The sequence below is a fragment of the Oncorhynchus clarkii genome, chromosome 6, assembly GCF_045791955.1.
Source record: "Oncorhynchus clarkii lewisi isolate Uvic-CL-2024 chromosome 6, UVic_Ocla_1.0, whole genome shotgun sequence".
In the NCBI taxonomy this organism is placed as follows: Eukaryota; Metazoa; Chordata; class Actinopteri; order Salmoniformes; family Salmonidae; genus Oncorhynchus; species Oncorhynchus clarkii.
In genome coordinates this window covers 18,149,194-18,293,372 of record NC_092152.1, presented here as the reverse complement: position 1 = coordinate 18,293,372, position 144,179 = coordinate 18,149,194, and the positions used below count along the sequence as shown (strand labels likewise).

At 41.4% G+C, this 144,179-nt stretch overlaps 5 protein-coding genes across 13 annotated transcripts; 3 read left to right on the top strand and 2 right to left on the bottom strand.

The window, feature by feature from the left end:
• The first annotated feature begins 777 nt into the window (after positions 1–777).
• Positions 778–18,541, top strand: LOC139411935 (sodium-dependent serotonin transporter-like). Its single transcript, XM_071158699.1, has 13 exons — positions 778–1,000; positions 2,471–2,605; positions 2,937–3,156; positions 3,800–3,938; positions 4,221–4,355; positions 10,069–10,172; positions 11,593–11,720; positions 11,918–12,030; positions 12,142–12,273; positions 12,514–12,613; positions 13,034–13,134; positions 14,236–14,403; positions 18,458–18,541. The coding sequence occupies exons 1-13, from the start codon at positions 778–780 to the stop codon at positions 18,539–18,541; spliced, it is 1,782 nt and encodes a 593-aa protein (XP_071014800.1).
• An 8,882-nt stretch (positions 18,542–27,423) lies between these two features.
• Positions 27,424–62,899, bottom strand: LOC139410690 (ankyrin repeat domain-containing protein 13A-like). Of its 2 annotated transcripts, none has more exons than XM_071156099.1 (15): positions 61,759–62,899; positions 50,704–50,839; positions 40,226–40,350; positions 40,070–40,115; positions 39,831–39,974; positions 39,501–39,690; positions 37,278–37,344; positions 35,173–35,254; positions 34,810–34,871; positions 34,470–34,600; positions 33,901–34,058; positions 33,400–33,537; positions 32,840–33,012; positions 32,537–32,601; positions 27,424–30,041 (listed from the first exon to the last, which is right to left on the bottom strand). In XM_071156099.1, exons 1-15 carry the CDS (start codon positions 61,855–61,857, stop codon positions 29,837–29,839), a joined length of 1,821 nt encoding a protein of 606 aa, XP_071012200.1. In that variant the 5' UTR covers positions 61,858–62,899; the 3' UTR covers positions 27,424–29,836. The 2 variants fall into 2 exon arrangements, with proteins under 2 accessions (XP_071012200.1, XP_071012201.1); XM_071156100.1 differs by having other exon boundaries at positions 27,424–30,038; positions 61,759–62,004.
• On the top strand, positions 62,816–88,615 carry LOC139410689 (G protein-coupled receptor kinase interacting ArfGAP 2a). Of its 8 annotated transcripts, XM_071156089.1 has the most exons (21): positions 62,816–63,044; positions 72,363–72,496; positions 72,625–72,737; positions 72,983–73,088; positions 73,180–73,266; positions 73,594–73,724; positions 73,880–73,974; positions 74,151–74,196; positions 74,812–74,863; positions 75,001–75,073; positions 75,350–75,447; positions 75,740–75,851; positions 75,993–76,132; positions 76,255–76,404; positions 78,946–79,218; positions 82,593–82,679; positions 86,140–86,222; positions 86,434–86,625; positions 86,995–87,120; positions 88,020–88,083; positions 88,264–88,615. In XM_071156089.1, the coding sequence occupies exons 1-21, from the start codon at positions 62,993–62,995 to the stop codon at positions 88,474–88,476; spliced, it is 2,427 nt and encodes an 808-aa protein (XP_071012190.1). In that variant the 5' UTR covers positions 62,816–62,992; the 3' UTR covers positions 88,477–88,615. The 8 variants fall into 8 exon arrangements, with proteins under 8 accessions (XP_071012190.1, XP_071012196.1, XP_071012191.1 ...); XM_071156095.1 differs by lacking the exon at positions 78,946–79,218; XM_071156090.1 differs by lacking the exon at positions 82,593–82,679.
• A 5,158-nt stretch (positions 88,616–93,773) lies between these two features.
• LOC139410691 (trichoplein, keratin filament binding) lies at positions 93,774–100,459 on the bottom strand. Its single transcript, XM_071156101.1, has 13 exons — positions 100,353–100,459; positions 99,922–100,127; positions 99,448–99,658; positions 99,267–99,323; positions 98,944–99,012; positions 98,434–98,607; positions 97,851–97,963; positions 97,655–97,721; positions 97,387–97,559; positions 97,200–97,281; positions 96,893–97,078; positions 96,612–96,755; positions 93,774–94,063 (listed from the first exon to the last, which is right to left on the bottom strand). Exons 2-13 carry the CDS (start codon positions 100,119–100,121, stop codon positions 94,031–94,033), a joined length of 1,509 nt encoding a protein of 502 aa, XP_071012202.1. The 5' UTR covers positions 100,122–100,127; positions 100,353–100,459; the 3' UTR covers positions 93,774–94,030.
• A 10,349-nt stretch (positions 100,460–110,808) lies between these two features.
• Positions 110,809–141,903, top strand: LOC139410688 (transient receptor potential cation channel subfamily V member 4-like). Its single transcript, XM_071156088.1, has 16 exons — positions 110,809–111,283; positions 124,798–125,273; positions 128,613–128,797; positions 130,425–130,577; positions 133,571–133,711; positions 135,835–136,133; positions 136,339–136,518; positions 136,780–136,938; positions 137,108–137,200; positions 137,407–137,480; positions 138,038–138,203; positions 138,312–138,378; positions 138,484–138,794; positions 139,063–139,190; positions 139,649–139,779; positions 139,905–141,903. Exons 2-16 carry the CDS (start codon positions 124,840–124,842, stop codon positions 140,003–140,005), a joined length of 2,622 nt encoding a protein of 873 aa, XP_071012189.1. The 5' UTR covers positions 110,809–111,283; positions 124,798–124,839; the 3' UTR covers positions 140,006–141,903.
• Positions 141,904–144,179: the final 2,276 nt, after the last annotated feature.

Here is a 144,179-nt window from a genome sequence, read left to right as displayed (position 1 = left end):
CCTCACCAAAAGCATTTCCCTATGCTCAAGAAGCAAAGACCCTTTGAGACTTTGTCTACTTAAAGAGGTCAAAATGGTCAAGGTTTATTTCTCACACACGCACGCACACACACACGCACGCACACACACACACACACACACACACACGCACACACACACAACCTTCTTTAGCCATCTTTATTCATTTTTTGTCAGGGGACATTGCATGGGCAAACACACTACCACCTGAACCATAACATCAAAACCTCTTCAAATATGTTTTAGATTAGAACATTTGCTTACATTGAGTTTGAATAGCCAGCTAGTTCCTCCTTCCCTCCATAGCCAGTTACCATTTAGATCCACAGCCAGTCAAATTCATTCTCAATTTAATCTTGACAAGATACATCATGACACTTGTTGTGACCTAACAATGATATTGGTAACCTAAAACAAAACATAAATTCAACATAACTGCTTATCAAATAACCTAGTAGGCCTACTCTTGAATAGGCTGTAAGCCTTCTAAATTCAACATTAAAACGGCAGGGTGTCTAAAATGTTACCTATTAAAAAGTAGGGAACCTAAAACTCGTCGACGTTGGAGTGGAGCTCATTTTGTTGATTAGTGTGCGCAGAGGGAGTTCTACTCCACTAGCCTAGTGATTGGCAATTTACTCCTCCCAGTCTGACCTATCATCGCCCACAATACGTGAATCTTCAGTGCCTCTGAAGCTTGTCAGTTTTTTAAAACTTACCTGCTCAGACGGCGGACTGAGTTTTGATAGTCCGCCAACCATGACCCGCCAAGACTCAGCGGCCCCAGCGGGAAGCTTGAGCGTCCAGGGCCCCTCAAACCCCGGTTACAACACCAACCCTGTGCCGGTACCTGTGATCACACAGACGGACACACGAGACAAATGGAGCAAAAAGATGGATTTTCTTTTATCAGTCATTGGCTTCGCGGTAGACTTGGGAAATGTGTGGAGATTTCCATACATTTGTTACCAAAACGGAGGCGGTAAGAGTTTTTCTAATTACTGATTTATTTGCTTTATATTTTAGTGGGCTAATCTATGCCCTTAGTTAGATTTATGTGGTCTCGTCTTTCTTGATAGTAGATATGATAGTAGGCTGCCATTAATAAATATTATTCTTTACACAACCTGTTTGTAATAAAGATTTTGAAAATGATAGTTGCTCTTATGCGCGCACCAGGGTAGACAGGCTATACCTTGTGCTGTCCATGGTGCTGAAATAAGCTTCACAGGCTGTATAGCCTGCAACCCACAATAATAAACTCACTGAAACACACTTAAATATTTTTTTTAGTTCATCTTCAAATTAAAACATTGAACTACGTATACAGTACCATAGTTTTTACTGTTTATGATTGAAATATAGCCTAGAATATTAGCTAGGAGAGTTCATCCGCCAAGATTAGTTCGAAAGAGACGAGTTTCGATGTCCCAAATGTTGTTGGACGCTAAATGAGGCTACAAAGCATAGGCCTACCTCTAATCTAATCACTATTATGGAAAACGGAAAGTGGGAAATTTATATCCTATCGAGGTTATAGGCTATAAACGAATTAAACAGTCTGTGATTAATGTCTTTTTTTGTGTTATTTTGTCTGTCATTTGTATTTACCGTTATATTTACACCACGTTTGTAGAAGGCTATCGTTTGCAATTTAACTCGAGGGAGTATTTCTTGATGCACTGATTTTATCCACCATAGTGACAGAACTGCTTCTTTAAAAGTAGCGCATGTAGCCATTTGCATGTATTTTTAAAGTTATAACATGTGTAGGGATATACAGTTTATATATATATTTTTTTTAAAACTACCAATCATTTAACGGATGGTCAGTTTGAAAAGTAAAGACATTTCACATCTTTTAATAATGTAATTCCTTTCAATTAAAGTAACTGTCACCAAAACGTTGACGCTATAACATTACCCAAACATGTGCGCAACAAGATTTCCTTTCGAACAAAATACAAAAAAGTCGTTTAAGTGTATCTAAAGATAAATAATGCTTTATAACCTGTTTAATAAAAATGTATGAGCCTTTGTAATGTCTTATAGCATTGCTTATAAATAATATGTTAGGTATCTCTATGCATAATATCTTAACTGTCTCAAACTGGCTGTTATTTAGTCTAGATCATTACTCAATTATTATAATACATAATATAGGGCCTCATATATGACTTAAAAGTCTTACAATGCATTATAATTGCATCATAATGCATGACATGGATGATTTTCTTACTCAGACATTAAACTATGAAGTAGTAGAAGTAACTATTTGTAAAGGGCCTGTCCTTCCTAATATGTCTCACATCTTAGCTTGCACACCAGACACTTTATGCGCTGTGGCAATAGCCCGAGGAGGAGGTTAGGCCTACATCTTCATCTACACAATGTGATCCTCTTAAAGTGATGAGTCAGACCTGTGATTTTGCCTCTCTACATCTGTGTATAGGGGCTTTCCTAATCCCCTACATTGTCATGGCGATTTTTGGAGGGGTGCCACTCTTTTACATGGAACTGGCACTGGGACAGTTCCACAGAACTGGTGCCATATCCATATGGAAACACATATGCCCCATCTTCAAAGGTAGGACTGGAATCATCTACCTTCATACACAACCCACCTCAACTCACTGACCCCACACTAGTGCACATCTTTACATTACCTGCATACTACACATCTTCTTATCACGTTCACGTGGTGACCCTTACTGTTGACAATTCAAGAGTGTATTTACAGCACAAGGTGACTGTGGAATAGTTTGTACAGTGGGTCAATTGAAGTACAGTACCATTACATTTACACTAGACCTACTACAAAGTAATTGGTCATTTCAAAATGGCATAATAGGCCTATTTACACTGAGGCACACACCTCTACTCTCTGATGACATTGATCCATCTGTCCATGGTTTCAGGCATTGGGTATGCGATCTGTGTCATCTCGCTCTACGTCTCATTCTACTACAACACCATCATCGCCTGGGCACTCTTCTACTTCTACTCGTCCTTCGCCAGTGTCCTGCCCTGGACCAACTGTGACAATGCCTGGAACACTGAAAACTGCACCAACTACTTCCTGAAAGACAACGTGACCTGGAATAACTACTCCAGGTCACCTGCTGAGGAATTTTACACGTAAGTGCATGTAAGTGGCAGACAGCACAGTGAAATACTGTTACCATCATCTCGAAAAACCACGTCAATGGGTTGACATCATTTTTATCATTTCATTGCATTAAAACATTTAGACATCTTTTACATTTCACAATAGTGCATTGTCATAGTGCACTTGCTTACAAGTGTTGAAACATGCTGTGATTATGTAAAGCTATATAGAAATCAGGAAATGAACTTAGCACACTGCAAGAAGAACTGGTACTCTATTTAGCTAACCAATGATAGTTCAATGGCTCGCTTACACAGACGTAGCATCTTAATTTGAGCCAATTTGCTACAGCAGGAAAATAATCCTGCAGCAATAGGATGTGAATTGTTATGTGGATTATAATTAATTGATATTTTTGTAGGGTTTGGTAAATTAAGTCTGAAATTTCAAAGTGGAAAGTGGAATGCCTTTTTAAACCTCAAATACACTACAAATATTACATTTCCTCCTGCAACAGGGTGATCAAATTAAGATCCTACATCTGTATTATATGGCCCTCAAAAAGGATCTATATCGAACCACAAAGCATCCTTAGTTTTAGCAGTGTATGTAGGCCGAGGCTTACAGACAACGGAAGTACATGTAAACAACTCTTATATTCTTCCACCTTAGGAGGAATGTTCTGGAAATCCACAAGTCCGATGGGCTGAGTAACGTGGGGGGTGTTCGCTGGCAGCTGATGCTCTGCCTCTTCCTCATCTTCACTATCGTTTACTTCAGTCTCTGGAAGGGAGTGAAGACATCAGGGAAGGTAACAAGTCCAAGCCACTCTTCCAGGAAAGGGGTGTCAGTGTGTGGGGAAAATTACCTGAGCATATTATAGCAAAATGGTGGTGGTTAGTACCAGGTCATTCGACCCAAAGGCAAACACACTGGCCACAGAGAGATATTTCAGTTGGGGACGTTCATAGACTAGGGTCATTACAATACCTTGTCCAGTGTGATTCACAAGGCTATAATCTCAATTTCTCTTCCCTTCTCATCTCTCTCTCTCTCTCTCTCTCTGTCTGCTGCTTTGCCCGTCCCGTGCCAGGTAGTGTGGGTGACAGCCACCTTGCCCTATGTGGTGCTCTTCATCCTGTTGATCCGTGGTGCCACCCTACCAGGTGCATGGAAGGGAGTGGTCTTCTACCTCCAGCCCAAGTGGGAGAAACTCTTCGAGACCAGTGTGAGTTATGATAAGATTCCACATGATCACATCAATTCCATATGATCATCCGTTTGGAGCAGGAAACACTGTCAAATAGCTTGAAGAATTTTGCGTAATTGTCTGATGATTTTGGTACCAAATGGGAGTTGGTATAGTAGACTGAGCGGGCAAAAACTTGGCATGGGATGTTAGAAGGATGTCATTATTTGTTTGTACAGACGCAGTAGTTTTTTTTGCACGTCACAGCACAGCATTCTGCACCCGCCTGTGTCAAAATCCACCAAAGAAAGGAAGTGCACAGCAGTGGTCAAACACAGTCAATCCCATACAAAATAATGTTATTTCCCTGGTGATGAAGAGGATGTGTGGCATTTGTTATTTCAATTCAATGCAGTAAAATGTTTTTTCCCAGGTGATTTTGACCCAGGCGAGTGCAGTATGCTGTGCTGTGATGCGCATCACAAAAAATACTGCATCTGTAAACTTGCCTTTCTGGTGATGGGGATGGCAGCCTGAGTTCATTGCAACCAATATATTGGGAACATTCTATCATATGTCCTTTTCTAGTGTCTGATGGTCCAGTGCTGTGTTGTTGGCTCAGTATGAGTGAGTGCTTTGGTTCAAGGGAATAATGAGATGAGATGCATAAATAAGCCACAGCATGCGATAATGAGATGCGTAATTGGTTTAGATGTTTTTTACATTAACAAAGCCCCCCACTCCATTCTCTCACAATCACACATATACTTTCTCTTTTCGTCCTCCTCTCCCTCTCCAAATGCACGCTCCTCTTCAGATCACTCAGTACAGCTGTGAAATAGGATCTGTATGAGGCTATCATTCAGCACAACTGTCATTGGACACAACAGGTCACAGAAATCCATCGGAAAATACAGAAAATTACAATTTTGGAATTCAATTCAATGAACACCCTTTAATTTGTGCTTACGCTGCAGGTATAATGCATTATGATGTGCAATGCATTACAAGACTTGACATCAGCATGTATGACCCCCTTTATAATAGCTTACCTGACTACAAAACAGCAAAATGTGCATAGACATAAAGGTGCATACATGCTAATAAAAAATAATATATTATTATGTGCAGACTTTAATTTGAAGTGTTACATGGCATTTATTATGTATTCAGCAAGAAACACTAGGCTTGATTTGATTTGATATGATTTGATGCTTGGATGGAATCAGCTGCCTGAAATTGAACAATTTTAAAATGAGAACATAAATTGCATAGCATTTAAATCTCTAGAATAGCAGAGGCTAATCACAGATAGACAGGCAGGCAGGCAGACCAGCCTGGCCTCAAAGACCTAACCTTAACCCCTAACCCTAACCCTAAACCCTAGCCTAGCTAATGTTAGCCACCTAGCCACCTAGCCAGGCACGTGCACAGATAGAGCCATAGGGATGCTGGAGCACCTGCCCTTTTGCCCTCCTGTGAAAAAAGTACCCTTTTGATTGGTGGCCTTGTAACTTTAAATGCAACAAATTGCCCATCAAATTAGATAATTTTTCATAAACTCATAAATCTTGAAAAAAGTCCTCTCTTCTGCCCTTCTGTCACCGCGAAAGCAGAGCAATGCGCTAATGCACTTGTCCCGTTGGCGTAATCCATGGGTTGCTGCATAACCCCCCCCCCCCCCCGAGCATCCCATTGGTGCCTTCATGAACACCCCCTTCGAGCACGACATCCTCATGCTTGTGTGACACATTTGATCATCATTCCCCTGATTGTCTATGCAATTAAAATGGGGGGTCAAAAGGGAAATAAAAGTGTTATCTACATTTACATCTACATATCTACAACTACATATCTCACTCTACAATAAAGACCTGATTGGTGGAGGGCTGCACAGATGGTTGTCCTTCTGTAAGATTCTCCCAGCTCCATAGAGGAACTCTGGAGCCCTGTCAGAGTGACCTTTGGGTTCTTGGTCACCTCCCTGACCAAGGCCCTTCTCCCCCGATTTCTCAGTTTGGTTGGGCGGTCAGCTCTAGGAAGAGTCTTGGTGGTTCCAAACTTCTTGCAATCCTGTCTTGGAGCACTACGGACAATTCCTTCAACCTCATGGCTTGGTTTTTGCTCTGACATGCACTGTCAACTGTAGGACTTTATATAGACAGGTGTGCGCCCTTCCAAATCAAGTCCAATCAATAGAATTCACCACAGCAGGACTCCAATCAAGTGGTAGAAACATCTCAAGGATGATCAATGGAAACAGGATGCACCGAGCTCAATTTCGAGTCTCATAGCAAAGAGTCTGAATGCTTATGTGAATAAGGTATTTAATTTTTTTTTTAATTATACATTTGCAAACATTTCTAACAACCTCTGTTTTCACGTTGTAATTATGGGGTATTGTGTGTAGAATGATGGGATTTTTTTTTATTTAATCCATTTTAGAATAAGGCAGTAACGTAACAAAATGTGGAAAAAGTGAAGGGGTCTGAATACTTTCCGAATGCACTGTTTATACACTACTGGTCAAACATTTTTGAACTCCTACTCATTCAAGGGTTTTTCTTTATTTTTACTATTTTCTACATTGTAGAATAATAGTGAAGACATCAAAACTATGAAATAACACATATGGAATCATGTAGTAACCAGAAAAGTGTTAATAAAATCAAAATATATTTTATATTTGAGATTTTTCAAATAGCCACACTTTGCCTTGATGACAGCTTTGCACACACTTGACATTCTCTCAACCAGCTTCACGAGGTAGTCACCTGGAATGTATTTAAATTAATAGGTGTTCCTTCTTAAAAGTTAATTTGTGGAATTTCTTTCCTTCTTAATACGTTTGAGACAATCAGTTGTGTTGTGACAAGGTAGGGTGGTAAACAGAAGATAGCCCTATTTGGTAAAATACCAAGTACATATTATGGCAAGAACAGCTCAAATAAGCAATGAGAAACGACAGTCCATCGTTACTTTAAGACATGAAGGTCAGTCAATAAGGAACATTTCAAGAACGTTTAAAGTTTCTTCAAGTGCAGTCGCAAAAACCATCAAGCGCTATGATGAAACTGACTCTCATGAGGACCGCCACAGGAATGGAAGACCCAGAGTTACCTCTGCTGCAGAGGATGAGTTCATTAGAGTTACCGGCCTCAGAAATTTCAGCCCAAATAAATGCTTCACAGAGTTCAAGTAACAGACACATCTGAACATAAACTTTTCAGAGGAGACTGTGTGAATCAGGCCTTCATGGTCGAATTGCTGCAAAGAAACCACTACTAAAGGACACCAATCATACCAAGAGACTTGCTTGGGAAAAGAAACACGACCAATGGACATTAGACTGGTGGAAATTTGTTGTTTGGTCTGAAGTCCAAATTGGAGTGTGGGTGAACGGATGATCTCCGCATGTGTGGTTCCCACCGTAAAGCATGCAGGAGGAGGTGTTATGGCGTGTGGGTGCTTTGCTGGTGACACTGTCTGGGATTTATTTAGAACTCTATCCCATCTGGTTTGGGTTTAGTGGGACTATCATTTGTTTTTCAACAGGACAATGACCCAACACACCTCCAGGCTGTGTAAGGGCTATTTTACCAAGAAGGAGAGTGACGGAGTGCATCAGATGACCTGGCCTCCACAATCCCCCGACCTCAACCAAATGGAGATGGTTTGGGATGAGTTGGACCGCAGAGTGAAGGAAAAGTAGCCAACAAGTGCTCAGCGTATGTGGGAACTCCTTCAAGAATGTTGGAAAATCATTCCAGGTGAATCTGGTTGAGAGAATGCGAAGAGCGTCCAAAGCTGTCATCAAGGCAAAGGGTGGCTATTTGAAGAATCGCAAATATAACACATTTAGATTTGTTGAACACTTTTTTGGTTACTACATGATTCCATATGTATTATTTCATAGTTTGGATTATTCTACAATATAGAAAATAGTAAAGATAAAGAAAAACCCATGAATGAGTTTGACTGGTACTGTAAGATATATGCTGAACAAAAATAGTAATGTCACATGTAAAGTTCTGGTCCCATGTTTCATGAGCTGAAATAAAAGATTCCAGAAATTTTCCATATGCACAAAAATATAATTTATGTCAAATTTTGTTAGTGAGCATGTCTCCATTGCCTAGATAATCCATCCACCTCACTGGTGTGGCATATCAAGAAGCTGATTCAACAACGTGATCATTACACAGGTGCACCTTGTGCTGGGGACAATAAAAGGCTACTCTAAAATGTGCAGTTTTGCCACACAACACAATACCACAGATTTCTCAAGTTTTGAGGGAGCATGCAAATGGCATGCTGACTGCAGGAATGTCCACCAGAGCTGTTGAATGATTGAATGTTAATTTCTCTACCATAAGCCATCTCCAACATCGTTTTAGAGAAATTGGCAGTACCTCAACCAGCCTCACAACCACAGACCACATGTATAGCGTCGTGTGGGCGAGCGGTTTGCTGATGTCAACATTGTGAACAGAGCGCCCCATGGTGGCGGTGCGTTTATGGTATGGGCAGGCAAACACAATTGCATTTTATCCATGGCAATTTTAATGCACAGAGATGCCGTGACAAGATCCTGAGGTCCATTGTCATACCATTCATCCACCGCCATTCATCTGATGCTTCAGCATGATAATGCACTGCCCCATGTCACAAGGATCTGTACACAATTCCTTGAAGCTGTTCTTACATGGCCTGCAAATTAACCAGACATGTCACCCATTGAGGATATCCCGCCAATATCCAGCAACTTTGCACAGCCATTGAACATTGAAGAGGATTGGGACAACATTCCACAGGCCACAATCAACAACCTGATCAACTCTATGCGACGGAGATATGTCGCGCTGCATCGATTCTGGCCAATGCTAGCTTCAATGTTTCCCACAGTTGTGTCAAGTTGGCTGAATGTCCTTTGGGTGGTGGACCATTCTTGATACACACGGGAAACTCTTGAGTGTGGAAAACCCAGCAGCTCTTGACACAAACCGGTGCGCCTGGCACCTACTACCATACCCAATTCAAAGGCACCTATGTATTTTGTCTTGCCCATTCACCCTCTGAATGGCACACATACACAATCCATGTCTCAATTGTCTCAAGGCTTAAAAAGCATTCTTTAACCTGTCTCCTCCCCTTCATATGCACTGATTGAAGTGGATTTAACAAGTGACATCAATAAGGGATCATAGCTTTGACCTGGATTCACCTGGTCGGTCTATGACATGGAAAGAGCAGGTGTCCTTAATATTTTTTTACACTCAGTGTATTTGGGGGTGTGCCCTTTTTTCACTTTAAGCACCTACTCCACCAAAGGTCTGTGCACGGGCCTGCACCTATCTAATGTTAGCCACAACAAATTGGAATTAGTTATATATCATGCATATAGCAAATTCGTAACATATTGTATGAAATTCAGTACTTAACATATCATACTAAATGGAGGGATACAAATGTTCATTTACTATGTTTAGTCGATCCCTGAGTCGAGGTTGGACAGACAGACAGGTAGAGAGACAAACAGAAAGACAGACAGACAGGAACAGTTAGGCTTCAGTAGCTTAATACAGGTCTTTATTCTGTTGAGTAATGCACGGAGACAATACAGGTCAAAGCACCAAGTCTGACATTATGAGAGTTCAGGTACATTTCCTAAGTGCTTATTTAGTGAATATGGTGAGATAGAATTCCACAGGTTCGGTCATGTGAATGTAGTTCATCTCCATGTGTTTTGTAGGTGTGGGTAGATGCTGCGGCTCAGATCTTCTTCTCCCTGGGGCCAGGCTTTGGGGTACTCCTTGCCCTCTCCAGCTACAACCCCTTCACCAACAACTGTTATCGGTAAGAGCTGATACTAAAACTCCTTTGAATAATAGTAAATACACACTTCTGATTATCCATTTTTACAGAAGTAACTTTTTTTAAAAGGTATGCAATTTGGCAGAAGTTTTATCCCAAACGATTTGGCTCAATTATGCCCACCTCTTTGTGATAACCTTCATGAAAAAGCATTAAATTAACTATTTATAAACTATTATTAAATAACTTTAATTATTTGGTTGGTAGCATTTAGAAACATATAGCCTAAGTCTTATTAACATTCATATTCATAAGCATTTAAAATATATAAACCACTTATAAACATGTATAATTGATTATTCATGAAATGTATTATAAAATGTTACTCAATCTTTTGGGTCACTTGCACACAACACACCTGGAGAAATGGGAGACTTTGATCAATTAAGCTACAGTATATCTGCCTGTATTCACATATGCCATTTAGTAGATGCTTATATTCGAAGCGACTTACACTAAGGGTGGCCCCAGTGGGAATCAAACTCACAAACCTTCCATTGCTGAAACTGTGAACCACATCAATCAATAAATCACTTCCAAAAAATGAAAAAGTAAAACCCAGTATGACTTAGAGGAGGTAAGCTTGTCCAGGGTGGAAAAGGAAGTTGCTCCTCATCCTGAATGCCCCACACACCAGTGAGATAGGTAGAAGTGAGACTGGATCTCCACAATAGCATTTCCAATCTCTCTCACAAAAAGCCGTCATGCATTGATATCCAGTGGCAGAAACATGTGTCTCGGGCAGGCTAACTATAGCTCTCACTTTCATACACATCAGCCCCATGTAGGAGGGGAGGGAGGAAGCACCAACCAATCACAGGGATTTATTTACGATGTGTTGAATAGATAGGCTTAAACGGATGTCCCACAGCAACTCTTTAAGACAATGTAATTATAATTAGAAAGAGGGAGTGGTGAGTCCAGCGTCGCGGGAGATGAATGGGTGACGGGGCTCACCTGAAGGACAAATTGAATTGTAAGCTCCCTGTAAGACGGCTGGCGTGGACATGGTTAATGTGGTTAGTAGTGTAACAGTGGTACAGGTGAGGAAACAGTGGCACTGCTGCTTCTCAGAGACATTCATGAATCACACAGAATGTGAACTTACTCTTACTGACAGGGTTATCCTAATGAAAAGAAAGTGAATGCCCACCCCATAGAAATGAAAAATGGCATTTAGAATACTGTGTATGTCAATGGTCCACTGTCTATGTTTGCTTGCTGGCTAGCGAGCTTGGAGAACATGTCTTACAAGGGTAATCCATTTTGGGGGGCAGTTGCCACATTTACAAAATCCCAATGTAACAACTGTTCACAACCAAACCAGAGTAAGGTATATGAATGACAATACTTGAGATGATCAGACAGGCACCGTGTTTGCCTCTGTGTTGTGACGCTGTAGTGACGCCATAGTGACCAGCCTGGTGAACTGCCTGACCAGCTTCATGTCTGGGTTTGTGATCTTCACTATGCTGGGGTACATGGCAGAGAAGAGAAATGTGAATGTGGAGGATGTGGCCAGAGACAAAGGTAAGTGGCCAAAACTCTCTAACTCTCTAAAACCACTTAAAAAGTTTCTCCAATACCTGTTTTTGGTGTATTTATATGTTTTTGATACACTGCTGTAACTGACTGTACTTGTTCAATAAGAATGTATTTCTATATCTACAACAAGAATAGGACATTGTAGCTTTGAGATTGTTCTCAGCCTGGGATTTACCCCCCAGGTCCAAGCCTACTCTTCATCACATATCCAGAGGCCATAGCCAACATGACAGGATCAACGTTCTTCGCCATTATCTTCTTCGTGATGATGATCACTCTTGGGCTTGACAGCACGGTATGAAGACTTGCCTAATTTGATGTATCAGATTATCTCTAAATTAAGTGATCTTTAATTGTTGTATGTAATCACTCTCATTGACGTAGCCCGCTCTAATTTCTGTCTAAGTTCGGAGGACTGGAGGCTATCATTACTGCTGTGATGGATGAATACCCTGAATACCTGGCACACAGACGGGAGCTGTTTGTACTGGGCTTGGTCGTTGTGTGCTTTTTGGGCTCCCTCAGCACTCTTACCAATGTAAATAAGACTTTAGCACTTTGAAGACAGACTACAACAGGTTAAGAAAATATTTCTTAGAGCACTTGAGGACTAGAATGTGGAAGCGGCTGATGCTACAGTTGTCATTTCAAGATGGCACTGTAGACAGGCTAAATAATATAATATAAATGAATAGTAAATTAACAATCCGTTCTATTTTGAGTAACTTGATTAGAATGATACATTTGCCACACGAGTGACAACATGTGTTTCTCTCAGGGTGGGGCCTATGTGGTGAAACTGCTGGAGGAATTTGGGGTGGGTTCCTCCATCATTGCTGTTGGTTTTCTTGAGGCCATCGCTGTTTCCTGGTTCTATGGTAAGAATGGTGAACTAATGGTGATATTACAGTTTACGCTTCCTATACTGCTAGTAGTATCTTCCATTAGAAAGACATTTTAATTCATACTGCCTCATTTATACTGCAGGTATCCCAGCGTTTAAAAGCGCTGGGTCAGTAACCAAACGGTCGCTGGTTTGAATCCCCGATCAGATGAAAAATCGGACGATGTGCCCTTGAGCAAGGCACTTAACCCTAATTACTACTGTAAATGTCTGCTAAAATGACTAACATGTAATTCCATATTTTGTTGTGGTTGTAAAAGCTGAAGAAGTGCATTATGCATCCTGTTAACAATACATTTTTCAGATTGCAAATGACAGTTATTTTTAGAATATTTTTTTTCAAGTTGTTGTCATAGTGTTGTCATAGTGTTGCTTCAATTTTCATTTGTTTCAGGTATCACAAGATTCAGCAATGACATTAAATCCATGTTAGGCTATTATCCTGGATTATTCTGGAAGGTGTGCTGGGTGGCTATTAGTCCTGCATTTCTAGCGGTAAGCACAACCGTAGGGCAACCAACCGATAAGATTTGAAATTATGGAATACTGTATATTGTACAATGAACTACTGGTTTCACATTCAAGCAAGCACTGTCCTCATACTGTAATATTTCAAACGGATTTAACATTGTTAGCCATCCATTAGTTCACAAATCTGACTCAATCTGATTGACCTACAGCGCCCCATCAGTTTTTTGTAAACCTCTCAAAGATCTCAAACGTCAAATCCTCCACATGGCCCTTTTGGGTAACTTGCCCTAACATGCCAATCGTCATGGCAGGTTAAATGGCCTGGGTGGATGGTTAGTGTAGGATCAGATGTGCTAACATTTCATTTGGACTTTGCCAGAGACTGTATGGTTACAATTTGCTTAAATCCTACAGGTATAATGCTTTATAACTTGTAATATGAATGTATAAGTCTTTAAAGTGGCTTAAAATACAGTTTGTAAAATGCTATGTATCTAAAAACTATCCTAATATCAACTGACTCAAAATGGTTGTTATTTAATCAGGCTCATTATGAGTTGACTATAAGACATTATAAAAGGGTCATAAATGCACATGGCAAGAATGACAATGTATTATAACTGCACCATTATGGGTTATACCTGCAGAATTTAAGCATTTCAGCATAGAACCCTTCTCCACCTTCAATTATTCAATCTGAAGTAGGGGACACACATCTCCCTCCTGCATCAATGTCTTATCCAAATCTTGTTTTCTCCTGTTTATATTCTACAATATTTTCCCTGTAAATGTCAATTTCATTCACCTGCATAACTTAATATCCCTGCCTTCACTTTGCATACATCTCCTTTAATCTCTCTTAGCCTTCCACTGCTGAAAGAGCTGACATTTTCATCGAGCTAGCTTTCTTTATTATTCTCCCTTTTTTGTATGGGCTAAATTGTTTCTGCCCTCATCTCCCTAGATGGTCTGTGATCATCTCACAAAATAAAGAGAAACATTTGTAGAGGCACAACGGGCATCTAATAGGGTGCATGCCATTGTCACAGGTAAATTCTAATTGAGAAAAATATGAGTGTGGCGTGTGAGACTTTACTGTTTGTCTTTGTTGCTCTGCTTTCACAGTATATAATAGTGAGCTCCCTGCTCAAGCCTGCGCCCCTCCAACTCTTTGACTACAAGTACCCAGACTGGAGCATTACGGTGGGCTACATCATCGGTGCCTCGTCCTTCATGTGGATCCCCATCTACATGGTCTACAAGCTGGTGTGGACCCCCGGATCACTGAAACAGGTCAGGCCCTCTAATGCAGCGATTCTCAACTGGTGGGTCACGACCTGGGACTCCAGTCTGAACTTAAACGGCTTAAACCAGGTAGAAAGTGTGACGAAATTAGTGGAGGCTGTTGAGGGGAGGACGGCTCATAATAAAGGCTGGAATGGAGTAAATGAAATGGCATCAAACAAATGGAAACCATGTTTTTGATGTATTTGATACCATTCCACTGATACCGCTCCAGTTAAGGTGCCACCAACCTCTTGTGGTAGAAATGATAATGAACTTACATTTTTAAACATCTCTGAAATGTTTTTCTTCAATCACAGTATTTTCAATATAGAGCTATTAGCAGCGCTATTTTGGTTTGTGTCTCAAACCAGTGAGTTTATTAACATTCTTCATCAAGAATATGGACAAAATGTTATTATTGACGTCGAAAGAAGTTGGAATGCTGTTCCCTTGTCATATAATTGCTACATTTACTACATTACAAGTAGTTTCCCAAATTGTATTTTGGCAATTATTTTTCGCAATGCCAATATTGGGTCGCGACTGAGACAACCTGGTTCAGTTTGGGTGCCGAGAGTAAACCAGCTGAGAAGCACTGCTCCAATGTAATCTACAAGACTTGATACAGCCTGGTGTTGTACAGTTGAAGTTTACATACACCTTAGCCAAATACATTTAAACTCAGTTTTTCACAATTCCTGACAGTTAATCATCGTAAAAATTCCCTGTCTTAGGTCAGTTAGGATCACCACTTTATTTTAAGAATGTGAAATGTCAGAAGGATAGTAGAGAGAATGATTTATTTCAGCTTTAATTTCTTTCATCACATTCCCAGTGGGTCAGAAGTTTACATACACTTAATTAGTATTTGGAAGCATTGTCTTTAAATTGTTTAACTTGGGTCAAACATTTCGGGTAGCCTTCCACAAGCTTCCCACAATAAGTTGGGTGAATTTTGGCCCATTCCTCTTGACAGAGCTGGTGTAACTGAGTCAGGTTTGTAGGCCTCCTTGCTCGCACACGCTTTTTCAGTTCTGCCCACAAATTTTCTATAGGATTGAGGTCAGGGCTTTGTGATGGCCACTCCAATACCTTGACTTTGTTGTCCTTAAGCCATTTTGCCACAACTTTGGAAGTATGCTTGGGGTCATTGTCCCTTTGGAAGACCCATTTGCGACCAAGCTTTAACTTCCTGACTGATGTCTTGAGATGTTGCGTCAATATATCCATATAATTTTCCTACCTCATGATGCCATCTATTTTGTGAAGTGCACCAGTGCCTCCTGCAGCAAAGTACCCTCACAACATGATGCTGCCACCCCTGTGCTTCACGGTTGGGATGGTGTTCTTCAGCTTGCAAGCATCCGCCTTTTTCTCCAAACTTAACAACGGTCATTATGGCCAAACAGTTCTATTTTTGTTTCATCAGACCAAAGGACATTTCTTCAAAAAGTACGAGCTTTGTCACCATGTGCAGTTGCAAACCGTTGTATGGTGGTTTTGGAGCAGTGGCTTCTTCCTTGCTGAGCGGCCTTTCAGGTTAAGTCGATATAGGACTTATTTTAGTGTTTATATAGATACAGTGCCTTGCGAAAGTATTCGGCCCCCTTGAATTTTGCGACCTTTTGCCACATTTCAGGCTTCAAACATAAAGATATAAAACTGTATTTTTTGTGAAGAATCAACAACAAGTGGGATACAATCATGAAGTGGAACGACATTTATTGGATATTTCAAACTTTTTTAACAAATCAAAAACTGAAAAATTGGGCGTGCAAAATTATTCAGCCCCTTTACTTTCAGTGCAGCAAACTCTCTCCAGAAGTTCAGTGAGGATCTCTGAATGATCCAATGTTGACCTAAATGACTAATGATGATAAATACAATCCACCTGTGTGTAATCAAGTCTCCGTATAAATGCACCTGCACTGTGATAGTCTCAGAGGTCCGTTAAAAGCGCAGAGAGCATCATGAAGAACAAGGAACACACCAGGCAGGTCCGAGATACTGTTGTGAAGAAGTTTAAAGCCTGATTTGGATACAAAAAGATTTCACAAGCTTTAAACATCCCAAGGAGCACTGTGCAAGCGATAATATTGAAATGGAAGGAGTATCAGACCACTGCAAATCTACCAAGACCTGGCCGTCCCTCTAAACTTTCAGCTCATACAAGGAGAAGACTGATCAGAGATGCAGCCAAGAGGCCCATGATCACTCTGGATGAACTGCAGAGATCTACAGCTGAGGTGGGAGACTCTGTCCATAGGACAACAATCAGTCGTATATTGCACAAATCGGGCCTTTATGGAAGAGTGGCAAGAAGAAAGCCATTTCTTAAAGATATCAATAAAAAGTGTTGTTTAAAGTTTGCCACAAGCCACCTGGGAGACACACCAAACATGTGGAAGAAGGTGCTCTGGTCAGATGAAACCAAAATTGAACTTTTTGGCAACAATGCAAAACGTTATGTTTGGCGTAAAAGCAACACAGCTGAACACACCATCCCCACTGTCAAACATGGTGGTGGCAGCATCATGGTTTGGGCCTGCTTTTCTTCAGCAGGGACAGGGAAGATGGTTAAAATTGATGGAAAGATGGATGGAGCCAAATACAGGACCATTCTGGAAGAAAACCTGATGGAGTCTGCAAAAGACCTGAGACTGGGACGGAGATTTGTCTTCCAACAAGACAATGATCCAAAACATAAAGCAAAATCTACAATGGAATGGTTCAAAAATAAACATATCCAGGTGTTAGAATGGCCAAGTCAAAGTCCAGACCTGAATCCAATCGAGAATCTGTGGAAAGAACTGAAAACTGCTGTTCACAAATGCTCTCCATCCAACCTCACTGAGCTCGAGCTGTTTTGCAAGGAGGAATGGGAAAAAATGTCAGTCTCTCGATGTGCAAAACTGATAGAGACATACCCCAAGCGACTTACAGCTGTAATCGCAGCAAAAGGTGGCGCTACAAAGTATTAACTTAAGGGGGCTGAATAATTTTGCACGCCCAATTTTTCAGCTTTTGATTTGTTAAAAAAGTTTGAAATATCCAATAAATGTCGTTCCACCTCATGATTGTGTCCCACTTGTTGTTGATTCTTCACAAAAAAATACAGTTTTATATCTTTATGTTTGAAGCCTGAAATGTGGCAAAAGGTCGCAAAGTTCAAGGGGGCCGAATACTTTCGCAAGGCACTGTACTTTTGTACCTGTTTCCTCCAACATCTTCACAAGGTTCTTTGCTGTTGTTCTGGGATTGTTTTGCACTTTTCGCACCAAAGTACGTTCATCTCAAGGAGACAGAACGCGTCTCCTTCCTGAGTGGTATGATGGCTGCGTGGTCCCGTGGTGTTTATAGCTGCATACTATTGTTTGTACAGATGAACATGGTAACTTTAGGCATTTGGAAATTGCTCCCAAGGATTAACCAGATTTGTGGAGGTCTACAAATGTTTGTCTGAGGTCTTGGCTGATTTATTTTGATTTTCCTGTGATGTCAAGCAAAGAGGCACTGAGTTTGAAGATAGGCCTTAAAATACATCCACAGGCACACCTCCAATTGACTCAAATTATGTCAATTAGCCGATCAGAAGCTTCTAAAGCCATGACATCATTTTCTGGAATTGTCCAAGCTGTTTAAAGCCACAGTCAACTTAGTGTATGTAAACTTCTGACCCACTGGAATTGTGATACAGTGAATTATAAGTGAAATAATGTGTCTGTAAACAATTATTGGAAAATGACTTGTGTCCTGCACAAAGTAGATGACCTAACCGACTTGCCAAAACTATTGTTTGTTAACAAGAAATGTGTGGAGTCGTTGAAATAAGAGTTTTACTGACTCCAAAGTGTATGTAAACTTCCGACTTCAACTGTATGTACAGTCATGCACTGTGCTGGCTATTGACAAGACATAGATGAGTAGTGTGGTATGTGTGGTCTAAAAGAAGCATATATCTTATATACTGTATACAGTATCAATATGTGATAAGTGGATGACACATGGTTTAACTATCTCTTGTTCCACATCTTTGGTGTCTACCTGTTGTTGTCCCCAGCGCCTAGCTGTGTGTCTGAGACCTGAGAGGACCATTATGCCAGAGATCCACACAGACTCCCTCAACATGAGTACTGTTCCATAGAAGCACCCACGTTGCCAAGAACCCAGCCAGGCACATTATGTTGCTACCAACAGACTCCTGAACGAGAGCCAAATCAGCAGACACAGATCAATCTCATGGAGCATTCGACAAATCTTTTTTTCTGTAGCTCAATGAGTACAATAAACACAAATAGTCTGTTAGTACATCTGTAGATGCTCTACAGAATATCTACAGACTATCGGTAACATTTCAACTAACTATCTACTAATCCTAACCCTAACCTTAACCCTTATCCTAACCCTAGCTCTAACTCTAACCTTCACCCTTACCCTAACCCTTATTCTAAACCTAACCCTAACTGTAACCTTAGCAAGCAGTTGCTTATCAACAGATAGTTTGTTGATAGTATGACTATCCAAGTAAAGTGTAACAGGGGACTTTAATGTAAAGATAAAATGAAATATGAATGAATATTCAGTCTGAAAGCATCCTTAAAATACATTTTATTTTGGACAGAAAATGTATGGCTGATCCCAAGACAGGTTTCTACGGCTTGAGACAACCACACAATCACAAAGAGCATCTTACTAAGACTGTCATAATAAGATAAGGTTGTAAGACTGAAGGACACAATGCAGTCACTTCTCATCAATGACTTATTTTTGCTAGGTTATTATTAAGAGTTCAAAAACATGACCCAGTCACATTAAATTACCATTGTTTTTTTGTGGCGTACCCTTTTAAGCAACCACAGTGAGAAGCAGTTCTGGAAAAAATCTCATCAACATCCCAAAACATAAAATGCAGGGGATATTTTTTAAGAGTATTAGTTCAATAAGATGAATAACCAATATGTATTAATATACATGTCAATAACTGTTTTTCATACAGATAATGTAATTTGTTATGTGCGATAAGTAAAACAAGTTATACTGTGTGGCTGACAAATGGTTGATGTCTTAAACGTTTTTTCAATGGATTTTTACCAACAATAGTTCCTCACCAACATACAAGTTAAAAGGATTAGGCCTACCTCAAAGAATGCAGTTAGCAGATGAGACCAAATAAGCTGCTAAAAGTATTTCATTTTTGGTTATGCTTTATTTCATAGTCCTTTATTTACCTGGAATTTACTTGGAAATGTAGGTGAAATGATAATAACATAATTATTGTTATGTATTTGGTTTCTGGGCCTTTCCCAATTGTTTGAACCAGTTGGTACCCATTTTACCAGTTTCTTAGTAAATACCAGTTGCAAAGGGACTACAAAATATATTCTCCTAAGTGTTTGTTGTTGGGATAAACAACTTCCAGTGTTTTCTGCCTTAAATCTGCCTAAATATTGTAGATAGGTCAAAGCTTTATATAATATGTATTAATATTTCGCTTCTCCAGACAAAAAACAAAAACGTTTATTGTCTCTCTATTTGATAAGACTGTTTGAACTGTTACTCAAATCAAAGCCTATCAGAGATTGTAACATGTTTCCATTTATTCTCAACCTTCGTTTAATTTATCTTCAGAGAATAATGTGTTGAGCCTTTTTAATTATGCTATATAATATTTGGAATGTTTTGTGATTTTGGTCTTTCTAAATAGAAAAGGAAGCATGGAGGTCCCTGTATTTGTAGGATGTGGCAGCAAATGTTATCGTATACATGTAATGAGAAGTAAAAAAATAAATATATATATATAAACATATGTATTACATCTTTGTGTTTTGTCCACTTTCTTCTTCTTTGTCTTCTTCGTCTTCTTACCATTACTATATATTGTATTTTTTTTTATAACAACAAAATCATGATTTGATCGCTTGCTGCTGTTCATCTTGACAGAAACAGTAAACGTAAGTAAATGTTCAGAGCTGAACGTGTGCGGAGGCAGGGGTGTCCATTATAGATAGCTGTCCCTCTCATGTCATTGTGGTTGCCGTCGCTGTACACCCTAATGAGCGATTCTAATTAAAAGCCTGATTTGCAATATCCAGAAATCATCAACATACAACGGAATAGAACGGCTTCAAATGGTTTTAATTAAATGTTTTATTAAACAGAACAACTCCTCCCTGCCCCAGAAGACCTTGATCGCGTCAAGGTCCTCTGGTATGAGGAGAACAGAATATCAATGGGTTTGTTTACACAATTCCTCATTTGGGTATTTCTACATAGGGGAGCTGAGCGCCACACATCAAAGCCCCTTTGTGTGGGTCGTTGCAGTAGAGTTGTATCTCAAACAGACCTGCAGAAGAGACATGAAAGGAGCACTGGCTCAATGGCTGCTCCTATATTACCATCTGCTTATTACTTCACTATGTGAAGAAACGCTGCAGAGAAATTTAAGGACTACACTGTCACCAAAGGAACTACACAGCTTGCCACAATGTTAGACAAAAGGCAGACACCCTCAGTGTATAATGTATAACATGATGAACAAGAAGGGGAATATTTTGTCTCGTCATTTTCAGATCAGGGATTTGATTTTGCTATTCAAAGTAGCAACCCTCAAATTGCAGGCCTGCCTTTCTAACCTCTAGGCTACCACTATGCAATCTGTCTTGTTTCATTTCAAGGGTGTCAATCAATATGAGGCGCAAATACAGAGTAGATGAACCTTCTGGTGTTTAGGGAAGAAGAGAGATACAACGTTAATTAACCTGGGACCTAAATTCATGTGCCAAAGATAGAAAAATAACATTAAAGACAAAAACAGAGTTCGGTCAATTGATGGAACCTAGTACATGCGCCCGTGATTGCTTAGAAATTGATAATTTGGTCCAGAGTCTGATTGCATGTCTTCTCATTGGTCAAACCTACTAAGCAACAATGAACAACATAGAGAGGGAGGGAGAGAGAGCGAGAGCGAGAGAGCAAGCATAATGTCTAATTGCCACAATCACCCATCCTTGCAAAATGAAACATCAACCCACCAACTCGTTGCCTTTGAACAATACCTTCTCCCTCCCATCTTACCACAAGCACAAAATCACTGGTGGAGAAGTCTAGTTCCACAGTGCTTCGTTTTCGGTTTCCCTACAGGTTCCTTGTTGCAGTGATAATTTATGGGGCCAGGAAGACACCAAATGTATTTCCATCCCCATTTGGTAGAGAGACACTTTCCAGAAACAATTATGCTTCTGGGGCTCATTACAAGAAAATAGTGTTTGTATTGGTACTGGTACATGTGCTTTACTCGTGGCAACAGATGATGTGATAAAGGCCAAATACATCAGTCATGCACAGTAATGATGTAAGTCTCTATAACCCCAAGCATCTTAACCTTTATAACTTTACCCCATTGCTCTTTGACATTTCAGGAATGTAGGGAAAGTAATGACTTATATATGCACTATAAAAACTGAATTGTTTTATTTCCTTACCAGATGTTTATTAGGCTATAGAATTCCTAATATAAGAGAACCGAGAACAAAATACCGAAAGAGTAACACATCCTTTATATTCTATCCGATAACCCACCACTACATAATTCCCTATTCAGTTAAAATAACAAGGAAGTTAAAAAATACATTATCCGCAAATCACACTGTAGGCCCAATTAAATAAGTAACCGAGTACAATCACTAGACTAGATGACACTGATCGATAGACTGGATATGAAACTGAAATACTGCGGCGTAAAGACGGTTAGTTTTTAGTACTACCTGGCAGCTTTAGGACCCAGTGTAGGCTAATGTGATATCATGAGGGTGCCGCGAAACTTCCGGGAACGCTTGCGAATCAAACTTGGCCACTGGGTCTCTGCAGACAGACTCAGCTCAATGGGCAGACCAGTCCGGAGTATGGGGTTTGAGAAGCCAAAGAGAGAAGTGAAAAATTATTCCTTGGTTGTTAATTTTCTCAAAATCTAAAGGTACAACCGAGATTCGAGCCAATTTCTTAAGTAGCTGAACATGTTTTTACTGCAACCTTGTGAAAGCGATAAACTGAAAGGATTTCATTTTCGTGAAAAACAACTTTATATCAAAGGATTGCCTTCGATTTGTCGGTCTGCACATACGCAGTTCTGCGCGAGACGATCGTTAGACCGATGACGAGCATCTGCGCATGATCTTAGCTAGGCAACGTCACTATGACGTCACCTACAAGCGTGATCGGGGACGTTGTATTGGAGAAGCAGTTTCTGTCCATCATACTGTATCGTCTTTGCTATTATTATGCTGGGAAAGTGGAAGCTTATTTTCCCTCTCGCATAATCATGTTGTATCCTAGTCGACAAAGCCTAATTCTGTATTTTCTATCCTTTGGCGCGTTTGTGAACGGGAACGGACAACTAGGTGACTCTAAACTAAATGAAAGGCCGTATGTAGTCCTACAGAATCAAAATTTGGGTAAGGTTTTATGCGGGTTAATGTGTTGCCTATTGCAGGCCCGTGTTCCTAGACGACAGGGGCGCACCTGTTGGCAATAAAATAAGAATGTAGGCTTATCTTCTAAATAACGTGTGTAGATGTATGCAACCTTGATTTTGTTATTTTAATGTTAATTGAATGCTATTAGTGCCATGTTTTTTTCAGCAAAGTCCTCCTAACCTGTAGTTCTTTATTTGCGATGTGTTCTCGTGAGAGGGCGGAGCCGCAACGAATGGTCTAAAATCTCTTTCATGTATGTGCTTGTAACATTGTATTTTTTTCTATTGCAGTTGTACTTATTAGCGTCTTATCTATCCTGCTGGTGGTGATGATTGTCATGGCAGTTTGTGTGTATAAACCATTGCATCGCCGGTGAAGCAGTGTACAGCAACGTCATGCCTACTGTCCGACTGGATCCAAGGGAATCAACAATCAAGGGAATCAACAATCAAAAAAACCCTAGTCTACGCATGTCTACGCATGTCTGATAAACTGGAATGTTAGACAATAGGCACGGGGTCCCTCATTTTTATATAAAATAGACTACACTGGTTGAATTAATGTTGTTTCCACGTGAAATAGATGTTGATGTCTGTGCCCAGTGGGATGTTATTGTGTTTTTTAAAAAACTTTATTTAACTAGGCAAGTCAATTAAGAACAAATTCTTATTTTCAATGACGCCTAGGAACAGAACGACAGATTTTTTTTACCTTGTCAGCTCGGGGATTCGAGCTTGCAACCTTTCAGTTACTAGTCCAACGCTCTAACCACTAGGTTACCTTCCAAGTGTTTGACATGGGGAGGGGACCAGTAACTTTATTATCAATCTTTATCAGTGTGTCTTGAATAGGCCATATAAAATGTTAATTGATATGATTATTTTATATTTTTTGTTAAGGTAACTTAATATTCCTGCTGCTGTCATCGTTTAATGGAATTTTAATGTATTGTTTATAGTTGTCTTATATTATTTATATTTTTGCTTATTTACCCTGATATATTGGAGTATTCTTAAAATACCCCACCACAAGGTACTACTGAAGTTGAAAAAAAAACATGATAAAAAAAACTAACATACATTGGGTTGACTGTGTGTGTTGAGTGACATGAATGATATACTACGTTGACATTTTAGTCATTAAGCAGACGCTCTTATCCAAAGCGACAGTGAATGCATAAATGTTTTATTCTTACTACTCCCCTGTGGGAATCAAACCCACAACCCTGGTGTTGCAAGTGCCATGCTCTACCAACTGAGCCATACGTAACCAAAGCTATGTGGACAACTGCTTGTCGAACATCTCATCCCAAAATCCTGAGCATTAATAATGAGTTGGTCCCCCTTTGCCGCTACAACAGCCTCCAATCTTCTGGGAAGGCTTTCCACTAGATGTTGGAACATTGCCTCCATTCAGCCACAAGATTATTAGTGAGGTTGGGCGATTAGACCTGGCTCCCTGTTGGCGTTACAATTCATCCCAAAGGTGTTGAATGGAGTTGAGGTAAGAGTTAGGGAGATGTCACCCTATCCCCTCAATAGTCCTGCCTCCTGAATCCAAGTGTTTGACATGGGGAGGGGACCAGTAACTTTATTATAAATCTTTATCAGTGTAGACGCAACAGTAATTCTTCATGCTTTGGTTATCATACCTTGATCTGGGGAGTAGATCCCTCCCCAGCGTAAGGTACAAGCCCAAGTTGATTGGGGCATGATCTTAGATCCTACTCTGACAAGCATTAGAAATATGGGCCCAGATCCAGCAGTGCACTCTGTTTCCATGACTATAGATTAAAGGGATAAGTTCAATCAGCCTCTTTAAACTGTTGTTTAGTGAATGTAATGATGAATATAAGTCTGATGCTCATTGATGAGTGTTCCCATCAAGAGTGCTAATGCACAACACACACGTTCGTGTGGTGATCAAATGCGTGAAGAGGCTGTGTTGAGTGGCATGCCCCCAAGCTGTTTGTCTGCCCTCTCTCAATCACATTTACACTCGTTTCAGTGCACATTTCTCAAACCTGAAACCATTTGTTTGTACAGAATTTACTTTTTTATTTAATTTTTATGTATGCAATTTGGCAGAAGCTTTAATCCCAAATGCTTTGGCTCAATCTATAAACTAACTATAAACTATTATTATATAACTTTAATTATTTGTTAACATTTAGAAACTTATAGCTTAAGCATTATTAATATTCATAATCATTTAAAATATATAAACATGTATAATGGATTATTCATGTATTATAAAGTGTTACTCAATAATTTGGGTCATTTGCACACAACAAAATTGAAGAAATGGGAGACTGATAAATTAAGCTGCACTATATATATATATATATATATATATATATATAGTATATATCCCTTCAAATGAGTGGATTTGGCTATTTCAGCCACACCCATTGCTGACAGGTATATAAAATCGAGCACACAGCCATACAATCTCCATTGACAAACATTGGCAGTAGAACGGCCACACTGAAGAGCTCAGTGACTTTCAATGTGGCACCACCATAGGATGCCACCTTTCCAACAAATCAGTTCGTCAAATTTCAGCCCTGCTACAGCTGCCCCGATCAACTGTAAGTAATGTTATTCTGAAGTGGAAAGGTCTAGCAACAACGGCTCAGCCGCAAAGTGGTAGGCAACACAAACTCACAACAGGAACGCTGAGTGCTGAAATGTGTAAAAATCGCCTGGACTCGGTTGCAACATTCACTGCCGAGTTCCAAACTGCCTCTGCAAGCAACGTCAGCACAAGAACTGTTTGTCGGGAGTTTCCTGAAATGGGTTTCCATGGCCGAGCAACCGCACACAAGCCTAACCTCACCATGCACAATGCCAAGCGTCAGCTGGAGTGGTGTAAAGCCTGACGCCATTGGAATCTGGAACAGTGGAAAAGCATTCTGAGGAGTGATGAATCATGCTTCATCATCTGGCATTCCGACGGATGTATCTGGGTTTGGCGGATGCCAGGAGAACGCTACCTGCCCGAATGTATTGTGTATTGTGTATTGTGTACATTTTGGTGGAGGAGGAATAATGGTCTGGGGCTATTTTTCATGGTTCGGGCTAGACCCCTTAGTTCAAGTGAAAGGAAATCGTAACACTACAGCATACAATGACATTCTAGATGATTATGTGCTTCCAACTTTGTGGCAACAGTTTGGGGAAGGCCCTTTCCTGTTTCAGAATGATAATGCCCCTATACACAAAGTGAGGTCCATACAGAAATGGTTTGTCGAGATCGATGTGGAAGAACTTGACTGGCCTGCACAAAGCCCTGACCTCAACCCCATCGAACATCTTTTGGATTAATTGGAACCCTAATTGCGAGCCAGGCCTAATCGCCCAACATCAGTGCCCGACATCACTAATGCCCCTGTGGCTGAATGGAAGTCCCCACAGCATTGTTCCAACATCTAGTGGAAAGCCTTCACAGAAGAGTGAAGGCTGTTATAGCAGCAAAGGCAGGACCAACTCCATAATAATGCTAATGATTTTGGAAGGAGATGTACGACGAGCAGGTGTCCACATACACTACATGATTAAAAGTATGTTATGTACTGCCAAAAAGTCATTATAAATCAAATTCATACAATATGTTAAGTTTTTTTTGTGCTTAAGATCCCGGACGACATCTTTAAGTGTTGCAGCAGACAAAAGTGAGACCGGTTGCATAATGCTGAAAACACGTAAGACGCCCTGATGTAGCTGTTGGTTTCAAAGAGATTCTCAAATGGCACTCACTCACATGCCAGTCAAAATTAGAAGGGATCAATAACACATTACGTGACAGAAAAGGTGACAGCATTTTTCTATAAGCATCTAAAATGAAAATCTGCCCCAAACCATAAATCCCTCGCCTGAAATGTCAAATTGTACTAAAATCCATAATGAATAAGAATATTTGGAAAAGACACCCAAAACGATTGGAAAATTTGTTTATCCCTTGTTGCTAATTTTGTGTCTATAATTTTGGTTTTTCATGTGAAATCTGGAAAGATGACGGATGTTTGATTATGAAATCACTCTTAGTTCATGAAGAGGGCTAATAGAATTTTCAATTACATTTCAGAGTTGATTCCTTCTACACAATATAGTGCTCATGTACTGTACTGTATATCCACCATAATATTCTTATGGCATCCAATTTAATTACTATAAGCAGTTCAGACGCTCTAATTTGTCAGTGTGGATACATGGAGCAGATGTCAGGATTTGAATGAAGCCAGTTACTATATTTAGCCCAACAAAATATACCATTAATTCATAGATCTATAGGGTAATCCAACCATAAAGTATATACCAATGATTATTGATGAAACGATGCACAGGAAATTGCTGCGACATATTAATCCAGTGTTTAAAATCTGTGAAATGGACAGCAAGTCATTGAATGGTTAATGATCAGAGCAGGCATGTCTGAAAAACAAATTATGATTGTGCTTTTGTGATCTGAACAATGAATAGGTTTGTGCCATCTGCTGTTAATCTTAGCAAAAAGCAGACTTACTTGTAACAGAATCAGCCGCAGTTCACCCGAATTGAAATAAAGTGCATTTATTGAAGAAATGTTTTTTAATCCAACATCACAGTTTAAAATGTTTTCACAAATTCTTATTAACATGTTAAAAAATAAGCTTACCTGCTAGCAAATAAAGCAGTACAAAGACTTTTCCCAAGAAATCTAATCAAAGCGAACCCTGGTACATTAGAGACTGTCCTACGGTTTGGCAATTTGATCATTAGCTGTTTCCAGCTCTAGCCCCCAGAAAACAGAACAGACGAAGCGAAGCATCAGAAACATGTCCAAAGTGCTGTTGGTTATCACTGTAATTAACTACATTGGTTAATTCCTTTTTTATCCACCAACACCACTGGATAGGAAACATTTTTGAAGCACCTTGATCACAGCTTTAAAGATGAGACCTTTCAAATGTTCTCCGGTGTCTTTAGTAGGTCTGGCCTGAGTGGCATTATAACACTAACACTGCCTCCCCCTCCCAAAACCAATCATGTCTGTGGCCTAAGCCCAAATGGATCCCTAGACCCTACTATGCCCTATTGGGGAGATCTGCAATATGGTGAAAATGGCCCATCAGAGGAAAAGGTATTATTACCACATTACCATATCGCATACACCTGTCAAATCTTATCAGATCTGTACAAGAGCATAGGGCATAGGTAGGGTCTAGGGATCCATTTAGAATTGGACATGTGAGAGGGGAATGCTTAGCCTGGTTGCCAGTCTGTTTAGCTAACATTCCACTCTTTGTACTCTATGTCATGTGCCAAAGACATTGACTGGTACCCAGACTAGGAAATGCTCCCTTCAGTACAAAATATTGATGCTACACTGAGCTGGCATCCATGTTTGATCTCAGATCTCTTGCACGTCACTCAGCCCACAGGTCGGTCTGTAGTTGCAAGATTAAAAAAAGAGACAGCAGTCCTTAGAACCCTGTTGTGTTTGAGGTCTGATGGCCATATTCTTCTACATTTAAGGGACGAAAAATGTAATCGCCAATAGATAGCCTACAATGATCCATGTTTGGACCCTGGTTGCTTGCGAGCGCCTCTGAACCATGTGTATGCTACTTTATCATCCACCACAGGTAGGCACTGTGGCTTCTGCTATTGCTTTGTTGAGTTGTGGTGCTGATGCTTAACGGTGCTCAAGGACCATTGGTGATGGCCAACAAGACGGACCACCTCCAAAATAACAACCAATTTAATAACACCTGGTTTCTGGTGCAAGTCAAGAACCTCCGTCTTCTTGTGCATGTTTGAATTATCATGTTCATTTTCACACTGTGTCAATTACAACACGAATACAAAACATGAATTCCTGCAGCACAAGAAGAATCTTACTTTTGTCTTTTCCCATGAATTACAGGTTTTGATTGAAAAGGACTCAAGTTATGCAGTGTCAGGCAAACAAGAAAAAGGGACGGCAGCACCACCAAGTCATACTGTTTGATGCCATCCTCTTCAAAGTAGAACAGATCCTAATCCATGACCAGAAAACTGCATTTGATGTGTCTACAATAAACTAATATACTGCACTTTCACTATAGTTTCAACGAAAAGGAACTGTAGAACAATGGAACCCTGAGATATTCAATATTTCAGTCTGGCCGTGAACCTCTGTCAAATGGCTGTGTGAACACTGGAGTTCCATTCCCAGAGTCATATTCATAATAGGGCAGGTAGTCCCTACCTGTTTCAGTCAGCTTGCTTCTGTTTGGTGCCTCGTGGACATGACCCAGAGCTCTGAAAGAACAACCTTCCAGAGCCACAACTAAAGCAGCTAACAGCCACAAGCGGCTGGTGGCACCTTAATTGGGGAGGACGGTCTCATAGAAATGGCTGGAATGGAATCAATGGAACGGTATTAACCACATCAAACATGGTTTCCTTGTCTTTGACTCCATTCCCCCATTATTGTCATCTGTCCTACCCTCACCAGCCTCCTGTGCTACCTGCCACAGGTTTAACCGGCTCTTGGCAACACCCAACTAATTCAAATCACAGGTTGCAACCCTGACATTCGAGTGAAATGAAACAGTTCCCAAAATAATCTCAAAGAATACATGGATTCCTCTTCGGGAGAGGAGTGGCTATGACTCTTAAAAGTACAGGAGGAATCAAGGATTTGACAGCGTGTACACTTTTGAGACAGAGCCTAAGTGTTATATAGAAATACAAATATAGCAACTTATTTGTTGATGTTTTTTAAACAAAAATAGGTATCAAAGTATTAAATACAGATGGTTATGTTAATGACAATGTTGTTACATGGAGGTTTTGCCGGTGTCATGGTGGATTGCATTGGAGAAGGGGGGGTTGGATTGGGAGGGTTGTGATGGTGGCTGCTTCTTGATTTATAAATAGTTCATGCAGGTATGGCAAGGCGTGGTCTTAATGACCATTTTTCCCCCTCATATTTTCCTCTTTTTACTTCTCTGTGAGCGAGAGCTGCAATATCCTCTCCAGCTCCTTCACTTCCTCTTTCCTCCTCCTCTCCTCCTCGGCTTGGGCCCGGGCCGACAGCTCCATGGCCATGCGGAGGTCCATGTCAGGGCTGGAGGTCGAGGTGCTTGAGCTGGCCAGACTCGATGTGGTGTCTCCCAAGTCCACCAGCGCCCCCTCTGTGATGCTTCTGGAACAACAGGTGTTGGTATCAGAAAGAGAAGAAAGGCTTGGAATGTTTCTTTCCTGGACGACAGTTGTCCATTGTGAATAACTACCAACTTCCTTTTAAAAGCACCTATCCACATACTGCACACCCGACCATACCTCAGCAAAGCTGAGAAAATTGTGCTTTTAATGCTAAGTTGTTTGGACACGTGCTTGCAATACCAGGTCTGTGGGTTTTGTGCTAATTGAAAGTCACTTTGGGCAAAAGTGAATAGTGTAGCCAGTGATGTGCAGGAATACTTTGTGAATACCTGCCCTGAACTTAGTCACTGTTACTACCTGGCGACAACCCGGTACTCTACCCTGCACCTTAGAGACTGCTGCCCTATGTACAGAGTCATGGAACACTGGTCACTTTAATAATGTTTACATACTGTTTTACCCACTTTATATGTATATACTGTATTCTAGTGATGGCTCATCCTATATAACTACTGCTGTACAAACCTTTTCTATTCATATACTGTCCATACCTTATATATATATATAGAGAGATAGATATACAGTGCCTTGCGAAAGTATTCGGCCCCCTTGAACTTTGCGACCTTTTGCCACATTTCAGGCTTCAAACAAAGATATAAAACTGTATTTTTTTGTGAAGAATCAACAACAAGTGGGACACAATCATGAAGTGGAACGACATTTATTGGATATTTCAAACTTTTTTAACAAATCAAAAACTGAAAAATTGGGCGTGCTAAATTATTCAGCCCCTTTACTTTCAGTGCAGCAAACTCTCTCCAGAAGTTCAGTGAGGATCTCTGAATGATCCAATGTTGACCTAAATGACTAATGATGATAAATACAATCCACGCTGTGTGTAATCAAGTCTCCGTATAAATGCACCTGCACTGTGATAGTCTCAGAGGTCCGTTAAAAGCGCAGAGAGCATCATGAAGAACAAGGAACACACCAGGCAGGTCCGAGATACTGTTGTGAAGAAGTTTAAAGCCGGATTTGGATACAAAAAGATTTCCCAAGCTTTAAACATCCCAAGGAGCACTGTGCAAGCGATAATATTGAAATGGAAGGAGTATCAGACCACTGCAAATCTACCAAGACCTGGCCGTCCCTCTAAACTTTCAGCTCATACAAGGAGAAGACTGATCAGAGATGCAGCCAAGAGGCCCATGATCACTCTGGATGAACTGCAGAGATCTACAGCTGAGGTGGGAGACTCTGTCCATAGGACAACAATCAGTCGTATATTGCACAAATCTGGCCTTTATGGAAGAGTGGCAAGAAGAAAGCCATTTCTTAAAGATATCCATAAAAAGTGTTGTTTAAAGTTTGCCACAAGCCACCTGGGAGACACACCAAACATGTGGAAGAAGGTGCTCTGGTTAGATGAAACCAAAATGGAACTTTTTGGCAACAATGCAAAATGTTATGTTTGGCGTAAAAGCAACACAGCTGAACACACCATCCCCACTGTCAAACATGGTGGTGGCAGCATCATGGTTTGGGCCTGCTTTTCTTCAGCAGGGACAGGGAAGATGGTTAAAATTGATGGGAAGATGGATGGAGCCAAATACAGGACCATTCTGGAAGAAAACCTGATGGAGTCTGCAAAAGACCTGAGACTGGGACGGAGATTTGTCTTCCAACAAGACAATGATCCAAAACATAAAGCAAAATCTACAATGGAATGGTTCAAAAATAAACATATCCAGGTGTTAGAATGGCCAAGTCAAAGTCCAGACCTGAATCCAATCGAGAATCTGTGGAAAGAACTGAAAACTGCTGTTCACAAATGCTCTCCATCCAACCTCACTGAGCTCGAGCTGTTTTGCAAGGAGGAATGGGAAAAAATGTCAGTCTCTCGATGTGCAAAACTGATAGAGACATACCCCAAGCGACTTACAGCTGTAATCGCAGCAAAAGGTGGCGCTACAAAGTATTAACTTAAGGGGGCTGAATAATTTTGCACGCCCAATTTTTCAGTTTTTGATTTGTTAAAAAAGTTTGAAATATCCAATAAATGTCGTTCCACTTCATGATTGTGTCCCACTTGTTGTTGATTCTTCACAAAAAAATACAGTTTTATATCTTTATGTTTGAAGCCTGAAATGTGGCAAAAGGTCGCAAAGTTCAAGGGGGCCGAATACTTTCGCAAGGCACTGTATATATATCTATATCTATAAACACACACACACACACACACACACACACACACACACACACACACACACACACACACACACACACACACACACACACACACACACACACACACACACACACACACACACACACACACACACACACACACACACACACACACACACACCTCGTTCTGATATTTCTTAATTTCTTTCTTTGTATTTTGTAGACTTGTGTGTATTGTTTTATATTGTTAGGTATACGGCACTGTTGGAGCTAGAAACATAAGCATTTCGCTGCACCAGCAACAACTTTAGAAAAATATGTGTACACACCCAATGCAATTTGATTTACCTGTCACTCTGGCTACTGAGAATAGGGTCCGTGAGGTCCCCATTGGCATCTTCCCAGGTCACTTCCTAGAGGACAAAATTAAGGGTGGAGTAGGTAAGGTAAAATGCTTGGCACGTCGCAGATAGAACTGGTATAAATGTAACGGACATAATTTCCTATAATATCAGTTCTACACAATCTGTTTTGTAATATTGTGGCCTCCTGAACAGACACAGATCCCAGGTAAAAAAAAGATGAGAAATGAGGCGGAGGAGTCCGTGAGAGCAAGAGGACCTGACGAGGAGTGTGTGTGGCGTCTCAGACCTGTTCCGGGTCTCCACCACCGGACTCCAGCAAACTCTGGTGGATGGCGTACTGCAGTAGCTCCTCGTCGTGGTTGGATACGGGCATGTGGCGGCTGCCGCCCCCTCCTCCTCTGTGGCGGTAGTGTGCAGGCACCTCAAATACAGAGGGACACACCTGGAATAGAGGGGGAACTGGAGGGAACAGAAATAGAGAATGTTGTTATTATTGGTAAGCTGTCAATATTGACATTTCAGATGAAATTGATATGGATACATTTACATACACTTAGCAGACACTCTTATCCAGAACGACTTGCAGAAGCAATTAGGGTTAAGTGCATTGCACAAGGACACATCAACAAAGTTTTCACCTAGTCGGCTTTGGGATTCGAACCAGCAAACTTTCGGTTACTGGCCCAACTCTCTTAACCGCTAGGCTACCCGTCGCCAAACATTCCTATTTGTTGTTCAGCTGTCAGAAGCAACTGAAGAAATTTATTTGAGAAATGTGTTCATAATAACCCATGAGAATGAATGCCGTGGTCACTTCACCCAGGTCAGCGGAATGAGTGTGCCTACCTGCAGCTTCACCGCCGTCCTCCTCCGAGGGTGTGGGCGTGGCAGCCGAGGGTGGCGTGTCCAGGGGTTCGCACGTACTGCATTTGTTGACACCACCAAATGAAATGCGAGCATTGAGCACGTGGAACAGGGGAATCTCTGTGTGAGAGGAAACAAAGACGTATAATCTTTATGCATCCCTTTATTTAAAAGCAAATGCCTCTATGGTGAGCCTTTCATAGTGGTACTTGGTGAGTATGTGTGTGTGCGCAGTTTTTCTCAATCAGGGGCCATATTTATCAAGCGTGTCAGAGTATGAGTGCTGATTTAGGGTCAGTTTTGCTTTATAGTTCACATAGAATAAGATTACATGAACAGGGGTACCTGATCCTAGATCAGCACTCCTCTGAGATGCTCGATTCAGTCAGCCCCAGATCTGTAGTGTTTGAATGAGCTAAGTCGCACAAGCATTTTGTGTAAACATTCTCATTTCTTCACTCTTCCACAGACGATTAACTGTACCTATTTTTACAGGGAAGCCCGGAGGGAACTTGAGGGTGACAAAATCCCGTAGCCGGGCGAAGTGGCTGCTGGTCCGGGCCATGAGATCGATGATAGGGGTGACCTGCTCCACCAGGGAGAGAGGGTGTTCCTCGCTCATCCACAATGTGCCCTTGAACCTGGACATATCAGGGTCATATTCATTAGTGCACACCGTAGCAATACTTTTTTGCAACGGAAAACAAAAACATGTGTTTCTTATTGGACAAGTTCAGGTCGTCTCTCCCTGTTTCAGTCCATTTTTTTTGTTTTGGTGCCTAAGAATCAGTTTGCGCAAGGGGAGGTGAAGAATGACTAATCTTAATCACATCATGAGTAGTTATTTGGGATGCAGGGTGATTTGTAGATCTGATGATTTGTAGTTCAACTGAACTGCAATGTAGTCCCATCTTAATACACCCACTCTTATGCTAAAACCTAGACACCAACACCTTCATATGAACTGAGGGAAACCATTATAAAAACAATCAAGACTTCTGATGACATGAATATTAATGAAAAAGCCTTGCTTAACAGCATCATTTTCTTACTTCTGGGTTCGGATGGTGAGTTCAATGGGCCGGCCAATGTCTCGGTCTTCAAGGTCAAACTCAGGGTCAAAGTACTCCTCTGGTGTGATAGCGGTGGGGTTGGTGGGTGTTGCGTACTCCAGAGTGAGGTCCTATCCACAATATGAACAGAGTTGAGTGTTTTTATTGAACCCATTACAAACCAAGTTGAGTGTTCTCATTGAAGCCAACATGAACTAAGACGAAGCGTTCTTATTGAAGTCAAAAAGGCAAGTAAAATTCTGTTCATGTAGCTAAGTAATAAAACAATTAGATGAGATAATCCTCCATAACCTTAAATCCTGGTCTACTGATCTCTTACCCCTTGAGCGCTGATCTGCTGCTCCACAGTCCCAAGAAGAGACTCCAGAACATTCCTCTCACCTAGAAGACAAAAAAAAGAAGCGACAATGCGTTATGGTGTCAGACACAGCGCTGGTCTCCGACAAGTCTGCTCCTAAACTGAGCCAGGCCATTTTGGATCTGTGCACTCTCTCTGGGTTATTATAACTGTGACAGTGTAGCTGACTAAAGGGACTAAAGACGCAGCTTATTAAACATTGAGATGAGGACCATCTCTCGTAGACCAGAAGTAGTGCACTATATAGGGATAGGGTGCCATTTCAGACACAATCTAACTGTTATGTCTCTCTACCTCCACCTAGAGGAATTATAGAGTGTTTACTTTTTATTCTAGCTTTCTCCTCATTGGTGAGATGCTCTGTCCTCGTCCGGATCACCACATTTACATTGTTCACAGTGAAAACCTGCAATGAAAAGAAAAACAACTCATGCAGTATACAGCATACTATTCTTCCCTTTACTGCTACTAGGAAATAACACTACTGAGCCTTTAAAAAAAGCTGTAAATCTACTATAGATATTGTCAAATTAAAGGGGCAATCAGCATTTGCTACATCAATTTTGGGATTTGTAAAATTAATGATATGTACCCATTGATTCTTGAAGAATATAACTTTAAAATGACTAATGAGCGTAGTTCAACTGTCATACCCCATCAGAACCCAAAGTATAAGCTTGTTTTACACAAATGTTTATATGTAAACAAACACTATATAGCCCCAAAACATGGTTAAAACTATAATTTTGATATCATGGATGGTCAGTCCAACACATCTATAGCTTGGTCTATGAATATGAGATCCGGCTACATTTCTCCAGCACCATCCCTCAGCCTTTTACCAAAACAGGGGTGGGGAGTATGCTTTGTTATTGTTTCTACTGCTGATCAACAGCATCCTCCCGGACATCCTAGACCCACTCCAATTCGCATACCGCCCCAACAGATCCACAGATGATGCAATCCCAATCGCACTCCACACTGCCCTTTCTCACCTGGAAAAAAGGAACACCTATGTGAGAATGCTGTTCATTGACTACAGCTCAGCGTTCAACACCATAGTGCCCACGAAGCTCATCACTAAGCTAAGGACTCTTGGACTAAACACCTCCCTCTGCATCTGGATCCTGGACTTCCTGATGGGCTGCCCCCAGGTGGTAAGAATAGGCAACAACACATCTGCCACACTGATCCTTAACACTGGGGCCCCTCAGGGGTGTGTACTTAATCCCCTCCTGTATTCCCTGTTCACCCACGACTGTGTGGCCAAACACGACTCCAACACCATCATTAAGTTTGCTGATGACACAACAGTGGAAGGCCTGATCACCGACAAAGATGAGATGGCCCTATATGGAGGAGGTCAGAGAACTGACAGTGTGGTGCCAGGACAACAACCTCTCCCTCAATGTGAGCAGGACAAAGGAGCTGATCGTGTACTACAGGAAAAGGCGGGCCGAACAGGCCGCCATTAACATCGACAGGGCTGTAGTGGAGTGGGTCAAGAGTTTCAAGTTCCTTGATGTCCACATCACCAACGAGTTATCATGGTCCAAACATACCAAGACAATCATGAAGAGGGTACAACAAAACCTTCTCCCCCTCAGGAGACTGAAAAGATTTGTCATGGGATCCCAGATCCTCAAAAGGTTCAACAGCTGCACCATCGAGACCATCCTGTCTGGTTGCATCACCGCCTGGTATGGCAACTGCTCGGCATCTGACCGTAAAGCACTACAGAGGGTAGTGCGAACAGCCCAGTACATCACTGGGGCCAAGCTTCCTGCCATCCAGGACCTATATAATAGGCGGTGTTAGAGGAAAGCCCATAAAATTGTCAGAGACTCCAGTCACCCAAGTTACACTGTTTTCTCTGCTACCGCACGGCAAGTGGTACCGGAGCGCCAAGTCTAGGACAAAAAGGCTCCTCAACAGCTTCTACCCCTAAGCCATAAGACTGCTGAACAATTAATAAAAATCCCACTGGACAATTTACATTGACACCCCTCCCTTTTGTACACTCCTGCTACTCTCGCTGTTCATTATCTATGCATAGTCACTTCACACCCACCTACATGTACAAATTACCTAAACTAACCGATACACCCGCACACTGACTCGGTACCGGTGCCCCCTGTACATAGCCTCGTTATTGTTTTTCTTATTGTGTTACTTTTTATTATTACTTTTTATTTTAGTCTATTTGGTAAATAATTTAACTCTTCTTGAACTGCACTGTTGGTTAAGGGCTTGTAAGTAAGCATTTCACGTTAAAGTCTACACTTGTTGTATTCGGCACGTGACAAATAGTTTGATTTGATTTCATTGCAGCTTTAAAGAAAGGAACTTGTGTAAGGTCAGTAAACCTAGACAAGCAACAAAATAATTAAACATTAACAGGGCAAGAATGTTATAATAAATGCACAAACCTTAGCCTCGAAACCACTGACAACTTCCGTTTTGTCACTCCTCCAACCCCAAATCCCAGACTTATTTCTGTGGAAAACAATTTGTAGTCCTGTTACTATAAAACCCTGTACAAGTTTACTTGTCCTTCAACGAAGACTTACAGTTGAAGTCGAAAGTTTACATACACCTTAGCCAAATACACTTAAACTCAGTTTTTCCCAATTCCTGATATTTAATCCTAGTAAAAATTCCCTGTCTTAGGTCAGTTAGGATCACCACTTTATTTAAAAAATGTCAGAATAATAGTAGAGAGATTAATTAATTTCAGCTTTTATTTCTTTCATCACATTCCCAGTGGGTCAGAAGTTTACATACACTCAATTAGTATTTGGTAGCAATGCCTTTAAATTGCCTTTAAATTGTTTAACTTGGGTAGCCTTCCACAAGCTTCCCACAATAAGTTGGGTGAATTTTGTCCCATTCCTACTGACAGAGCTGGTGTAACTGAGTCAGGCTTGTAGGCCTCCTTGCTCGCACACACTTTTTCATTTCCACCCACACATCTTCTATGAGATTGAGGTCAGAGCTCAAAATTATGCTGCCACCCCCGTGCTTCATGGTTGGGATGGTGTTCTTCGGCTTGCAAGCCTCCCCCTTTTTCTTACAAACATAACAATGGTCATTATGGCCAAACAGTTATATTTTTGTTTCATCAGACCAGAGGACATTTCTCCAAAAAGTACGATCTTTGTCCCCATGTGGAGTTGCAAACCGTAGCCTGGCTTTTTTTATGGCGGTTTTGGAGCAGTGACTTCTTCCATTCTGAGTGGCCTTTCAGGTTAAGTCGATATAGGACTTGTTTTACTGTGGATATAGCATTTTGTACCTGTTTCCTCCAGCATCTTCCCAAGGTCCTTTACTGTTGTTCTGGGATTGATTTGCACTTTTCGCACCAAAGTACATTCTTCTCTAGGAGACAGAATGCGTCTCCTTCCTGAGTGGTATGACGGCTGCGTGGTCCCATGGTGTTTATACTTGTGTACTATTGTTTGTACAGATGAACGTGGTACCTTTAGGCGTTTGGAAATTGCTCCCAAGGATGAACCAGACTTGTGGAGGTCTACAATTGACACCTCCAATTGACTCAAATGATGTCAATTTGCCTATCAGAAGCTTCTAAAGCAATGACATCCTTTCTGGAATTTTCCAAGCTGTTTAGAGGCACAGCCAACTTAGTGTATGTCAACTTCTGACCCACTGGAATTGTAATACAGTGAATTATAAGTTAAATAATCTGTCTGTAAACAATTGTTGGAAAAATGACTTGTGTTATGCACAAAGTAGATGTCTTAACCGACTTGCCAAAACTATAGTTTGTTAAACCTCTCTGGGGTAGGGGGCAGTATTTTGACATCCGGATGAAAAGCGTGCCCAAAGTAAACTGCCTGTTACTCAAGCCCAGAAGCTAGGATATGCATATAATTGGTAGATTAAACCCTGAGGACAACCCCCCCCCCACTTTTTTCAATGGCTATTACTTTAATTATAAGGCCAAGTCCTCCCAGATTGCAGTTCCTAGGGCTTCCACTAGATGTCAACAGTCTTTAGAAAGAGTTTCAGGCTGGTTTTTGGAAAAATGACCCAAAAATTGTAGTTTTTCTAGGTGGCTTCCATTTTGGCTATAGTGTTTCCAAGCGTGTGAATGAGAGCGCGTTCTTTGGTATTTTTCTCCGGTAAAGACAATAACGATTCTCCGTCTTAAATTTTATAGTTTATTTGCATATTAGGATACCTAAGGTTTGATTATCATCGTTGTTTGACTTGTTTGGAAAAGTTTATTAGTAATGTTTGGGATTCATTTTGTATGCATTTTGATGGAGGGTGCCAGCTAAAGTGAGTTTTTATGGATATAAAGGAGGACATTATCGAACAAAAGGACCATTTGTGATGTAACTGAGACCTTTTGGAGTGCCAACAGAAAAAGATCATCAAAGGTAAGGCATTTTTTCTATCGCTATTTCTGACTTTTGTGTCGCACCTGCCTGGTTGAAATATGATTTTCATGTGTTTGTATGCGGGACGCTACCGTTCCACCTCTACCCTAGAAAGGTTAACAAGAAATTTGTGGAGTGGTTGAAAAACGGGTTTTAATGACTCCAACCTAAGTGTATGTAAACTACCGACCTCAACTGAATATGACACATTAGAAAAACAAGATAAGTGTAGTATGGTTTGGATCTTACCTCTCAAAAGCAATGTGCCTGGTGTCCAGGAAAGTGTTGACGATGGGCGTGGTTAGCCGCTTGGCCACTTCCTGTTCGGCAGGTTGCATGGAGTTCAGTGTTACATCCTCTATCTCCCGGGAGATGTCAAAGCGGTCCGTGTCCACCACCTCTTCGTCATGGTTCACCTCCAACAACTCAGTCCAGGTATCTGCCAATGGGCACAAGCACACACTGTGAAACATACGCCAACAGAGTAAAAGACGAGGTAAAAGATGAGACGGCCTGCTGAAACAGTGGTCAGTAGAACGCTGTTGTGGGAAAGCCTTACTCAGGGAAAAGGGGACTCACCATCTCCTCTGAAGATGTAGCTCCGACGACCTCTGATCCAAGTCATGTTCTCGAAGCCCAGCAGGGTGGCGTCCACTCGTAGGCTGGCTCCGCTCTTCCAGATCCGACACACATCACTGGGACAAACCCGGGATACGAGGGGGACTGGGAACAGATGGGAAAGCGACATAAACAACAAAGTCTCAAACATCCACACATGGCACATTCAAATGGGGGGGGGGTTATCAACTAGAACTTACTCCAACTTGTGAACTCCCATTTAATTTCCATGTAGAAATCTGGGGACTGGGGGGATTGGAAAGAGGCATGAGTTTACAGCTTTACATTTTTTTATTTGAATGCATGAGTGAAAAACATTTCAGAGAGGGGAGCAAACAGAGAGAGAGAGAGAACACCTCACGGATCTTGCTCAGAAGCTCAGGTACTCCTCCCAGGGCTGTAGAGGCTTTGAGGTAGTCTCTCCTCTGGAGCACAAGCTGAACCATCTCTGGGTCGCCAGTGCTGACCGCCTCCTGCAGCACTACACACAAACATGTTTATGATGAGAAGTTAATTTAAACATATACCACACTTCTGTGATGACAAATGTATTCAAAACAAATAATTGTTTTGGCCAAGTGAGTGTGGAAGAGGTGAAATAATTATTGTTGTCTATCAACAATGACAAGCCACCTGGGTCTGACAACTTAGACGAAAATTTACTGAGGATGATAGCGGACGATATTGCCACTCCTATTCGCCATCTCTTCAATCTAAGCCTATAGGAAAGTGTGTGCCCTCAGGCCTGGAGGGAAGCAAGTCATTCCGCTACCCAAGAATAGCAAAGAACCCTTTACAGGTTCAAAAAGCCGACCAATCGGACTATTACCAACCCTTAGTAAACTGTGTTTGACCAGATACAATGCTATTTCACAGTAAACAAATTAATAACAGAGGATTTTTAGCACCCTTTATGGGGAAGGGCATTCAACATGTATGACACTTACACAAATTACTGATTGGCTGAGAGAAATTTATAATAAAAAATATTGTGGGAGCTTTTTTGTGTGACATCAGTGCGGCTTTTGATATGATCAATCATAATCTGCTGCTGGAAAAACATAGGTGTTATGGCTTTACATTCCCTGCTATATTTTGGATCGAGAGTTACCTGTCTAACATAACATAGAGGTTCTTTAATGGAAGCTTCTCTAACATAATCCAGGTAGAGTCAGGCATTCCCTAGGGAAGCTGTCTACTTTTTTTCAATCTTTACTAATGACCTGCCACTAGCACGGAGTAAAGCCTGTCTGTCCATGTATGCTGATGACACAACACTATATACGTCAGCTACCACAGCAAGTGAAATCACTTAAAAGAGCTACAGTCAGTTTCAGGATGGATGGCAATAAATAAATAAATCCTAAATTTTTCAAAAACTAAAAACATTGTATTTCGGACAAATCATTCATTAATCCTCAACTAAATATTGTAATGAATAATGTAGAAATTGAGCAAGTTGAGGCAATTAAACTACTTGGAGTAACCCTGGATTGTAAACTGTCCTGGTCAAAACATGATGATACAACAGTAACTAAAATGGGGAGAGGTCTGTCCTTAATAAAGCGCTGCTCTATCTTCTTAACAACGCTATCAACAAGGCAGGTCCTACAGGCCTGGACCTGGACTACAGTCTAATTGTGTGGTCAGATGCCACAAAGAGGGACTTAAGAAAATGACAATTGGCCCAGAACAGGGCAGCACGGCGGACCCTTAAATGTACACGGAGCGCTAACATAAATTATATGTATGTCAATCTCTCCTGGCTCAAAGTAGAGGAGAGATTGACTTAATCACTACTTGTATTTGTGAGAAGTATTGACATATTGAATGCACTGAGCTGTCTGTTCAAACTACTAGCCCACAGCTCAGACACCCATGCATACACCACAAGACATGCCACCAGAGGTCTCTTCACAATCCTCAAGTCCAGAACAGACTATGGGAGGTGCACAGTACCACATAGAGCCATGACTACATGGAACTCTATTCCACATAAAGTAACTCATGCAAGCAGTAAAATGAGATTTAAAAAACAGATTAAAAAAAATATGCCTTCTGGAACAGCGGAGACTGTGAAAGACACACACACACGCACACACAATAGCATACGCACTATACACAGACGTACACATGGATTTTGTGTTGTAGAGTAGTGGTAGTAGAGTAGTGGCCTGAGGGCCCACACTTAATGTGTTGTGAAATGTAATGAAATGTTTTACATTTTGCTGGACCTCAGGAAGAGTAGCCCTTGGCTAATGGGGACCCACAATAAATACAAATACACCTCGATTGTACAATATTTGCACATTATTATTTTAAAAAAATCTCTATAGGCTTCCTTTTTTTCACTCTGTCATTTAGGTTAGTATTATTGAGTAACTACAATGTTGTTGATACTCCTATCATAGCCATTAAACTCTAACTGTTTTAAAGTCATTGGCCTCTGTGAAATCCCAGAGCGGTTTCATTCCTCTCTGGCAGCGGAGTTAGGAATCACGCCTGTATCTTTGTAGTGAATGGGTGTATTGATAAACCATCCAAAGTGTAATTAATAACTTCACCATGCTCAAAGGGATATTCAATGTCTGTTTTCTTTGTTTTTTTTTAAACCTATCTACCAATAGGTATCCTTCTTTGCGAGGCACTAGAAAGCCCCCCTTGCCTTTGTGGTTGAATCTGTGTTTGAAATTCACTACCCGACTGAGGGACCTTTGTGGTTGAATCTGTGTTTGAAATTCACTACCCGACTGAGGGACCTTTGTGGTTGAATCTGTGTTTGAAATTCACTACCCGACTGAGGGACCTTTGTGGTTGAATCTGTGTTTGAAATTCACTACCCGACTGAGGGACCTTTGTGGTTGAATCTGTGTTTGAAATTCACTACCCGACTGAGGGACCTTTGTGGTTGAATCTGTGTTTGAAATTCACTACCCGACTGAGGGACCTTTGTGGTTGAATCTGTGTTTGAAATTCACTACTCGACTGAGGGACCTTTGTGGTTGAATCTGTGTTTGAAATTCACTACCCGACTGAGGGACCTTTGTGGTTGAATCTGTGTTTGAAATTCACTACCCGACTGAGGGACCTTTGTGGTTGAATCTGTGTTTGAAATTCACTACCCGACTGAGGGACCTTTGTGGTTGAATCTGTGTTTGAAATTCACTACTCGACTGAGGGACCTTTGTGGTTGAATCTGTGTTTGAAATTCACTACCCGACTGAGGGACCTTTGTGGTTGAATCTGTGTTTGAAATTCACTACCCGACTGAGGGACCTTTGTGGTTGAATCTGTGTTTGAAATTCACTACCCGACTGAGGGACCTTTGTGGTTGAATCTGTGTTTGAAATTCACTACCCGACTGAGGGACCTTTGTGGTTGAATCTGTGTTTGAAATTCACTACTCGACTGAGGGACCTTTGTGGTTGAATCTGTGTTTGAAATTCACTACTCGACTGAGGGACCTTTGTGGTTGAATCTGTGTTTGAAATTCACTACCCGACTGAGGGACCTTTGTGGTTGAATCTGTGTTTGAAATTCACTACCCGACTGAGGGACCTTTGTGGTTGAATCTGTGTTTGAAATTCACTACCCGACTGAGGGACCTTTGTGGTTGAATCTGTGTTTGAAATTCACTACCCGACTGAGGGACCTTTGTGGTTGAATCTGTGTTTGAAATTCACTACCCGACTGAGGGACCTTTGTGGTTGAATCTGTGTTTGAAATTCACTACTCGACTGAGGGACCTTTGTGGTTGAATCTGTGTTTGAAATTCACTACCCGACTGAGGGACCGTTGTGGTTGAATCTGTGTTTGAAATTCACTACCCGACTGAGGGACCTTTGTGGTTGAATCTGTGTTTGAAATTCACTACCCGACTGAGGGACCTTTGTGGTTGAATCTGTGTTTGAAATTCACTACCCGACTGAGGGACCTTTGTGGTTGAATCTGTGTTTGAAATTCACTACCCGACTGAGGGACCTTTGTGGTTGAATCTGTGTTTGAAATTCACTACCCGACTGAGGGACCTTTGTGGTTGAATCTGTGTTTGAAATTCACTACCCGACTGAGGGACCTTTGTGGTTGAATCTGTGTTTGAAATTCACTACCCGACTGAGGGACCTTTGTGGTTGAATCTGTGTTTGAAATTCACTACCCGACTGAGGGACCTTTGTGGTTGAATCTGTGTTTGAAATTCACTACTCGACTGAGGGACCTTTGTGGTTGAATCTGTGTTTGAAATTCACTACCCGACTGAGGGACCTTTGTGGTTGAATCTGTGTTTGAAATTCACTACCCGACTGAGGGACCTTTGTGGTTGAATCTGTGTTTGAAATTCACTACCCGACTGAGGGACCTTTGTGGTTGAATCTGTGTTTGAAATTCACTACCCGACTGAGGGACCTTTGTGGTTGAATCTGTGTTTGAAATTCACTACCCGACTGAGGGACCTTTGTGAGAGCAAAATTGCAAGACTATGTTATAATCCTTTTACTGCATCAAATGGTTGTTTTATGCAACAGAATAGAGTATTCTTAACTATTGTGTGTGTGTTCTACTGAGGATGGGACTCTGGGAGATAACACTGACAGGAGATTTACAATGTCTTTTGAGTGATAAAACCTAAAGAGCATTCCAGAGCATGAGTTAATGTTTCTGTTCTATACCGTACCAGGGAGAGATGGTTCCAGTATGGAGTCGGAGGGACAGATACTGGTTCACGATACAATGAAAACTGTTGACACAGCAGATACTGTCTGCTATGTATTACAGGCATCTTTCATACACATCTTAACCTTGTGACTCATTCTATATATCTGTTGTTCTTCATGTAGGTAGGTTGAAAGGGGTGTATCTTGGCTATAAAATACCTTTGTACTTTTGTCTCGGGGCTCTCAACAAATCATTTGATCTTGTATCGTCGACCAGCCATCATTATCGTAGAGCACTCAATCGATTCACTTTATATGTGTCCGTTGTATTGACCTTCTCGCTTATTAATAAGTGAATAAAAGATTCAGTTTAAGTATAACTCTGACTTGTGTGATAAGTTTGTCTCTCCTCATTTGATAGTAAAGAAATGAACCACCACACCTTACAGATCATTGTATGTGTGGGGTACAGATTTGAGGTAGTCATTCAAAAATCAAGTTAAACACTATTATTGCACATAGAGTGAGTCCATGCAACTTATCAAGTGACTTGTTAAGGACATGTTTACTACTGAACTAATTTAGGCTTGCCATAAGAAAGGGGTTTAATATTTATTGACTCAAGACATTTCAGCTTTTCATTAATTAGTAAAAATGAGATACGTCATTAGAGCGCGCAACAGAACATTGTACACTTTGTTGTTAATATTAAAACATTTTCATTAAATCGATTTTAATCCGAACTAAAGTTTTGTTGCTAAGGATTCCACAACGCGGTTAGCCTTTACGGCTGGGAAAATTTGAACACTACCAACAAAAGGAGCTGATCAAAAGCAGGGGAAGGGAGCTTAAAGGGACCAAATTCAGTCTCAATTACCAATTTCCAAGGGAGATAAACGGACGTCGTAAGAGACTGTATCCGGTACAAAGACAACAAAGGGAGGATGGTAGGAGTGCCTTTAATATTGTGGACAAACTCTTTGTAGATGGACAGCTATTCCGGGACAGCTCCATAACACCATGGCTGTACTAAATTCTACAGGGACTTCAGGTTACGAAAAGAAGGTATGGGAACTGTAAAAATATCTGAACATTATGAAGTGGATATGAACACACACACTCAATTACATGCTTGCTTACACATACGGACTTATACACACACCTAATCTCGCTCTCTTCTCTCACTCTATTGTCGAGAACTGTTTGATCATTTAACATGTTTATTGTTTGTCTATCTTTTTTATGTATTTGTCTACAAGTTTCTATATGTTTACAACAAGCAAGGGGAAGATATCAGAATAGGAGCATTGGGGAATAATAACATATTGTATGGAATACATCTGTACTGCAGTGAGGCCATCTCTAGAGTAATGCAAGGTCTCTTTCATGATCACGTAAAACGTCAATTGCTATGGAAATGCTGGGATGTTTTTTCAATTATGTTAAAGGTAATTATGATGTAACTATGATTGTGATACGATATGGATTACAATTATCATTATGAATATTAAGGCTATATGCACTACATGTTACACACAGACACTCAACCATGCAAATTGGCAAATTGAGTTATTATTATGCAAATTGAGTTATTATTTACTTGGGCATCACACATTATGGTCTTACTCTTATACAGACATCGTATACACTCTCACTAGATCACATCCAATATCATACACTTCAACCTACTCAGATTGGCTACACACATAATATCTTGTCTCAATTTCCTAACATCTGTGGCATTGGCTCACAGACAAACAGGCAAGGGAATAAAACAAATATAGCTAGAACCTATTTCTTGAATTCTAAATATCAGATATTTGAAAGCTCTAGTTTAACCTTCATAATACCTCTGATGGCAGTAACTTTACAATAACTAATTATGGTCCATTTAGACTGAGAATAGTATCTAGTTATGGTAAGGGGTGAAATAAGTATAGTCAGTTATAATTGTAATGGTTTAGCAGATTATAAAAAAAGAAGATCAGTCTTTACATGGCTAAAAGAAAAGGAATATGACACATACTGTTTACAGGAAACTCACTCTACATCCTTAGATGAAGTAGCGTGGAAAAAGGAATGGGGTGGTGAAATAATTTTCTGTCATGGACAAATGAACTCGAAGGGTGTGATGATATTCATTAACAAAAATGTTGATCTGAATGTGTAAATAGTCAGGAATGATTCGCAAGGAAGGTGGATCCTTTTGAATATGAAAGTGGACAAAAAAGAGATCTCTCTCATTAATCTATATGGTCCAAATCAGGATGATCCACACTTCTTCGAAAACATTTATAACAATTTATTGAACTTACAGGCAACAAATGATCTAATCATTATGGTAGGAGACTATAACACAGTGTTAAGTACCTCAATGGACCGTAAAGGTCATCACTCTACAAACTATCATCACCGTGCCCTTAAACTTCTTAAGGCTAGGGGGCACTATTTCCCCATCCGGATGCCCAAAGTAAACTGCCTGCTACTCAGGCCCAGAAACTAGGATATGCATATTATTAGTAGATTTGGATAGAAAACACTCTGAAGTTTCTAAAACTGTTTGAATGATGTCTGTGAGTATAACAGAACTTATTTTGCAAGCGAAAATCCGAGGACAAACCATCCAGGAATCTTTTTTTTGGGTCACTCTCTTTTCAATGGGTTTTCAATGGAAATCTAGAATTCTAAGGCAGTTGCTTGCAGTTCCTATCACTTCCACAAGATGTCAACAGTCTTTAGAAATTGGTTGATGTTTTTCCTTTGAGAAATGAAGAAGTAGGGCTGTCCAGAACGAGGGTCAGGTGAAGTGTACTGTTGTGGTTGAGGCGTACGACCTGAAAGCACGCTCCACTTTGTTTTCCTCCGGTATTGAACACAGTTTATTCCGTCTTAAATTTGATCGATTACTTACGTTTAAAAATACCTAAAGTTGGATTAGGAAAGTTGTTTGAAATGTTTGGATCAAGTTAACCTCTCTGATCTCCCCATCCCGGATCCGGTATCAGGAATACAGACTCAAGCTCATTACCATAACGCAACGTTAACTATTCATGAAAATCGCAAATGAAATGAAATAAATATGCCATCTCTCAAGCTTAGCCTTTTGTAAACAACACTGTCATCTCAGATTTTCAAAATATGCTTCTCAACCATAGGAAAACAATAATTTGTGTAAAAGTAGCTAGCTAGCGTAGCATTTAGCGTTAGCGTTAGCATCCAGCACGCAACATTTCAACAAAAACATAAAAGCCTTCAAATAAAATCATTTACCTTTGAAGAACTTCTGATGTTTTCAATGAGGATACTCTCAGTTAGATAGCAGATGCTCAGTTTTTCCAAAAAGATTCTTTGTGTATTAGAAATAGCTCCGTTTTATACATCACATTTGGCTACCAAAAAAACCCGAAAATTCAGTCCTCAAAACGCGAACTTTTTTCCAAATTAACTCCATAATATCGACTGAAAACATGGCAAACGTTGTTTAGAATCAATCCTCAAGGTGTTTTTCACATATCTCTTCATTGATATATTGTTCTTGGAAGCATGGTTTCTCCCCTCAATCAAATGGAAAAGTACAAGCAGCTGGCAATTGCGCACCGAATTCCACGCAGGACACCAGGCGGACACTTGGAAAATGTAGTCTCTTATGGTCAATCTTCCAATGATATGCCTACAAATACGTCACAATGCTGCTAAGACCTTGGGGGAACGACAGAAAGTGTAGGCTCATTCCTTGCGCAATCACAGCCATATAAGGAGACAATGGAAAACAGAGCTTCAGAAATTCTGCTAATTTCCTGGTTGACGCATCATCTTGGTTTCGCCTGTAGAATGAGTTCTGGGGCACTTACAGACAATATCTTTGCAGATTCTGAAACTTCAGAGTGTTTTCTTTCAAAAACTGTCAAGAATATGCATAGTCGAGCATCTTTTCGTGACAAAATATTGCGCTTAAAACGGGAACGTTTTTTATCCAAAAATGAAATAGCGCCCCTAGAGATCCAACAGGTTAACAGGTAAATAATTAGATAATATGTAGTCATGTTGCGGGAGTTGGAACCGGTGTATTTTCTGAATCATACGCGCCAAATAAATAGACATTTTGGATATATAACGGCAGAATTTATCGAACAAAAGGACCATTTGTGATGTTTAATGGACATATTGGAGTGCCAACAGAAGAAGATCTTCAAAGGTAAGGCATGCATTATATGTTATTTCTGACTTTTGTGTTGTGCCTGGCGGGTTGAATTAAGATTTTCATGTGTATGTTTGATGGGGTGCTATCCTCAGATAATAGCATGGTTTGCTTTCACCGTAAAGCCTTTTTGAAATCTGACACTGTGGCTGGATTAACGGGATTGGCGCGGGATGGGATCACTAAGAGGTTTTAAGGAAATCACAAATATTATGAACACATTAGAAATAGTGGATATTTGGAGACAAAAAAATCTGACCTATTGAGATATACATGGAGGAGACTTAATCAAGCTAGTCATCTGGACTACTTTCTTGTCTCTTCTCTCATGCATCAAAGGTTAAAAAAGTTTTAATAGGAGACAGAATGTGATCGGCTCATCATCTAATTGGCATTCACATAACTCTTATAGATTTTCCAAATGGACGGGGATATTGAAAATTGAATCAAAGTTTACTGGAGGACAACTTATTTTTAACTAAGACAAAATAATTTATAACTGAATTTTTCCAGTATAATATAGGTTCAGCAAATCCCCTTATTGTTTGGGATACCTTTAAATGTACCTTCAGGGGTCATTCAATTGAATATTCATCAATAATAAACAAGCAGTTTCTGGCTAAAGAGGGAGGGAAATTCATAAACTAATAGTACAGGTAGATAGCAATAAAAATAATATTACAGAGATACAAAATAAGTTAGAGGAAAAACAAAAATAACTTGAGGAACTTATTCAAGAACGATCTAATGTAATCTATTACAAAAATTAACCAAACTGGATGGAATATGGAGATAAATGCAAAATTCTTCCTGAATCTCCAATACAGGAACGCAAAAAGAATTTGCAGAAACTCGTTACTGAAGACGGAGTCATCTATGATTCTCTGAATGATATTTTAAAAGAGGAAGATAATTATTTTAGGCAGATGTTCTCTTTCCATCTCATCCTTTCTCACCGAATGAAGATTATGGTAAGGAATTCTTTCCAAATAATATTAAAAAAATGGAAAATTAACAAATGTACAGAAAGATCTGTGCGAAGGCCAAATTAGAGAGGAAGAACTTTGAGGCTATTAAATCCTTTCAGTCTGGAAAAACCCCAGGGCTTGATATACTAGTATTTTTTGATATACTAAAAGCTCCATTGTTAGACTGTTTTAACTTCTCCTATAGAAATGGTAGTCTGTAAGGTACTCAGCAGGAAGGTCTGATTTATCTATTATTAAAACAAGACCCAGATGGAAAATATAAAGACCCAGTCTATCTAAAAAACTGGAGGCCCCTTACGCTTACATGTTGATGAGTTGATATATAAAAACGCAAGATTCAAGACTTAGTGATTTTCAGCTAAAATTATTATATAGAATTCTTGCAGATTTTGGTGTGAGGATACAGAATCAATAGACCATTTATTTTGGTATTGCCCACAGGTAGCCTGTTTCTGGTCTGGCTGAAAATGCATAGCTTTGATCTAAAATTGACCCTAGAAATAGTACTGTTAGAAGATCTGGAGAGACTGGGTCAGTCAATTACTCCAAGACCAGGTCAGTGGATCTTGGAGGGTTCGAGTTCACGTTTCTTGGCCTGGTGGTAGATCGGTCAACATGCCCTTGAGCAGGGCATTGACCCTGGATGCTTCAGTGTGTCACTCTGAATGGGAATCTGTTGGATGACTGGTATGATGTAGTTATTGAGCGGCTTCAGTGCAAGTATATTGTATGTTTCAAATATTCATTTTTTTTTTTTTTTTAAATGTCTAAAAATATAATTCCATTTAGACATTATAGGGTATTGTGTGTAGGTCAGTGACACAAATCTAAATTTAATCCATTTTAAATTTAGGCTGTAACACAACAAAATGTTGACAAAGTCAAGGTGTGTGAAAACTTTCTAAAGGAAATGTAAATAGCGTGCAGAATTCATAATATTAATAATACACAATTACATTTGGACAATTGTAGCTTGTGATGGAGAACAGCCTAACCTGTCCAATTATTGGTGTTCTCTTTGGTAACTTCTGCGCCATGTCTTAGAAGCACTCTCACTGACTCCAGGTGTCCCAGCGACACAGCCAAGTGGAGTGGTGTCCTTCCCCTGGGATCCACAGCCTCAATGTCATTCTGAAAGAAAGAAACAAACACTGCAATGCCTTCAAAAACAAATAGCCTAGCTACCTAAAGAGAATTGCACATCAGATCGACATCATACACACTGGAAGCCATAGAGATCCTTTAAAAATTATTAGCTAGCTTTCTCATTCCTAATTCTATGCTGGAAGCTATAGATATAATGCCTGTTAAAGACTCAACTGGCAACAAAAATAAAAAATTCCAATGGAGTAAAACCACCATATATTTGGGTTATGATAGGGAAAGACAGTTATAAGCTTGAGGTATTTCTATTCTTCAAGAATCAGTGGGTACCTGGGGTGTATTCATTAGTCGGTAGCAAAATGTTTTGCAATGGAAATTGTTTAAACTAGGGATGGGCACGCTTATTGGAATATCTGAATGGATATTAATATTTGATTACTTGGAAGAGTATTCATTTTGAGAAAATAAAGGCCTATAATATATATTTTTTAAAGGATTTGTCTAAAATTAAATGATCTATGTGATATAGCTACACAGCTTACAGCGATAGACCATTACATTCAACATTTTAATAAAACAGCGTTATGACCATTTTATAAGTGAGCCTAGGCTACAATGATCAACCAACAGATAGACTGTTGTTTCATATGAATGGAGTTCAGTGGAGGCTGGTGGGAGGAGCAATTGAAGGATGGGCTCATTGTAATAGCTGGAATGGGATAGGCGGAACTGATTCAAACATGTGATTTCCATATGTTTGATACCACTACATTCCTGTCATCCTATAGCTCTTCCCACCAGCCTCCACTGATTGAGTTGTTGTGGACAAGGACTGGGGAGCGCAGCAAAATAGTCTCAATTAGCTTTATTATTTTAGCTAGCTGGCTAACTTAGCTGGCTACTGTAGTTAACTAGCTTCTTTACAAATTATTTGATGCAGTCAAGACAGGCACTACCTGATGGTATGATAGATAATCTAATCTATGGCAGCAACAAGTTTGTCTAAGTAGCGAGTCAGTTTGGCTACTTTCTCTCGTGCTGTCAAACACAGGCCCCTGCTCCTCTCTCGCCCCTCCCCCACCAGCGCACTGACTCCATCTCTCGAGTTGTGTGAGCAAGTCTCCATTGAAGTTTACCCCAAGTATTTCAACTATCCGGTTATCCGAAAAAAAAATCATATTATTTGAATACTGAAATCATTTAAAAATGCGTATCTCTACTCCAAATGGAAAATATTTTGCAATGAAATCGAGAGTTTCTATTGGTAGGGACGTCAAACATTCAAGTTGCTGCACAGACACTACGGAGGCTTTAGTCTAGAGTGTCCGGTTTAAACATTTAGAGGAATTACTCATCAAGGTGACATAAGATCGAGTGCTTAAAGGTTAAAGGACTCCGTGTTATGACATAAATGCAGAAAGTAAACAGCATAGTGGGTCAATTTCCGCAACAACTAAGAGCATTGAAACATAAGGCTCAAATTCTCTGTCGTTTTTGGGCCCTGCCTACCTTGCTGTGAACAGCGTGATGTGATCCCTTGCACATGCACAGATACCATGTGACTGTGAGAGCTAAGTCTTGCATTTCACTCATCTCGATATTTGTGGTTCTCTTGCTAACATCATTTCGCTGAGTCTACCATTAGCTGCAATATGTAACTTTTTGGGCGACCCACCAAATTCACATAGAAAAATTAGTTATAGATCTGTCACTCATTGAAAGCAAGTCTAGCAAGGGGTATATATATTCTATGTGCACTATTTCTATACTTCCCAAAAATAATAGAAATAGAAAATTAACTATGGGTTCTAACTCTCAAATGGCACGGACAATTCGGGGCGGACTCTTTATGGACCTCTTTCCAGTATACAACACACTGACGTCACGCACAGACTCTTGGCTGCAGTAAGAAAGCCATCGCCATCTGCGCCCATTCAACATAACCTAGATTTACGATTTTATTACTTCTAAACAAAATAACTACACTACCGTTCAAAAGTTTGGGGCCACTTAGAAATGTCCTTGTTTTTAAAAGAAAAGCACCTTTTTTGTCCACTAAAATAACATCAAATTGATCAGAAATACAGTGTAGACATTGTTAATGTTGTAAATGACTATTGTAAGCTGGAAACGGCTGATTTGTTTATGGAATATCTACATAGGAGTACAGAGGTCTTTTGCAATTATGTTAGCACAGCTGAAACTGTTGTGCTGTTAAATAAGCAATAAAACTGGCCTTCTTTAGACTAGTTGAGTATCTGGAGCATCAGCATTTGTGGGTTCAATTAGAGGCTCAAAATGGCCAGAAACAAAGGACTTTCTTCTGAAACTCGTCAGTCTGTTCTTGTTCTGAGAAATGAAGGCTATTCCATGTGAGAAATTGCCAAGAAACATCATTTTATTGGACAATTCTTTTTGCCTTTCTTTCAAAAACAAGGACATTTCTAAGTGACCCCAAACTTCTGAACAGTAGTGTATTTTGGGTTCTCATATGCTTACAACTATGTTTTGATTATACTAGGTTGTGATCTAGCAAAATAACTATTTTGGATGCCGCCATTGTTAGCTAGAATGCTAACGCTCATTGACATAGGCTGTAGCATTTTACTGGTTGAAGCTGAAGTGTTTTTTTTTAGTATAATGCAGTTGATTTGCGATGACAGACATTATATTACATTATATCAAGCCTTAAAATCCTATTTTAATCCAAAATGTGTGAAATGCACTCAAAAGCAACATGCAAAGAGGCTTTTTTTGCTGCCATTCTATAAGAACTCCCCAGTGCTCTGCCACCAACTTGCGAGCATCGCCCCTGTGCGGCAATGTTTGCAAACACAGAAAGTGGTCTATAAAAGTCGCTGGCCACACACCAATACACAGATTTGACAGTCCAACTGTCACTTAAAGGAAAACTTCACAATTTTTTAAACTTCAAAATCATAAAATAGTTATTTTACTCTGGACGGTTCTGACATAGAATATGTGGACAACTACAAATACCTAGGTGTCTGGCTAGACTGTAAACTCTCTTTCCAGACTCATATCAAACATCTCCAATCCAAAATCAAATCTAGAATCAGCTTTCTATTTCGCAACAAAGCCTCCTTCACTCACGCCGCCAAACTTACCCTAGTAAAACTGACTATCCTACCGATCCTCGACTTCAGCGATGTCATCTACAAAATAACTTCCAATACTCTACTCAGCAAACTGGATGCAGTCTATCACAATGTCATCCATTTTGTTACCAAAGCCCCTTATACCACCCACCACTGCGAACTGTATGCTCTAGTCGGCTGGTCCTCGCTACATATTCGTCGCCAGACTCACTGGCTCCATGTCATCTATAAGTCTATGCTAGGTAAAGCTCCGCCTTACCTCAGCTCACTGGTCACGATAACAACACCCACCCGTTGCACGCGCTCCAGCAGGTATATCTCACTGGTCGTCCCCAAAGCCAGCACCTCCTTTGGCCGCCTTTCCTTCCAGTTCTCTGCTGCGAGTGACTGGAACGAATTGCAAAAATCGCTGAAGCTGGACACTTACATTTCCCTCACTAACTTTAAATATCAGCTATCTGAGCAGCTAACCAATCACTGCAGCTGTACACAGTCCATCTGTATGCACAACACCGAACGCACTGCAACTGCCTCTGCAATGCAATGCTGCAAGGCAAACGCAACGTTTAATTGAAAATGAATGTAATTCTGGTGTACCAAAACGCAAAGACGCTGTCGGCGTAACTTTTAAAAAAATAGCCCAAATTTAAAAATGGGTTATATTCAGATTTTTGGTCACTGGCCTACACACACACAACACCATATAATGTCAAAGTGGAATTATGTTTTTTTTATTACTACAAATGAATTAAAAATAAAAATCTGAAATGTCTTCAGTCAATAAGTATGCAACCCTTTTGTTATGGCAAACCTAAATAAGTTCTGGAGTAAAATTGTGCTTAACAAGTCACATATTACATTGCATGGACTCACTCTGTGTGCAATAATAGTGTTTAACATGATTTTTGAATGACTACCTCAACTCTGTACCTCACACACACAATTACCTGTAAGGTCTCTCAGTCGAGCAGTGAATTTCAAACACAGATTCAACCACAATGACTAGGGAGGTTTGCCAATGGCTCGCAAAGCAGGGCACATATTGGTAGATGGGTTAAAATAAAAAAAGCAGACACTGAATATCCCTTTGAGCATGGTGAAGTTATTAAATAGACTTTGGATGGCGGATCAATAAAACCCAGCCACTAAAAAGTTACAGGCATACTTCCCAACTCAGTTGCCAGGGAGAAAGGACACACTCAGGGATTTCACCATGAGACCAATGGGGACTTTAAAACAGTTACAGTATCAGTCAAAAGTTTTGACACGCCTACTCACTTAAGGGTTTTTCCTTTATTTGTACTATTTTCTATATTCTAGAATAATAGTGAAGACAGCAAAACTATGAAATAACACATATGGAAACATGTAGTAACTAAAAAAAAGTGTTATATTTTAAATTTGAGATTCTTCAAAGTAGCCACCCTTTGCCTTGATGAAAGCTTTGCACATTATTGGCATTCTCTCAACCAGCTTCACGAGGTAGTCACCTGGAATGCATTTCAATTAACAGGTGTGCCTTGTTAAAAGTTAATTTGTGGAATTTCTTTCCTTTTTAATGAGTTCGAGCCAATCAGTTATGTTGTGACTAGGTAGGGGTGGTACACAGAAGATAGCCCTATTTGGTAAAATACCAAGTCCATATTATGGCAAGAACAGCTCAAAAAAGCAAAGAGAAACAACATTACTTTAAGTAGTCCATCATTACTTTAAGACATGAAGGTCAGTCAATCCGGAACATTCCAAGAACTTTCAAAGTTTCTTCAAGTGCAGTCGCAAAAACCATCAAGCTCTATGATGAAACTGGCTCTCATGAGGACCACCACAGGAAAGACCCTGAGTTACCTCTGCTGCATAGGATAAATTTGAGTTACCAACCTCAGAAATTGCAGCCCAAATGAATGATTCACAGAGTTCAAGCAACAGACAGATCTCAACATCAACTGTTCAGAAGAGACTGTGTGAATCAGGCCTTCATGGTTGAATTGTTGAAAAGAAACCACTACTAAAGGACACCAATAAGAAGAGAATTGCTTGGGCCAAGAAACACGGGCAATGGACATTAGTCCAAATTTGACATTTTTGATTCCAACCGCAGTGTCTTAGTGAGACGCAGAGAAGGTGAACAGATGATATCTGCATGTGTGGTTCCCACCGTGAAGCATGGAGGAGGAGGTGTGATGGTGTTGGGGTGCTTTGCTGGTGACACTGTCAGTGCTTTATTTAGAATTCAAGGCACACTTAACAAGCATGGCTACCACAGCATTCTGCAGCGATAAGCCATCCCATCTGGTATGCGTTTAGTGGAACTATCATTTGTTTTTCAACAGGTTAATGACCCAACACACCTCCAGGCTGTGTAAGGGCTATTTGACGAAGAAGGAGAGTGATGGAGTGCTGCATCAGATGACCTGGCCTCCACAATCACCCAACCTCAACCCAATTGAGATGGTTAGGGATGAGTTGGACCGCAGAGTGAAGGAAAAGCAGCCAACAATTGCTCAGCATATGTGGGAACTCCTTCAACACTGTTGAAAAATCATTCCAGGTGAAGCTGGTTGAGAGAATTTCAAGATTGTGTAAAGCTGTCATCAAGGAAGGGTGGCTACCTTGAAAAATATAAAATATATTTAGATTTGTTTAACACTTATTTGGTTACTACATGATTCCATATGTGTTATTTCATAGTGTTGATGTCTTCACTATTATTCTATAATGTAGGAAATATTAAAAATTAAGAAAAACCTTTGAATTAGAAGGTGTATCCAAACTGTTGACTGGTACTGTACATAAGTTAATGGCTGTGATAGGAGAAAACTGAGGATGGATCAACAAAATTGTAGTTACTCCACAATACTAACCTTAATTGACAGAGCGAAAAGAAGGAAGCCTGTACAGAATATTTCAAAAATATTTATCCTGTTTGGAGCAAGGCAAGTTAATAATGCTAAAAAATCTTGCAAAGCAATTAACTTTTTGTCCCGAATACAAAGTGTTATGTTTGGGTCATATCTAATACAACACAACACATTACTGAGTACCACTCTCCATATTTTCAAGCATAGTGCATCATGTTATGGGTATGCTTGTAATAGTTAAGGACTGGGGAGTTTTTCCAGGATAAAATTGTTTCAGTCTGCTTTCCACCAGACACTGGGCAAGTCCTTTCAGCAGGACAATTGCCTAAAACACAAGGCCAAATCTACACTGGAGTTGCTTACCAAGAAGACAGTGAATGTTCCTAAGTGGCCGAGTTACAGTTTTGACTTAAATCTGCATGAAAATCTATGGCAAGACTTGAAAGAGAATGTCTTGCAATGATAAAAAACCAACTTGACAGAACTGGAATCATTTTTTGAAGAATAATGGGCAAATATTGTACAATCCAGGTGTGCAAAGTTTTTGGAGACTTACCCCAAAAGACTCACCGCTGTAATCGCTGCCAAAGGTGATTTTAACATGCATTGACTCAGGATATGAATACTTATGAAGATGAGTTATTTTTGCAATTAATTTTCAATACATTTGCAAAAATGTCTAAAAACAAGTTTTCACTTTGACATTATGGGGTATTGTGTATTATATAACAGGTGAATTTTTTTGTTTGTTGATTTAATCCATTTTGAATTCAGGTTGTAACAACAAAATGTGTAATAAGTCAAGGGATATGAATACTTTCTGAAGGCACTATATGTGTAGATAGTACATTTTATGTTTAGGTTTTCAATATTTAAAACAAACTGTTTCTGCATATTAGTCATTAACTTGGGCACTTTAAAACAGTTGACATTGGGCTATTTATCCAAATGTCTTGTCAACAGGAAGCAGAGACGGCATACATTTTTTATTACATTTTAGGAATATAAATTGAACTTTTAACATTAATTTCCAATTGTATTGTACTTAAATCAGGTCAAAACTACTGAATGAGTCTAAAAACATGCTGCTAGTTATTTATTTTGGTGAACAGTGAACAATTTCAAAGATTTTACTGAATTTACATTCATTTATTTGGCAACAGCTCTGGTGGATTTGGCTGCAGTCAGCATGCCAATTGCACACTCCCTCAAAACTTGAGACATATGTGGCAGGCATTGTGTTGTGTGACAAAACTGCACATTTTAGAGTGACCTTTTATTGTCCCCAGAACAAGATGTGTAAAAATCATGCTGTTTAATCAGCTTCTTGATATGACACAGCTGTCAGGTGGATGGATTATTTTGGCAATGCTCACTAAGAGGGATAACAAATTAAGAGAAAGAAGACTTTTGTGCATATGGAACAGCTAATGAAACATGGGACCAACACTTTACATATTGCTTTCAAATTTTTGTTCAGTGTAGACCCGAGATCACAAAATTGGGTTTGCCCTGCCTACTATTGGACAAGTTCTGGGGCGTAATCATTACCCCAAGCAACAAAAACAAGTGTTTATATTGGACACATTCTGGTAGGTCCCGCCCTCTTTGCTAAACCTGTCCAATATAAATGTTTTGTACGTTTTTGGTGTTATGATTACACCGGGAGAGGAAGAGGAAAAGAAAGGACCAACTTGACAGAAAATCTCTCTCCTTCCAGCAGGTGGCTTTTTTTCCATTCTTTTGCCATCCAAGCAATACGTTTTGTCAATGAGAGAGTGTCGAATTTGGTCAACAAAAAAATGATGGTTTAATTGCTATGTGATGTTTATTTGATCTAATAGAAGTTTCGTAATGATTATGTTTTTACGACTGTACCGATATAAGTGGGACCGAGTGGCGCAGCGGTCTAAGCCAGTGGGCCACTCCATGGCGCACAATTGGCCCAGGGTCGTCCAGGGGAGGGTTTGGCCGGGCTAGGCCATCATTGTAGATAACAATTTGTTCTTAACTGACATGCCTAGTTAAATAAGGGTTAAATAAAAAGTGGGACACATGACATCCTGGCAAATTTTAGAAAAAACACTAGCGGAGTTGTCTCGAGATGGCTATGCATATTTATAGCATCATGTATCAGCATAGCTTTTCATTCATTTATTATTTGTTATTAACAAAAGAGAAATAGTCACATGCAAACAAGCATACATAAACTATTTACATTGCCAGGAATCCTAAACAAACAAATCATATTCATTAAAAATACAACAGGTCAGAATTGCCTTTTTGTTTTTCATTTTAGTTGACTAGTGCCATATTGTTTAAATACATTTATAAAGTGAAAAAAGTTACGTTTTGAAATAGACCATTTGCATTTGTGAATATGAAACGGACCTAATATTATTAGCAGTTGAATGAATCATCATCATCATGCTTTATCAATGTCAGAATTTTTGAAGTAAATTATATCAAAACCATTAAATTTAATAACTGGTCCTGTTTTCTTTGTAAGAAAGTTCTATATGTCAATCACAAAAATTATACTATAAATACAGGCAAAAAAACAAATGAAAAATGGTCTCCTTCTCCATTCCACAGAAATCACAATTATAGTCAATATTCAGCTTGAATCTTTCTAAAACATGTTCCACAGGATAAATTCTATGTAATATTATAAATGAAACATCCTTTACCTTGTTACTGATACAATATTTGTTAGCAATTTTCCATGCTTTCCCCCATTGTATATCACCATAGACATTCAACCAAAAAATCTTGCTGAGGGAATTGTAGTATCACAAACAATATTCCTAATCTGTTTATTACTACATTTACCTTTGAGGATGTTAATATTGAAAATGAATATATTTGAATGTAAATCTGTTACTTACATCAAACACAGAGGAATGAAAAATAAAATAAAATACAACACCCCTTGGAATTGCATTAAAAACAAATGCATATTATTTTGGGGTTATTGGAATTCCAAACTTATCAAGAAATTCCCCATATGAGAGTAGATATCCATCCTCATTCAGTAACTGACCAACCAAAATAATTGTATTCTCAAACCAGTTTAGAAAAAAATGACTTGTTTTTAAATCGTATATCATTGTTGTTCCATAGAAAGTATCTGTGAGGGGAATAACTATGTTTATATGCTAACATCCAAGCTAAAAGTGTCTCCTTATGGAATTTGGCCAATTTTACTGGGATTTTATCAACATCAAAATTACACCAAAACAGAAATTCTAAACCAACAACAGAGTCAAATAAATACTTAGGGAAAACATTCCAAATACTGTTCTGGTTCTTAATATACTTCAGATTCCAATTTATTTTAAAAGTATTATTTAGAGTATTGAAATATAAAACCTCAAGACCTCCTTGTTCTTGGGTAATACTGAGAATATCTTTCCGTAGATAGTGAGGCTTGTTCCTCCAAATAAAATTATAAAACAATCTTCTCAGTCCTTCACAATTTTAGGGGGTAAGTCAAGTGATAACAAGACATAAACCGTTAACCTTTAGCTTTGGACAATAAAACCCGACCATATAATGACATATCTCTCATTATCCAGAGGTTCAATTTCTTCTTTGTTTTCTCAATAATGGGGTTAAAGTTTAATTCACTCCTTTGTTTTTCATCCTTGCATACAACAATTACAAGATAAGTCACCTTATCTTTAATTGGGATACCATATACTTCCTGTAAAACACAGTCCTTGAGTGGAAATAAGACTGATTTATTGATATTAATTTTCAAACCTGAAACTATGGAAAAGTCTTCAATACAGGAAACTGCTTTAGAAACCTCATTCCTGTCTCTCGAAAATATGGTGGTATCATCAGCCAGTTGACATAGTTTAAATTCCTTGCCAAGTGCTGAAACACCTTGAAAAGTCCCTTTCTTGATATGAAGAGCCATAATTTGAGTAACCAATAAAAAAAATTGACTAATTTGAGCAGCCCTGCCTAATGCCACGGGATGTCCCGTGAGCTAATTTCACAGAGCTAGTACAAGCACTATATAAAGTTGGGAGTGCTTTAAAAAAAAGTTAACAAACCGCAAAAAAGTTATTGCTTTGAACATAAACTCATGTTCTACAGTGTCAAAGGCTTTATAAAAATCAACAAACATAAGAAAACTATCATCAAGGATGAGGTCATTATGGTCAATCATATCTAAGATCAACCTGATGTTATGACTAATGTGTCGATCAGATAAAACCAGATTGTTCTTCATCAATTATATGATATAAGCCTTGTTTCATCCTCTTAGCAAATACAAATCATTTTTCATCATTATTGAAAAGCTATGGGCCTCCAGTTGTCTATATAAAGACTATCCTTATTAGCGTCGGGAATCAAAGATATTACACCTTGCTTTAAGGAAGCCGGTAGCTCCCTGTAGCCATAGCATCTCTCTCCATTCAATACAGGCAGTTGACGTCAACAACCCCATCGAATATTCAAAAACAGATTACAATAATGAGATGTATCCACTAATCCAAATAAAGGAGAGACAGACAGCCCACCGTTCCGCTTTATGGACAACGACTCCGATTGTTAGTATTTCAGTATTGTCAGTATTTCCATAATCTTTGGATCCTAAATTAAACGGTTTCCGGCAACGGTCTGCGACTAATGAACACACCCCTGGTGTCGTGTCGAACACCAGTTAATAGCCCATGCAAAGTATTCGCTAGAAGGCTGACTAGTTAGTTATGTTAAAATACACGTGTATCATCTCGATCATTGTTGCAACATGGCAATCTGTGAACGGATATAATTGGAATTAGACCAGTCAAATTGTATGGTTATGCATGTCAGGCCAGGCAGCTAACGCCGGTAACTAGCAAGAAGTTAGCCAAGTAGCTAACGCTGGTTTCAGCCATTTTGAAGCAGATAGAGATGTAGCTAGAAAAATGTGAGTAGTTGTAGCTAGCTCAGTGTCCATATGTTGACATACCTTTGTTGACTCGTTTTCCAAATTCCTGTAATCATTTTCCCAGACCAATGAATGTAGTGGAAACTTCATCCTAAAATCTTCGTTGACCGCGGATAACATCTTCCCCTACTTCGAACTTCTAAATGTAGCTAGCGTATATTTACAGCCATGGACAACCTAAGCTAAACGTTCAAGTTGAAGAAATATGAATCAAGTCATCTCCATATTCCGTCAGGATTCATGTCAAATTTTGCTAGCCAACTTCTACAAAATAAAACTTTCGAAAAACAAGGAAGTGTCAAGTTGAGACTATTGTGATAGGGGTGTTTGAAATAAACTTTGTTCTACAAACCAATTTTGGCAGAGGATAAATACCAATATTTAACTATTTTTCAGAATACATATAAGTACAGGTATATATTTCTGAAATAAAAAAAAGTTAAGTTCAATATTTACTAATAAAAAAAATGAAAAATGGATTGTTCCAAACAAGGATGTAACCATTTACGCTATGGCCAGGGCAAGCAGGTCGTTACTCATTTGTGCCAAATAATTTTTCGTAAATATAATTTGATTTAGTATGGTAAATATATATGCTTTAATATGGCATGTTGCGTAATTAAACTGCAAATGAATTACACAATACCCCCAATCTCGTTTACCATAGACGTCACATCCCTTTCACGCAACAACAACTCGTTAGCCTTCTTATTATAGCTCAGTGTAGCTAGCGCACATATCTGGCAGACGGCTGGCTAGTTTGCTCAATTTGTTTAATTAAAGTGATGTCAGTAGCTAGCTAGACGTTTGGCTGACCATTTTACATTATGTACAGGTAGTTCACCCCGTAGCTACACCATCCACTAGCGGTTTGCGTTCTGTCAGCCACCGAATTAGACATAATTTTTACGTAGTGTATTGCTGCTGTCCACGTTGGATATATTTCGTAATTCCAGAGTGACTTTGACGAGCTGGCTCGGCTAACGCAAAGAGCATCTCGCCTCTACCTCTCTGGCTGTTACAGACTAGTGGCAAGAGAGTTTCCGTCGTGACAATCGCAGCTGCTTGTTGTGTGCAAGCTGCTAACATAATTCATTTAGTGGTACGGTAGCGTTGTTGGAGCAAGAAACTAAATAGAGGAACCAGATCTTCTTTGTACTTCCTATTTGCTCCTTGCCAAACTGATCTGTATTTTTTTTTAAATGAGTAAATAAACAGACTCACTGATTTCATTGACATTTGTATCTCTGCAAGGATGTCTAAACGATCAAGGAATAGTGAGCTATGCGCGGATTGCAGTGTGCCAGGTAAGTCACTTAACGTTACTGATCAAATGTGAGTAGCTAGCTGTGGTTAGCCAAACCATACATAATCCAGGCAGAATACCTGTCAAGTATTAATATGGCTAATAGATTTCGCTATAACTAGTTACATAGACTGATTTGTTGGTTTATGTAGCTAGCACGTATATGAGCTCAAATTAAGCGTGATATTAGGTTAGATAAACTAGGTATCTAGGACAGTTGAGTTGTTGGCAGCTGTGGCCTTCAGTTTTGTTACAAGCAGTGTCTTCCCCTATGTAGCCAACGTTGTCAACTACAGTGTAACATGTAGTTATTGCTGGTTCATTGGATGTACAATAATGCACAGAGCCATCTCCTGAGTCCGTGCATGAGTCATGCTAGTTTTTGCATGATGTCATCATGGTGTGGTTATTCCAATGCAATGTTTTTTTATTTATTTTACAGGCATAATCATTTCAAAGAGGATTTCCTATCAAAGTGTTGCTGCAATAACAATGTATTTGATGTGATTATCAGTTGAAGTTTTAAGTGTCTCACAGACCATTGTCTCTTTAGTCTGTGTAAATTTGAATATACCCCTCTTTTTTTTGATAATCTGCCAAGGTACAGTTTAAGTTGGAAGTTTACATACACTTAGGTTGGCGTCATTAAAACTCGTTTTAGAACCACTCTACAAATGTCTTTGTTAACAAACTATAGATTTGGCAAGTTTGTTAGGACATCTACCTTGAGCATGACACAAATAATTTTTCAACTATTGTTTACAGACAGATTATTTCACTTATAATTCGCTGTGTCACAATTCCAGTGGGTCAGAAGTTTACATACACTAAATTGACTGTGCCTTTAAACAGCTTGGAACATTTCAGAAAATGATGTCATGGCTTTGGAAGCTTCTGATAGGCTAATTGACATAATTTGAGTCATTTAGAGGTATACCTGTGGATGTATTTCAAGGCCTACCTTCAAACTCAGTGCCTCTTTGCTTGACATCATGAGAAAATCAAAAGAAATCAGCCAAGACCTCCAGACCTCCAAAAATGTAGACCTCCAGACGTTTGGTTCATCCATGGGAGCAATTTCCAAACGCCTGAAGATACCACGTTCATCTGTACAAACAATAGTACGCAAGTATAAACACCATGGGGCCACGCAGTCGTCATACCGCTCAGGATGGAGACGCGTTCTGTCTCCTAGAGATTAACATAGTTTGGTGGGGAAAGTGCAAATCAATCCAAAAACGACAGCAAAGGACCTTGTGAAGATGTTGGAGGAAACGGGTACAAAAGTATCTACATCCACAGTAAAACAAGTCCTTTGTCGACAACCTGAAAGGCCGCTCAGCACAGAAGAAGCCACTGCTCCAAAACTGCCATAAAAAAGCCGGACTACGGTTTGCAACTACACATGAGGACAAAGATTGTAATTTTGGGGGAAATGTCCTCTGGTGTGATGAAACAAAAATAGAACTGTTTGGCCATAATGACCATCTTTATGTTTGGAGGAAAAAGGGGGAGGCTTGCAAGCCGAAGAACACCATCCCGACCGTGAAGCACAGGGGTGGCAGCATCATGTTGTGGGGGTGCTTTGCTGCAGGAGGGAATGGTGCACTTCACAAAATAGATGGCATCATGACGTAGGAAAATTATGTAGATGTATTGAAGCTACATCGCAGAACATCAGTCAGGAAGTTAAAGCTTGGTCGCAAATGGGTCTTCCAAATGGACAATGACCCCAAGCATACTTCCAAAGTTGTGGCAAAATGGCTTAAGGACAACAAAGTCAAGGTATTGGAGTGGCCATCACAAAGCCCTGACCTCAATTCTTTAGAATATGTGTGGGCCGAACTGAAGAAGCGTGTGCGAGCAAGGAGGCCTACAAGCCTGACTCAGTTACACCAGCTCTGTGTAAGGAATGGGCCAAAATTCACCCAACTTACTGAGGGAAGCTTGTGGAAGGCTACCTGAAACCTTTGACCCAAGTTAAACCATTTAAAGGCAATGTAAACTTCTGACCCTCTGGGAATATGATGAAAGAGGTAGCCTAGTGGTTAGAGCGTTGGACTAGTAACCGGAAGGTTGCAAGTTTAAATCCCCGAGCTGACAAGGTACAAATCTGTCGTTCTGCCCTTGAACAGGCAGTTAACCCACTGTTCCTAGGCCATCATTGATAATAAGAATTTGTTCTTAAAAAAAAAAAAAGCTGAAATAAATCATTCTCTCTACTATTATTCTGACATTTCAGTCTTAATAAAGTGGTGATCCTAACTGACCTAAGACAGGGAATTTTGACTTGGCTTAAATGTCAGGAATTGTAATGAACTGAGTTTAAATGTATTTGGCTAAGGTGTATGTAAACTTCCGACTTCAGCTGTAAGTGTATGACATGGCATACACACACAACAAGTGTCTCTACTATCACATATCAGAATATACTGTTACAATGTGGTGTAGTTGTGTTCACCATGGCCTTTTTTGCACACCAGGGGTTTATTCATTACGTGGATTCCGTTGCAAAATGTTTCGTGTATTGCAAAATACCGAAACTGTTTACTCTAGGAACCAAACGGGGAAGGACCTTTATGAATCTGACCAATAGAAACTAGTTTTTGCTGCAAGCATTTTCTGTTTGTGTTTCACATAATGAATACACCACTGACTGTGGGTGTTTAGTGTTGATCGTCTTCCTGTGTCTGGCTGGCTGCAGATTTCTGAAGATTCATGACAAAGGATAAGATTTCCCTGTGCTCATGGTTTTAGATTCCACTACCCTAGGGTAGGGTTCCCCAAACTCTGTCCTGGGCCCCCCCGTACACATTTTGGTTTTTGCCATACCACTACAGAGCTAATTCAAATAACCAACTCATCAAGCTTTGAGTATTTTAATCAGCTGTGTAGTACTAGGGGGGAAAAAAATATGGGGGGGGGGGCAGGACCGAGTTAGGGAAACCCTGGATAGAGGCGCTTCTGTTTTTATTGCCTTTCCGGAATGAGTTTTGACAACTTAAAGGTAGACTCCACAAAAGGATGTTGTCACAAGCAGCACTGCAGTTATTGAGCTGAGCGAGATGCAAGACTTCACTCACACATGTGCTGTTACAGCGTGGTAGCCACGGGACCAACACAGAGGAGAAGTTGAGCTTCAACTCAGTTGTGGAAGTTGACACACTATGCTGTTTATTTTCTGTTTCATATTGCTGAGTACCTTTTTAAGTTGTCAAAACTCATGATGATGAGTAGAAGATCAGACCAGGTGCGCGCTTCTTCCACATCTGAACTGGTTGGGTCCTATAGTTACAATCTCTGCTGTTCATTTTGGGGGAAATGAACCAACTGTCAACCTGAGATTACAAGGTTGTATAACAACCTGCTGTGTTTGTGAGTCCCATAGGGCGGCGCACAGTTGGCCCAGCATCGTCAGGTTTTGGCCGATGTATGCCGTCATTGTAAATATGAATTTGTTCTTAACTGGCTTGCCTAGATAAATAAAGGTGACATTTTTATTTTAAAAATGAAGATTGATGGTGTTGTCACTTCACTCAGAGGCTCTCTTTATCAGTGGTTAGTAAACAAAACAATCCATTACAAATACCATACATTGTTATCTTATAGAATAATTACAATATCCTAACAATTTAGGGTGCTTTCACACTTGGTCCCTTTCAGATAATTTTTGTGAACTCAGTGCAGTTCTATTAATTTTCTGTGCAGTGTGTGAGCACTCTAAAGGAACTCAGATCCCTCAAAAGAGGCCACAAAGCAAACTGAACTGAGACCATCTTGAGAGGTGGTCTGAGTTTAGTTCGCTTGAATTTAGTGGTCCGGTTTCCTTTTTTAGGGCAATGTGAACACACCGCTCCCCAATGCAACATCGTTTCCCCTGCCATAACCCCTCACATTGGTTCCTCAAACGAGAGAAGATGTGCAGGTTCGTGGAAAAAAAATGTGTGCCATTTTTGGATGCACAGAAATAAAAAAAAATATTTGTAGTGTTTTCAGTTCAGATGAATTGTTTTCAATATTTGTTCTATCGGCTAAGAGAGCTTCATAAATTGTTTATTGGATTGTGGGGTTTGAATAGTGTGAGGACGACAACATATTTGGTGAGAATCATAACATTGGGTACAAAATCAATTCTAGCTGAATTCTATTTTAGGGGCAGTAGTCTACATTGGGTGTACAATTTTCAATTACAGCATTATTTATTCTGCAGTAATTCTTCTGATAGGCCTATTTTATTTTGTTACTATCAAAATGTAAATATTATTGGTATCTTCTGATTACAAATATTATGTCAGATTTTAACCAAATGCAATCTATTAACTTCCAAAATGTAAGTAGGTGTCTAGATGTCCGATAACATGTTCTGATGGAATGGCTTGTCCTGCAGTTTGTGAAAACCCAGAGTGCATTGAGTGAATGTTGTAAAATGATCTTGGTTCCTTTCTGAATGTAGCAATGTGAATGCAAAGAGGACTGAGACCACAAAATGGGTGAAGTGAACTGGCAGAAGAGTTGAGTCCTCATTCAATGGCATGGACAGTGTGAATACAACGATAACTAAGTTATTTTTGCTTCTTTTTTTTTTTTTTACTCCAGTTCTCTTTTAAAGAGGACTGAGATCTGTTATTTTGGAGGACTATATGTGAAAACACCCTTAGAGCTCATCCAAAATGGGTAGAAAACATGTACCATGCTGTTTCTCTGTGAGAGAGTCTAATGGCTTCAGTGCTGCGTCGTGAGGGGCCGTTTTGGATAATGTTTAGTCCATTTCGTACTGGAATGATGTTGTCCAATTAACATAGGAAGAAAAACAGGATGTTGACTGAATTGACTAGTTGCTGAGGATGCAGTGAGAATTGTTGCTCTTGTATTTGATTTTGTATAAAATGTTCCACATCTTTATTGTGCCTCTTCCTCCACTGCTGATTTTAAGTTCTTCTATCAGTACATAGTACACATTAGACTCTCTCACAGAGTTTTAAATCTGTTTATGCTTAAAGCATGTGCACTTTTTCCTGAAATGTTTCTCAAACAAATAGTGGTAGATGGGGCTTTCTATTGTCATTTTGTCAGTTGTTGATGTGCCAAGTTAAAAGAAGAATGCTGCTTGGTTAGAATAATATTGAAAAGCCTACTTAGTAAATAGGCCTAGCCTAATTTATTGTGACAATAAGTAGGCCTAGCTGTATGTAATCTCGTCCTCCAGCCGGCACTCTAGCAATTAAACTTGGGAACGATGGTTAAGCTGTAGGGCAATTCTACAGTAACAGAATTATGCTGAGACCGTGTACCTACACTATTCTTCAAGGAAATCTGTTTTTGTAAAATGTTCAGTTGAAATTGTTCAAAGTTGTGCATGTGGAAAGTTGTACGGTTTGTTTAACTTTGCAATCATTGATTTTTGTTTGACACACATTTTAAAGTGACAAATCGGAGTCTAAGTATCATTCTCTTATCGTGGAATTGCCCTGTAGTAGCCTAGAGCCATTCTGGAGTAGGCTAGCCCATACCCAATGTATCTTACCACTCATTGTACTTCATTATATCCATTTCGGCATTTTCCTATATCCCACTCCCTGACAGTCCTACTAAAAATGTGTCAATGTCCCTCCCTCCTGACACCAGTTGGCCTGGACTGCCCCTCTGTGGGGCTGTTACCAGTTGTTGTTGGGGTCTGAATATTTTTAGCGGGTACAGACGTGCGTTTTAATTTAGCAGCACTTTACACTTGTTGACGAAAGGGTGGGCTTCTCAGCACCCAGATCTCACTGGGCAGGAAGAGGAAGAGACGCAGAACGGTACACCAGGTGCAGGAGCCTGACTGGTCTGCAGCCGCAACACACATTTCAGCTGTCGCCAGAGAGACGTGACAACCCCACTGCCACTCATCATTTCAGAGTGGCAGTCACCCAGTCGACCAGTTTTGCAATTTGCTTCTTTGATGAGTTGCAATTTTGTTTGTTAGTTAACCTATATGTTGGTAAGTTTGTCAGTGAAATGTAGTCATTTTAGATGTTATGACGCTCCCGTCCAATAGTGAGTAATTGTAAGTTGGTCAGTAACATGAGCTAGCAGCATGCATCTCAATGAAATGCCACATAGTGTTTAAGCTAACACACTGTCGACACCGATACTGTATTTAGACATTCATTGCAGTACTCGACAGAATTCTTGACTGAAGGTTCTGTATATATCTATTTTGAAGTGAAAGAGCAAGTTACCCAGGGGGCGTGAACATCTACTCAAGTCTCAACCAACTCAAACATTATAAACGGGGGTTTAGAAGAGAACAGCCTAGCCTACTTAGTTCTGACTCCAGGGCTCAGTTGTTGAAAACAGAGCATTCTCTGACTGGAAATAATGATCAGCAGATCACTTGATCACTTCTCTCCTTGTGCTTATTGGGTCACATGGTGAGGAGAATTCAGGTCAGGGGCATTAAGGCAGTCCTCATGGTACATCTGTTGCCCCCTGCCTTAAGAGCTGGCCTGTTGGTTTCAATTGACAAAGTGGGTCCAGATTAGCCTATGTTTTGGAGTCATTTGCATCACACCTTGAAATTAAACTAGGGAAGAGACTGCTGCTGAAAATACAGAAATCTAACATCCCTTAATACTGCCGTTGTTGTGTTTTGATGAGACTGAAAGTGAGTGATGTCTTGCTCCATGGTTTGTATACAGTCTGTCTCAGAAGGCCTGTCCCTTCCTCTCTCTGGGTGTTTGCTGTTACTTTACCAGCAGCACGGTGTGCAAGTTCAAATAAGTTTCAGTTCTCTCTGCAGTTAGCGGTTCTCTTTGAAGGTCTGCGTGATCTATGATGAATCTCTCATGCTCACCCCCATCATGAGCCTAGAATGAGACTACCATCCCAAGATGTTGCTCGGTGGAGTGCACAATCCTGTAATGTGCACATATTTTGTGGCTGTTTAGACGGACGTTAGCTAGTGAAAGAGGACATGTGTGGTTCAACTTCCACTTTGCGCTCTGCATGACTTCACTACCTAAACGGACAGTTTAGCCTGTAGGAGCTATTTGCTATTTCTTATATGACTTGCATTGTAATTATGTGACAGCTTTGAAAAAAGTATGTCAATAGAAGTTAGTGCTATCAGAATAATGTGCCCTGAAGTTGTCTCCATGTTAGCCTCAATAGGGTTTCCTTTATCTACAGGCAGGATCCGTTCAGGCAGGATCAGTTCAGGCATATAGATTCCAAGGGTGTATCTGGGCCGGCTGTCTTGTCAGTGTAGCCCAACTGGGATGCCACGAGAATGGAGAGGCTGGGGCCAGAGTGAGTTTGCAGCTGAGTGAGAAGTGAAGTGGCCTGGCTGCCAAAGGCAGCATGCCAGAGATTTGAATAATGAATGTGAGGGGAGCAATGGAAAAGCCCAGTCATGAGGAAGGTGCCAGTAACCAAGGAAAGCCGTGTAAGTGTTGGCTTGATTGATTTCAAACAGTGACTGCTGATGTAGCCTCTAGATGATATGAAAAGTGGCAGTTGTAATGAGTGATCATTAAGCTGTAGGCTAGGATGAGAATCAGACAAGCACTGTGTCAGTGCATTTTCACCCACAGGTCCTTCTCAGTGTATTCAACTACAAATGAATGAACAAAAGCCAAATGAGGCTTTGCAATTGAGTTGGTGAAATATTCAGATGTGTGTGTGTGTATGTATGTATGTATGTATGTATGTATGTATGTATATACAGTGGGGAGAACAAGTATTTGATACACTGTCTATTTTGCAGGTTTTCCTACTTACAAAGCATCTAGAGGTTTGTAATTTTTATCATAGGTACACTTCAACTGTGAGAGACTTAATCAAAAATCCAGAAAATCACATTGTATGATTTTTAAGTAATTAATTTGCATTTTATTGCATGACATAAGTATTTGATACATCAGAAAAACAAATGTAATATTTGGTACAGAAACCTTTGTTTGCAATTACAGAGATCATACATTTCCTGTAGTTCTTGACCAGGTTTGCACACACTGCAGCAGGGATTTTGGCCCACTCCTCCATACAGACCTTCTCCAGATCCTTCAGGTTTCGGGGCTGTTGCTGGGCAATACGGACTTTCAGCTCCCTCCAAAGATGTTCTATTGGGTTCAGGTCTGGAGACTGGCTAGGCCACTCCAGGACCTTGAGATGCTTCTTACGGAGCCACTCCTTAGTTGCCCTGGCTGTGTGTTTCGGGTCGTTGTCATGCTGGAAGACCCAGCCACGACCCATCTTCAATGCTCTTACTGAGGGAAAGAGGTTGTTGGCCAAGATCTGGCGATACATGGCCCCATCCATCCTCCCCTCAATATGGTGCAGTCATCCTGTCCTCTTTGCAGAAAAGCATCCCAAAAGAATGATGTTTCCACCTCCATGCTTCACGGTTGGGATTGTGTTCTTGGGGTTGTACTCATCCTTCTTCTTCCTCCAAACACGGCGAGTGGAGTTTAGACCAAAAAGCTCTATTTTTGTCTCATCAGACCACATGACCTTCTCCCATTCCTCCTCTGGATCATCCAGATGGTCATTGGCAAACTTCAGACGGGCCTGGACATGCGCTGGTTTGAGCAGGGGGACCTTGCGTGCACTGCAGGATTTTAATCCATGACGGCGTAGTGTGTTACTAATGGTTTTCTTTGAGACTGTGGTCCCAGCTCTCTTCAGGTCATTGACCAGGTCCTGCCGTGTAGTTCTGGGCTGATCCCTCACCTTCCTCATGATCATTGATGCCCCACGAGGTGAGATCTTGCATGGAGCCCCAGACCGAGGGTGATTGACCGTCATCTTGAACTTCAGCAATTTTCTAATAATTGTGCAAACAGTTGTTGCCTTCTCACCAAGCTGCTTGCCTATTGTCCTGTAGCCCATCCCAGCCTTGTGCAGGTCTACAATTTTATCCCTGATGTTCTTACACAGCCCTCTGGTCTTGGCCATTGTGGAGAGGTTGGAGTCTGTTTGATTGAATGTGTGGACAGGTGCAATTAATACAGGTAATGAGTGGAGAACAGGAGCGCTTCTTAAAGAAAAACTAACAGGTCTGTGAGAGCTGGAATTCTTACTGGTTGGTAGGTGATCAAATACTTATGTCATCCAATAAAATGCAAATTAATTACTTAAAATCATACAATGTGATTTTCTGGGTTTTTGCTTTAGATTCCGTCTCTCACAGTTGAAGTGTACCTATGATAAAAATTACAGACCTCTACATGCTTTGTAAGTAGGAAACACTGCCGATTTTGCAGGTTATCAAATACTTGTTCTCCCCACTGTATGTATGTATTTACTGTAGGTATGTATTTGTTTCCTTTATGCTTAGAGCCTCGTTGGGCTTCTGTGAACAGGGGCGTGTTGATCTGCGACGAGTGCTGTAGTGTTCATCGGAGTCTGGGCAGACACAGCTCCCAAGTGCGTCACCTGACTCACACACCATGGGCTCCTACACAGCTACAGGTAAGACCCCCCCCCCACACACACACACCCCTTTACTGTGGTCAAAGCTATCCCCTTTTCTGCTTTTGTGATAGAACAGGCTGTTGGTATGTTTAGTTTAATTGATCATATCTTTGTCTTTTAATCAGATGGTTCAGATGTTATACAACAACAGTGCAAATTCGATATGGGAACACTCTCTACTGGACCCAGCGTCTGTGATGAGTGGGAAACGCAAGGCCAACCCTCAGGACAAAGTACAGTGAGTCATGAGTGTTTGATGGCTGCTTAGTGAGCCAGGAGTGTACACTTATTCACAAGTGAAGGAGGGACATTTGGCCCAGTTGCACTAGTACCCTTTTCACACTACTGAGCTAAAGCGTGACAAGGGTATTGGGAACTTAAGAGTGAGTGTTGCTTGAAATTGAAGTGCTGGATATCCTCCCACGAGGCTCTTTACTCCATTTCTCTGCTGTTTACCCCCTCTTCTTTTTGTCATTCCCATAGCCCAAATAAGACAGAGTTCATAAAGGCCAAATACCAAATGCTGGCTTTTGTCCACCGGATGCCTTGTCGAGATGACGACAGCTTCACTGCCAAGGACTTAAGCAAGGTGAGATCTCGGCCACTCTGTGCTAATGAAGGTTTATTTGGCTTGAATGAGCAATATTTTACTAATAGATGTTGATTTTATTTTCTCTCAGCAACTTCACTCCAGTGTCCGAACTGGTAACCTGGAGACATGTTTGAGGTTACTCTCTCTGGGAGCCCAGGCCAACTTCTTTCACCCAGTAAGACTCTATGATCACTCATCTCATTTCTCCCCTATCCAGCTTCTAAACATATCCTTAACAGCATGTTAATATTAAATTTTTACTACCAGTATTACTGTTTTGCTCACAGGTACAAGAGCAACTTAATAGAACACTGCTTGTGGAAAAAAAACATTCCAAAAAGGAATTATTTTCATAGGTTTAGCCTTTTGTGGCGTAGTGTTTATGCCGCAAGCAGTGTGAACAGACCCTTACCCTTTCTCACACCCTATCTATGTGTTGAAGTCTTTCTTTCTTCCTAGTTGTAATTGTTCACGTATGGGTGGTGTCTTACCTTTCCTTCAGGAAAAAGGGAATACGCCGCTGCATGTGGCTGCCAAGGCAGGCCAGGTGTTTCAGGCCGAGCTGCTGACAGTCTACGGGGCCGACCCCGGCGCCCCCGACACCAGCGCCAAGACTCCCATTGACTATGCAAGGTACTGCAGCATCCAGCCTTTTAAAGGGATAGTTCACCATTCAGAATATTAAACTTATTTTTATCCCAAGTCATAAATAAGAGTGTGGCTTTGCTACCAGGCTGGCTGTTATGGGTAAGAAGAGGCATAACTGGTTTCTCTCGTGTGTTTCTCAGGCAAGCTGGCTACCATGACCTGGCTGATAGGCTGGTGGAGATTCAGTATGAACTTACCGACAGACTGGCTTTCTATCTCTGTGGAAGAAAGCCTGGTAAGTGACGAGAGTCCTTCGCCTTCTCAAGCTAGGGTGCAAGCCTTGTGTGTCCATTTTTATCAACACACACTCAATGTTTGCAGCCTAGTTTCGGGGGTTACTCAACATCACATACGGTAACTCCCATGAGTTCAAATCACAACAATCCATATTATGTCCGTGCTTGCTTTCAGATCATAAAAATGGCCAACACTTCATCGTCCCACAGATGGCCGACAGGTAAGGAAGCATTGTGTAGGTCAATGCATAATATACTATTCTGGTCCCAGACTGTTTGTGCTGTATAGCCAACCCCTATGTTTGTTGTCATGCCAAATGACAACCAGAGGATTTGTCAAAAAAGCTTAAACAGATCTGGGACCAGACTAATGAAATATATCACTTTATGGGGATCATTCTTAGATAAAATATATATATATATATATATATATATATATATATATATATATATATATATATATATATATATATATATATATAATTAAGAAACCATGAGCTGTTTCTTTGACCGTGCAATCCAACTCTTGGGCCTGCCAGGACATGTTCTGTGGCTTTTTGTAACAAGCATGACAGGAAATAGGCCAAAACAGTTGTTTCATAGTTAAAACAACAAAATCATTGTTATAATAATGCATATCTGAGAAAAATCTGACATTTCTGGTCTTATTATAGCATAGTTCTGGTATTTGAACTCAAATGAAGCATGTTCTCTTTTTGTATTGCTCTCTTTTGATGGATAAGGAACATGTAAGTATTTGATCATAATGCGATTTGACCATTTTCCCTCCCATTCTAAATCAGAGGCTAAGCAGATGTATTTTTTTCCATCTATAGCAGTTTAGATTTATCAGAACTGGCAAAGGCAGCCAAGAAGAAACTCCAGTCTGTAAGTGTTCTAGTCATTCAGGTTTTGATTGTAATATCATACAGTACATAATGCATAGAGACGCATATAATGTAACCAAAGCATATCATAGAACTAGTTCTGGTTTGATTTCTCACATATCACAAATTTCATTTCAGCTCAGTAATCATTTGTTTGAGGAGCTGGCGATGGACGTGTATGACGAGGTGGACAGACGGGAGACGGATGCAGGTAAGACACACTGAGGGACCGACAGTGATGTGGAGTAACATCAGTGCATGTTTCTTAGCATTTAGTCCACCATGTCCAGTTAAACATCTTGATGGTGTTCATTAGGCAACAAACTGAAGAAAACCGACTGAAACTGGGAGGGACTACCTTGACTTATCCAATAAGAAACAGGCATTTTTTGTTTCCTGTTGCAAAAAGTGTATTAGTTAAAGTTTAGTTCTGTTTATGTTTCCTAATAAACATGGCCTTGATGCAACACCCCCATGTTCTGCACAGTATGGCTGGCGACACAGAACCACAGCACGCTGGTGACAGACACCACCGTGGTGCCTTTCCTTCCTGTGAACCCAGAGTACTCATCAACACGAAACCAGGCAAGCCTGCTGCATACTGTGGATATAGATACTTTTGTTTCAACTGTATATTCTCCCCTCTGTTTTTCTCCCTCCCTTTAAATATGACCGGTTCTCTCAGTTTCAAATGAAAGTTTATTGTTCGCGTACACCGTTTAGCAGACGTTATAGTGGGTGCAGAAAAATGCTTATATTACCAGGTCCTAACAATGCAGTAAGATGTCAAACAAGTAAGTAAGTAAATAAATAAATCAGGAAATGTCATCAGATGCAATAGGAAAGGATACATTATGTATAATATTTCTTTCTCCAGGGACGGCAAAAACTTGCGAGATTCAATGCACATGAATTTGCAACACTTGTCATCGACATATTAAGTGACGCGAAGCGTCGACAGCTGGGAAACTCTACGACGAGTCCCAAAGGTAGAGTACTGGACAATAATGGATCTACTACCTCTCTCACACGCACATAGTTCACACGCATGCAATCAAAATGGTTATTTCGACGAAATGAGAAAGGTGCCCCATTTATTTATTTTCTCATTTGCTGCTTTGTGGTTACAGAAAACGTTGAACTTATCCTAAAAAGCGTGAGCATCCGGCGCGGCAGTGAGGGTCTGGACAATGACCAGCCGGACTACGACAGTGTGGCCTCTGACGAGGACACGGATCAGGAGCCACCCTCGGGCAAGGACCGGACCAAGGTAACTAACGCGATGGAGTAGCACGCAAACCAAGTAAAGGATTTCAAGTACAGGACTGTATGTAATACTGAAATTGAGCATCTGCAGTCTGGCTTTTCAATCGCTGACTTTTTCCTCTACAGAGTCTGGACTCGGACCTGTCAGACGGACCTGTCACGGTGCAGGAGTTCCTGGAGGTGAAGCACGCCCTGTCTGCCTCGGAGGCCAAGATCAAGCAGCTGATGAAGGTCAACAGCAACTTAAGCGGCGAACTGCGACTGATGCAGAAAAAGGTACCACCCACTGCAGAGATCCACCAATCAGATCACTAACACCACCGGTCCGTCCGCCTCTTGGTCGATGAGATGGAGGGCTGGACTCGGGGTGGCACTGTTGTTGGTCAGCCGAGCTCTGGTCCCTCCCCCATGCAGTAACCTCCCCACTCTTCTTATGAGGGTCCTAACCAGTAACCACCAGACTGCTGGGGAGGTTCTCCTGCAAGGCAAGACTCTCCCTCTTGATCCACCGTTTGGGACAGCATGTTTCAGTCCATGTTCAGACAATGGCTTCTATAGCTTGACTTATTATTATTATTTTTATTTTTTATTTTTTACTTGTGTTAAAGAGATGCATTCTTGCGCCACTGCATTGTGGAAAACCATATCCCTCCTCCCCTGAATACAGTGTATGATACAGTAAAACCCATGTTAATTCATATGGTATGACTAACAGGCATGCTCAAGTAATCAGCATGACATCACTCGCACTGTGAGTTTCCATCCCCTTGTCGTTCCCACAGTGACTAACATAGCAAGCATAGCATCGGTCATTTTTAATAAGGGTTTTTGTTTTTACACTTAAAAAAAAAAAAATTCACTCATCAGAATTGTCCACTTGAAGGTGTGAGATCACACCGGTCTTACCTTTATACAGGTGCCACATTTACCTTGTCAAACGAAAAGGTCCCATTGTTCCTCTGTTGTGGTAAATATTATTTACAGCCCAGGAGTACAGTCACTTCCAGAGTTCAGCTCCATAGTGGGTGTTAACAGAATGTTTTGCTCTAACCTGGAGTCTTCCCTACCTCTATGACCCCAATAATGTATCATACTAAATCCCACAATCCGGAGTTTGTTTCAGCTCAACAGCAGTCCCACCACTTGATTTGGAATAGACCAAACTATAATTTCCTCCAATCAACAGCTGCCTGTCGACCTAAAAAGCGTAGATGGTGTGACAAACGGCCTTTAAAAGGACCGATTTGAGAAACCATAGAAATATGGGGAATGCCTTTACAAGCTGTTTTGAATAGCTGTTTTTGTAGCCACAGCAGCCATACAGGCTCCGGATCGTGGCTTTGAACCACTTTGCCCTGGGTCGTGAATACTATTGTTCTATGGGACAAACGGTACAAGCCAAACTGGGATTCCTCAGTGGTGGACGTGTACAGTATGTGATTTAGCTATGTGGGCTGGCATTGTTTTAACTGATAGGATACTCTGTCTTAGCTGTCAGAGAACTTCCCCCTTGCCCTCTATGAATGAAATGGCACACTTCACCCTGCATTAGATTTCAACCAGACCATAGAGTTGGATAGAGTGCGCACTTGCAAAAGCCTGTTTTGGAATGTGCAGCGTCATTGAGGTCTTACACTGTTTTAAACTAGTCAACTGGGTGGGACTTCCTATGGGTTCAATTGGATCACAGAATTCCATCCAGGTCAGTAGGAGGGATCAGCCAATTCATTTTACTCCTGAGAAAACATTCCAGCACGGCAGGTGGCAGTTGTTTAGCAACAATACCCATGCGTGTGCAACTATGCGGCAAAACAGATGGGGTTGGCTTAGACTGTTGACAACATGTAAACTACATTTAGTCTCCAAATGTTTATTGAAAACATAAATACATTTGCACCATGAGCACTTGTTGTCTCGCAAATACATTGTTACAGTTGTTGGTTAGCTAGCTAGCAAATTCTATCCATATTCGCATAGCCATGATATCAGTCAAAACACCTAAAAGCAAGACATGGTATCACTAACCAGATACAAGCTGAAATGAGACACCTACGTTTCCCCACAAGTCAAATTCTTGTCATTGTTGCTAGCTATCTGACCATTCAGAATCAACCAGTCAGTAATGCTCCTCGTGCTGTCACAGGAGCAATAATGGAAAAGTGGGGGTGTGCCCTCTTTCCAACTCTATGAACCAGATAATGCAATTGCACAAGATGGAGAACACTGATGGGGTCATATCTCTTTGACTATCAAGATCTAACAGGGTCTTTGTATTTTCTGGATGCCTCTCTGCCACTGTCTGGGCATCCCTGGCACACAATTTTTGTCCCTGGTACTCATATCTTATCTGTCAATCATCTCAGACAGAGACGGGAGCTATCTGAACTGCCTGGCTTGCATGGTGCCCTTTCTGCTTTCTCTTACCTCTTGCTGTGATTTGAGTGGAGTTTTTCGAATGCCTAGCATGAGTAACACCAGGGGGGGACATTATTAACAAGAAGATTAACTATGTTAATTAGCATGTTATAAAGACATAAGTAGTAGCCTATAACATTGGACTTAGCTTAGTACAGATTGATGCTGACGGTTCCCAACACCGGAAATCAACCATTTAGAAGTAGAGAAATGGGGGCAAATCTTAACTTTCACTTAGTCTCCCATTGACATCAATTCATGGCAAGTGAAATTCAACTTAAGTGAAAGTTAGGATTCTCCCCGTGGAGAATAAAGCATGCGTTAAAGCTAGAAAACTTAAACACCTTGCTTGCTGATAAGAAAAGCGCCCTTTTAGTGTATTTGCTGACCCGTCTCTTCCAGCTGCATTCTCTGCAAAGCGAGAACACGTCTCTCAGGCGACAGGGCCCAACCACCCATATCTATCAGGTCCCCATCAGCAGTGGGTCAGAGTACACTGACCCTCCTTCCTCCAGCCCCTCGGCCATGAAGCGCCGGCAGTCAGCGCGGGCCAGCCGGCCCATGTCCATGTCTATTTATGAGACTGGCTCGGGCCTGAAGCCCTACCTCCCCAAGGGGGAGACCCCCTACCCAGAGGAGGGTATCCCCACCCTGCAACCCTTCCTCCCACCTCATGTAAGTAAATATCCCGCAGCCAGCCTCCTTTGCCATTCGCTCTTCCATCTTCTTGTAGTCTCCTCAACCATTTTTCTCATTCTCTTTTCCTGCAGCCTTTTTAAACATTTTTTTATATCTTCCGTTTTCCTTTCTGCTTTTAATTTATTTTTCTGTTTTTCTTTGGTGTACTGTAGTGTTTGCTGGTAGCTGTTATTTGGCATCTTGAACCTGATAGTGATAATCAGCCAATACAATGTCAAGCACACAGGTCACAAGCAGCTAGTCTCAACTCTGTCTGCTCTGAATGCCTGCAGTCTCATTGGATTATTCTCTGGGCTGTTGGTTTCCACAGTGTTTCCTGGGCTGTGTTCCAAGACCTTTTAGAATGCATCCATCTTCTCCCTTCCTTAAAGGGATAGTTCACCAAATTACATATTGGTTTTCTTACCCTATAAGCAGTCTATGGACAATGTATGACAGCAATCCATGCTTTGGTTTAGTTTCCCTGGCACTGTTTCCAAATGCTAATGTGTTAGCATTTGTGGCACAAATCCTATTCAAGTCATGGTACCGATATTAACATCTGTATCATCCGAAATAATCTCATTGATTGTGAAGCGCATAGATTTGAACATGGTGCAAAAAAAAATGCTGATATTGGTACCATAACAAATCAAAACAAAGCATGGATTGCTGTCATACCTTGTCCATAGACTGCTTAAAGGGTAAGGAAACTAATGTATCATTTTGTAATTTGGGTGAACTATCCCTTTAAGATAATCACAGATCTATAGGTGCGTAGATATGTGAAAACATTTCCACTCAATTGCTTTCAGAAATCTTAGTGTGTTAGATCTGTGATGGGTGCATTTTAAGGTATTTGAACAGGGCCCTTGGAGTACTCTCTGTTCAAACGTTGTCTCAGACAAAATGAAAGATGTCAGAATCACACTTGTTATTTTAATTTCAATCTGAAATATTTGGAAGGTTTGTATGTCATTTCAAATAAGCATTAAACATTAACATCCCATAAAAAATGTTCAGAGTTTTTTAAATTTTTATTTCTCCATGACAAACTAACACAGAATTTCCCAAACTAGGCTCGCGACCTCATGTGGTGATTTGGAAATGGGGTCGTGAGAGAAACTCACGCTTGGTTGATAGAACCGGGTTTACGTCAATAACCTCCAGTAGTCGCTAGATGTGGTTGTAATAAACAGAGCGGTTTTTGTTTTCTGCCTACAAATATGGCTCTACCGTTTGAACTGTTTAAGCTACAATATATTATGACCCTGTCACTGAAAGATAAAACTCATGTCTTCTGTTTCCCTCTACAATGCCCACAACCTTTATTAAAACAAGTGCACAAGACCAAGCACTAGAACAGAAGGGGGGAGAAGAACGTCATCAATGATGGTGTTCTTTTCTACACAGAAGACCATAAAAAATCATTATGATCTTCTGAACTACCTTTCTGATGCATTTCAGTCTCTTCAAACCTTCAGCTTGAGATACTGTCAAAAACAGTGTCAGACTGATTTGCAATAGATTGTCATACCCCCAATAAATAAATAAAATTCACATTGGCTGTTGGTTACATCACTTTATTTATACTGAAATGGGGTCGGCGGGCAAAAAAAAGTTTGAACCCTTGAACTAACATTAATTTATGGTTCTAAATCCTGGTGTGTATAAATTCATTTTTAAACAAAAGGAATTTGGTGTTTTTGTAATTGAACTAAACTGTTCTGGTATTTCGAGAGGCATTCCGGGATTGGTACATCTCCACTCACTGGATTATTTTAGGTACACCCATCTAGTACCAGGTCAAACCCCCCTTTGCCTCCAGAACAGACTGAATTCTTTGGGGCATTCTACAAGGTGTCTGGAACGTTCCACAGGGATGTTGGTCCATGCTGACGTGATGGCATCATGCAGTTGCTGCAGATTGGACGGTGGTACATTCATGCTGTGAACAGCCTGTTCCATCTCATCCTAAAGATGCTCTATTGGGTAGAGGTCAGAGGACTGTGCAGACAGTGCAGACTAAACCGAACTCACTGTTATGTTCCAGGCAATGTTTTTCCACTCCTCAATTGTCTGGTGTTGGTGATCGCTTGCCCACTGGAGCTGCTTTTTCTTGTTTTTAGCTGATAGGTGTGGAACCCGGTGTGGTCGTCTGATGCAATAGCCCATCCGTGACAAGGATCGACGAGTTGTGCGTTCTGAGATGCCGTTTCTGCACACAACTGTTGTACTGCGCGGTTATTTGTCGGTTTGTGGCCCGCCTGGTTCTTGCCATTCTCCTTTCGATCTCATCAACGAGCTGTTTTCGCCCACAGGACTGCCGCTGACTGGATGTTTTTTATTTGTTGCACCATTCTCTGTAAACCCTAGACACTGTTGTGCATAACAAGCTCAGGAGGACGGCTGTTTATGAGAAACCAAATCCGGCGCGTCTGGCACCGACGATCATATCACGCTCGGTCGCTTAGGTCACTCGTTTTTGTCATTCTAACATTCAATCGAATAGTAATTGAAAGTGTTGATGCCGGTCTGCCTGCTTTATATAGCGAGCCACAGCCACGTGACTCACTGTCTGTAGGAGCAAATTTTAGTGTCCTACTCTATCAGAACCCAAAATATAAGTTTGCTTTCCTCCATTGTTTGTGAACAATGTAATTATAAATCTACCCCTCGAAGCCAGTTCCACTGCTTTTTTCCATTCATCCCTTGTAATCAGGGACTGATTTAGACCTGGGACACCTGGTGGGTGCAATTTTAATGTTTAGGTAGAACAGAAAACCAGCAGTACTCCGGACTTCGTAGGGTAAGATTTGAATACCCCTGCTGTAGCCTGTAGCTGCAGAACATGGTTAAAACTATACTTTTTACCTCATTGATGGTCTTTCCTTCTGTCCTATGGATTTTCTAATGGTTGCATTTATCTAGCCCCACCACTCAGGTGTTTACAAAAACAAGTGGTGGAGTGACTGCCTTGTTGTTTTTCGAATCCCGGAATGCCCCTTTCAATATTGCTATGAAACAATCTTGTACTATGCAGTATCAAAGGTAGAATATGTTCATTGTCTAGATGTTTAAAATGTTCTAGGTATGGGATGAGGTCCAGTATTCCCAGATCCAACATGGCAATGATTGTAATGCAGTTATTCAAGTCAAATTTCTTGTCATACAGTCTCATTTATCATCACATTTTATGGTTTTCTTCATTCTTACTTTGATTTTGGTTTCTTAAAGATTGTTTTTATTAAAAATGTATTTTAGTACTCCCAAACACTGTTACTTGCATGAAGTCTTTGTTCATGGGAGCACTAACAATTCTTATTTTAATTTTATTTACATTTTTACATATAATTTGAACCCCTTTCTAGATGGGAAGGGGTGCTTTTGTGACCTCTTCATCCCTCCCCTCCTTCCCATCCACCCTGTCCTGGTCACGGGACGAAAGTGCTCAAAGGGTTAAGTACCTCCTCACTTGGTCCATGCCTCTTGACACAGCAAATCCATTGGGAGCCCTTCTCCTCCCTCCCTCCTTTTGTCCTTCAAATGCTGCTTCCTCCCTACCTGTCCTGTTGCATGAGCCAAGCCACCACCCCATGGGCTCCCTTCGTTTCACCACTCATACATATCTCTAGCACCACCACCACCCATATAGGTCTCCAGGGACGTCACCAGGACCTGGCTTTCAGGGTCCTGGTGACGTCTACGATGCCCGCCACCGCAGAAGTCAGAGCATTCTTACTTCTTGTGCTTCACAGAGCTTGTGTGAAGTATCTCAACCACCACACTACATGACCAAAAGTATGTGGACATGCTGCTTGTCGAACATCTCATTCCAAAATCATGGGCATTAATATGGAGTTGGTCCCCCGTTTGCTGCTATAACAGCCTCCACTCTTCTGTGAAGGCTTTCCACTAGATGTTGGAACATTGCTGTGGGGACTTGCTTCCCTTCAGCCACGAGCATTAGTGAGGTCGGGAACTGATGTTGGGCGATTAGGTCTTTCTCGCAGTCAGCGTTCCAATTCATCCCAAAGGTGTTCGATGGGGTGGAGGTCAGGGTTCTATGCAGGCCAGTCAAGTTCTTCCACACCAATCTCGACAAACCATTTCTATATGAACCTCGCTTTGTGCACGCTGGAACAGGAAAGGGCCTTCTCCAAACTGTTGCCACAAAGTTGGAAGCACAGAATCGTCTAGAATGTCATTGTATGCTGTAGCTTTAAGATTTCCCTTCACTGGAACTAAGGGGCCTAGCCTGAACCATGAAAAATATCCCCATTCCATTATTCCTCCTCCACTTTACAGTTGGCACTATGCATTAGGCAAGTAGCGTTCTCCTGGCATCCGCTAAACCCAGATTCGTCCGTTGGACTGCCAGATGGTGAAGCGTGATTCATCACTGAACGCGTTTCCACTGCTCCAGAGTCCAATGGCGTCAGGCTTTACACCATTTCAGCCAACGCTTGGCGTTGTGCATGGTGATCTTAGGCTTGTGTGGGTCTGCTCGGCCATGAAAACCCATTTTGTGAAGCTCCCGACAAACAGCTGACTTTGCTTCCAGAGGCAGTTTGGAACTCGGTAGTGAGTGTTGCAACCGAAGACACATGGTTTTTACGAGCTTCAGGACTCTGCGTTCCCATTCTGTTAGCTTGTGTGGCCTACCACTTTCCGTCTGAGCCGTTGTTGCTTCTAAACATTTCCACTTCACAATAACAGCCCATACAGTTGACCAGGACAGCTCTCGCAGGGCAGAAATTTGACTAACTGATTTGTTGGAAATGTAGCATCCTATGACTGTACCACGTTGAAGTCACTGAGCTCTTCAGTAAGGCCATTGTACTGCCAATTTTTTTGTCTATGGAGATAATGTGGCTGTGTGCTCAATTTTGAATGTACCTGTCAGCAACCGGTGTGGCTGAAATATCAGAAATCACTAATTTGAAGGGGTGTCCACATACTTTTGTGTGTGTGTGTATATATAATCTCCACCACAACTACCCATACATCTCCACGATCATTGTCCTCATCATGCCTGTTACAATCAGCTAGTGTTTTCAATGAAGCAGCACTATGCGCCAAGATCACACACCCATCTCAATGCAAAGGTTTGCCTACCCTCCGTGAGACCAGTTGCCAGTTGAAGTCAGCCTATTGAGAATTTTCCCATTTTCCCAAATTCCTCATTCCTAATGCAAATTCCTTCCACATTCCAAGCTAAAATTTTGCAATACTTTTAAACTTGATGACCTCTTTTCTCCCTCTAACCAGCACATGGCCGTTGCCCAGTAAACGTCATCCAGCATGCCCTCCCTCGCCTCTAGTAACATCTAAACTCACCGGTTATCCAGGAGTCTGTCCCGCACCAAGAGGTGGGACCTGTTCAGAAGCAAACAGCCCTTAGCCCCTACCCCCTAGACACTTGTGGAGATCTGGTGGTTTAAGCAATATATTAACAATTATATCTAACCTATCAGTGGGCAAGGGGAAGCTCTCAGATCTCCACAAGTGCATAAGGGCTAGGGGTTATTTCTGGACAGGGCCTTTGACTGACCAATGTGCAAAACTTCAAACCCAGTGGTAAAGAAATTGACAAAACACTTGTACAAGCTAACCCCACTTTCAGCAGTTTGCTGTATTGTGTTTGTGTGGGCTGTGGCATCTTGCCCTGCAGACAGGAAGAGGATGTTTTTTGATCGGGTCTATTGGGCTAGGCTGGAAAGGGTATGTAACTATTGTATGTGGCCTGTGTCCCCCTTTGGGTGTTTGTCTCTGCTCTTTTCTTTGAAACTCACTGCTTCTACATAGTTTATCTTCTCTGCTGAAAGAGCGAGGAATGTGCAAGGACGCGACAGTGCAGGGTCAGTGCTGTGCGCCCAAGCTTCCAATCTGATACTAGAGTAAAGCTATTATCCACCAGTCTTGTGACGCAGCACACAATGCTTACAGGCTGGATGGAGCACGTAGTATAGAGTATTGAGCACAGTTAACTTTAAATGGTCAGATACATTTGTTATCCAGCACCTCCATCAGCATCGCCTCAGTCGATGACGCAGTGCAGCTTTTAAGCTTTTGACCCAAATTAATCAGAACCTTGATTCCATGATGTCATGAAAGTTATGACTCTGAATGAAAGTCTTGGATCGGAGCTCTGGAAAAGAATGGATCATGGTTCTGATGTAATTCATTGGAGGTTGTTTGTCTGATAGATATCCAGTCATTCCCTGACTTCATCTGTCTTGGAGTGTGCATTTTAAAAAGGGTGCAGCCAGCATGGCAGTGTTTGAAGCTTTTCCTGGACTACATTTGGCCCTTCATTCCCTGCCATGGTTTAGGCTATTACTTTGTTAGTTTTAATATTGTCTACGAGTCTCCGTCTTTTACTAGCAGGAGTTCAAAGGTTTTCATTGACATTGGACAAGCCTAGCATCCCAACTTGGCATGGTACCAATCAATCAACCAGTGTGGTTTCTATTACAGTAGCCTATCGACATTGAATTTGCAAATGTTACCAATTTGGATAGGTTTCATATTGAGGGCAAAAAAACTAAAACAGTTTTGAACCCCGGATAACCTCTTTTTACTAACCCTGGCAATGAAATTCAAAAGGCTTCTCTGTTTTGCTTTCGATGTTGACTTGTTTTATGCATTGTCGTCTTTGTGTTTCTTTCCCATGGTTTTAGTTCATTCAATTTGTCACTGCCATACATACTATACTGTAAGTTGTTAGTGAAACTGTTTAAGAAAATTTCTGTCCAAGTTTCTATTTACGTTTAGGCCTAGGTATGATGTAATGGTTTGTGCTATACCACTAGAAACTATTTTGTATGATGCATTGGCATTTCTTGCTTGCATTTTCATTGGTATTTGTCACAGTGACAATTTGTTTTACTCTCCTTTCTCTCCCTCTCATGTTAGGCCTCTAAGATGGAGAAACAGAGCAGCATGTCAGACGGTGACTATGACAACACAACCAATGACTCTGAGTTGGAGGACTCAGGGTAGGAACACACACACTTCTGTGTGCACGGACAGCGAATTCACTGATACAAGCCACACAAAGCAAAGGCACACTGTCAGATTTGAAATCGGCCCTTCAAAGTTGCCACTGCTTCCAGTGTTACACATCAGGTGGTGAAAGTTAGGTCTGGATGTAAGGGTGCAGAGATTGTAGTAACATCCTTAATTTCCCTGTCTCTCCCCCCCTGGCAGTGTGGGCAGGAGGGGGAGGCTTAGGAGCAGTGGCTGGCTTGGGGAGGGCAGCTCCATCCCTGAACTGGATGATCTTGAAGCCGAGCCAGACTCTGCGCTCCCCAGCACCGAGGATGTTATTCGCAAGACAGAGCAGATCACCAAGAACATCCAGGATCTGCTCCGCGCTGCACAGGAGAACAAGCACGACAGGTGAGGAAGAAGTGGCAGGTCATGAGCTCAACATCAAAAAAACAAATTAAATATAACTCCTATGTTGTAACTATCTCTATTGAGATAAAACTAGTTTTTTTCTGTCTAACAGAATTCATCACAGCTTCACCAATTCTCTATTGTGTATTCATCAAAGTATCTCCACTTCCTAGATTGAGTTCCCCCACTGTCACTGATTTGTTTACTGGAGCTCTGCATTTTGTGTGTTCTTCTCAGTTCAGTGTTTTTATTATTCCCTCTATGATTTCACCTCTGTCTTTTTCTGTGTTCTCCGTGTCCTCTCTCGCGTGTCATTATTTCGAGGGTGTTGTGGTCCTCTGGTCTCTCCCCCTCTATTCCTGTAAGCAGACCTTGTGAGGGTGTCCGCCGGCTCAGGCACAGTCTAGGCTGTTTCAGCAGCCTGGTGCCCTGGGCCGAGAAGGCCCCCTCTCCCCTGCAGCCCCTCAACCTGCGCTCCCTCGATCCTGCCGCCTGGTACTTTACTGGCCTCTGCCCCTGCTTCTTAGGCACAGTGTCTCATCTCCCTCTCCCTCACACCTTCTCTTACACACCTTCCCTCGCTCTTACACACCTTCTCTGTCTTGCCTACCCCTGCTCGGTTGCCCAATTCTGATGACTGATTCCCTCCTTTTGCTATGTGTGGCCTGCTAGGCGTTAGTATGTAAGGTTGATCCTAAAGAACTCACTCACCTACTCTCTTCATTACTTCCATTGCAAACATCAGTACAAACACCACTACCTCAAAACTAAACTTTTGATATTCAAGGTACCAATGATTTGTTTAGTTGGTATTCCGTTGAATATTTAGTAGTCATCTAAATTAGATAAGAGGGCTAATCAACTTTATACGATTATTTCTATATGTGTTTATGTTAGGGAATGGTGTAATGTCCAAATGAGCAATTATATTTTTTATTTTCTTGTTTTGTCATAGCTGATAGTTCATCACACATAATCAGCTCTAATCCCTAATTCCTGTCTATATTACCCATGATTTATAGCCTGGGTACCAATATGTTTCTGCTCTCTTGCCAACTCCTCAGTGCAGAAACTGATTGGCACCCAGGCTACGGTAATTATGGCAGCTGCAGTTTGACCGTGTCAGAATGCAATATTTGGAATAGCATAATAGATTAGCCAAGCACGAAGAATGGACTGCAGTTTGCTTTTCAGCATGTAGCTCTGAGTGTTGAATTGTGTTTTGCCTCTTCACCTAGACTAAAAACTCAGATCTGTCTTGTTTTGAAAATGGTTGTTTTGGGATTGCAAAACATTTTAATATAAGTTTTTTTTCTTTTTTTCTCCATGAAATAATGATTACATTAAAAGTATGTCTTATTAACCTCTCTCCTCCTGATGCTTTCCTCTTAAAGCTTTATACCCTGCTCCGAAAGAATACATGTGGCTGTGACGGAAATGGCTGCCCTCTTTCCCAAGGTAAGCTCACTGAACGGTCCATGGTACCATCACACACACGCAAAGGCCTTTTAACCCTTTTTCCCATCACCTTGTATTTTATGTTTATCAATTTGAATTGCATCCTCTAATAAATGTGGTATAGAAATAAAGTTTGATAGTGTGTTGTGATGAACCCTGTAACCTCATCTCACCTTTCAGAGACCACGTTCGGAGACAGTGCGAGGTCCCCTGCGCCTGTTGACGTCCAGCGCCTTCCGGCTCCAGGGAGAGTGTCAGAAGGCAGTGCCCCCAGAGGGAAGTCCAGGGCCTGACATGCAGCTGGTCACCCAGCAGGTTATCCAGTGTGCCTATGACATCGCCAAGGCGGCCAAGCAGCTTGTCACCATTACCACCAAGGAGAACAGCAACTGACCATTATAACCACTGACGCCTGTCGCAGGCCTTTTAGATATCTGAAGGCCCGAAATGTCTCCGTATTGTTCATCCTTTAACTTTGTTGTAAAAAATCTATATATAAAAAAAACACATTTATTTCTGTTTTTAATGTGTATGTGATATTTGCATGGCATTTTTTATTTAAAGACAAATGTACGCAATTATAAAGAGTGTTGAAGTTAAAACATTGGGACAAAAAGACAACTTAACTTGAGCTATGGGAAAGTTTCCAGAGCTCTACTAACTGCAAGGGAGAGGCTGTACTAGTAGATTTATTTCTATGGACTTGATTTGTCGTGAGCTACTTCAGGAATCTACAGTACAGCCAGATACTGACAAGATGATTGTGGAGATCCTTCGTCGCTAATGTGCAGTTTCTAAACCGCACTTCTTGATAGGTTTTTTTTTTTTTTTTTGTGGTTCTAGATATGTCTTCCTCGCCCACAAAGACTCCCAACTATCGCATATACCCTCCTTAAGGCTTGTCATCCACTTTGATGCTCCTTATCTGAACCAGGAGTCTCAAACCGGCGGTCCCCAGTCCAGCTTGCGGCCTGGAAGTGAATTTAAGAAGCCCATTATACACTGCTCAAAAAAATAAAGGGAACACTAAAATAACACATCCTAGATCTGAATGAATGAAATATTCTTATTAAATACTTTTTTCTTTACATAGTTGAATGTGCTGACAACAAAATCGCACAACTATCAATGAAAATCAAATTTATCAACCCATGGAGGTCTGGATTTGGAGTCACACTCAAAATTAAAGTGGAAAACCACACTACAGGCTGATCCAACTTTGATGTAATGTCCTTAAAACAAGTCAAAATGAGGCTCAGTAGTGTGTGTGGCCTCCACGTGCCTGTATGACCTCCCTACAACGCCTGGGCATGACCTGATGAGGTGGCGGATGGTCTCCTGAGGGATCTCCTCCCAGACCTGGACTAAAGCACCCGCCAACTCCTGGACAGTCTGTGGTGCAACGTGGCGTTGGTGAATGGAGCGAGACATGATGTTCCAGATGTGCCCAATTGGATTCAGGTCTGGGGAACGGGCGGGCCAGTCCATAGCATCAATGCCTTCCTCTTGCAGGAACTGCTGACACAATCCAGCCACATGAGGTCTAGCATTGTCTTGCATTAGGAGGAACCCAGGGCCAACCGCACCAGCATATGGTCTCACAAGGGGTCTGAGGATCTCATCTCGGTACCTAATGGCAGTCAGGCTACCTCTGGCGAGCACATGGAGGGCTGTGCGGCCCCCCAAAGAAATGCCACCCCACACCATGACTGACCCACCGCCAAACCGGTCATGCTGGAGGATGTTGCAGGCAGCAGAACGTTCTCCACGGCGTCTCCAGACTGTCACGTCTGTCACGTGCTCAGTGTGAACCTGCTTTCATCTGTGAAGAGCACAGGGCGCCAGTGGCGAATTTGCCAATCTTTGTGTTCTCTGGCAAATGCCAAACGTCCTGCACGGTGTTGGGCTATAAGCACAACCCCCACTTGTGGACGTCGGGCCCTCATACCACCCTCATGGAGTCTGTTTCTGACCTTTTGAGCAGACACATGCACATTTGTGACCTGCTGGAGGTCATTTTGCAGGGCTCTGGCAGTGCTCCTCCTGCTTCTCCTTGCACAAATGCGGAGGTAGCGGTCCTGCTGCTGGGTTGTTGCCCTCCTACGGCCTCCTCCACGTCTCCTGATGTACTGGCCTGTCTCCTGGTAGCGCCTCCATGCTCTGGACACTACGCTGACAGACACAGCAAACCTTCTTGCCACAGCTCGCATTGATGTTCCATCCTGGATGAGCTGCACTACCTGAGCCACTTGTGTGGGTTGTAGACTCCGTCTCATGCTACCACTAGAGTGAAAGCACCGCCAGCATTCAAAAGTGACCAAAACATCAGCCAGGAAGCATAGGAACTTAGAAGTGGTCTGTGGTCACCACCTGCAGAACCACTCCTTTATTAGGGGTGTCTTGCTAATTGCCTATAATTTCCACCTGGCCCATTAGTGGTTTAATTTTCCCCCCCCCCCCTTCAGCAAAAAAAGAAACATCCCTTTTTCAGGACCCTGTCTTTCAAAGATAATTTGTAAAAATCCAAATAACTTCACAGATCTTCAAGGGTTTAAACTCTGTTTCCCATGCTTGTTCAATGAACGATAAACAATTAATGAACATGCACCTGTGGAACGGTCGTTAAGACACTAACAGCTTACAGACGGTAGGCAATTAAGGTCACAGTTATAAAAGCTTAGGACACGAAAGGGGCCTTTCTACTGACTCTGAAAAACACCAAAAGAAAGATGTCCAGGGTCCCTGCTCATCTGCGTGAACGTGCCTTAGGCATGCTGCAAGGAGGCATGAGGACTGCAGATGTGACCAGGGCAATAAATTGCAATGTCCTTACTGTGAGACGCCTAAGACAGCGCTACAGGGAGACAGGACGGACAGCTGTTCGTCCTCGCAGTGGCAGACCACGTGTAACACCTGCACAGGAGCAATACATCCGAACAGCACACCTGCGGGACAGGTACAGGATGGCAACAACAACTGCCCGAGTTACACTAGGAACGCACAATCCCTCCGTCAGTGCTCAGACTGTCCACAATAGGCTGAGAGAGACTGGACTGAGGGCCTGTAGACCTGTAGTAAGGCAGGTCCTCACCAGACATCACTGGCAACATCGTCGCCTATGGGCACAAGCCCACCGTCGCTGGACCAGACAGGACTGGCAAGAAGTGCTCTTCTCTGATGTGTCACGGTTTTGTCTCACCAGGGATGATGGTCGGATTTGCGTTTTTCGTTGAAGTGCTACACCGAGGCCTGTACTCTGGAGCGGGATCGATTTGGAGCATCACCGGACGGAGCTTGTTGTCATCTCAACGCTGTGTGTTACAAGGAAGACATCCTCCCTCATGTGTTACCCTTCCTGCAGGCTCATCCTTACATGACCCTCCAACATGACAATGCCACCAGCCATACTGCGCGTGATTTCCTGCAAGACAGAAATGTCAGTGTTCTGCCATGGCTAGCAAAGAGCCCGGATCTCAATCCCATTGAGCACGTCTGGGACCTGTTGGATCGGAGGGTGAGGGCTTTGTTCAGGGACACATTATTCAATTTCTGTTGAATTTGTTCAGTTTGTCTCAGTTGTTGAATCTTATGTTCATACAAATATTTACCAATGTTAAGTTTGGTGAAAATTAACACAGTTGACAGTGAGAGGACGTTTTTAGATATTTATTTTTCTCTGGGGGAAAAAAGTGTGTGTTTGTGTATACACACTACCAGTCAAAAGTTTGGACACAACTAATTACAGGGTTTTCCTTTATTTTTACTGTTTTCTACATTGTAGAATAATAGTGAAGACATATAAACTATGAAATAACACATATGGGATCATGTAACCAAAAAAGTGTTAAACAAATCAAAATGTTATATTTGAGATTCTTCAAAGTAGCCACCCTTTGCCTTGTTTACAGCTTTGTGCACACTTGGCATTCTCTCAACCAGCTTCATGAGGTCACCTGGAATGCATTTCAATTAACAGGTGTGCTTTGTTAAGTTAATTTGTGCAATTTATTTCCTCCTTAATGCGTTTGAGCCAATCAGTTGTATTGTGACAAGGTAGGGGTGGTATACAGAAGACCACCCTATTTGGTAGAAGACCAAGTCCATATTATGGCAACCGCAGCTCAAATAAGCAAAGAGAAACGACCGTCCATTATTACTTTAAGACATGGTCAGTCAATCAGGAAAATTTCAAGGACTTTGAAAGTTTCTTCAAGGGCAGTCTGATTTATTTAGAATTCAAGGCGCACTTAACCAACATGGCTACCACAGCATTCTGCAGCGATACGCCATCCCATCTGGTTTACCCTTAGTGGGACTATAATTTGTTTTTCAACAGGTCAATGACCCAACACACCTCCAGGCTGTGTAAGGGCTATTTGACCAAGGAGAGTGATTGAATGCTGAATCAGATGACCTGGCCTCCACAATCACCTGACTTCACTCAACCCAATTGAGATGGTTTGGGATAAGTTTGATCGCAGAGTGAAGGAAAATCAACCAACATGTGCTCAGCATATGTGGGAACTCCTTCAAGACTTTTGGAAAAGCATTCCAAGAGTGCAGAGATGTCATCAAGGCAAAAGGGTGGCTACTTAAAATATATTGCTTTGTTAAACACTTTTGGTTACTAAATGATTCCATGTGTATTATTTCATAGTTGATGTCTTCACTATTATTCTACAATGTAGAAAATAGTAAAAGAAAAACCCTTGAATGAGAACGTGTGTCAACTTTTGACTGGTACTGTGTATATATATATATTTTTCCAGTGATTTTAATATAAATATATATAACTTAAAAACAACATGTTGAGGCTTCTTGCAGTCAATTTGCAGTCTACAAATTATTAGTATTTATGTTCCGGCCCCCTGAAAATGTACTCAACAAAAAAATAGTCCTGCAGCTGAATCTAGTTGATGATCCCTGGTGTAACCTAACTATGGAATTCTAATGTATAATTTAATATGATTCCAGCAAGTGTAGGAAGGAATGTTGGGAGATTTGGAACTGACTTGAACCATCTCATCTGTGCACATTTGCGCATCCCTGCAATGCCAATGTGCCTCCCCTGTGTTATTGCTTCCATTTTGAAATGCATCTACAGCTATCTATGCCTATTTCATATCAACACTTATTCAGGGGGGGGCAAATGATGCTCTTCACCAGCAATATGTTGTTTGTATTGAATTCTAGTGATATATTTTTGGAAACATCTAAGATGGTAGACAGGGTGCCATATTTGCTTGTGTACTAGAACAGTGTTAGTGCTGTGACCATAGCTAGATCTGCAGCTTATTAATATTTTTTCCTCTTCCGTGTGTTTTTGTGCTCCATTTCGTAATGCTACTAATTTTTTATTAAATGTGCAACTAATTGGATAGGATTGTAGATATCCCCTGTAGATATCTCCTCTACAATTCTGCCAGCGGGTGGTCGTCATTATTAGCAGATGGTTCAGAGCTGTGTTATACTGTACTTGAAATGTGATCAAGGAAATGTCCCTCTGTGCTTCTCTTGTTCTGAATGGACTTTCAATAGGTGTCAGTCCGTTTTTTTTTTTATAAAAGTAATTTATAATTAACCTTCTCATGTTGCATTTGTGATAATGTAGTTATTCTGTCTATTAATGACCAAGTAATTGTTTGTTATATTCTTGTGTGATGTGCTTCGTCCATGAGAGCAGAAAAATGTGCAAAGAAAGGAACAGTGATTTATTTTAATGAAACAATTTACAATTAAATCAAAAAAGATTATATAAACATAAAACCCAAGATTGTAACGCTATCCCTTACACACCATTTTGTAAAACTCTACAACTACTTTCTGCAACTGACGAGCATGGTGTTGGAATACTTGATAAGTTCTAAACGCATTAAGATTAACTTTTTGTACAAATGTGTATAAAAACACATGATTGTGCTGTGTCTTTTTTGGCCTCACAGGATCGTCATGTCCAGGCTGATCGGGGTCTGCTACGAATCTATGAGAGGAAGACAGTATGAATATGGGACAAAACTAATCAAGTGCTTTAGCAATTAAGAGCAAACATGGTAAGATATCAATCCAAATCAACCGCAATAGGCTTATACACTGAACAAAAATATAAATGCAACATGTAAAGTGTTGGTCCCATGTTTCATGAGCTGCAATAAGATGCTAGAAATTTTCCATATGCACAAAAGCGACTCAATTTGTGCACAAATTTCTCCTTAGACAAGATAATCCATCCACCTGATAGGTGTGGCATATCAAGAAGCTGATTAAACAGCATGATATTTACACAAAATAGTGGTTGTCACACAACACAATGCCACAGATGTCTCAAGTTGAGGGAGCGTGCAATTGTCATGCTGACTGCAGGAATGTCCACCAGAGCTGTTACAGAAGATTTAATGATAATTTCTCTACCATAAGCCGCCTCCCAACGTCAATTGAAAGAATTTGGCAGTACGTCCAACCGGCCTCAACTGCAGACCACGTGTATGGCGTGGTGGTGGGGTTATGATATGGGCAGGCATAAGCTACGGACAACGAACACAATTGCATTAATCCGCCACCATCACTTCATGTTTCAGCATGATAATGCACGGCCCCATGTCGCAAGGATCTGTACACAATTCATGGAAGCTGAAAATGTCCCAGTTCTTCCATGGCCTGCATACTCACCAGACATGTCACAAATTGAGCTGTTTTTGAGATGCTCTGGATCTGGATCTGTACGACAGTGTCATGACTTGCCTTTTGGGTGAGGATCATAGCTGACAGAAATATGAAACTATTTGTGAGTAGATGTAATGTGATGTTAGCCTTCTAAATGAGAGAATTGTTTTTCATAGGAAGTCTTAACCACTCAGTCACCACACCGACGTGAGCACAGACATTACCCCCCGAGTGCTTAAATAGGACTCGTGACAAAATGTATATTAGGCCAGCGAGACCGACAGTGTGAGCTGAAAGGTACGGAATGGCTAGAAACTCAGAAACTTTTAACAGAGAAGAAAATCTCTACAAGACCAGAGAGCATGGAGCTGTGGCTACATGTTGCAATGGTTAGACAATAGAGACCCCTGAACAAGGCAGTTAACCCACTGTTCCTAGGCCATCATTGTAAATAAGAATTTGTTTTTAACTGACTTGCCTAGTTAAATAAAAAATATATTTTAAAAAAAGAGACCAAGCAGGTGGACGGTGTGAACCGGACGTCACGAATCTTTAGACTCTATAGACCAGCTACCAGCAGCGCCAGCGGAATATGTTACAAATGGTTAAGAAATCTACAAAACTAAAGACAACACATTCACAGTCTGCTGCTGTATATGTAAAATAGTCTAGGAAACTCGACCGAAGACAAGAAACAAAGAACAATTTCCTCTCACCACTCTATTCTAAGGAACAGAGCTGCTGAACAAGCTACGACTAAAAAGGAGGGGGGATCTCTGGTGGACAACCAGACTTTCTGTCAACTGACTCTTCAGAAAATGGACCGGCGATTTCAACACAGAGACAACAAAGGCATACAATCGTAAATATGTACATTGCAATTATTTTCGAATGAGCAGCCAGCCGTTCATGTGCATAGTATTTCCATGAGCATAGTTATCAGCTCTATGTACAATAGTGAAGTCCTTTGTCTTTTCTCCCACTTTCTTACATTCCCCTCCCTTTTCATTCTGTGTAACAAGCCATCATAACGGTTTAGTCCACTAGGGACCTTTCATTGCATTGTGTTAGTAACCAATAACTATACCGTGTGTTTATGTAATTCGGTGTGATTATTTAGTTAGTAAATAAATAATTACGCCAATTTGTGTATCGCTAATTCATCATGGAGACTAGGGTTTGTGCAGATTTGAAGTCAACAGTGTTCAGAATGAGACTGATAGAAGGTAACAGTTAATTAATGAAAACGTAAGAGATCTATAAGAGTTCATTCGGAAAACGGTAACTCGTTAAATAAACTTTTTCTGTGGTGCCCAAAGATTGCTAATGAGTTTTAATGGTTGCGATGATTCATTTAAACAACGTAATAATTAAACATAGTTAATTGATTTGATAAAACAATTGTCATAACATTAATGATAGCCAAGACACGACAACAGGGTGTTGCAGTTCCCGCCAATATCCAGCAACTTCGCAAAGGCATTGAAGAGAAGTGGGAAAACATTCTACAGGCCACAATCAACAGCCCAATCAACTCCATGCAAAGATGTGTTGCGCTGCATGAGGCAAATGGTGGTCACACCAGATAGACTGGTTTTCTGATCCACGCCCCTATAATTTTAAGGTACTGTATCTGTGACCAACATATTCATATCTGTATTCCCAGTCATGTGAAATCCATAGATTCAGCCCTAATGAATATATTTAAATGTACTGATTTCCTTATATGAACTGTAACTCAGTAAAAATTGTTGCATGTTGCGTTTATTTTTGTTCAGTATATTTTCCAAATGAATTGTTATCTGTATAGCTGCCAGGTAAAAATGTTGATATTGTGTGCCCAAATGAACAGGACCGTGGTTCAGTACCTTGTCCTGGTAGCCCTGCTGGGCCATTCTATGAGTCTCCAGCCTCAGCTCCTCCTCCTGCAGCCTCAGGGCCTCCCTCTCCACCTCCTCCATCTGCTCCCTCTGTCGCTGCTCTTCCCACTGCTCCCGACGCCGCTGCTCTACCTGCAGGGGAGAGAGAACAATGAGCCACAGACAGCTTCATCCTCTAACCCATGTCAACAACTGACCCAGGTCAACACAGGCTGTTCAAGGCCTTTCATACATCCTTTTAGAATTGGAGTTTGAAGGCCCCCGCCAACCTGTGCATTGATCTCCTGCATCCGAGCCGTCCTGTGACCCTCGTCCTCCTCCCTCTCTTGGCGTCTGGTCTGCCGCTCCAGCTCTAGCTCTTCGATCAGCTCCTCGCGCCTCCTCAGAGACTCCTCCTGAGCCTGACGGTTCTTCCGCATCTTGACATCCAGCTGCTGCTGTCTGCCTGCCAGAACCTTCCAGGGAGAAAAGGAGACGCTTGGATTCTCTAGTCTTCTGTAGATACAAAGACGCAAGCTTGGCACTCCTTGGTGTGTTGCTCATGTCCTACCCTCCCTTCCCCTCAGACCCACTCACCTCCTGCATAAGCCTCTCCCTGGCTCTCCTCTCCTTCTCCCACTCTGCCTCCCGCTTCTCCCAAACACGCTGGGCCTCCTCCCTGACAAGACCAATAATTTAACTTGTACAATACAAACGCAGATCTCCACCCCATAGTCAGACCTAGACTGGCAGGGGGAGTCATGATAGTATTGGTTCTACTGACCGGTACAGGACATCAAACTCTGCCTCCCTCTCCCTCTCCAGCTGGAGCTGCTCTTCAATGACGTGCTTCATCCAGGCGGCATCCGCCACTGCCCTCTCCCGCCGAACGCTTTCCAGACGCTGGTCCTCCTGCTCCCCCTCCAGCAGGGCTGCCAGAATCTTGCGGTCCGCTTCCTGGTGAACGACACAGGCATTGCAAGCAGTGGTCACTGGTGAAGGGTGTATCAATTCACATACAGCCGAGCAATTAAAAAAACAAGCGGACAAACCAGCTCCTCCTGCACCTGCTGGGCTCTCCTCTTCAGTTGGGCGCGGTACTGGCGGGTCAAGAATCGCCTGAGAAAGGAAACAGTTTGATCAAACCACAAAACAACAACTACTGGACATGAGGCAGTTTTTCAGTCCAGATGGTTTATTTATAGTTTTCATCCTTGACTGAACTCTTCCAATGGGAGAGTCACTTACCCCATTTCAGATTTCTTGTGGCACTCCTCCACCTTCCTTCTCTCCTCCTCCAGCTTCTCCACCTCCCAGCGCTGGGACAGCAGGGCCTCCTGCTCCTTCTTCAGACACCTGGCCTGAGAAACAGAGATAGCATAGGGGCTCAGTCACACTACCAGCATTTACAGTGCAATTCCAAATTAGGCTTATGCGGGACTACCAGGTCTTACCAACAGGCTGCCAATACCAGAAATCATTCGTCCTCACCAGTATCAAACAAACGACTGCCCGCCACCCCCATGAATCTGAAATGTTGCTTACCCCATGGACTGTATCCACGTGTTGTTTTTGTTGTATTTTGCTTGTGATTTATATTGTTGTATGTATTTACGCAGTATGTGGTGATGCTGTTGAGTTTGAGATGAGATGCAAGACAAATTTTCTGAAATGGACAAATTATTATTAATATGTCGTCTGACTGGTCTCCATAGTCTTGCTTTACTCAATGCACTACACCATGTACAGTGCTTCTTATGGTTTAACAGTACCATTTTCCTCCTTTGCAGAACTAAAGTGTCCAGAGACTGAACGACAGCTGCTTGCTTACCTCTTCCTCCCGGAGCTTGAGCTCTTCCATCTGTTTGCGGAGCTCCTTGGCTCTCTCCCTGTCCTCTCCTCTTCTTCTCTCCTCTGCCTGCTTCATCCTCTGCAGCGCCTCCCGTCGACTCGTCTCGTATTCGTTCTCAAAGCGCCTCTTCTCCTCCTGGGCTGCCTCCTCATGCTGCAGGTTTCAATGCAGGGATTACTTTGGATTACCACTTCATTGTCTTTCGATGATAATCAGTTTAAGATATGTCTACTCTATTTGTCTTATTTTGAATAAGCATTGGATATCCACACATTTAAGGAATGTCTTATTTTTCACCCTGAGTAAAGAGTAGTCTAATTGGAGTTTATTTCCATAAAATAATACTGTACTCACAGATGAAAGAATGCTCTTTAAATACTAATGACCATCTTGAAATTAAATACTCAAACCTGAGTTAAAGCGCACTAACTGAAGTGAACTAAACCCTGCGACAAAAAGGTAATACTGGCTGTAGCATTGAGCGCATACCTGTTTTTTCACCAAGGTCTGTGTCTGCCATTGGCTCACCACATGATCTTTATGTAAAGTTGACTCGACCTATAGACACAAACAGTTCAATCAGGATTCGATACACAGACGAGATGGAACAATTGCATCACAAGCCCTTTGGTTTCCAGATCAAGTGTACTATACAGTTGTACTATACAGCACTTAGTCACCAGTGTTGTGTTCATTATGCACCAAATGGACTGAAACGGGAAGGACTTGTCCAATAAGAAACACATGTTGTTGTGACGAACAGTCAAGGGCTAGTCATGGCATCCTAAACCTCCAATTCGTCAGCCACTAACCTTCTGCAACTCAGGGTTGTTTTTCTTCCAGTGCTCCCTCAACAGCTCTTCTGCTAGCTGTGTGGTGGAATAGTAAAACAACAAAAATCATATGTCAATGGTCATGCGCTCTGCCAGCTCAGTGCTCGTGTATCTTATTTGTTTTTGAGGAATAAACCGGATGAGGTTGGTGCCTCTATACCTTCTTCCTTCGTTCCTCTCGGCCTGAGCGGAGGTCTTCGATCTTGTCCACCAGTTGCCTAGTCAGTGTGCTCCTGTCAGGGACAACATCCCGTAACTCAGCCTCAAGCTGGTCCCGCTCCTTCTGGAGCAGGGTCCTGAGACGCTCCCTGCGCTTCTCCAGACTCACCACCTTCTCCTCTTTCAGTCTCTCTTTGTGGTATGCTGACATACTGATGGATGGGAGAGAAAGGAGATAAGCCATTAACTAGTGATAATGGTTTTCAAGTATCATCCATTAGATCTACTGATGGTGTTCTTATCATTGTTGAACTATTGCCACTACAAGAAAAGTTGGATCAATACTAGATACGACTGGAGAATCAGGACATTTTTTAAGCATGAAATTAGTTATAGCCTAATTCCCATCATAGTATCTCAGTCAATTATCCGTTTCTGAAGTACAAACAATACAGCCCTTGAGAATTAGGCCTACCTCTCCTGGTATGATTGACGAGAACTCCAGTGTGCCTGCTTACTGCTTACAACGTTCTGTTGTCTGTAGTACTTCGAGTTCATCTCCCATTGCTGCCGCCAACATGCCTCCTGTTCCCGCTGCCGGCAGTGCCGCACCATTTGTCTTTCCAGAGAACGAACTCGACTAGGCCAGTGGGCAGAGAGGGTTGGTAGAGCCATATAGATCTAGATGGGAAAACTCTATTCAGTTACCTATTTAGAAACGGATCCAACTGCTTCTGTTAGACAAAAGCAATGGACGAAGCCGTTACTTGCTAGCTACAGTAGATAGCGTAGCTAGCTAGATTCAAAATGTGACGCCATCAGTAAAGTCCTAACAAAAGTTAGCTAGCGTAAAGTGCTAATCGACATTTGTCTTTACAAAAGTACTTTTTGCATCATATTGCTTACCAGTCAACGTTCCCTCTCCAAAATATAATTTCAAAGTTATGTTAGTTTGCGGCTGGAGAAAATCCTTAGATTTCTCTCTTCCCGTTTCGCTTAGTAACCAAATCCCTTCCTAGTTACACTACGGAGATTCACAAGGGTCAAACAGCTCGATGAGTAGGGCATTGTAATGATGAATGCATTTTTTTCTTCTCACATTTATTTAACCAGGTAGGTCAGTTGAGAACAAGTTCTCATTTACAACTGCGACCTGACCAAGATAAAGCAAAGCAGTGCGACAAAAATAACAACACAGTTACACATAAACACAATAGGGGGAAAAAATGAAAAATCAATGTACAGTGTGCAAATGTAGAAGAGTAGGGAGGTAGGCAATAGAGGCGAAATAATTACAATTTAGCATTAACACTGGAGTGATAGATGAGCAGATGATGATGTGCAAGTAGAGATACTGGGGTGAAAAAGAGCAAGAGGGTAAGTAATAATATGGGGATGAGGTAGTTGGGTGTGCTATTTACAGATTGGCCGTGTACAGGTACAGTGATCGGTAAGCTGCTCTGACAGCTGATGCTTACAGTTAGAGACTCCAGCTTCAGTGATTTTTGCAATTCGTTCCAGTCATTGGCAGCAGAGAACTGGAAGGAAAGGCTGCCAAAGGAAGGGGTTGGCTATGGGGATGACCAGTGAAATATACCTGCTGGAGCGCATGCCAGACTTTGGGTGTTGCTATGGTGACCAGTGAGCTGAGATAAGGCGGGGCTTTACTTAGCAAAGACTTATAGGTGACCTGGAGCTAGTGAGTTTTGCGATGGATATGTAGTGAGGGCCAGCCAACGAGAGCATACAGGTCACAGTGGTGGGTAGTATATGGGGTTTTGGTGACAAAACGGATGGCACTGTGATAGACTACATCCAATTTGCTGAGTAGACTGTTGTGGAATAATTTATAAATGACATCGCCGAAGTCAAGGATCGGTAGGATAGTCAGTTTTACAAGGGTATGTTTGGTAGCATGAGTGAAGGATGCTTTGTTGCGAAATAGGAAGCCGATTCTAGATTTAATTTTGGATTAGAGATGCTTAATGTGAGTCTGGAAGGAGAGTTTACAGTCTAACCAGACACCTAGATATTTGTAGTTGTCCACATATTCTAGGTCAGAACCGTCCAGAGTAGTGATGCAGGAGGTTGCGGGCAGCAATTGGTTGAAGAGCATGCACTTAGTTTTACTAGCATTTAAAAGCAGTTTGAGACCACGGAAGGAGTGTTGTATGGTGTTTAAGCTCGTTTGGAGGTTTGTTAGCACAGTGTCCAAAGAAGGGACAGATGTATACAGAATGGTGTCGTCTGCATAGAGGTGGATCAAAGAATCACCAGCAGCAAGAGCGACATCATTGATATATACAGAGAAAATAGTCGGCCCGAGAATTGAACCCTGTGGCACCCCCATAGAGACTGCCAGAGGTCCGGACAACAAGCCCTCCGATTTGACACACTGAACTCTATCTGAGAAGTAGTTGGTGAACCAGGTGAGGCAGTCATTTGAGAAGTTAAGACTATTGAGTCTGGCGATAAGAATGTGGTGAGATTCGGTGGGAATGCGGTGGGATTCAAAATGGTCTGTGATCTGTTTGTTAACTTGGCTTTCAAAGATTTTAGAAATGCAGGGCAGGATGGATATAGGTCTATAACAGTTTGGGTCTAGAGTGTCTCCCCCTTTTAAGAGGGGGATGACCGCGGCAGCTTTCCAATCTTTGGGGATCTCAGACGATATGAAAGAGAGGTTGAATAGGCTAGTAATAGGGGTTGCAACAATTTTGGCGGATAATTTTACAAAGAGAGGGTCCAGATTGTCTAACCCAGCTGATTTGTAGGAATCCAGATTTTGCTGCTCTTTCAGAACATCAGCTGTCTGGATGTCAAGAATGCCAAGAATACAAGCAGCACTACAACCCAGGTCCATGTTTTTAATTCTACTTTGTTTGCTTTAGACCAGCTGGGTGTATTGTATTTTGCCAACCACTGACACTAGTTAACCTGTTTTGAGCCCCACATTTTTTGCAAAACATCAAATTAAAATACAATATGTTTTTTAGTACGTGTCACATCAGTTTGCAAACAACGTAAAATTGTGTATATATATCATTGAGGTAATAAAGCTGCGTACAAACATGGTCTCTTTGTTTTCTTGAGGAACGGAGCTCCAAAATGCAGGTGTTTCGGCCTAGCTCAGTGCTTTCTGTGGTGGTGGTGCAAGCCAGCAGAAGATATGGAGCTTTGCGCCGTGATTGGCTCAGTGTTCTGTCACTCATGGGGACACTACGTCACCACCAAGTCTAAGGGTAGACTTAGAACATTCTAGCCCCTTGGATGCTGCCATAGAGTTACATCAGAAGTGCCCATCCAAGAAGGCTGAAGGTCATAGACCACACACAAAATGATATCAAATCACGTTATATCTACAGTAGCTTTGTTTGGACATCATACTTTCAACATCATCATACTTTCAATATCTTAACTAGCAGTCATCATCATGAATCAAGTCAACAATCTACTGGCAAATCCTTTTTAATCCTTGTCATATGAAGAGAAATAATGAAGAAACAATATAGATAAAATGTATCGGTTCTCATCGGCCATTGGACATGAACATTACACAACAAGTTGGAAATCGCAAATTCAACTAAAAGTGGTTTGGAAGGAATCAGTGGCTAACTGTGAGTTCAAGACAATTGGGAACTCTGGAAAAATGAGCTACTACTGGGGAAAAAAAGTTTTGAACTTTCATCCAACTCTGAATTGTAAATGGGGAACTCTGGCCTCTTTCTGGAGCTACGACCTGAAGATTTTCTGGAGCTACGACCTGAAGATTTTTTTTTCTTTCTCAGAGTTCCCAGTTGTCTTGAATGCACCATAAATCCAGAAAATGCCAGACTTCGATGGCAAAGTTTGATGACAAAATTTGCCCACAAAGGACAGCAGCGCCACCTCCTTGTTCAAGTGAGCACAGCACAATGAGATGAGTCCAAAAATGTATTGTATGCTGCTCCATAATTGTAAAGTGGCAGGAAATGATGTATACTGTAGCTAAGAAAATAATTCTAAGTTTATGTTGTGTAGTAAGCTCATGTGCCTCATCCTAATAATTTGGTCTATTTCCACCTCTTAATTTATCCTATGGTTCTGACTTGGTGTACAATAATTAAGATGTCTTATCTGCATAATATGCTGATGTGATATACTTGTTATTAGAATGCATCCCTTTGGACTTTGGTGTTGGCAGTTGCACTTTTCCCTCAGCTGGGGCTCAGTCACTTGGGGCCCAGAGAGGGGAGAGGTCAGGCCTGTCTTTTACATGTCTCTGGTGCTATGCAGAATATCAGAAAGGGAAGAGGACCGGATGGAACATTGTCTTCATATGTGAATGTGTCTTTACCTATTCTTAAATCTTGTGAAGGGATGGCGTGATTAATGGGGAACCGATTACTTGTCTGTGAGCAAGTCACTCCCTCCTTTGGCATTGGGGGGAGGTGTATGGCAGTGTCTGGAACCATTGTATGTCCTTTCTGATGTTGCACTTATCCTGGGATAGTGTATGACATAGAGGCTCACTCCCCTCAGTGAGCTTGTCCAGGAGAGGGGTCAAGAAGGGGTTTTACTTGAGATGGGAGTATCTAGAGTTGACAATTGATTTATGCCATTGGATGAGTTGGTTATTTTGTGTTATGAAGTACCAGGAACGAGATGAGAACCTCATCTCAGGGACCAAACTGAACAATAATTTATAGCGAATGCTATCTGGCTACAGGATACTCCTTTCTCATTATAAAATCTTAACCTTGTGACCATCTGTGGTTCGTCATGTAGGTTGAGAGGTGTGTATCTTGGCTATAAAAGATCTTTGTACTTTTGTGTTGTCACTATCAACGGTTAATTAGAAATGGCAAATCGTTGAAAGTCAGTGCTATCTTATTATTAAAGATGTAGTTTAAGTATAACTTTGACTGGTGTGTGAAGTTTAACTCTCCTCATTTGGTAATGCAGAAATTAGCCACCACAATAGTATAATGGCTGGAATGGAGTCAATGGAATGGCATCACCAATAGAAGCATAGCCAAGAGCTGTCCAGTGACACAAGCCTACCAGACGAGCTAAATTACTTCTATGCTCGCTTCGAGGCAAGTAACACTAAAACATGCATGAGAGCATCAGCTGTTCCAGATGACTGTGTGATCACGCTCTCCGCAGCCGATGCGAGTAAGACCTTTAAACAGGTGAACATTCACAAGGCAGCAGGGCCAGACGGATTACCAGGACATGTACTCCGAGCATGCGCTCAACTGGCAAGTGTCTTCACTGACATTTTCAACCTCTCCCTATCTGAGTCTGTAATACCAACATGTTTCAAGCAGACCACCATAGTCCCTGTGCCCAAGAACACTAAGGTAACCTGCCTAAATGACTACCGACCTGTAGCACTCACTTCTGTAGCCATGAAGTGCTTTGAAAGGCTGGTCATGGATCACATCAACACCATTATCCAAGAGACCATAGACCCACTCCAATTTGCATACCGCCCAAACAGATCCACAGATCCATTGCCACCTGGACAATAGGAACACCTATGTGAGAATGCTATTAATTGACTACAGTTCAGCATTCAACACCATAGTCCCCTCATAGCTCATCACTTACCTAAGGACCCTGGGACTAAACACCTCCTTCTGCAACTGGATCCTGGACTTCCTAATGGGCCGCCCCCAGTTGGTAAGGGTAGGTAACAACACAGACGCCACGCTTATCCTCAACACGGGGGCCCCTCAGGGTTGCGTGCTCAGTCCCCTCCTGTACTCCCTGTTCAATTATGACTGCACGGCCAGGCATGACTCCAACACCATCATTAAGTTTGCAGATGACACAACAATGGTAGGCCTGATCAACAACGAGACAGCCTATAGGGAGGAGGTCAGACACCTGGCCGAGTGGTGCTTATTTTCCACCATAATTTGCAAATAAATTCATTAAAAATCATACAATGTGATTTTCTGGACTTTTTTTTCTCATTTTGTCTGTCATAGTTGAAGTGTACCTATGATGAAAATTACAGGCCTCTCATCTTTTTAAGTGGGAGAACTTGCACAATTGGTGGTTGACTAAATACTTTTTTGCCACACTGTATGTATATGTAAATATATATATATATATATATAACTGCATTGTTGGTTAGGGCTTGTAGTAAGCGTTTCACTGTAAGGTTTACACCTGTTGTATTCGGCACATGTGACAAATAGAATTTGATTTGTTTCCATTCCATTGACTCCATTCCAGCCATTATTATGAGCAGTCTTCCTCTCAGCAGCTTCCACTGGGATACTGGGGTATTTAGACAAACTGATTGTATAATTTTCAATACCGTAAAAAATCTATTTTTTTAAAGAAATTAGCGCCCCTTGTGTGCAATTCTTGTGTGCAACGATGATATGAAAATATGGATACCGCCCAACCCTAGAATAAACCCTCTGACTTCGCTACGTTGATGCCAGAAGAGGGATGACCCTCGGTTGCAGCCATCGGGAACAAGTTAAAAGGGTTCCGCGGGAGAAACGTACAAGGGTAGTCTTCGACAGCAAATCCCCAACACAGGTGCACGATCATAGGACCTAAAGTTAGAGTGAAATGTGGGACGGGACAATCTTTCAAAAGACAAGGGCAGGCAGTGTATACACTTATGAGCACAACAGGTGTGGTGTTGGACTGACAGTAGCAGAGACTTGGGTTCAAGTCACGGCTGGGGCAACTCATCCGAACATGCCACACACAGTACATTTACGGCAGTATGCAAATATTTTCTTTGCCCATTTTCTTTGGTTGTGATTCCTCATTGCATAAAGAAGGGCATCGGGAGCAGGCCTGGGCCTAAAGTGGAGACACATAATTCTTTGATAAATTATTTATACATGGCTAAATCTTTAATAGTAACCAGATCATTGTAGGCCTTTGTCATCTGTATCGTTTTAATATACCAAAGGTATTGTATTGAGTTAGCCATGTGAAACCCTTGTGAACCCTGGTGTTGATATTACTCTCTTTCCATTTCATTCTCATTGTTTAAACTGACATTTACATTTCCTGGCCAACTTTTTTCATTTTGACCTCATCAACTCAAGAAACAGGATATGTATGGTTAATTTGTTTTCTATGTATTTTATTATGGTGTACTGGATTTAGTGTTATTTTAATGTTTATACTTAGTCACACATCAATTATGTATAACTGCTACATTGAGTTGTGACTAGCCCATATCATGTTGGAATTTCAAAGCTCTTGGGAGGATAGGCCTAAAATCTAATCTTTGTTTTTCCACCAGTTCTATATTTCCATATTATTACATTATGAGTCACCTCCCTGACCAAGGCCCTTCTCCCGATTGCTCAGCTGGCCGGGGGGCCAGCTCTAGGAAGAGTCTTGGTGGTTCCAAACTTCTTCCATTTAAGAATGATTGAGGCCACTGTGTTCTTTGGGATCTTCAATGCTGCAGATTTTTTTCCCAACCTTTCCCAGATCTGTGCCTCGACACAATCCTGTCTCAGAGCTCTACGGACAATTCCTTAGACCTCATGGCTTGGTTTTTGCTCTGACATGCACTGTCAACTGTGGGACCTTATATAGACAGGTGTGTGCCTTTCCAAATCATGTCCAATCAATTGAATTTACCACAGGTGTAGAAACATCTCAAGGATGGTCAATGGAAACAGGATGCATATCAGCTCAATTTTGAGTCTGGATACTTATGTAAACAAGGTATTTCTGTTTATTTTTAAGGAATTCCAAACCTGTTTTCGCTTTGTCATTATGGAGTATTGTGTGTAGATTGAGGAATGTTAAATAAAAAATTAAATCAATTTTAGAACGAGAGTGCATTCGGAAAGTTACAATGTAAATGGCCTGTTGGAAATTGCAGTTGCTTGGCCAAATTCTCCTATTAGAAAAGGCTAAGCAAAGAATAGATTCTTACAAATTGTTGGATCATTGGAAGTCTTTAAACCGAATGTGCTTAGGTAGGTTACTATACAATAATTAGTCTACACCTTGCTATGAAGAAAACTGTGCAAAACTTTCCCCCTGTAGTGTGGTGGTATTGGTCCTCTGAGATCTCTCCAATGTACAAATAGACCGATGTTATGGATATACACTGAGTGTACAAAACATTAGGAACACCTGCTCTTTCCATGATAGACTCACCAGATGAAAGCTTTGATCCCTTATTGATGTCACCTGTTAAATCCACTTTAAAATCAGTGTAGATGAAGGGGAGGAGACAGGTTAAATAATATTTTGAGCTGTATGGAGCAGGCTGGCCCAAAATGGGAGCCACCCTGGCACTAATGTGACTGAAGAGGTCAGACAAATGTTTTATTTTTGGAGCTTGAGTCTAAAACTTTAGGATGCTGTTATGATGCATTATAGGACTTGTCATGAACATACAAACCTCTTATAACTTCTCGTTAGCATCTAATAATGAGCTTGATTAAGTATCAGACATTTCAATTCAGTTGATTTAAATAGAGGGATATTTATATAGTCCTTATTATAAAACCCTCATACCTGCTTTTAACAGGTAAAAAGCCTTCCGGTAGATTGGTTTAGCCAATTTGAAGTCACTTGGTAATTAGCTGTGCTAGTGGTGGCCATCATTCAAGTGATGTCACCGTCTCTTAGATCTAACAGTCAACTTTGTTTGCTTATGTCAAGTCTGCCTTTTTGAACGGACTTTACTTGACTGTCTTCCACTGTAGGCAGCTGTGTTCGCAGCCCCCTACAAGGCAGATTTCCTGAGGGCACTGTCCAAGAGGTCAAGGAAAAGGACTGCCGGGACAAAATACGACTATTTCTAGTGAACTTCACTGCCACTGATGCCATCTATGAGATGTACACCAAGATGAATGCCGAGATCTAATTCCATTGGTACATCAACATGATTGTATTTGATAAAAGATGCTTTATTATTGATGTAATCATACAAATGTCATCTCACCTAATCGTCATTTAGGAAGTCAAAACCAAATCTCTCGCGGAAACAGTCATATCACAGGAGACTAATATTGGTATAGTCAAAGCAGCGGCCGGAGTAAACTGTCAAGTCGGGATGATTTGTTTTAAAAGATTGAAAAGTTTCAAGTTTCAAATAAGTGAGTCTTTAAAGTGTTCTAAAAAATGTGTTGGAAAGGAAATGTTTTATAACCTTTACATGTTAAGTGACATTGAAATCAATTCACCAAATGGTGACATTTCATTTTAGGCTGTTTCATAAATATGATTGATTGTGAATTACATTGTGATGCAGTGTTGATTATGATAAATAAACCAGATTTATTTTGTGTAATTATAGTGGCTGAATCAAGCCATGTGAGTATAGAGAGATGCCACTAATATTGTTAACCTAACTGCCTTCTGCCATTGACACAGGGGAGAGGGTGAACTCTCACTAGCTTTGTCTTTGTCCAACAGTGCAACTTTACAGGATGCCTGCCTCTTGAGTTGAATTTTTGATTTTCATAAGGCACTTTTTTCTCTTGCGAAACATATTACGGTGTACCCTAATGAACACACCCCTGTGATATATTGTAGAGGGTTTATCTTGAGAACCATAATGGAGCATGTCTTTCCTTTGTATTTCTCAGTTTTACTTCTGATTGACTTTCTAATACTGATTCGGGTGCCTCCAGATGTCCTTTTCTTGCCCTTTTGGAATTCCTATTTGTTTGGTGGCCTATATGTCAAAACATGTAATGAAAACACTATGGCATTATAGTAAATGTATAGCATTATAGTAAAATTAAATTCACTGAAAATGTATTGTTTGTCAGTGATTCGTTTCCATTTTCTGGTTATGCATTTTTAGGTATCACTTGATTGTCATGAGAATTGTGTATGAAAAGGATTCAAATGCAGGGCATAAATTATGCACGATATTATACATTATTTTAATCTTATATTGCAAATGAATATTTTTACAAAATATTACCAGTTCATAATTTTATATTGAATTGTGTCAGCAGAGGGAGCACCCCCCTATTCACATCGAAAGGACAGCAGTGGAGAAGGTGGAAAGTTTTAAGTTCCTTGGCGTACACATCACAGACACTGAAATGGTCCACCCACACAGACAGTGTAGTGAAGAAGGCGCAACAGTGCCTCTTCAACCTCAGGAGGCTGAAGAAATATGGCCTGTCACCCAAACTTTACAGATGCACAATCGAGAGCATCCTGTCAGGCTGTATCACAGCCTGGTATGGCAACTGCACCGACCTCAACCAAGGCTCTCCAGAGGGTGGTGCGGTCTGCACAACTCATCACCGGGGGCAAACTACCTGCCCTCCATGACACCTACAGCACTCTCACAGGAAGGCCAAACAGATCATCAAGGACAACAACCACGTAGCCACTGCCTGCTCACCCCGCTATCATCCAGAAGGCGAGGTCAGTACAGGTGCATCAAAAGCTGGGACCGAGAGATTGAAAAACAGCTTCTATCTCAAGGCCATCACACTGTTAAATAGCCATCACTAACTCAGAGAGATTGCTGCCTACACTGAGACCCAATCACTGGACACTTTAATAAATGGATCATTAGTCACTTTAAATAATGCCACTTTAATGTTTACATATCTTGCATTACTCATATCACATGTATGTACTGTATTTTATACCATCTACTGCACCTTGCCTATGTTGCTCGGCCATCGCTCATCCATACACTTATGTACATATTCTCATTCACACCTTCAGATTTGTGTGTATTAAGTAGTTGTTAGGGAATTTTTAGATTACTTGTTAGATTTGTGTGTATTAGGTCGTTTTTGGGGAATTGTTAGATTACTTGTTAGATATTACTGCACTGTTGGAACTAGAAGCACAAGCATTTTGCTACACTCTCATTAAATCTGCTAACCATGTGTATGTGACTAATAAAATTTGATTTTGTTATTAATCATGTGTGCCCATATCAACTTTAATAACATGTTTTGTACATACTTTGTGAAATTCACTGGTGCCTGCTCAAAAACACAAGAGATTTTAGGAATTGTAGTAGGCTACATGTCTCGGAACAAAGCAGGTCAAATTGTCTTATTATCCACTTGGGGGTGCTACTGTGTTACTTTTTGGTGGTAGTCAGGATGATTTATTGCTGTATCTGCGTGGCATGTGATTAGCCAATTCATTGAATTTAGAGTAACACCACAATACCATAAAGAAGTAAAACAAAGTGGAGTCCTCTTGTGAGACTGACTGAGGCATTTCAGCTATTTAAAAAAAACTTTTCCTGCTGAAAACAATATCCTAAGTATAAATACAGTAATTTACACACTTATGGGTAAAAAACATGTTTTGATCATAATTGTGTTTTTTAGACTTCAAGGAGTTGCTGGTCTGATGTGATGTCATTGGTCTCCCCCTTGCTGTTTACGTCGTTGTTCTCTTCAGCATTGTTTGCAGAAACAATAAAGGAGCAACAGAGGAGAACAAAGAAAAGCGCGAGTTGTGCCTTTTAAAAGTAAATAAGGTTATAAATAAGGTGAAAAGGAGACTGGAGTGCCACTTTAAGAGTAGTCCCTGTACCGGTTAGTCCGGTTAGTCCCCACCCAAACACAAGCGTACCTTGTATGCCTGAAAATGGAAACCGATTGGTGGAAACCAGAAGACAGAGGCTGCTGTAGTGTACCTGGGCACACTGCTTGCGGGGCTGAATAATTATTGGACTAGGCTACACGCGAAATCAGATCACTTTTCTCCCAAATACTTGGAAGAAAGAAGTAGCCTACTAAAGTCGGGAGGCAGTCGATCCAAATGTTTTGTCCATAAACTTTTTTGAACTTTTCCTATTGTTAAGAATGAACAACTACACTGCACAAAAGGTCCATTGATTATAGGACAAGGTAAGCATAAAAAGTTCTCATTTAGGGTTCACTTATTTTCAACCGGGAGTAAGGTATTTTGTGTTAAAATGTTTTTTTGAAAGTAATTTTACTTTATGAAGATATTTATCCTATTGTGCCCATCTTCGCAATGGCATTTCTAGAAACCATATTGTACGTATAATAGTCGGGTTGGTGTATGTTTGAGTCCCTAGACTAGTGATCTCTCATTGATTCTAATAGTCAACATTGAGTGTGGCATGTAATTATGAGTTAGGCCTATTAGCAAAATATTATTTTTTAAGAAATCAGTGCAATTTTTCAGTCTAATTTATTTTATACAAATATTTACCCTCTTGCTGGAATATATGCCACACCATCTTTTAATTGCTTCATATTGGAACTTTTCTGTTCAAAGTTAGGCAAAGAAGCCAAATAACAACATTAAGACATTGAGGTTGTGAACATCTTCTCAGCTCATGAATCTATTGTTATGATGAAACCTGACAGTCAGACATGCATCCATGGGAATGTGAAACCGATTGTTGAGTTGGAGGCTGTTGTTGTGGTGGAACTGGCTAAATCCCATTTTCCCACAACCATTTGCACCTGGACGGAACCCTTGCCTTCCCCAGTGGTCTGGGTCATATCCACTAAATCAGTGTTTCCCAATCTGGGATACTAGGATGGGAAAACACCTGAGCCATGGCCTGTTCGCCCCTCTATGATCCAGAAGGTGAGGTCAGTACAGGTGCATCAAAGCTGGGACAGAGAGAATGAAAAACAGCTTATAACTCAAGGCCATCACTATCCGGCCTCTCCCCAGTACTCTGCCCTGAACCTAGTCACTGTCACTAGCCGGCTACCACCTGGTTACTCAACCCTGCACCGTAGAGGCTGCTGCCCTATGTACATAGACATGGAACACTGGTCACTTTAATAATGTTTACATACTGTTTTACCTATAAAAGGCTCCCGAGTGACATCATGGGAAAATTAATAGAAATTAGCCAAGACCTAAGAAGAAAAATTGTAGACCACCACAAGTCTTGTTCATCCTTGGGAGCAATATCCAAACACCTGAAGGTACCACGTTCATCTGTAAAAACAATAGTACGCAAGTATAAACACCATGGGACCACGCAGCCGTCATACCGCTCAGGGAGGAGACGCGTTCTGTCTCCTAGAGATGAACGTACGTACTTTGGTGCAAAAAGTGCAAATCAATCCCAGGACAACAGCAAAGGACCCTGTGAAGATGCTGGAGGAAACAGGTACAAAAATATCTATATCCACAGTAAAACGAGTCCTATATTGACATAACCTGAAAGGCCGCTCAGCAAGGAAGAAGCCACTGCTCCTCAACCGCCATAAAAAGCCAGACTATTGTTTGCAACTGCACATGGGGACAAGGATCATACTTTTTGGAGAAATGTCCTCTGGTCTGATGAAACAAAAATATAACTGTTTGGCCATAATTACTATTGTAATGTTTGGAGGAAAAGGGGGGGGGGGCTTTCAAGCCTGAAGAACACCATCCCAACCGTGAAGCACGGGGGTGGCAGCATCATGTTGTGGGGGTGCTTTGCTGCAGGAGGGACTGGTGCACTTCACAAAATAGATGGCCATCATGAGGGAGGAAAATTATGTGGATATATTGAAGCAACATCTCAAGACATCAGTCAGGAAGTTAAAGCTTGGTCACAAATGTATCTTCCAAATGGACAATGACCCCAAGCATACTTCCAAAGTTGTGGCAAAATAGCTTAAGGACAACAAAGTCAAGGTATTGGAGTGGCCATCACAAAGCCCTGACCTCAATCCTATAGAAAATGTGTGGGCAGAACTGAGAAAGCATGTGCAAGCATGGAGGCCTGCAAACCTGACTCAGTTACACCAGCTCTGTCAGGAGGAATGGGCCAAAATTCACCCAACTTATTGATGGAAGCTTGTGGAAGGCTACCTGAAAAGTTTGACCCAAGTTAAACAATTTAAAGGCAATGCTGCCAAATACTAATTGAGTAAACTTCTGACGCACTTGGAATGTGATGATAGAAATGAAAGCTGAAATAAATAATTCTCTCTATTATTCTGACATTTCACATTCTTAAAATAAAGTGTTGATCCTAACTGACCTAAGACAGGGAATTATTACGAGGATTAAATGTCAGGAATTGTGAAAAACTGAGTTTAAATGTATTTGGCTAAGGTGTATGTAAACTTCAGACTTCAACTGTTCTTGAAATAATACGTCTGTGGTCAATTGTTGGAAAAATTACTTGTGTCAAAGTAGATGTCCTAACCGACATGCTAAAACTATAGTTTGTTAACAAGAAAGTTGTGGAGTGGTTGAAAAACTAGTTTTAATGACTCCAACCTAAGTGTATGCGAACTTCCAACTATATATACTGAATTATAGTCAAGGCCATCCTATTTAACAATTTCTGTACATATACTATTCTATCCTACTTATTCTACAGATATACTGCATATTCTATTCACATACTGTCCATAATGTCTATACATTCCACATATATATACTCCGGTATTGCTCATCCTAAAATGTATATATTTCTTAATTCCATTCTTTTACTTTTAGATTTGTGTGTATTATTAGATATTACTACACTGTTAGAGCTGGGAAAGCAAACATTTCGCTGCACCCGCAATAACATCTGCTAAATATGTGTATGCGACCAACAAAATGTATTTGATTTAGGACCCCTGGGGGTAAATGGTCTATCCACATGGGGTACTTGAGAAGACTCATTAGACCATAGGTTAACTGGTAAAATGCACATGAGGGGGTACTTCAGAGGTACTCTTGAAAGAGTAAAATGTACTTGGTGGTACAGCAACTGAAAAAGGTTGGGAACCACTGCACTAAGTCCATGAGGATTAAGGAAGTCACTTGGTTTTAGGGAGATAATTATCCTCAGTCTGACCCAGCTGACATGTCATCACAAATCATTCACCATTATTATTACCAATACATTGGTTTGTGTGAACGAGTGGAGGCTGGTGAAGGGAGGATGGCTCATAGTAATGGTGGGAATGGAACGGTATGAATGATGTGTTTGATACAGTTCCATTGCATTAATGAACCAGTCCTCTGATTTAAAGTGACACCAGCCTCCGATGGTGTGAACACAATAGTATTAGCCTGTTTTCGGACTCATTCTTCATCTGAACTCCAGAGAATGGTCTCAAATGCCTGGTGGATGACTCAGTAATTCGTCACCCCTCTGTTTAGAGAGTTTATCAACGAAAGCCTCTCTTCGTCCTGTTGTTCTTTTACCCTCCACAGTAGAAGTCCATTGGAGTGGAGAAGTCTGATAATCCTGTGTTGGAGTGGACTGGAGGCACTCCTCTGTTTTCTCTGACTGGACCCCAGTCTCTCTGTTTGTGTTGCTCCTCTCGGAGGAAGAGTCTGGCTTTGCTTAGTTTACATGTCAACCCTACGTGCTGTCAGAGAGAGACAATTCTGTTGCCAAGGACATGTGACAGTTTGTTTGTAGTTTATACCAAGGATGTACAAAAAACGGCCAAAATGAAGGTAACACTTGAGTACTGTAAATTGGGGCATATTGAAAGCAGGTGCTTCCACACAAGTGTGGTTCCTGAGTTAATTAAGCAATTAACATCCCATCATGCTTAGGGTCATGTATAAAAAGGCCCAGTTGGCCATTATTCTGGCTACCATGGCTAGAAGACATCTCAGTGACTTTGAAAGAGGGTCTCAAAGGCGCATAGGGGGTTTAAAGTGTGTGTGTATATATATCTAAGTCAACAGATCTCAACCCAATTGAATGATTATGAGAGATTCTGGAGCAGCGCCGGAGACAGCGTTTTCCACCACCATCAACAAAACTCTAAATTATGGAATTTCTGGTAGAAGAATGGTGTCGCATCCCTCCAATAGAGGGGCAGTAGAATCCAGACAGTAGAATCTATGCCAAGGCACATTGGAGCTGTTCTGGTGTCTCGTGGTGGCCCAACACCCTAGTAGGCCAAAGACACTTTATTGGTGTTTCCTTTACTTTGGCAGTTACCTGTATAACAATGTTATTAAAAGACATGCCTAGACAAGGTGACTACATTCTAAAGAATCCAGAATGATGACTTAGCATTGCTGTCCTGTGTGTGTGTGTGTGTGTGTGTGTGTGTGTGTGTGTGTGTGTGTGTGTGTGTGTGTGTGTGTGTGTGTGTGTGTGTGTGTGTGTGTGTGTGTGTGTGTGTGTGTGTGTGTGTGTGTGTGTGTGTGTGCTGCACATTGGACCCTTCATCTCAATTTCTGCCTAAAATGAATACTGCATCAGCACTTTTACGGATGAGCCCTGCATCAATACATCAAATACACAACACATATAAACTCAGCAAAAAAATAAATGTCCCTTTTTCAGGACCCTGTCTTTCAAAGATAATTCGTAAAAATCCAAATACTGTAAGTTCAAAAGATCTTCATTGTAAAGGGTTAAAACACTGTTTCCCATGCTTGTTCAATGAACGATAAACAATTAATGAACATGCACCTGTGGAACGGTCGTTAAGACACTAACAGCTTACAGACGGTAGGCAATTAAGGTCACAGTTATAAAAGCTTAGGACACGAAAGAGGCCTTTCTACTGACTCTGAAAAACACCAAAAGAAAGATGCCCAGGGTCCCTGCTCATTTGCGTGAACGTGCCTTAGTTATGCTGCAAGGAGGCATGAGGACTGCAGATGTGGCCAGGGCAATAAATTGCAATGTCCGCAATGTGAGACACCTAAGACAGCGCTACAGTGAGACAGAACGGACAGCTGATCGTCCTCGCAGTGGCAAACCACGTGTAACAACACTTGCACAGGATCGGTACATCCGAACATCACACCTGTGTGACAGGTACAGGATGGCAACAACAACTACCCGAGTTACACCAGGAACACACAATCCCTCCATCAGTGCACAGACTGTCCACAATAGGTTGAGAGAGGCTGGACTGAGGGCTTGTAGGCCTGTAGTAAGGCAGGTTCTCACCAGACATCTCCGGCAATATCGCCTATGGGCACAAACCCACTGTTACTGGACCAGACAAGGCTGGCAAAAAGTGCTTTTCACTGACGAGTCGCGGTTTTGTCTCAACAGGAGTGATGGTCGGATTCGCATTTATCGTTGAAGGAATGAGTGTTACACCGAGGCCTGTACTCTGGAGAGGGATCAATTTGGAGGTGGAGGGTCCGTCATGGTCTGGGGCGGTGTGTCACAGCATCATCAGACTGAGCTTGTTGTCATTGCAGGCAATCTCAACGCTGTGCGTTACGGGGAAGATATCCTCCTCCCTCACGTGGTACCCTTCCTGCGGGCTCATCCTGACATGACCCTCCATCATGACAATGCCACCAGCCATACTGCTTATTCTGTGCCTGACTTCCTGCAAGACAGGAATGTCAGTGTTCTGCCATGGCCAGCGAAGAGCCCGGATCTCAATCCCATTGAGCATGTCTGGGACCTGTTGGATCGGATGGTGAGGGCTAGGGCCATTCCCCCCAGAAATGTCTGGGATCTTGCAGGTGCCTTGGTGAAAGAGTGGGGTAAGATCTCACAGCAAGAACTGGCAAATCTGGTACAGTCCATGAGGCGGAGTGACACTGTAGTACTTAATGCAGCTGGTGGCCACACCAGATACTGACTATTACTTTGATTTTGACCCCCCCCCCCCCCCCCCCCCCCCCTTTGTTCAGGGACACATTATTAAATTTCTGTTAGTAACATGTCTGTGGAATTTGTTTCAGTATATGTCTCTGTTGTTGAATCTTGTTATGTTCATAGAAGTATTTACCCATGTTAAGTTTGCTGAAAATAAACGCAGTTGACAGTGAGAGGACGTTTCATTTTTTGCTGAGTTTATATATATAAACATATATATTATATAGAGTAGGGCAAACACAATCACTAAAATGAAATGTGTGGACCAATAGGCAATAAGACACTCAAAAACCCCAGCCCCATCATGTCATAGCCAACATACACATAGGCTATGCTAATACTTTTTATTAGTAATGGTGGACTGTCGTTTCATATATATATACATATACAGTACCAGTCAAACGTTTGGACACACCTACTCATTCAAGGGTTTTTCTTTATTTTTACTATTTTCTGCATTGTAGGATAATAGTGAAGACATCAAAACTATGAAATAACACATATGGAATCATGTAGTAACCAAAAAAGTGTTAAACAAATCAAAATATATTTTATATTTTATATTCTTCAAAGTAGCCCCCCTTGCCTTGATGACAGCTTTGCACACTTTTGGTATTCTCTCAACCAGATTCTCTTGGAATGCTTTTCCAACAGTCTTGAAGGAGTTCCCACATATACTGAGCACTTGTTGGCTGCTTTTCCTTCACTCTGCGGTCCAATTCATCCCAAAACCATCTCAATTAGGTTGAGGTCGGGTGTTTGTGGAGGCCAGGTCATCTGATACAGCACTGCATCACTCTCCGCCTTGGTCAAATAGCCCTTACATAGCCTGGAGGTGTGTTGGGTCATTGTCCTGTTGAAACTCAAATGATAGTCCCAGAATAGTGTGTAAGCCATACTGGTTAAGTGTGCCTTGAATTCTAAATAAATCACAGACTTCACTTGAAGAAACTTTCAAAGTTCTTCCACAAATTCCATAAATGATCTTTTAACACCTGTTAATTGAAATACATTCCAGGTGAGTACCTCATGAAGCTGGTTGAGGGAATGCTAAGAATGTGCAAAGCTGTCATCAAGGCAAAGGGTGGCTATGTTGAAGAATCTCAAATTTAAATATTTTGATTTGTTTAACACTTTTTTGGTTACTACATGATTCCATATGTGTTATTTCATAGTTTTGATGTCTTCACTATTATTCTATAATGTAGAAAAAGTAAAAAAAATAAAGAAAAACTGGAATGAGTAGGTGTGTCCAAACTGCTGACTGGTACTGTTTATAGAAATCTAAAAAAATATCTCAAATGAATATGCAGTCATTTAAACAGCTGCATTAGCATGAGAAGCAAAAACATCTTTTATTTACTGATCTAAAAGTGGATATTTTCCTTCGAAAACATTTATTTTGCTCTGGAATCATAACTGTGCTCACTCACAGAGTCCTCATCCATTCATTTTGTGTCACTCTCCCGGTCAATTTCTGCAATAATCTCATCCAAATGTGTGTACTTGGACTAGCTTTTCCACTCTTAGTAGCCATGTTTTACTTTTTCAGTTTTGAGAAAAGTTTGTAGAAGAGAACGAACGTAAACTACAGTGCGTAATGTAAACTACCACAGCTCTAGCATGACGGCTGTTTGTCGTAAAAAGGGTGTTCACGTACTGCGGGAAAGCCCAGCTCATTGGCTATCTAGCTAGCAATGTTTCAAAATTATAGGTGGTCATTGAACCAAGACACTGTCAGTCAAGTGAACCCTGCTCGTCTCATTGGTGCGTAATGACAGCTGACCTTCATTGGCTAATTGATGTGTTGTGTAGCCAAATACGTAATGTAGAATGATGTAACAAAGTTTGCTTGCCTTCTAGAGTGTCTGAGGATTGCACAGAAATCAAACTTGACCGGGTTAAACAATGCTTTGCTAATTAGATTTCATGAATTGTTTTGTTGCAAGTTGAAAGATTCAGAAATCATGCAAAATGCTGTATACAACATGGATCGTGTTAGGATAGAAAAATTGATTCTATCCAACAGAATATGCTACATTTTATCTCTGGGACCCTCAGGATGACAAATCAGAGCAAGATTACTGAATGTAAGTACATTATTTACAGTCAGAGGTAGAGGTCGACCGATTATGATTTTTCAACGCAGATACCGATACCGATTATTGGAGGACCAAAAAATGCCGATACCAATTAATCTGCCGATTTTAAAAAATGTATTTGTAATAATGACGATTACAACAATACTGAATAAACACTTATTTTAAACATCAATAAAAATCCATTTAGCCTCAAATAAATAATGAAACATGTTCAATTTGGTTTAAATAATGCAAAAACAAAGTGTTTGAGAAGTAGAAGTGCAATATGTGCCATGTAAAAAAGCTAACGTTTGAGTTCCTTGCTCAGAACATGAGAACATATGAAAGTTGGTGTTTCCTTTTAACATGAGACTTCAATATTCCCAGGTAAGAAGTTTTAGGTTGTAGTTAATATAGTATTGATAGGACTATTTCTCTTTATACCATTTGTATTTCATATACCTTTGACTATTGGATGTTCTTGTGCCAGTGTAACAGTATAGCTTCCGTCCCTCTCCTCGCCCCTCCCTGGGTTTGAACCAGGAACACATCGACAACAGCCACACTCGAAGCAGCGTTACCCATCACTCCACAAAAGCTGCGACCCTTGCAGAGCAAGGGGAATAACTACTCCAAGTCTCAGAGTGAGTGACGTTTGAAACGATATTAGCGCACAACCAGCTAACTAGCTAGCCATTTCACATTGGTTACACCAGCCATTAGGCTGATAGGCTTGAAGTCATAAACAGCGCTGTGCTTGTGAAGAGCTGCTGGCAAAACGCACGAAAGTGCTGTTTGAGTGAATGCTTACGAGCCTGCTGCTGCCTACCATCGCCCAGTCAGACTGTTCTATCAAATCATAGACTTAATTATAACATAATAACACACAGAAATACGAGCCTTTGGTCATTACTATGGTCGAATCCGGAAACTATCATTTCGAAAACAAAACGTTTATTATTTCAGTGAAATACAGAACCGTTCAGTATTTTATCTAACGGGTGGCATCCCTAAGTCTAAATATTCTTGTTACGTTGCACAACCTTCAATGTTATGTCATGATTATGTAAAATTCTGGCAAATTAGTTCGCAATGAGCCAGGCTGCCCAAACTGTTGCATATACCCTGACTCTGCGTGCAATGAACGCAAGAGAAATGACACAATTTCACCTGGTTAATATTGCCTGCTAACCTGGATTTCTTTTAGCTAAATATGCAAGTTTATATGCAAGCCTATAAATACACTTTCCTACTTGTTGATTACTGCTGAGTGGAAATAGGAAGAACGCCCATTTCATGGCTCATACAAGTGTTAAATACAAAGTGTTGACAGTGCTGAGTAAGAACTTAAACATGAACTCACTTTTAAAAAATAGTGTCTCTTTACTGTATACATTGACAGTCTCTCTCAAGACATGGTTTTAAACATTTTGAAATCTCACATTATCAACTTTTCTGTAGCTTCCTTATATGCCTGCTACGTTACTGCAGACACAGTCATCTGAGATAAACGATTGGACAGCGTTAGACTTATAGTGCTTTTGATTTGCTCTCTGTGCCCACCGGCAAGGCAGATTTTGTACCTTCAGAAACATAAAATGGTTCAAAATGGCAACAGTTTGCCTACCCGGCGCGCAGGGCAGCTGAATCGGATGCACATACCATCAACAACCCAAGACAAATAAAAAAAATAGGAACTCATAACTTTATCTTTGCTGTTTATTTTACAGAAATGTTTAGCGACCCACTAGGAATACCTTGGAGATCGACCAGTTGATCGCCATCGACCGGTTGGGCTGATATTTCTGTGTGGCAGCCCCAGAGGAGCTGTGCGGCAGTCTCAGGGCTACAGCTTAGAGGGAACATTGGGCCTGTGTGTGTATATATATGTGTGGGCATGCCTGCACAGGTACATGTGTCTGAAAAGAAAAGAAGTGACGTGTCATAGTAAAAGCCTGATACAGAAGACATGCTCCCTCTAGGAATTTCAAGATCTGTAGCTGTGTGGTTGATTTTGGCTAGAGACCTTAACTTGGGTTTCCAATGATTCCCCCACAGGATAAAACTTGTTTTGTCCACAGCAATTGTTGGTAACCAGAAGACCAACCTCAAGTCACATTTCACCCATAGTGGCAAATGGAGAACCAAAACCTCTACTCGCTGTAACACCCTTCTCTTTCATCAGTGTGCCTTGTCATGCTTTCCTGCCAGTCTGTATTACTGCCAGTTGCCCTCTCTGCTAGTTTTTGGTCTAACACAGATTTGGTTTTTAGCTCACACAGGACCCCTACATGCTCCAGGGTCACTTCTAGTTCCCCCTGAAAAAGAATACAGTACCACAGTGCGACATAAGGGATGAATGAGGTACGGACGGGTTAAGTGGCCATCTGAATAGATCCCAGGACCCCAAGAGAACACACATGGGCATTCCCTTCATTTAAGAGGTCTTCACCAGCTTTCTCTTTCTACCATCTCCTTGTCACCCTGAGTAGAAAATGCACTCTTTGGGGTGTAGCCATTCAGCCTTTGTCAGGTGGTGATTTGTTTTTTTCCCCCATTTGGAAAATAATCTGGGCCATGTTCATTAAAACATTTCAACATTTTAAAAATGTTTCTTATTGGACCAGTCCAGGTAGTCCCTCCCTGTTTCAGTCAGTTTTCTTTCTTTCCGTTGATGCCTAATGAACACAACTGTTTGTATTATCATCTGCAACAAAGAGGAATAGTTACAGTGCCTTGCGAAAGTATTCGGCCCCCTTGAACTTTGCGACCTTTGCCACATTTCAGGCTTCAAACATAAAGGTATAAAACTGTATTTTTTGTGAAGAATCAACAACAAGTGGGACACAATCATGAAGTGGAACGACATTTATTGGATATTTCAAACTTTTTTAACAAATCAAAAACTGAAAAATTGGGCGTGCAAAATTATTCAGCCCCTTTTCTTTCAGTGCAGCAAACTCTCTCCAGAAGTTCAGTGAGGATCTCTGAATGATCCAATGTTGACCTAAATGACTAACGATGATAAATACAATCCACCTGTGTGTAATCAAGTCTCCGTATAAATGCACCTGCACTGTGATAGTCTTAGAGGTCCATTAAAAGCGCAGAGAGCATCATGAAGAACAAGGAACACACCAGGCAGGTCCGAGATACTGTTGCAAAGAAGTTTAAAGCCGGATTTGGATACAAAAAGATTTCCCAAGCTTTAAACATCCCAAGGAGCACTGTGCAAGCGATAATATTGAAATGGAAGGAGCATCAGAACACTGCAAATCTACCAAGACCGGGCCGTCCCTCTAAACTTTCAGCTCATACAAGGAGAAGACTGATCAGAGATGCAGCCAAGAGGCCCATGATCACTCTGGATGAACTGCAGAGATCTACAGCTGAGGTGGGAAACTCTGTCCATAGGACAACAATCAGTCGTATATTGCACAAATCTGGCCTTTATGGAAGAGTGGCAAGAAGAAACCCATTTCTTAAAGATATCCATAAAAAGTGTTGTTTAAAGTTTGCCACAAGCCACCTGGGAGACACACCAAACATGTGGAAGAAGGTGCTCTGGTCAGATGAAACCAAAATTGAACTTTTTGGCAACAATGCAAAACGTTATGTTTGGCGTAAAAGCAACACAGCTCATCACCCTGAACACACCATCCCCACTGTCAAATATGGTGGTGGCAGCATCATGGTTTGGGCTTGCTTTTCTTCAGCAGGGACAGGGAAGATGGTTGAAATTGATGGGGAGATGGATGGAGCCAAATACAGGACCATTCTGGAAGAAAACCTGATGGAGTCTGCAAAAGACCTGAGACTGGGACGGAGATTTGTCTTCCAACAAGACAATGATCCAAAACATAAAGCAAAATCTACAATGGAATGGTTCAAAAATAAACATATCCAGGTGTTAGAATGGCCAAGTCAAAGTCCAGACCTGAATCCAATCGAGAATCTGTGGAAAGAACTGAAAACTGCTGTTCACAAATGCTCTCCATCCAACCTCACTGAGCTCGAGCTGTTTTGCAAGGAGGAATGGGAAAAAATGTCAGTCTCTCGATGTGCAAAACTGATAGAGACATACCCCAAGCGACTTACAGCTGTAATCGCAGCAAAAGGTGGCTCTACAAAGTATTAACTTAAGGGGGCTGAATAATTTTGCACGCCCAATTTTTCAGTTTTTGATTTGTTAAAAAAGTTTGAAATATCCAATAAATGTCGTTCCACTTCATGATTGTGTCCCACTTGTTGTTGATTCTTCACAAAAAAAATACAGTTTTATATCTTTATGTTTGAAGCCTGAAATGTGGCAAAAGGTCGTAAAGTTCAAGGGGGCCGAATACTTTCGCAAGGCACTGTATATTACATAACATTACTGGAAAGGAGTAATGGGTTACTTGCATAAGGTACATCAAAACAGTTGTTTATGTATAAGCCTATAATGAGAATGGTTTAAAATATAATTATTTCAAAACAAAGGTTCTTGCATTACACTGTGATGAAGAGTTTTGCCAAATATATTGATATGGCTGAAGAATGTCATTGTTTTATATTTTCATATTATGTAATTGGAGAAAATACTCCGTCATGACAATAGTGTCTTTGAAGTGGTCCTCTGTCGTGTTCTCTGTCTGGTCATTAAGCTGTTCTCTGTCTGGTCAGTAAGCTGTTCTCTGTCTGGTCAGTAAGCTGTTCTCTGTCTGGTCAGTAAGCTGTTCTCTGTCTGGTCAGTAAGCTGTTCTCTGTCTGGTCAGTAAGCTGTTCTCTGTCTGGTCAGTAAGCTGTTCTCTGTCTGGTCAGTAAGCTGTTCTCTGTCTGGTCAGTAGGCTGTTCTCTGTCTGGTCAGTAAGCTGTTCTTTGCCTGGTCAGTAAGCTGTTCTTTGCCTGGTCAGTAAGCTGTTCTTTGTCTGGTCAGTAAGCTGTTCTTTGTCTGGTCAGTAAGCTGTTCTCTGTCTGGTCAGTAAACTGTTCTCTGTCTGGTCAGTAAGCTATTCTCTGTCTGGTCAGTAAGCTGTTCTCTGTCTGGTCAGTAAGCTGTTCTCTGTCTGGTCAGTAAACTGGTTGGAAATTCAGAATCATCCCACTCTGTTCTTCAACCCCAAATTGAAAATTCCGGTACCACTTCCTTCACATGAGCTTTGGGCCAGGAAGTGTCAGGCAATACAGTGCTCAGTATTTACAGATTATGTTCCCAGGCTGCCAGTGGCTGCAAATGGCTGACTGGTGTACTTCCTGTGCCATCAATGTTGCCCACAAGATGAGTAGGATGCAAGAGCTCTACCAACACACACCTGGGCTGCAGTGCATAGCGCTTGACCAGGGCCCTTGGGGTATAATCCCTGTAGTGCACTATAAAGGGAATAGTGTGTCATTTCGGACATAGCCCTGGTTACTTCAGGATTAGGGCTACACACAGGAGAGTCACTTTTAGACATACATTTTCTTAGTCTCTTATCTCAGCTCTGGTCAAAGACTTATTTTATTCAAATGACTGTTTTAGAGTAATTAGTGATAGTTGTTCAGGGTTGTGTTCATGAAGAACCAGATGGAAAAAACAGACTGAAACAGGGAGGGACTAACTGGACCTTCTTGTTTTCTGCGGCAAACAAATTCAGCTAACGAGCCCGAATGTTCACAACCCAGGTCATTCACAGTTGAGTGAGACCAAATGCAAGGGATACGTTTGGATCACTGTTTCTCTCCCATGTCTTTGACCTATGACCTGGGTGGAGTTTTAACCTGCATGTTTTACTGTGATGTGTTTTAGGGCTGCTCCGCTGCCACTCTACTGAGAAGGTATCACGTCGCCATGACGGAGAAGGACACGCCTTCCTTGGCTGTGACCAAGGCTGCTCTGTCCTCGGGCTCAGAGAAGGGAGGAGGTGGAATTGGAGAGGGACAGCCTGATGCCAGTAGTACCTACTCTGATCTATCGGCACTGGCCAACCTGTTTGAGAGTGAGGAGGGCTCCCAGTCAACTCCGGACCTGCCCCAGGACCCTGCTCAGAATCTAGCCCGACCAGGCCAGCTGCAGCCAGGGGACGGCCGACAGAACCTCCGCATGAAGTTCCACGGTGCCTTTAAGAAGGGCATCTCCAACCCCATGGACTTGCTGGAGTCTACCATCTATGAGTCACCCGTGGTGACTGGCCCCAAGAAAGCCCCCATGGACTCACTCTTTGACTATGGTACCTACAGTCACACCAACAACAAGAAGCAAGGCAGGAAGAAGCTCCTACGAGGGTGAGGAGGTGCTTGTTATGGTGGCCACAGGGGTTCATGAGCTCATTAAACAACATGTAGAGTTAGGAGAAGCATAGTAGATCAATTCCGGGGTACAGCTGTAACCTACTGGGTTCGAACCCGGGTCTCCTGCACACCACAAAACTGTGTTAGCCCCTTGAGCTTAACGCCTATATATCAGCTCAGGGAGTCTTCAGGCGTCAGGCAAGGTTGTTCCTCATACAAATGTCTTTCACCTAACTATACACTGAGTGTACAAAACATTAAGGACACCTTCCTAATAGTTGCACCCCAACGTGTTCTCCTCAGAACAGCCTCAATTCGTCGGGGCATGGACTATACAATGTGTCGAAAGTGTTCCACAGGGATGCTGGCTCTTATTGAATCCAATGGATCTCACTATTGTGTGAAGTTGGCTGGTTGCCCTTTGGGTCGTGGAACATTCCTGATACACACGGGAAACTGTTGAGTGTGAAAAACCCAGCAGCGTTGCAGTTCTTGACACAAACCGGTGCGCCTGGCACCTACTACCACACCCTGTTCAAAGGCACTTAAATCATTTGTCTCAATCCATGTCTCAATTGTCTCAAGGCTTAAAAATCCTTCTTTAAAATGGCTCCTCCACTTAATCTACACTGATAGAAGGTGACATCAATAAGGGATCATAGCTTTCACCTGTTCAGCTGGTCAATCTATGTCATGGAAAGAGCAGATGTTTCTAACATTTTGTACACTCAGTGTACATAAACACCTAAAGTATGTGTTATACTGTACCAGTCCAAAGTTTGGACACACCTACTCATTCAAGGGTTTTTCTTTATTTATACTATTTTCTACATTGTAGAATAATAGTGAAGACATCAAAACTATGAAAGAACACATGGAATCATGTAGAAACCAAAAAAAGTGTTAAACAAATCAAAATATATGTTATATTTGAGATTCTTCAAAGTAGCCACCCTTTGTCTTGATGACAGCTTTGAGCACTCTTGGCATTAATTAAATTCAATTCAAGGGGCTTTATTGGCATGGAAAACATGTGTTAACATTGCCAAAACAAGTGAGATAGATAATATACAAAAGTGAAATAAACAATAAAAATGAACAGTAAACATTACACACACAGAAGTTTCAAAACAATAAAGACATTACAAATGTCATACTACGTATATATACAGTGTTGCAACGATGTACAAATGGTTAAGGGTACACAAGGGAAAATAAATAAGCATAAAAATGGGTTGTATTTACAATGGTGTTTGTTCTTCACTGGTTGCCCTTTTCTTGTGGCAACAGGTCACACATCTTGCTGCTGTGATGGCACACTGGGGAATTTCACCCAGTAGATATGGGAGTTTTCGAATTCTTTGTGGATCTGTGTAATCTGAGGGAAATATGTGTCTCTAATATGGTCATACATTGGACAGGAGGTCAGGAAGTGCAGCTCAGTTTCCACCTCATTTTGTGGGCAGTGTGCACATAGCCTGTCTTCTCTTGAGAGCCATGTCTGCCTACGGCGGCCTTTCTCAATGGCAAGGCTATGCTCACTGAGTCTGTACATAGTCAAAGCCTTCCTTAAGTTTGGGTCAGTCACAGTGGTCAGGTATTCTGCCACTATGTACTCTCTGTTTAGGGCCAAATAGCATTCTAGTTTGCTCTGTTTTTTTGTTAATTCTATCCAATGTGTCAAGTAATTATCTTTTTGTTTTCTCATGATTTGATTGGGTCTAATTGTGCTGCTGTCCTGGGGCTCTGGGGTGTGTTTGTGTTTGTGAACAGAGCCCCAGGACCAGCTTGCTTAGGGGACTCTTCTCCAGGTTCATCTCTCTGTAGGTGATGGCTTTGTTATCTTCTTGACGCACCCATCCCGTTAGCATGATCATTTTCATCAACACCCGCTGAATTGCAGCGGGTGACTTCAGATTCTAGTAGGGTGAGGCCGGGTGCTGCAGACTTTTCTAGTGCCCGCGCCAATTCATTGATATATATGTCGATATATGTTGATATATATATATATATATATGTCTCAGCTCACGGCCCTGTGGGAAGAAATGTGTGTGTTTTTTGCCAATTTTAACCGCACACTTGCATTATCTGAACCAGCTTCATGAGTAAGTGCTGAGCCCTTGTTGGCTGCCTTTCCTTCACTCTGGTCCAACTCATCCCAAACCATCTCAATTGGGTTGAGGTCAGGGGATTGTGGAGGGCTGGTCATCTGATGCAGCACTCCATCACTCTCCTTCTTGGTCAAATAGCTCATATACAGCCTGGAGGTATGTTTTGTCATTGTCCTGTTGAAAAATGAATGATAGTCCCACTAAGCCCAAACCAGATGGGATGGCGTATTGCTGCAGAATGCTGTGGTAGCCATGCTGGTTAAGTGTGCCTTGAATTGTAAATAAATCACAGACAGTGTCACCAGCAAAGCACCCCCACAACATCACACCTCCTCCTCCATGCTTCACGGTGGGAACCACACATGCGGAGATCATCCATTCACCTCCTCTGTGTCTCACAAAGAGACAGCAGTTGGAACCAAAAATCTCCAATTTGGACTCATCAGACCAAAGGACAGATTTCCACCAGTTTGATGTCCATTGCTCGTGTTTCTTGGCCCAAGCAAGTCTCCTCTTCTTATTGGTGTCCTTAGTAGTGTTTTTTTGTTGTTGCAGCAATTCGAGCATGAAGGTCTGATTCACGTAGTCTCCCCTGAACAGTTGATGTTGAGATGTGTCTGTTACTTGAATTCTGTGAAGCATTTATTTGGGCTGCAATTTCAGAGGCTGGTAACTCTATTGAACTTATCCTCTGCAGCAGAGGTAACTATTGGTTTTCCTTTCCTGTGGCAGGCCTCATGAGAGCTTGACTGACATTCACGTCTTAAACTGTCATTTCTCTTTGCGTATTTGAGCTGTTCTTGCCATAATATGGACCTGGTCTTTTACCAAATAGGGGTATCTTCTGTATACCACCCATATCTTGTCACAACACAACAAATTGGCTCAAATGCATTAAGGAAAGAAATTCCACAAACTAACTTTTAAGAAGGCACAGCTGTTAATTGAGATGCATTCCAGGTGACTACCTCATGCAAAGACTGTGCAAAGCTGTCATCAGGGCAAAGGGTGGCTACTTTGAAGAATCTCAAATATAAAATATATTTTGATTTGTTTAACACATTTTTGGTTACATGATTCCATATGTGTTATTTCATAGTTTTGATGTCTTCACTGCTATTCAACAATGTAGAAAATTTTAAAAATGAAAACCCTTGAATGAGTATGTGTGTCCAAACTTTTTACTAGTACTGTATGTGTATGTGTCTATGGTCCTACACAGTAAGACTGAGATGTCCTGCGATGAAGGTGTGGACCCTACAGGCTCAGATCCACCCATGGTGATTAAAGAGTTTAACCGCACGCTGCTCTTCGATGGCGTGTCACAGGCCGACCCAGAGGCCCTTTCAGGCCTGCTGGAGTACCTGCAGGGTCACGACAAGAGGCTCACTGACGAGGAGTTCAAAGGTGAGATGATCCCAGTGGTGGGTGGAGCCCTCTGGTGCCAAATAGGCTCATTTGAGACAAGAGATATGTCAGCTTTCACAGCCAAAGGCAGAAAGGACAGAGGAAAAGAGAGAGTGTGTATGTGTGCTGAAGGGGAGGGCTTAAGATGTCCTATTCTAGCTACTAAAATAGCATATGAACTTTGTCTCAAACATTTCCCCTCGGTTACAATCGTCTTATTCAAAGGGAAGCCTTACCTTTTAGTCCACTTAGCCCTGTGACTAACACCTTTAGTTTTTGTGTCATCCTGGAGTTTTGTCATGACTTCGTATAGTGATACTCGGTACAGATGTCTAAACAGACCTCTTTCTGCCCCTTGGGGTTCAACTCTGTCCTATCAGTATCCCCCCCTCCCTGTTGTTTTTGGCTCCAAACAGTAGAGAGAAGGAAGATACTGTGATGTCCGAGGTTTTGTCCTGCCAGTGGCGTGTCCAATGATAGCTTCCTGTTGGCTGTGTATGTATGGGGTGGGGCTTTATAACAGAGAGAAATCAGAGCAAACTCTCCCCTCTGGGAAGAAAAGGACTAAAGGGGGTTTGACAGACTAGCTAAAAGAAACTCAGCCCGAAAGTCAACAATAGAAGCAGACAACTTAGTGCTTTAACATTTGGGTTGGGTGTTCTGTTTCTCATGATTGAGGCGTTTCCATTTTCAGTGAAATGTCACGCAAGCTTCCCTTTCTTATCGCTAACGATTTATCACCGGTCTTTACTTCCTCTATTTTTGTGTTTGTGTCCCTAACCTCTTCCCCTTCTCTCAACTGGGAACCAGAGCCATGCTTTTAGAGAGTTGGGGCAATGCAGTTTCTGCATTTACATTACACAGCAACATTCTATAGTAGCCATGTTAGCTCCCCAATAACATTTACATGTGGAATATTTAAACAATGCTATGTTACTGAATGTCTAGAACAATATTCAACATTCTAAAAGTTGTCCTAACTCCAAATATAAGGACACAAGGCAAGACCCAAATGCAGACACAGGAAGCAGATGGTTGATATTTATTAATCCAAGGGGTAGGCAAAAGGTAGGTCGGGGACAGGCGAGAGTTCATAAACCGGGTCAGAGTCCAAAACAGTATCAGACAAAGGGCAGTCTCGAGGTCAGGCCAGGCAGGGGTTTAGTAAAAAGATTTGAGTCCAAACAGTACAAGGGGAGAGGCAGGCTTGAAAACAGAACAGCCAGAGTGGTCAGGCAGGGGTTCAGGTGTCAGGACAGGCAAGGGTCAAAACCAGGAGGACTTGAACCAAAAGAAACCGGGAAAAAATAAATAGGAGCAAGGTTGACTTGGTTGAAATATACACACACAGGGTATAATTAGCGACACCTGGAGGGGGTGGAGACAATCACAAGGCCAGATGAAACAGCTCAGGTTGTGACATATTTCAGAAATGGTTTATTAGCTGATTGCTTATGAACTTGGTGCTTGGTGTCACCCTGGTTGCAAGATAGTTTTTCACATTAACAATGCACTTTGCTGCAGCAAAGCATTTTTTAATTTTTTAAAATGTTCATTAATTCCCAGAACCGTACATGTCCACTCTGAGTATCATTAATAACCATCCTTTGTTTATTTTTTTTCCCAGAACCTTCTACAGGTAAGACGTGCCTGCCTAAAGCCCTTCTGAACCTGTACAACGGTCAGAATGACACCATCCCTCTGCTGATGAATATCGCAGAACAGACAGTCAACCTCCATGATTTCATCAACACACCCTTCAGAGATGTCTACTACAGAGGTGAGCTCTCTGCTAGTGATGGGAAATTCGTGAACAGCACATCACCAGTCTCTACTCATATTAGCGCTTCACTAAAAACACGGTCCTGATCATTAGGCACCAAATGAACTGAAACAGGGAGGGACTACTATCTGGACTTGGCCAATACAGATGCTCACGTTTGGTCTCCATTGCAAAACGTTTTAAAAAGTTTTCTGTTGCGTGCACTAATGAACATGACCCAGTACCGTAGGATCGTTTGAAGTAAATCCTATCCTTCTAATTGGATATTATCACCGGTACTATTGAAGTAAATCCTATCCTTCTAATTGGATATTATCACCGGTACTGTATGTCTATGATCTCATGTACCTGAAATAGGTGGCCTACTATGCAGCGAGAGACCAAATTATCGTGTGTGTGTGTGCGCGCACACTTTCACGCAAGTAGAAAAACATTTTGACTCACCTTACTTGAAGAGAAACGCCAATGCCATCCTCCTCTCTTTCATGTTGATGAAACGGTCTATCACTCTGTCATACAGTACATGCTTTTAGTTTTTGTTATCCTAGGCTACCTGGCTCAAATGCTTTCTTGCGAGCCTAACTTCCATTCATGGGAAACGTTAGCTAATTAACATTAGCCTTCTACATCTAGCTACAGTTGAAGTCGGAAGTTTGCATACACCTTACACACCATACACATTTAAACTCAGTTTTTCACAATTCCTGACATTTAATCCTAGTAAAAATTCCCTGTCTTGGGTCAGTTAAGATCACCACTTTATTTTAAGAATGTGAAATGTCAGAATAATAGAAGAGTGATTTATTTCAGCTTTAATTTCTTTCATCACATTCCCAGTGGGTCAGAAGTTTACATACACTCAATTAGTAATTGGTAGCATTGCCTTATAAATGGTTTAACTTGGGTCAAACATTTTGGGTAGCCTTCCACAAGCTTCTCACAATAAGTTGGGTGAATTATGGCCCATTCCTTCTGACAGAGCTGGTGTAACTGAGTCATGTTTGTAGGCCTCCTTGCTTGCAACATGCTTTTTCAGTTCTGCCCACACATTTTCTATAGGATTGAGGTCAGGGCTTTGTGATGGCCACTACAATACCTTGACTTTGTTGTCCTTAAGCCATTTTGACACAACTTTGGAAGTATGCTTGGGGTCATTGTCCATTTGGAAGACCCATTTGCGACCAAGCTTTAACTTCCTGACTGATGTCTTGAGATGTAGCTTAAATATATCCACACAATTTTCCTACCCCATGATGCCATCTATTTTGTGAAGTGCACCAGTCCCTCCTGCAGCAAAGCACCCCTACAACATGATGCTGCCACCCTCGTGCTTCACGGTTGGGATGGTGTTCTTTGGTTTGCAAGCGTCACCCTTTTTCCTCCAAACATAACAATGGTCATTATGGCCAAACAGTTATATTTGTTTCATCAGACCAGAGGACATTTCTCCAAAAACTACGATCTTTGTCCCCATGTGCAGTTGCAAACCGTAGTATGGCTTTTTTATGGCAGTTTTGGAGCAGTGGTTTCTTCCTTGCTGAGCGGCCTTTCAGGTTATGTCGATATAGGACTCGTTTTACTGTGGATATACATACTTTTGTACCTGTTTCCTCCAGCATCTTCACAAGATCCTTTGCTGTTGTTCTGGAATTGATTTGCACTTTTCGCACCAAAGTACGTTCAACTCTAGGAGACAGAACGAGTCTCCTTCCTGAGCAGTATGACGGCTGAGTGGTCCCATGGTGTTTATACTTGTGTACTCTTGTTTGTGCAGATGAACGTGGTACCTTCAGGCATTTGGAAATTGCTCCCAAGGATGAACCAGACTTGTGGAGGTCTACAATTTTTTTCTGAGGTCTTGGCTGATTTATTTAGATTTTCCCATGATGTCAAGAAAAGAGGCACTGAGTTTGAAGGTAGACCTTGAAATACATCCACAGGTACACCTCCAGTTGACTCAAATTATGTCAATTAGCCTATCAGAAGCTTCTAAAGCCATGACATCATTTTCTGAAATGTTCCAAGCTGTTTAAAGGCACAGTCAACTTAGTGTATGTAAACTTCTGACCCACTGGAATTGTGATACAGTGAGTTATAAGTTAAATAATCTGTCTGTAAACAATTGTTGGTAAAATGACTTGTGTCATGCATAAAGTTGATGTCCTAACCAACTTGCCAAAACTATAGTTTGTTAACAAGAAATTTGTGGAGTGGTTGAAAAACAGGTTTTAATGACTCCAACCTAAGTGTATGTAAACTTCCGACTTCAACTGTACATATTGAACTGTCATCCTCTCAGGCATGAGGCACAACAATGTATGAATTAATGGTTGGATCAGAATCGCCGTTATAATCATTGGCCAGTACGGAGAATTAAATAAAACCACAAGACCAAATCTCTGTCTCCAGCTATGGCTAATTTAGGAAAGGGACAATTTTAGCTAGCTGGCTAGCTAGCCACCGTAGGACAAAAACACAATGACATGCAACAATTCAAGTTTTTCTCTCAATGACATGTGATCCCAATGGAGTTTGATAGGAGTGACTCCAAATTCAAGCTGGATTCCCTTGACACTTTATTTTGTTGCGCCAGGATCATTCACTGTTGAGCTCGCTCAGTTTAGCTTAACACTGATTGGCAATTTTTTTTATACTGTACTTTTTTTTGTCAAGGGATGCCAGATGATCGCCGGCTTCCCTTGTCTTCAATGCTATGGGTGGCAACAATGTCATACTCGTTTGGACCAGACAGCATCAGATATATGGCCTACAGGAAGAGAGACATAGGGGCGCTGTATCGCTCGCTCTGATTCTTTCTCCTGTGAGAACATTCAGCCTCATCCGATTGAGGGAAAATGATGAAACACAGCGAGACAAAAGATAAATTATAGATTTTTTTTCTAAATTGGTCAATTTTTGGGGGTAGGGCCTGGCTTCCCTTGGCATTCATGAACCGCCCCTGGTGTTGACTGACTCGTGTGTGTCGCTAGGCCAGACGGCGCTCCACATCGCCATCGAGAGGCGCTGTAAGCAGTATGTGGAGCTGCTGGTGGAGAAAGGGGCAGATGTCCACGCCCAGGCCCGCGGACGCTTCTTCCAACCCAGGGACGAGGGGGGCTACTTCTACTTTGGTAAGACACCACAACGGTAGAATCAGATCTGATCCATTCTACTGTCTACAGAAGCTCTTTGTGGTCCTCATCGGACTATGTAAGATTCAGATTCAGGAGGTAATATTTATTACCATACCAAGAACCGAAGTCCTCAGTCAGCAGGAGCTTAATCAAATCATGCTTTATTTATACAGCATATTTCAGACATTGAATGTAATGTTTCAGACAATATCCTTCAAATAAAAAAATCTGAAAAGAAAAAAATAAATATTTACTACACAGCAAACAAGAATATCAATAAAAACGGAATGACTAAAAAGCACCCTAAGGAATAGCAAAGCTAAAAATATGCATTTTAAGACCTCTTTTATATATGCTTAAAGTGACAGTACAGTGCAGGAGTTTGGTTTAATCACATCATGAGACTTCTCAGGTATCCATTTGGTGCTATGTATACTAAGTCATGCCATCCTAGTCTATTATTGAACGTTGGCAGTATTTCGATACTAGTAAAGTCATATTCTATTCCTCATGGTTTTCAATGACGTGTGTTGTTTTACATGACAGGGGGCCCTTGGTTCCCCACACAGTAAAACAGTGGTTTTCTAGCTATCTCAGTGAGTCTTTATTGTACATGCCCAAAGGTTTGGGCTATAAAGACTGGATCGCTGCACAGTAGGATAACTTAGAATAAATATGTACTGGATCACAGCTAAGGTATTGCTTAGTTTCTCTTGTAAAACGCTTTCAGTTGCCATGGTAAAATGAACTGACATTTGAGGCCACCTTTCCCTTTTTACGTTGCTGTTTTGGGCTGGGCAAACACATTCAGGATAGTTCGATGGGCCAATGATAAACTACTGTAACCACCCAAAACTAGTCTGAAGTCATCAAAACGATAATTCTTAGTAGTCATCTCCAGAAAATGAAAAGAAAACATGTCACAAGTTCAACAAGTATTTCTGAGTAGTTTGGGGAAAGGTCTGTGTCTTGCTGTGGAAGAAAAGCAAACATACTCACTCGACTTCAGACGGGTGGGTTGCCCTTGCCTTGCTGACGTCACCGAGGTTGCTGGCCGAGAGTACATTGACAGAAAGCCTCCAAATTAAACTCACTCCATACTGCCCTCTGCTGATTGGACAGTATCCCTGAAACTCTCAACCCTGAACCCAACATTCGACTATAGCCAGAGTAGACTAGCCTACATGCCATTCACCTCAACTAGACCTTCCAGCCTCAAGTTCAATAAACTAATTTTCACACTATCCTTTCAAACCGAACTGCACTGTGCTGGCTCGGATATGTTACCTTGCTTGACATTGTTCTTTCCAGCACTGTGTCAGCAACTATGGTGGATACGTAACCAGGCCTGTGCAGTACCCTACAGCTCGGCTTGGCTCAGGGATGTGAAAGGGCTATAAAGGAGATGGAGGGAGAGGCAGATAAAGAGATACAGGTAGAAAGAGAGAAGATTTTAGTAGGCAAATATATACCCAAAATACTCTCTACTGTTAATGTATTAATGCATTCAATTCCATGCTCATCACCCGAGGGATGATATCCAGTTGCACTAAGTGCGACTGTCATTCCCAAATCATTCCCAAATCCCGGTGTGTCTCTGGCACAGTGCTAGTCATTCGCTACGGAGCTTTGTGCTGAGGTGAACAGGAAACCTGGCAGAGAGGCGACAGCTAATGTGATTTAGCGCTATACTAACACTCAACGAGCACCCATGCAAATTCATGAAGAGGAGCGTTTCCCATGCGAGGTGACAGGCTAATCTGTCACCCATGGCAACAGCTTGTTTTCAGCAGCTGCTTTTGGCACATTGGTTTCAATACATGGGCCACTCCCTCAGACAAGTGGTACTAATTGGGCTCTTTTCGTTGCAAGAATTTAAGTCCAATCTTTGATCCACGTATAGGGAGCATTGCAAAGACATGCTTAAAGTGGTTTGCTGTTTCACATTAACTTTTCATGAACACATAAACTTCAATTCCTGGAGTGGATAGAGACTGCCTGAGTACCAGGTCAGTGGGGTTTGCACATTTGGGACTTTTCTATTGGTTCCATTGTAAAAGGGGATCCTTTTGATGTATGTGCTTGTTGCTGTATGTCTCTGACGGTATCTCTTTGGCCAGGCGAGCTGCCTCTGTCGCTGGCAGCGTGCACCAACCAGCCAAACATGGTACACTACCTGACCGAGAACGCCCACAAGAAAGCCGACCTTAGACGGCAGGACTCACGTGGTAATACTGTGCTGCACGCCCTGGTGCACATCGCCGACAACACTCGGGACAACACCCGCTTCCTCACTAAGATGTATGACCTGCTGCTGACCAAGTGTGCCAAGCTCTACCCAGAAGGCAGTCTGGAGGACGTGCACAACAACGACGGCATGTCGCCCCTCATGATGGCGGCCAAACTGGGAAAAATCGGGGTGAGATTGAGAACGAACACATATCACGTGTATGTGGAACTATAATCTTAAAGGGATATTTTGAGTAACATTAGCAATGCCAATGGGAATGCTTTTGCGTAGCGCTTCAAGGGGTTAGGTATTGTACTATCGACCGAAAAATATAATCACATCCATTATAAAATAAACAAAAAAGGTAAACTTTTTAATTATTATTTTCTCCAAGGTTTTCCAGCACATAATTCGCAGGGAGATCAAGAACGAGGAGGCGCGTCACCTCTCGCGGAAGTTTAAGGACTGGGCGTACGGTCCCGTGTACTCCTCCCTGTACGACCTCTCCTCCCTGGACACCTGTGGAGAGGAGGTGTCCGTGCTAGAGATCCTGGTCTACAACAGCCGCATTGAGGTGTGTGATACGCGGCTGAGCTAAAGCCTGGGCTTTAAAGCTCTGGGAGCTAACTCAAGTCTTCAGTGTATGTTTTGTGGCTAAGCATATGAGGTGGGGCATGATAGACAGGGTCTACGTGTGTTTTCTATCTGTACCTGTAATAGATGTTTTACTGAGAGAAAGGGAGAGCCATTATAGTCCTAGGAAAGATGGAAGATGATGTCTCTTTCACACCATACTCACTTACCATTAGTGCATGTTTTCCTGCACTGTCCACAGAATCGCCATGAGATGCTGGCTGTGGAGCCCATCAACGAGCTGCTGAGAGCCAAGTGGCAGAAGTTTGCTGCCGTCACCTTCTACATCAGTGTTGTGTCCTACCTGTTGACCATGATCATCTTCACCCTGGTGGCCTACTACCGCCCATCCCAGGGAACGGTACGTATGTGCCCAACAACTATCATACAAATACAAAAAATGTATGCATTTATACAATGTATGAAAGTGTTGGCCAAGTGGCATTATTATTATATTACTATACGTATACTGTGAAACCCATACTGTTGTCACCACCAGCAAAGATTTAACTCTGTTTGTCCCCACCCAGCCTCCGTACCCCTATACCACCAACACAGACTACCTGCGTATGGTAGGGGAGATTGTCACCCTGTGCTCTGGAGTCTTTTTCTTCCTCACCAATGTGAGTTTTTCCTTCCGGTTGAAGCATCCAATCAGTCAGACAGCTTTGAATGTTGACTCTACAATAAACAACTTCTTTCAAAGATGCCTCAATGTGTACACAAACATACACTTTTGCTATAAATCTTAGATCTACCCTGTAAATGTATCTTGTTCTTTCTTGATTCATTGAATCAATCAATTCCTCTCTCTCCCCCCGCTTTGTAGATTAAGGACCTCTTACTGAAGAAATGCCCTGCGGTGAACTCACTATTTGTCAATGGATCTTTTCAACTGCTCTAGTAAGACTCCAGCCCCCCCCCCCCCCCCCCCCCACCTCCTCTGTAGCTCCCTCTGGCTTGTACTCAAGGCTTATTTCTCATCCTCTTTTAATTGAGTCCTCTAATGAATTCCACATTAAAGCCTCCATTTCCCTGGTACATTTTATAGTTTACATCTTCTTTAATTAAACCTACGACCCCATCAAAGAGCAGAGGATTTTCCAGCGCCGCTCCTAAGCATGTTTGTTTTCATCATTAGTGCTGCGTCTGCGAGGGCCTACACGGTGTGCCCGTTAAATGCCAAACGGCATTCCCGTGTAGGTAGGAGAATGATTATTTTATTTATTTAAACCTTTATGACGGCCTAGGAACAGAGGGTTAACAGCCTTTTTCAGGAGCAGAACGACAGATTTTTACCTTGTCAGCTCAGGGATTCGATCTAGCAACCTTTTGGTTACCTTTCGGTTACTGGCACAACGCTCTAATATTATTGTACAACATGTATCTTGTACATTTCGGTCCGTTTTCTTCCATTTGGGGCAAATGAACACGGCCCAACTCTTCTATATATTTTTTAGCTTCATCTACTCTTTGCTGGTGATAGTGACTGCGGCCCTCTACCTGTCGGGTATCGAGGCCTATGTGGCTGTGATGGTGTTTGCGTTGGTCCTGGGCTGGATGAACACTCTCTACTTCACCAGAGGCCTGAAGCTCACCGGCACCTACAGCATCATGATACAGAAGGTATCAACTCCTTCACTCTTTCATCCATCACGTTGAATGAATGTGAATGTGGACTTCTTTGGATACTAGATGGCAGATCACAATTTATCCTTCTTCTTTGGCTCTCAGATTCTCTTCAAAGATTTGTTCCGGTTTCTGCTGGTCTACCTGCTCTTCATGATTGGATACGCATCAGGTACAGTGTCCTCTACTCAGCACTTCTTCCTCTCAGCAGTCTGATGACCAGTTGAAACAGAAGAGAACTTCCCTCATCTCCTCATGTCTCCCATCTCCTCCCCAGCTCTAGTGTCCCTCCTGACAGTGTGCCCCGGGCCGGAAGAGGTGTGTCCAGAGAAAGGTGGCTGCCCCACATACCCCCAGTGCCGGGACACTAACACCTTCAGCAAATTCCTGTTGGACCTGTTCAAACTGACCATCGGGATGGGCGATCTGGACATGGTCAGCAGGACTCAGTACCCGGCTGTCTTCCTCATCCTGCTGGTCACCTACATCATCCTCAGTTTTGTTCTACTGCTCAACATGTTGATCGCTCTGATGGGAGAGACGGTGAGCCAGGTGTCCAAAGAGAGCAAGAAGATCTGGAAGCTGCAGGTGAGTGAGGAGGATAGCTGATGGACAGCTAGGTTCCCTAGAATTCATTAGGGCACATTGTAGTAAATGTTGTGCAACAGAAAACAAAAAACTATAATTTCTTATTGGACAGAAAGTGGAGAAAATCAGCTTTCTTTTTGGGGCCTAATTAACACAACCTTGTTATCCTCTGTTGACGGCATTATGCACAGTGCATCGTCTAGGCAGAGCCACATTATATTATGAAAGACACAAATACATGTCGGTTGACGTTCTGTTTTAACGACAGTGGGCTACGACCATCCTGGACATCGAGCGCTCCTTCCCTGTGTGTCTGCGGAAGTCCTTTCGGTCTGGGGAGATGGTGACAGTGGGGAAGAACTGGGACGGCACCCCTGACTGCCGCTGGTGCTTCAGGTACAGTCACTTCTCTGGACTCTCACCCCTCTCTGCACTAAAGAAATGTGTCTGATTGGTCAGTCAGACAGCCCAGTGTCTTCTTTTGTGATATGCTATATTTTCTGAAAAAAGTTATTCTTTGGGCCTCCTGAGTGGTGCGTCTTGACCGGGAGTCCCAAAGGGCGACGCACAGTTGGCCAAGCGTAGACCGTGTTAGGGGAGGGTTTGGCCAGGGGGGCTTTACTTGGCTCATTGCGCTCTAGCAACTCCTTGTAACAGGCCAGGCGCCTGCAGGCTGACTTCGGTCGTCAGTTGAACAGTGTTTCCTCTGACACATTGGTGTGGCTGGCTTCCGGGTTAAGCGGGCGGGTGTTAAGGGCTTGGCGGGTGACTCGACCTTCGCGGTTTGGCGGGTCATGTTTCGGAGGGCGCATGACAAACATCTTCTAATGCAAACATCTTCTGTGGTCACCCAGGGTGGATGAGGTCAACTGGTGCCACTGGAATCAGAACCTGGCCATAATCAACGAAGACCCAGGCAAGAACGTAACAGAGACCCTCCAAACCTCCAGTACAGTTCATCAAACTGTCCGTGGCCTGAGGAGAGGTGAGACTCTTCTACTTGGTTTCTAATAAATGCTCACACAGTTTACAAAGACAAATGTACAGTGTATAAGGGCAAGGTAAATCACATTAGCCAACCTTTGACCTTTGTTCCCCAACCTCCTGTAGATCGTTGGTCCACGATGGTGCCGCGGGTTATGGAGCAGAATAAAAGGCAGCAACCACGGGATCTAGTATTGGAAATGGAGCCACTGACCTCCAGACATTGAACCTGTGCAGGGCCAATGGGGGGCCCCGGGTCCTTAAGAACACCCTGCAGATCGGAGGTCATCATACTCAAACGGACAAAAAAGTGTTGGGCCACAAAGTTTGCCACTTTGCACAAAACTCTGTTGCCAAAACGATGTATTTAAGTATTATAAGAAAATCGAACAGATTTTTAGAACGTTATGAATCTAACGTATGTTCAAGCCAACCATTCATTGCTCTAAATAGGATTCTACTTGATGGTATTAACTCAGGGGGAAGGTGCATCTTTACCTGGTCGCTGGTTCGAATCCCCGAGTTGACTAGGTGAAAAATCTGTTAATGTGCCTTGAGCTAGGCACCTGTATGTACAGTTGAAGTTGGAAGTTTACATACACCTTAGCCAAATACATTTAAACTCAGTTTTTCACAATTCCTGACATTTAATCCTCGTAAAAAATCCCTGTCTTAGGTCAGTTAGGATCACCACTTTATTTTAAGAATGTGGAATGTCAGAATAAGAGTAGAGAGAATTATTTATTTCAGCTTTAATTTCTTTCATCACATTCCCAGTGGGTCAGAAGTTTACATACACTCAATTAGTATTTTGTAGCATTGCCTTTAAATTGTTTAACTTGGGTCAAACGTTTTTTGGTAGCCTTCCACAAACTTCACACAATAAGTTGGGTGAATTTTGGCCCATTCCTCCTGACAGAGGTGGTGTAACTGAGTCAGGTTTGTAGGCCTCCATGCTCGCACACGCTTTTTCAGTTCGGCCCACACATTTTCTATAGGTTTGAGGTCAGGGCTTTGTGATGGCCAATACCTTGACTTTGTTGTCCTTAAGCCATTTTGCCACAACTTTGGAAGTATGCTTGGGGTCATTGTCCCTTTGGAAGACCCATTTGCGACCAAGCTTTAACTTCCTGACTGATGTCTTGAGATGTTGCTATAATATATCCACATAATTTTCCTCCCTCATGATGCCATCAATTTTGTGAAGTGCGTCTCCTTCCTGAGCGATCTGACAGCTGCGTGGTTCTATGGTGTTTATACTTGCGTACTATTGTTTGTACAGATGAATGTGGTACCTTCAGGCTTTGGGAAATTGCTCCCAAGAATGAACCAGACTTGTGGAGGTCTACATTTTTTTGGGCTGATTTGTTTTGATTTTTCCATGATGACAAGCAAAGAGGCACTGGGTTTGAAGGTAGGCCTTGAAATACATCCACAGGTACACCTCCAATTGACTCAAATGATGTCAATTAGCCTATCAGAAGCTTCTGACGCCATGACATCATTTTCAGGAATTTTACAAGCTGTTTAAAGGCACAGTCATCTTAGTGTATGTAAACTTCTGACCAACTGGAATTGTGATACAGTGAATTATAAATGAAAAAATCTGTCTGTAAACAATTGTTGGAAAAATTTCCTAACCGACTTGCCAAAATTATAGTTTGTTCACAAAAAAATTGTGGAGTGGTTGGAAAACTAGTTTTAATGACTCCAATATATGTATGACTCCAACGTATGTATGTACAGTTGAAGTTGGAAGTTAATACACATAGGTTGGAGTCATTAAAACTTGTTTTTCAACCACTCCACAAATTTCTTGTTTACAAACTATAGTTTTGGCAAGTCGGTTAGGACATCTACTTTGTGCATGACACAAGTCATTTTTCCAACAACCAAATCATGCACCCAGGGGGAGCCCCAGGACCGAGTTTGGGAAACCCTGTACTAAAAGACACACAACTAGAGTTATTGTTATACAGTGCCTTCGGAAAGTATTCAGACCCCTTGACTTTTTCCACGTTTTGTTAAGTTTAAAAAAATCTACACACAATACCCCATAATGACAAAGCGAAAACAGTTTTTTGAAAATGTTGCTAATTTATTAAAAATAAAAAACAGAAATACCTTATTTACATAAGTATTCAGACCCTTTGCTATGAGACTCGATATTGAGCTCCGGTGCATCCTGTTTCCATTGATCATCCTTGAGATGTTTCTACAACTTGATTGGAGTCCACCTGTGGTAAATTCAATTGATGGGACATGATTTGGAAAGGCACACACCTGTCTAAGGTCCCGCAGTTGACAGTGCATGTCAGCGCAAAAACCAAGCCGTGAGGTTGAAGAAATTGTGTTGAGGTACCTATCTGGAAAAGGATACAAAACATTTCTGCACCATTGAAGGTCCCCAAGAACACAGTGGCCTCCATCATTCTTAAATGGAAGAAGTTTGGAACCACCAAGACTCCTAGAGCTGGCCAAACTGAGCAATAAGTTTGGTAGAAGGGCCTTGGTCAGGGAGGTGACCAAGAACCCAATGGTCACTCTGACAGAGTTCCAGAGTTACTTTGTGGAGATGGGAGAAACTTCCATCTCTGCAGCACTCCACCAATCAGGCCTTTATGGTAGAGTGGCCTGACGGAAGTCAGTGAAAGGCACATGACAGCCAGCTTGGAGTTTGCCAAAAGGCACTTAAAGACTCTCAGACCATGAGAAACAAGATTCTCTGGTCTGATTGAACACTTTGGTCTGAATGCCAAGTGTCATGTCTGCAGAGAAGAATGTGAGAAACTAGCCAAATACAGGTGTGCCAAGCTTGTAGCGTCATACCCAAGCAGACTCGAGGCTGTAATTGCTGCCAAAGGTGCTTCAAAAAAGTACTGAGTAAAGGGTCTGAATACTTATGTAAATGTGATATATATATATATATATATATATATATATATATATATATATTTTTTTTTTTTTTTGCAACAATTTTGAAAAATATTGGGTGTAGATTATTATAATATATATATATATATATATATATATATATATATATATATTTTAAACCTTTATGTAACTAGGCAAGTCAGTTGAGAACAAATTCTTATTTACAATGACGGCCTACACCGGCCAAACCCGGATGGCACTGGGCCAATTGTGCGCCGCCCTATGGTACTCCCAATCACGGCCCTTTGTGATACAGCCCGGATTCAAACCAGGATGTCTGTAGTGATGCCTCAAGCACTGAGATCCAGTGCATTTGACTGCTGCGACACTCGGAAGGGAAAAAAACAATTTAATCCATTTTAGAATAAGGCAACAGTACAGAATGTCACCTTTTCATTTGAGGGTATTTTCATATATATCTGTTTTACAGTTTAGAAATTAAGCGCTGTATGTATCTAGTCCCCCCATTTGAAGGTGTCATAAGTATTGGACAAATTCACTTCAAAAGTCTAGTATTTGGTCCCTAGCATGCAATGACTACATCCCGTGATTGGGAGTGTGCAAAGCTGTCACCAAGGCACAGGGTGGCTACTTTGAAGAATCTCAAATGTAAAATATATTTTGATTTCTTTAACACTTTTTTTTGGTTACTATGTAGAAAATAGTGCAAATAAAGACAAACCCTTGAATGAGTAGGTGTTCTAAAACTTTTGACCGGTAGTGTATGTCTCTGAACACTTCATTAATTAGGATGCTACCAAGTAAGAAATTAAGTAAGAAAGTTATAGATGCAGAAAGATCACGCCCCCTTAACATGATGACCTCTTACCATAACCAATAACAGGAGAGGTTAGCATTTTTTGGGGTATGATATTCATGCCTTTCTAAACATCTTCTATTGTTATTTACAATAAAAATGACTCCAAAATGACACAATATATTATTTAGCATTAATTTCTATTGTAGAGTCACAGAATTCATGTAGTCATTGCATACTAGGAATATGGGACCAAATACTATTACTTCTGACTCAATTTAATTCACTTTAAGTGAACTTGGCCAAATACATATGACACCTTCAAATGGGGGGGACCAGATACATAAAGTGCTTGCATTTCTAAATGGTAAAACAGATTTATGAGAATACCCTACAATAAAAGGTGACATTATGTACTGTCGCCTCATAAAACCAAAATGCTGGAGTATAGAGCCAAATGAAAAGTTTTAAACGTCACTGTCCAAGGAAATACTTTGGGGAGTGTATGTACATGTGTTTTTAGAGGTTTGGTGTTCTATGAAAATATACCTTAATTTAAGACTGGAACATTTGCTACTGATCCAATATCACCCAGGGATTGGTTTTGAATATGGAAGCATTACTATTGCAGTGAGGAATATTTAAAATGTCAATTTAAGATTGTGTTTTGAGGCCATTTTGGGACATTATTGGATGAATGTCTTCCTATG

Coding starts and splice junctions, on each gene's coding strand:
- LOC139411935 (XM_071158699.1), top strand. CDS start 778: ATGACCCGCCAAGACTCAGCGGCCCCAGCGGGAAGCTTGAGCGTCCAG. Junction 11,721..11,917: donor GGATGTGGCCAGAGACAAAG/GTAAGTGGCCAA, acceptor TTTACCCCCCAG/GTCCAAGCCTACTCTTCATC. Junction 12,614..13,033: donor CGCTGTTTCCTGGTTCTATG/GTAAGAATGGTG, acceptor CATTTGTTTCAG/GTATCACAAGATTCAGCAAT.
- LOC139410690 (XM_071156099.1), bottom strand. CDS start 61,857: ATGTTATCCGCGGTCAACGAAGATTTTAGGATGAAGTTTCCACTACAT. Junction 39,691..39,830: donor CTACATCTTCAGAGGAGATG/GTGAGTCCCCTT, acceptor GCCCATTGGCAG/ATACCTGGACTGAGTTGTTG. Junction 33,538..33,900: donor GGGCTTCCCTGTAAAAATAG/GTACAGTTAATC, acceptor CCTCTCACACAG/AGATTCCCCTGTTCCACGTG.
- LOC139410689 (XM_071156089.1), top strand. CDS start 62,993: ATGTCTAAACGATCAAGGAATAGTGAGCTATGCGCGGATTGCAGTGTG. Junction 72,738..72,982: donor AACCCTCAGGACAAAGTACA/GTGAGTCATGAG, acceptor TCATTCCCATAG/CCCAAATAAGACAGAGTTCA. Junction 76,133..76,254: donor CGGGCAAGGACCGGACCAAG/GTAACTAACGCG, acceptor TTTCCTCTACAG/AGTCTGGACTCGGACCTGTC.
- LOC139410691 (XM_071156101.1), bottom strand. CDS start 100,121: ATGGCTCTACCAACCCTCTCTGCCCACTGGCCTAGTCGAGTTCGTTCT. Junction 99,659..99,921: donor CGTCAATCATACCAGGAGAG/GTAGGCCTAATT, acceptor CCCATCCATCAG/TATGTCAGCATACCACAAAG. Junction 97,282..97,386: donor GAGTTTGATGTCCTGTACCG/GTCAGTAGAACC, acceptor TGGTCTTGTCAG/GGAGGAGGCCCAGCGTGTTT.
- LOC139410688 (XM_071156088.1), top strand. CDS start 124,840: ATGACGGAGAAGGACACGCCTTCCTTGGCTGTGACCAAGGCTGCTCTG. Junction 136,134..136,338: donor CCAAACTGGGAAAAATCGGG/GTGAGATTGAGA, acceptor ATTTTCTCCAAG/GTTTTCCAGCACATAATTCG. Junction 139,191..139,648: donor GACTGCCGCTGGTGCTTCAG/GTACAGTCACTT, acceptor GTGGTCACCCAG/GGTGGATGAGGTCAACTGGT.